At 36.6% G+C, this 121,896-nt stretch overlaps 8 protein-coding genes across 10 annotated transcripts; all 8 read left to right on the top strand.

Moving 5' to 3' along the window:
• The first annotated feature begins 282 nt into the window (after positions 1–282).
• Positions 283–3,894, top strand: LOC128025519 (sushi, nidogen and EGF-like domain-containing protein 1). Its single transcript, XM_052611964.1, has 8 exons — positions 283–378; positions 499–531; positions 1,706–1,839; positions 1,944–2,222; positions 2,379–2,474; positions 2,587–2,737; positions 2,859–2,941; positions 3,034–3,894. Exons 1-8 carry the CDS (start codon positions 321–323, stop codon positions 3,112–3,114), a joined length of 915 nt encoding a protein of 304 aa, XP_052467924.1. The 5' UTR covers positions 283–320; the 3' UTR covers positions 3,115–3,894.
• Positions 3,895–4,743: 849 nt separating this feature from the next.
• LOC128025662 (uncharacterized) lies at positions 4,744–19,305 on the top strand. The gene is made up of 13 exons (XM_052612144.1): positions 4,744–4,791; positions 10,486–10,764; positions 11,353–11,448; positions 11,544–11,694; positions 13,743–13,778; positions 13,859–13,885; positions 14,347–14,480; positions 14,578–14,856; positions 14,965–15,060; positions 15,174–15,327; positions 16,074–16,097; positions 18,739–18,815; positions 18,912–19,305. Exons 1-13 carry the CDS (start codon positions 4,744–4,746, stop codon positions 18,990–18,992), a joined length of 1,482 nt encoding a protein of 493 aa, XP_052468104.1. The 3' UTR covers positions 18,993–19,305.
• Positions 19,306–20,875: 1,570 nt separating this feature from the next.
• Positions 20,876–56,744, top strand: LOC128025528 (uncharacterized). The gene is made up of 18 exons (XM_052611973.1): positions 20,876–20,921; positions 21,380–21,481; positions 22,141–22,167; positions 22,738–22,871; positions 22,973–23,269; positions 23,368–23,463; positions 23,544–23,682; positions 24,512–24,645; positions 38,898–39,176; positions 39,332–39,427; positions 39,540–39,690; positions 50,752–51,156; positions 52,424–52,557; positions 52,660–52,938; positions 53,771–53,866; positions 53,977–54,127; positions 54,964–55,046; positions 55,136–56,744. The coding sequence occupies exons 2-18, from the start codon at positions 21,424–21,426 to the stop codon at positions 55,214–55,216; spliced, it is 2,640 nt and encodes an 879-aa protein (XP_052467933.1). The 5' UTR covers positions 20,876–20,921; positions 21,380–21,423; the 3' UTR covers positions 55,217–56,744.
• Positions 56,745–58,374: 1,630 nt separating this feature from the next.
• Positions 58,375–61,243, top strand: LOC128025661 (sushi, nidogen and EGF-like domain-containing protein 1). The gene is made up of 10 exons (XM_052612143.1): positions 58,375–58,390; positions 58,475–58,501; positions 58,597–58,614; positions 58,704–58,736; positions 58,845–58,978; positions 59,074–59,373; positions 59,457–59,552; positions 59,638–59,773; positions 59,853–59,935; positions 61,238–61,243. The coding sequence occupies exons 1-10, from the start codon at positions 58,375–58,377 to the stop codon at positions 61,241–61,243; spliced, it is 849 nt and encodes a 282-aa protein (XP_052468103.1).
• Positions 61,244–63,625: 2,382 nt separating this feature from the next.
• On the top strand, positions 63,626–66,942 carry zgc:112964 (uncharacterized protein LOC503764 homolog). Its single transcript, XM_052612294.1, has 9 exons — positions 63,626–63,897; positions 64,449–64,577; positions 64,678–64,701; positions 64,807–64,940; positions 65,019–65,297; positions 65,390–65,485; positions 65,563–65,719; positions 66,602–66,684; positions 66,775–66,942. Exons 2-9 carry the CDS (start codon positions 64,526–64,528, stop codon positions 66,853–66,855), a joined length of 906 nt encoding a protein of 301 aa, XP_052468254.1. The 5' UTR covers positions 63,626–63,897; positions 64,449–64,525; the 3' UTR covers positions 66,856–66,942.
• Positions 66,943–68,713: 1,771 nt separating this feature from the next.
• Positions 68,714–91,523, top strand: LOC128025504 (serine/threonine-protein kinase pim-2-like). The gene is made up of 7 exons (XM_052611930.1): positions 68,714–69,234; positions 76,529–76,623; positions 76,764–76,814; positions 76,927–77,305; positions 77,388–77,564; positions 91,124–91,212; positions 91,294–91,523. Exons 1-7 carry the CDS (start codon positions 68,889–68,891, stop codon positions 91,303–91,305), a joined length of 1,149 nt encoding a protein of 382 aa, XP_052467890.1. The 5' UTR covers positions 68,714–68,888; the 3' UTR covers positions 91,306–91,523.
• A 10,436-nt stretch (positions 91,524–101,959) lies between these two features.
• On the top strand, positions 101,960–118,949 carry LOC128025505 (serine/threonine-protein kinase pim-2-like). Of its 3 annotated transcripts, none has more exons than XM_052611931.1 (7): positions 101,960–102,130; positions 102,229–102,323; positions 110,818–110,868; positions 110,964–111,342; positions 111,425–111,601; positions 118,605–118,693; positions 118,775–118,949. In XM_052611931.1, the coding sequence occupies exons 1-7, from the start codon at positions 101,992–101,994 to the stop codon at positions 118,784–118,786; spliced, it is 942 nt and encodes a 313-aa protein (XP_052467891.1). In that variant the 5' UTR covers positions 101,960–101,991; the 3' UTR covers positions 118,787–118,949. The 3 variants fall into 3 exon arrangements, with proteins under 3 accessions (XP_052467891.1, XP_052467892.1, XP_052467893.1); XM_052611932.1 differs by lacking the exon at positions 118,605–118,693 and adding an exon at positions 111,741–111,829; XM_052611933.1 differs by lacking the exons at positions 110,818–110,868; positions 110,964–111,342; positions 111,425–111,601; positions 118,605–118,693 and adding exons at positions 102,465–102,515; positions 102,628–103,006; positions 103,089–103,265; positions 111,741–111,829.
• On the top strand, positions 116,877–118,315 carry LOC128025506 (serine/threonine-protein kinase pim-2-like). The gene is made up of 4 exons (XM_052611934.1): positions 116,877–117,264; positions 117,424–117,518; positions 117,660–117,710; positions 117,828–118,315. The coding sequence occupies exons 1-4, from the start codon at positions 116,919–116,921 to the stop codon at positions 118,248–118,250; spliced, it is 915 nt and encodes a 304-aa protein (XP_052467894.1). The 5' UTR covers positions 116,877–116,918; the 3' UTR covers positions 118,251–118,315.
• Positions 118,950–121,896: the final 2,947 nt, after the last annotated feature.

Below are 121,896 nucleotides of genomic sequence, written 5' to 3'. Positions count from 1 at the left end.
GTAAACCATGTTGGTTTATCAAGTATCCCCAATCATAATGGTGTATGTTACTGTGTACATTAGAATGCAAAAAAAAAAATATATATATTTATAATATATCAGTGTAACACATATATTTACATTATATCACATAGTAGAAATAAAGGAAGATGTTTCAGTGGCTTTGAATGACTCTAGTAACATTTGGCTGTCATCTGTTAAGGGGTTTTTGTAAAAGACTTTGGTTTACCTGTATTTATAATAATGCATGATGCTCTAATAATGCTGTTGGATTACAGAAGGACTCCCACATTCTGGTTTTTATCTCTGACATCATCATCATGAGATTGTCTCAAGTTTCACAACATCTGCTGGTGTTCATATCAGTCCTTTCACTCGGTAAGGTTTTGTTTACCATCTGTTTGATCTTAATGTGGCAAAGACAGCATAAATGTGCAAATGTTTGTTTCTAAATTTTAAACATAATTATTTAATGATGTCTGTTTGTGTTTTGTACAGAAATCATCACATGGACAAACAGCGCAGTGTCAGGTAATAATATTGCTGTGAGTGATGGAAGACTCATGCACATGCAACATTTTTTTTATGTACCTTAGAACTGTTTTAGAATTGAATACTCATTTATCAGAATTAAACTTCATAGGTACATTTCTGCATGGTGTTTGTGAATTAACTGAAGGGGTGCAGAGCCAGTGGTTATTTTGAAGGCTAACATCAATGCCTTAAAATGTATGTGAATGGCTATTAGTATAACCAGTTTAAATACAGTGGATGAACAGAGGTGTGACATGCACTCTTTCCAGATCATTAAAGTGAGTGAGTGAGTGACGTGACATACACAGAGCATTGGGTGTGTGTTCTTTTCATGATCCAGTCACTGCACATCTATTTATTTACGACACAGACTTTCACACGACACAGTACACCCTGGACTACATTTCCCATAAACCCTTGCCTAGGAACTCATTATTGAACCTCACCTGTTTCCTATCAGCGACACTTTAAAGGTTGCACTCATCCACACTCACATGGCGAAGTCTTGTTTAGATCTGTCTGGTATTTCCGAGTGTTTTCCCTGTGTTTGCTCCTTCCGTGTCTGATCTTGGATTGTTTATAATGACTGTGATTCTCTGCAGCCTGCCTGACCTCTGCTTGTTTCTGTTGCTGATTCTGGATATCCCTGACATACTTGACGCTGTGCTCTGATTACTGCCTGTCTGACCATTCTCTTTATTAAACCACTGCATAAGGATCTGAACGTCTCTGACTCCCTGTTACAGTTCTACTCTTGCTGTCACATTCTGGATTAGTTGCAGAGGTTTGATAAAATTGGCTGGAAAACCTGAAAAGAGAGTGTTGCAGTAGTCCAGCCTGGACAGATCAAGAGCTTGAAGATCAAGAGCTTGAGTTGTGTAGCATGTTGTGTAGCTGATTTTTCTAATGTTGTATAAGGCATTTCTGAAGGACCAGGCAGCATTATGGTTTTTTTTTTTTTATCTTTCATCAAAAAACAAACAAACAAACAAAAACATTTATTTCATAAGATTTCCCCCATTTTCGGTTGTTTTACTTTACTACTGTAACATCCACATGAGTTTGGCCACCAGAGGGCATCACTATCTTGCTACTAATCACAGCCGTATTCAAATATGAGCCCCTTAAATCTTTGAGGAATAATGTCAGAATTTTTTTTTTCTTTTGGTAGCACAAGCAATATTCTACCCATTCGGCTCATCAGCTGGAGACACAATAAATGCTGCTGCTGATGATGGGAGCTCCACAGTTATTCCACTGTCAAATCCATTTCCATTCTTTGGCCGCACATACCAGCAGATTTATGTAAGAATTTGACTCCATCCTCATTCTGAGTCTATATGTGACTAATAAATGCTTTATAAACTCAACTGTGATCAGTGATTTTGACAATATATCTCATTTTGCAGGTTAATAATAATGGACACCTCACATTCAACCAGTCTTCATCAGCATTTGTTCCCTACTCATTCCCTGCTAGAGGAAGCCAAGATATAATTGCTGGTCTCTGGACTGATCTTGACAACCGTCAGAGAGGTGTAGTTTCATATCATCAGTACACCAGTGGAAATGTTCTCACACGCGCCACTCAGGATATAAACACACATTTCCCAAATCTGAACTTCATCGCATCTTGGCTCTTTGTTGCAACTTGGGATAAAGTCGCTTACTTCAACTTAAACAACACAGTAAGATTGATGTTCTTGTTAACTATAACAGTTTTCACTTTGTTCATGATTTTTCTGAATACTTGGTCAAATTAATACAGTAGACCATAAAGACAATAACCGAGAAAACAACAATATATTGATAAGCTTAAAGTGTTTATCTTTAAATTTTTGCAGGAAACATCGTTTCAAGTAGTTTTAATTTCAGGTGGTCATTTTTCATTTATTCTGATGAATTATGGTGACATTGCTGTAACAGGACAGCCAGTGCAGGTGAAAGAAACTTGTTTTCTTTATTGAGAACAAAATGATACTATTCACTACTGTATAAAAGTTAATATTCTCTCATACTGTTTATATGAATAATGTTTTTTCACACTTTCAGGCTGGTTATGACACGATAAACTCCACACACTACTTTGTGATTCCTGGATCAATCAATGGCAGCTTCATCTCAAACCTCAGGAACTCCAGTAATGTTAAAGTTCCCGGTCAATGGGTCTTCAGGGTGGACGGTGGACCAGGAAACAGCAAAAGTAAAAGCCTTATTTATAGATAATGTTATGATAAATTTCATATAATACCATATTGTGTTTGTATGATTAGTGCCAACAAATATAAATGAGTATTTAGGTGTTCCTGTGTGTTTCCCTTTAGACAATGTCATTGGATTAAAAATGAGACTTTCCTCATTTTTAGACCTGACACAGAGTGGCAGCACTGAAATAGTTTTACAGCAAGTACGTCACACTTACTATGAATATTTAAACAGAATACGGTTCAAATAGATCACATGGGGAAAGTCTGATCTGTTTGTCCATCTGTGTTTCAGATCAAGCAGGAGCTGGTCAAGTACGGTCTGCCAAACAGCATCGAGCTGAAGTTAAGAAAACTGCAAAAGACAAAGCTGTAATTTCATCTTCTTTAAGGAAAAGAAGTAAAATCAGTTTGTTTAGCATCTGACAACAAATGTCCCTCACGACTGATGACAGTTTTTCATAAAGTTGGTTTTATTTAAAGACTCTAACCAGCATAAAAGTATCATACAACAGGTCCAATGGATCGGTATCAATCGTGTGTATCAAATGTCAGCTTCATAAGTAAAATAAAATAACTAGAGCTTTACTGAAAGTAAAACTTAGTTTTTCTCATTCACCTTCATTAGAACTATATCTTATAAAGGTATAAACACTTTTCTAGGATAATGCACAGTGTTTGTATAGTTTCAATGTATGTTGCTTTGAATAAAATTAAATGTATGTTGCATGTATGTTGCTTTTAAAAAAAATTACGGGAAGTCGTGGCCTAATGGTTAGAGAGTCGGACTCCCAATCGAAAGGTTGTGAGTTTGAGTCCCGGGCGGGCAGGAATTGTGGGTGGGGGGAGTGCATGTACAGTTCTCTCTCCACCTTCAATACCTCGACTTAGGTGCCCTTGAGCAAGGCACCGAACCCCCAACTGCTCCCCGGGCGCCGCAGCATAAATGGCTGCCCACTGCTCCGGGTGTGTGTTCACAGTGTGTGTGTGTGTGTTCACTGCTCTGTGTGTGTGCACTTCGGATGGGTTAAATGCAGAGCACAAATTCTGAGTATGGGTCACCATACTTGGCTGAATGTCACGTCACTAAAAGTGTCTCCTAAATGCATTAATGTCATATTCCATCTCAGTACATGATTCTTCCTGCTCATCTAAATTTGAGGTTTAATAAAAATAATAATGTTTGACTGTATCTCAAGTCACCTTTATTATTTCTATACAGTAGAGATTCTTTCAAAGCAGCTTCACGGTTATAAACAGGAAAAAAGTAATAGAAACAAGACAGTAGTGTGATTGTTCATCTCAATTCAGTTTAGCATTGATTTAGTTCAATTCAATAACTGTCAAGATCATCAATTAAATCAATCAATTATCAAAGTGTAATATGAACAAAATGAATATGAACCTATTCACTGGTAAAGGTGAAGGGGAGTAGCTTGAAGATGTCATGTTTCAAAATCACCCAACGTTCCTCTGGAGGCAAAACGTCCTCTTAGGCTTTGGCCATGGCTCTAGGGTTGTTGTGAAGGTAGGGGCGGAGCATAGAGACTATGCCGTTTCTCATTTGTTACTCTAGAGTAGACCAATTCACTTTATTGAGGCATACGGCCCCCATCTGGTATGGAATGTGGAGTATGATTTTTTTTGTCAGACATGACAGATGGTACCTTTAAGGTCACAAAACACCATAAAAGTGGTCATTGCAATATTACAAACCCGATTCCAAAAAAGTTGGGACGCTGTACAAATTGTAAGTAAAAAAGGAATGGAATAATTTACAAATCTCATAAACTTATATTTTATTCACAATAAAAGATAACATATCAAATGTTGAAAGTGAGACATTATGAAATTTCATGCCAAATATTGGCTCATTTTGGATTTCATGAAAGCTACACATTCCAAAAAAGTTGGGACAGGTAGCAATAAGAGGCCGGAAAAGTTAAATGTACATATAACGAACAGCTGGAGGACCAATTTGCAACTTATTAGGTCAATTGGAAACATGATTGGGTATAAAAAGAGCCTTTCAGAGTGGCACTGTCTCTCAGAAGTAAAGATGGGCAGAGGATCACCAATTCCCCCAATGCTGCAGTGAAAAATAGTGGAGCAATAGAAAAAGAGTTTGAAGTTTTCATCTACAGTGCATAATATCATCCAAAGATTCAGAGAATCTGGAACAATCTCTGTGCTTAAAGGTACAATTTGTAAGATATTTGCAGTAAAATACCTAAAAACCACTAGGCTAGTGTTATATATTTTGTCCAGCTGATTACTAACAAAATCTCTAATGTTTTCAACTACTTGTAAATCATGAGAAAATTCCCATTCTGAACCGTGACCATGGGGCAGTGCAGTCGCCTGTCAATGACGTTAGTTACACTTTGTTACCCCCCTTTACTGACGTAGAAACCACATGACAACAGTGGTGTGGACAAATGCGGAAGTAGCTTCACGACCAACTTCAACTAGAAAGAGATCTCGTGCAACTTGCGCAAATCGTTGAACTCGTTTTATACCAATTATTTATCTTTCCGTCTAATTGATGGCCGTCAGCGGTTGGGTAGAAGACAACAAATCCCATCATTCCATGCTCCCCCTTAGCGTCATCAGACCATGCGATTGTTATTGTTTTGGTAGTGCGCCCCTCTAGTGGCAGGTCCTACAACCTGTATCTTTAAGGGTCAAGGCCAGAAATCCATACTGGATGCCTGTGATCTCCGGGCCCTTAGAAGGCACTGCATCACATACAGGAATGCTACTGTAATGGAAATCACAACATGGGCTCAGGTATACTTCCAAAAAACATTTTTAGTGAACACAATCCCCAATGCCATTTGTCATTGCAAGCTAAAACTATATAGGTAAAAAAAGAAGCCATATCTAAACATGATCCATAAGCGCAGGAGTTTTCTCTGGGACAAGGCTCATTTAAAATGGACCGTGGCAAAGTGGAAAACTGTGGTCAGAGGAATCAAAATTTGAAGTTCTTTTTGGAAAACTGGGACGTCATGTCATCCGGACTAAAGAGGACAAGGACAACCCAAGTTGTTATCAGCGCTCAGTTCAGAAGCCTGCATCTCTGATGGTATGGGGTTGGATGAGTGCATGTGGCATGGGCAGCTTACACATCTGGAAAGATACCATCAATGCTGAAAGGTATATTCAAGTTCTAGAACCATCAAGATGTCATCTCTTTCATGGAAGACCTTGTATTTTCCAACATGACAATGCCAGACCACATACTGCATCAATTACAACATCATGTCTGCGTAGAAGAAGGATCCGGGTACTGAAATGGCCAGCCTGTAGTCCAGATCTTTCACCCATAGAAAACACATGGTGCATCATAAAGAGGAAGATGTGACAAAGAAGATCTGAGACAGTTGAGCACCTAGAAGCCTGTATTAGACAAAAATGGGACAACATTTCTATTCCTAAACTTGAGCAACTGGTCTCCTCAGTCCCCAGACATTTGCAGACTGTTATAAAAAGAAGAGCGGATGCCACACAGTGGTGAACATGACTTTGTCCCAACTTTTTTGAGATGTGTTGATGTCATGAAATTTCAAATCAACTTATTTTTCCCTTAAAATGATACATTTTTTCAGTTTAAACATTTGATATGTCATCTATGCTGTATTCTGAATATTTCAAAATATTGAAATTTGAAACTCCCACATCATTGCATTCTGTTTTTATTCACAATTTGTACAGTAATTAAATTATTGAATTAAAGGAGATTGTGCTATTTTCTTTTTGCCATTTCCTAATTTGTGTAGCTCAACAATCTTTTGTCACTCATAATTCCTGTATTCTCAGTCATTAGGAATATGTTGAATGTTGAAGATTAGATTATGCCACTCTGGAATGACTTTAATGACTATTACAATAGCATGTTCTTGTATCAGCAGTACACAAATGGAACGACATGTTTTAGTTTTTGGGTATTGTTAATGGTTGCTTTGGTTTTTGGATGTTTGGTTTATTTTATTGATTTCATTTGACAGTGATAAACAACATTTTCTGTGGGAAACCTTAGTAATCAGACATTAATACTATTACCACTGACAACTCTGTTCATTTTGTTGGTATCATAGGTTAACGTCATTTTCTAGGTCCGTGTTGTGACAAGCGTATCATTAGTATTTCAAGTCAACTTTATTTGAATGGTGCTTTATACAATACTGGTTGTGTCAAAGCAGCTTTTACAGTGTCAAACAGGAAAATAGTTTGTCAATAATGCAAGAATAACAGAGTTGTTTTTTTCCAGCTAAAGTCAGTTCACTGATGATTCAGTGATGTGACATGATTTGTATCACTGCCACAAATCAATGACGTAAGCAAATGATAATATTTTGGTCCTATCTCCACATATCTGAAAACATTTGCTTTTAGAAAGCTGAAAAAATGAGGTATGACACCTAACCCCAACTCTAACCCTTGTTAATTACTACTAACATTTCTTGGTAGCACCTTATTTTAGTTTCTTTGTTATACATAGCCCTAAACCAAATCTTAAACCTATAATATATACATGTTGTTAAAATACTACTATGTACTTAAATATATAATTACAATCATATGACATATTTAGGCATCTTAACATTTGACTTGGTAAGTGGATAAAAAAATAGAGCACTGAAGTTTGTAGTATACTAAATGTTTGCTGATTTTTGCAGTAGACAGACATGTTTTGTATAGTTGCTTTGGCATCTGATTTAAATTAATTGGTGAAGAGTTACAGGCGCAGTGGCATTAAATCCATTGAATCATTAATCGACTTATGAATATGTTTACAGTACAACACTCTCATTGCTGTTCTTTTTGAGTTCACTGAAGGAATGTGTGTACTCTACCTGTTATCTAATCTAAAATCTAAATGAAAGATCTGAAGTGAAACTGTTTTCTATTTTATAACTTACTGGTGATTTTCCAAAAACAAAATAAAATCTTTCATTCCAGGGGGCGTTCTGCCCTTGAGCAAAGGCAGGTGTAGAGTAAAAACCGGTGCAAACTTCCTGCTAACCCACAGCAGGTGAAAGAGCGTCGCCGGAGCAGCTGTCTGAGGTAAGAGAAATTATTATCTTTAAAGTAATGCTCTGGTTCTCTAGGGCCTTACTTTTGTAATTAATTTAACTAAAGCATTACATTAGAAGGGTGTATCTTTTATTTTCAAAACAAAATATCTTACCTTTTACTCCACTAAATTTGATAAAAACATATGATTTATCATTATTTGAAACAGAAGAAATCGGGACCTTCCCTAAAGTGATTTATTTTTATTTTGAGACAAATCTGTCAAATTGGACTGATCTGTTTGCAATAAACAAAGTTGTCATATACGACAAAAAAAAAAAAAGCAGACTTAAAAAAAGTAAATGTAAAGTAAAAGCCATTAGCAAAACTGAAGTGAGTGACAGAAGAGTTACTAGTGCTGAATTTTACTATTGATTATTATAAATGACAAGCATATTGAGAATGTGCATGACTTCATTGTTTTTAAACTAATTTTAAAGGATGAGTATTTTAAGCTTAAGTTAACTGCTTGAATGTGGATGAAAAGGAAATGAGTACATTTTAAACTGTGTTTGTATATCATGTATCACTAATTATAACAGCATATGTTACTATATATCATTTATAGCACAATTGGTTATACACTTATTTATTTGTCAATTTGTAAATCTCTTTTTTTTTTTTTTTTTGTACTGGAAGCTTATGTCACTAAAACAAATTCCTTGTATGCGTAAGCATACTTGGCAATAAAGCTCTTTCTGATTCTATATATACTGAAATGCACATTTCTATAGCGTAAAGTGTAATATGTATTTACACATATGCTCACTGTAGTCAATCTTAAGGTAATCACATAGAAATAAAGAGCTGGAATTTTTCTGTTGTTTCAGTGGCTTTGAATGACTCCAGTGAGATTTGATTGAGTTACCTGAGTATTAATAACTGTGTTTTGTAAGAGACATTCCATAGACGTTGGTTTAGACTGTGTTTATGATAATGCATGATGTTTTAATACTCTAAGATTACAAAAGGAGGATTCCTGGTTTTATCTCTGACGTCATCATCATGAGATTGTCTCCAGTTTTCCAACATCTGCTGGTGTTCATATCAGTCCTGTCACTCTGTAAGGTTTTTTTTTTTTTTTGTTTACTGTTTGATTATCAGTCTTAATGTGTCAAAGGCAATAAAAATATACAAATGTGTGCTGGTGAGTTTAATCGTTTATCTTTCTATTTAATAGCCAGAGTACAAACAACAGCAGGTAATATATTTATATTTATATTTATTATTATTATTACATCTATTTTTCTCACAAACTGAATACACTGCTTTGGTGTGAAATGAACAAATTTCTTCTCAAACCATCCTCATCACTTTGTGTTATTGTTACCACCTAGTTTATTAAACATTATTGCTCTGATAGTAAATTGTTTTTAACTTATTTGTTATTTTTTAAAGCCATGTACTGATATGAGCAGCTCAACAGCCTTTTGTCACACATCACGACTGGATCTCATGTCTTTACAATCATGTACATCATCAGGAAGTTAAATTATGTTTCATCCCATAATTAAAGCCCAGTTCCTCTTCACATAAAAAAAACATTTAGTACAAATGAAATATACTTCAGTTAGATTTTACTATAACTGTCAGCATGAAATGAAAATGTATTTATTTCAGTGTTTTTTTTTTTTTTTTTTTTTTACAGGGACAATACAAATCAATAATACATATGTACAATGTGCCATAATTAGTTAAAAGGCTATTTTACATCTGCAATTTTTATTGATAGCCTATTGATGTGAACAATTTTATATATATATATATATATATATATATATATATATATATATATATATATATATATATATAAAAATTTAAAATTATTATTATCATTAGAATTACTTTATTTTTAAATCAAAACATGATGCATAGAACCAAGTTCCTGTCATGCGTATTTTCTTTTTCAATAATCCATAACAGGATGTAATCTGATGTTACTTCCTTTTTTTTGCAATTAATTTACTGTCAAAAACTGTAACAAATGTTATGGAGAAATGTTTATTTAATTTATTTTACATCAGTTGACTCTAATCTGATTGGCTGGAAGGTGTGTGTTTAAGCAATAGCTCCAGTCAGTTTAATTATCACAGACACGCTGCCATCATTGAACCTGAAGCACACTTTACGTTGCTGTTTTTGATTAATTAAAATGATTTGCAGTTCCACTGTTAACAGAAGTTCACAGACATGGGAAATTAACACGTGCAATCTCTCTCACACACACACACATTAATTTAAATAAATGTAATCTTACTACACTGCGTTATCTCTGTCTCTGATTTAAAGCAAGGAGAATGCTACTACTGTAACTAATAATCACAACCAGATTCCCAACACGAGTCATGTCTTAACAAACATGAGAGGAAATCAATCAGAAATGTAAATGTCAAATCTTTTGTATTTTTCTTTTCTTTACTCACTCACCACCACCAGAAATATTCTACCCATTCGGCTCAGCAGCTGGAGACACAAACAATACTGCTGCTGATGATGGGAGCTCCTCTGTTATTCAACTGTTGAGTCCATTTCCATTCTTTGGCCGCACATACCAGCAGATTTATGTAAGAATTTGATTCCATCTTCATTCTGAGTGTAAATGTGACTGATAAATGCTTTATAAACTCATCTGTGATCAGTGATTTGGACAATATTTCTCATGTTGTAGGTTAATAATAATGGACACCTCACATTTAACCAGCCTTCATCACAATTTGTTCCCTACTCATTCCCTGCTAGAGGAAGCCAAGATATAATTGCTGGTCTCTGGACTGATCTTGACAACCGTCAGAGAGGTGTAGTTTCATATCATCAGTACACCAGTGGAAATGTTCTCACACGCGCCACTCAGGATATAAACACACATTTCCCAAATCTGAACTTCACTGCTTCTTGGGTCTTTGTTGCAACTTGGGATAAGGTCGCTTACTTCAGCTTAACCAACACAGTGAGTTTGTTTTCCCCTTTATTCTTTACTCAATTCTATTTAAAAATATTTAATTTACATGATAATAATGATAATAAATCAATTTCCACATTCCCAGTTCCTGGCTAAAAATGCTAGTTTTAACTATTTAATCATTGTTGCATTGTATTGAAGAAGGACATTAAGAACCATTCTCTAAACAGATATTAGGTTATCTTTACTGCTACCTGAGTTACAGAGAGAGATTTTTTTTTCTATTTTTTTTTTTTTTATAGTTGTCAATTCCATTTACATGTAATCATTTAGCAGACAATTTTATCCAAAGTGACTTAAACATAAGGACAATAGTAGCAATTATACCACAAAAGAGCAATAATATGGAATATATGATATTGCCTTTGGTAACTATTTTTAGTTTGTCTTTCATCATAAAAAAATAATAACAAAATAAAAAAATTGAGCCAGGAAAGTTTTTGAAATTTGGTTGATTTGAATGACCCAACAACAATATTTAATAATAAAAGAAAAAAAATTAAAATAGAGCAAATACACAAAACATTCCACAATGATCAGTTTAAGATAATTACATTTTATTTCTGACCTTTTCAGGAAACATCCTTTCAAGTGATTTTAATTGCAGACAGCCATTTTTCATTTATTCTGATGAATTATGGTGAAATTGCTGTAACAGGACATCCAGTGCAGGTAAAAGAAACTTGCTTTCTGTGTGTATTGTGTGTTTTATATATGTATATATGTGTATATGTATGTGTGTGTGTAATTCTTTCTTGGTTGTACAGGCTGGTTATGACACAATAAACTCCACACACTACATAGTGATCAATGGATCAATCAATGGCAGCTCCATCTCAAACCTCAGGAACTCCAGTAATGTCGGTGTTTCAGGACGATGGGCCTTCAGGGTGGATGGTGGACTACAAATTTCTGAAGGTAAAGTTTTTACATTTTCTTAAATACAACCGCAATTCCAGAAAAGTTGGCATGTTTTGTGAAATTCCATAAAATCAAGAATAAGTTATGTTATACTTAAATTTTTATTTTGATGGCTGCAACACACTCTAAAAACGCTTTTTTTGAAGCTTTGATTGTGTTTACAGTGTGCAATATAACATGTGTTCATGTTTCACGTGTAAAAAAACACAGTATTTTTGACACAATTCACCTATCTGTATACCGCTGTTTTCACTGTCACAAAAACGGGCTGATGTCTTCCTTGTTCTATAAAGTCCATCCTTCAGAAATACGTAATGAATTCTGATTGGGCCAGCGGTTCCTGTGTTGTGATTCGACAGCAGCTTAGAGCAGGCTGCCCTCCTGGTAACGTGATTGGGCTAGAACGCACGGAGATGTACTTATAATCACAGGAGCGCTTTAACTGACAAGATGCGCATGAACATCGCATTTGTTTTTTTGCACAGCCCTAACATCTAGTTAACAAAGCTAACTTTATGTAGTAAGTTACAGAAACTGTTAAACGCACCAACTTACCGGTTGTGGTCCATAAACAACGGCTTCTCCAGACAAAGAGGGAACTGCTCCATCTTTCAAGAATAATCTTTGTGCGAATCCGGCATTAAACTGATTGAGAAAGTTGCCCTCAGCAAAATGTGCTGCACATAGTTTTACATGTGGATTATAATTTTCGGGAACCGTGTTAAACATAAATTGTAACCATTAAACTCCAAGAAAGCGTCCCTGGGAAGCCCAAACAAAGATGATTGGACTCCGATATGAAAATAACAGTGTTTCAACGACATGTCGAACACAAACGCAGCTGTTCCTTGTTCTCCGTCAGAGCGCAACAAGGCCACGCCCCCTTTTTGTGAATTCATGTGGGCGGAGGTTAGTCAAAAAACTGTTTTAGTGACGTCATTACTGCAGGAACTAGAGGGATGTAGTCCAAATGGGTCGTTTTTTGTAGGCGAATTCTGTTAAATATCTCACTTGGCATTGAACTTTGAGCTTTAGAATTGTACAGATATTATTTATACTCTAACAACAACATTTCACACTAACTAAAGTTTAAAACATGGGATCACGAAGAAGGGGACCTTTAAAATGTTTAATTGTTGAAATTGTTTTTGTCCAATCTCTCTTGATACAAGACTTACACAGACAGTCAGCAGTCTGTGATCCAAACGGGTCCGTTGATGATGAAAGTCACATGGTCATGGTTTTTTTGGGACTGAGAACTTGATGCCCATTTTTTTTTATTCTTATGCAGTGCCACTTACATGGTAGTTGCTAGTTGGTAAAAAACTAAGTTCTTTGCAATCTTGCAGTGAGAAAAGTGATTTTGATTTGTTAGACACTTATCTCATAAAAAAAGTGATGACTCATGATCCAGCTTTGCTTGCAAAGACTGAGATGCTCCTTTTATACCCAAACTTGATACCCTCACCTTTTACCAATTCAGCTGCTTCCTCTTTTATTTTTTCTCTGTCCCAACTTTTTTGGGGTGTGTTGCAAAAATTAATACATTTAAGTTGGTCAGTGAAAACTTTCAGAATATTTTCTTAGTACTTTTTGTCAACTGAATAAAAGTTAAAGAGAATTAACAAATCACAGATTCTTGATTTTAATGCATTTTACAAAACATCCCATGTTTTCTGGAATTGGGGTTGTATATTAAATAAATAGGCTTTGTTTTACAAGCTAGTGTTTTGATAACTATAAATATTACATAACCCCATAATGTATTTGCATAATTAGTTTAAAACATGTCATTTCATAAATCCAAGTGAGTGTCACAGTATCAGTACAACTAGTCTACTCCTAAAAGTAAACACAAAATAATCTTCTAACAGATATACACATTCAATCTTGTACTGGTGTATAATTATGGATCAATGCATGGTTCAGTTGGTTGCCTCAGTATGTGCTGCCCTAATTTCCCTTTTCAGTAGAAAATATGTAACCACAGAATTAAGAAACCTGTACGAAAAAGTATTTAATGGTGTTTGTTTTCATTCTCTCAGTAAACCCCACATCGTCAACCACCACAGTCTCAACAGGTAATAATGCTGTGAAGACCATATACTGTATAAGATATATATATAGTGTTTTCTAATCTCTTGATATTTTTCTTTAACAGCCATTCTCCCAGTGACTGCAAAGCCAGGTAATTTTGAATTAAGGATATGTTTATGTCAGAAACACGCTATTACAAAGTTCATGTTATGTACAGTAGGTAAGAATCACATTGCAGTAGAGACTTTCTGATCTGCAATTCTCCACCTGATCCTTGGAGGTTTATGTCTCCTCAAACCATCCTCCTCACTTTGTGTGTTGCCTGTATAGATGCATATCTTCCTCCAGTATGATTGTTACCATCTGCGGTTGATTTAAACTTCTTAATTATTGCCCCGATAGAAGAAAAAGTGTCAATTTTCAGCAGTTAGTTATTTTATTACAGCCACTTCTTGACTTGTGCAGCTCTAAAGCTTTTTGTCACACGTAAATACAGTATTATTTGGTCTTTTCCACACTTTCTGTTGGTGCTAATTATTGTGATGCTTATCTAGAAATGGAAACATCAGTCTGTTTTTTATTTTTTATTTTTTTTATTTATTCTCTTGGCAGCACCAGCAATATTCTACCCATTCGGCTCAACAGTAGGAGACAAAAGCAATCCTCTTGATGATGATGGGAGCTCTTCAGTTATTCAGCTGTTGAGTCCATTTCTGTTCTTTGGCCGCACATACCAGCAGATTTATGTAAGAATTTGACTCTATCTTAATTCTAAGTCTAAATGTGAGTGAAGGGTCTGTCATCAGTCGAACTTGTAATTTTGACTGATGTCTCTTATTACAGGTTAATAACAATGGACATCTCACATTTGACAAGCCTTCATCACTATATACTCCTTACTCATTTCCTGCTAATAGAAGCCAAGATATAATTGCAGGTCTCTGGACAAACCTTAACAACAATGTGAGAGGTGTCATTTCATACCAGCAGTACACTGACGGAAATGTACTTACACGTGCCTCTCAGGATATAAACACACATTTCCCAAATCTGACTTCCAACGCTTCTTGGGTCTTTGTAGCAACTTGGGATAAAGTCGCTTACTTCAACTTTAGCAGTACAGTACGTATGATATACTGTTTTACTGTCTGATATACTGTTTTCACTTCATGAATGATAGAACTCTAAGAGATTTTCTTTTTTCTTTCTTTTTTTTCTCAATATTTTCAGGAGACATCTTTTCAAGTGGTTTTAATTTCAGATGGAAATTTTTCATTTATTCTGATGAATTATGGTGACATTGCTGTAACAGGACATCCAGTGCAGGTGAAAGAAACTTGTTTCTGTCTTAGGAAGAAAATGTTATTATCCAGTACCATAGAACACTATATGTATGTGTACTGTCTAAATTTTCATTTGCTTTTACATATTTTGTACAGGCTGGTTATGACACAGTAAACTCCACAGACTACTTTGTGATTCCTGGATCAAACGATGGGAGCATCATCTCAAACCTCAGGAACTCCAGTAATGTTAATGTTACAGGCCGATGGGTCTTCAGGGTGGACAGTGGACAACACAACATCTCTAAAGGTAAACGCTCTCTAGATTAGGGGTTTTCTACAACCAATGCTTTAATCAGTTTTATAGAACACTGTGTGATGTTTAAAACAAATTAAAAATTTAATTACACTGAATATTTTGTATAATATTGTATGTCTTTTAGTACATGTCAGTCAGCTTTAAGCTCATCTATATAGTAGTTAACTTCTAAAAGACAAATTACAGATGCACACTTAAAATTGCAGTCTTTCTCTTGCAAGAAAAAAGACAAAAGTGTTGATGACTCACTCTGTCGCATCTTTTTGCCTGTGCATTTATTGAATGAGCACTGTGCAATGTCCGATCTGATTGCACTATATTTTCACTGTTTTATTTTATTTTATTATTATTTTTAATGTAAAATCATTTTCTAACTGTTTTTAAATGTTTTAATCAATTTAAAATTTTTAAAATTGCTTGTTTTATTTTTTGTTATTATTTTTCTTCATGATTATTTTTCTTTCTTTTATGTAAAGCACTTTGAATTACCATTGTGTACGAAATGTGCTATATAAATAAACTTGCCTTGCCTATAATCAAGTGTGCTAAAGAATCAGAATCAGAATGAGCTTTTTCGCCAAGTCTGTCTAAGCACACAAGGAATCTGCTCTTGATACAGTACATTCATATTTATACATGAATAATAATAATAATCAACAAAAGAGAAAGCACAGGACAGAATATTGCACTTCTCGAGTTCATGAGGTGTTTAATGGTGTTTGTGTTCATCCTTTCAGAAACAGCCACCACAAACTCAACAGGTAATAATGCTGTGACTGACTGAAGACACACTTATTATCATTGTAAATCCTGATGTTGTAACAGGGCTGTTCTAGGTGAGGATTGAACACGGGTCTGTTGGGTCCAAAGTCACTGAGTTAATGGATTGAGCTGACTCTCCACTAAATTAATCCAAGAGCAGGGATGATCAAATGGCCAGGAGTCATGGGTCTTCAACAAGACAAAACTTTACTAATAAAAAGTGCTACAAAACAAGAGAAGCCACGCTTCCAAAAAACAGTACAAAGAAAAATAGACACAAGGGTCCAAAGACTTAAACTTTAACAGACTTAGCTTTTAACAGGTAACATAGGCTCAGGACTGAACAATAAGGCATGGCACAAACACACTTAAAGGGGGGGGGGGGGTGAAATGCTATTTCATGCATACTGAGTTTTTTACACTGTTAAAGAGTTGGATTCCCATGCTAAACATGGACAAAGTTTCAAAAATTAAGTTGTACGTTTGAAGGAGTATTTCTGTTCCAAAAATACTCCTTCCGGTTTGTCACAAGTTTCGGAAAGTTTTTTTCGAGTATGGCTCTGTGTGACGTTAGATGGAGCGGAATTTCCTTATATGGGTCCTAAGTGCACTTCTGCCGGAAGAGCGCGCGCTCCTGTATAGCAGAGCACTGAGAGCACAGACATTCACTGATCAGAGCGAAGGCGTCGCCAAATGTCACAAAAGAAGTGTGTCTTTGGTTGCCAGGGCATCAACGGAGTTGTGCAAGTGTTTGTGTTTGTTCCCTGCATTTCGAAGATGCTTGTTTTACAAACAAGGCCCAGTTTGACGACGGATTTGCATATCGTTTATTTCTAAAGGATAGTGCAGTCCCAACAAAAAAGGGTCACGATCGTGTGTTGGAACCGCAGGCGGTGTGTAAAACTGCTTCAAATATCTCTGTGTTGTTAACTTAGCTATCGGCGCGTAAGCACATCAAGTAAACAACATGCGATGTTGGCATCAAACTGCACTTTCCACATGTACAGTTTAAAAAAAAAGAAAAAAAAAAGACGACAAAGTGGAACTTAGTAATTTTCCAAAACCGCTAAGCAAATCTATACAGTTTCAGTACATACCACATAGAGACTTCGTTGCTGCTGCTGCTCTTGTTAAATTTCAGCCTCTGGATCTGATTCTGGATCATAAATATACGCTGAATCTGACTGTTAGCCATGGTTTGTTTTGGATGATGGTTTTTTCCTCACGGAAATGTCACAGCTTCCAAACGCTCTCAACGCAAAAGCCTACTCGCGCTCGTGATTCTTTAGCTCCGCCCACACGTCACGCCTCTAGGCGCTCGTGTTTTTCCGGGAAAAATCGGTACAGACTATCTTTCTCTTATGAATATAATAAAACTAAAGACTTTTTGGAGTTATGAAGGATGCAGTACTACTCTATAGGTACTCAAGATTAACAGGATATTGAGTGAAAACGAGCATTTCACCCCCCTTTAAATAGGGCAAGACACAGGTGTGATGCATCAGGCATAATGAGTGGTAGTGTTCAGCAGGAGTCTGGTGAGGGTCGCCACCTGCCGACCAGGAGGAAAATAGCAGTCCAGTTAAGGATACAGTACCTTACAGATGTGAAATAATAGTAGTTAAAAACAAATCCAAGTTTTTTAAACCTAGAAAAAATCTTAAAATATATGTCATGTATTTTAAATGTTTATGTTGTCATTTGTTGCATCAGGCTTTCATGGCTTATATCAGTGATCCTCAAATCTGGCTCGCGAAAGCCACTTTCCTGCGAAGTTTAGTTCTAACCCTAATCAAACACGCATGAGTTTGCTAATCAGTGTCTTAAGGATCATTAGAAAATCACAGGCAGGTGTGTTTAATTGGAGTCGGAGCTAAACTCTGCAGGAAAGTGGATCTCGCGAGCCAGATTTGAGGATCACTGGCTTATATAGTATGATATTGTGAGAATATGAAGATCATACTCCTCAGTTTTAGTCCCAAACACATTATATGAAATTTGGTGTTGATGCTTATATTTATATGGACAAAAATTTAAGAAAATTCTGAAAGCTTCCAATGTAAATCAATATGATCTTAATAAATGTATAGCAGATACTTACATAAAACTAATACAAATCTCACTATAAACATCCCAATAATTTGTCTTGGTAAGATATTGAAATGCTTAGTTTAGTTTTTATTGTGGGGAGCAAAACATAAAATGCAATGCAATTCATTGATAATTGAGAGATATAGAAAACAAATAAACATTCCTCAAAAAAACTGATGATCACTTTTGTTACACACATTTGAAAATGATTTTTCTAAATAATTGTGTATGGATAATCAATTAAACCTAAGTTGCTTCATTCCAGTATATATTCATCTTGAAATATAATTAACAATATACAAGTTCATCTTAGAAAATAATCTTATATCTTATAAAATAGATTTCACAGCAAAAAAAAAAAAAAAAAAAACATGTAGTTTGACCAGAAGTTGGACATTAATAGAGTTATACTAAAAGGCTTTTAAATGCTTGGCACCTTCAACTAACGGAGCCAGTAAACATTTCCACTTGATTTCATATAAACACATTCAACTGTTTGGTATATAACTCAACAAATGCTGAGATTTTGTGTGTGTGTTTTCTCTGTAGTCATTGGATTTCGAGTGAGACTTAAATCATTTCTTGACCTAACAAACAGTACAAACACCAATACATTTTTACAGCAAGTAAGCTACACATACAGCTATTTATACATTCAGTCTATATTGCTATTGGAGAACGACTACTGGAAAGTCTGATCTGTTTGTCCATCTCTGTTTCAGATAAAATGGGAAATGGTCAAGTACGGTCTGCCAAACAGCATCGAGTTGAAATTAAGAAAAGTGCAAAGGATAAATCCATAATACCGGTCTCCTTCAGGAAAAGAAATAAAACCGGTTACTATCTTAACTGTGCTCAGCGAATATCCCAGTGATCATGTACAGATTTAAAGACACCAGTTTTCATTAAACACCACATCAGCCAGTCTACATTTCTGTATTAATCAGCACTGATTTTGATACAGCCTTCATGTAGCTGTAAAAATGTAAAAAGTTCAGTTCCCAGGTAATGCATGAACTGAAAAAATATCACTTGAATGCAATGTACCGTAAGTTTCTTTTGAACAAAAGCTTCTGTTTAATGCATTAATTCAATATACCATATATACTATATATATATATATATATATATATATATATATATATATATATATATATATATATATATATATATATATATATATATACATACATGATTCTGTCTGCTGTTTTCTGTCTGTAAAGTATTTAAATACAGGCAGAACTTAATCAGGTTAAACATCATATTGAATTTTACATGCATGAAAATGGGACTGTTGGGGATATATTTACTGTATTTACAATAGCATTATCATCATAGCTTTAGAAAGGTACCAAATCGTGTAATTTTCAAAACTCCCAACTTTCAAAACTGTTTTATGTAGTTCTTTTCTATTGAAAGTTATTTTCAGAAAAATGTTCACAAACAACAGTACAATCCATTGAATGCACTGTACTACTGCTATACTGCACTGTAGCTTTGTTTTCATTTCTGTCAAAAATAAATAGGCTATGGCACTATGACTATGTATAGAAACTGTATAACAATAACGTTCAAGGATAAATATATTTATATTAAAACTGTAGTGTAGCAAAAACAGTTATATTCAAGCCATTTTAAGACAAATAAATTATTTTCATGGGGAAAAATTTACAATGTTGTCTTGAGGGGATTTTAAGAAGAAAATGCTTTAAAATTCTTTATGCACCAAGAGTTTGTAATACTCCAAAAACGGAGGAAAAATTGAAATCACATCATAAGACCCCTTTATATTTGATGGTTTGTAATGGTATTTGTAGTGAAAGCCATTAGAATTTCTGTGATGGTTTCTATTGTTTGTTTTTTAGTTTATTCAGTAGGGAAATAAAACTTAATGGTAAAACATTTTACATTTAAAAAAAAATGATTTGATGTTGATTTAATGTTTGATAATCATTCGGGGAAGAACATACAGTACATTCACTTAATGTTTGTTTCTGTTGTATCCTCATTCTTTACATGCTTGGTTTTTTCATCTGCTGTTCTCAGTTTATTCCTATGAATACAGCTCCATCATTCTGTTATTCATTATTCAGTTCGGTAACTTGAGTAATGAGCAATATTATGGAGGGGGGACTCATATTTTATCCGGAAGCAACAGTTTGAGGTTAAAGACACCTTCATGATGGATGCAGCTTTTCACTTCACAAGATGTTAACCGATTGACTGAGTGGTGTTTACTTGCTATTTCTACATAATAAAATTGTTCCAGGGTTCACAAATTGAACCAGTGTTTTTTTTTTTTTTTTTTTTTTTTTTTTTTTTTTATGTGACCAGGTTGGATGTAATGCTACTTTTCTCCCCCAAATCTGTTTTTTTTTTTTTTTTTTTTTTATGAAGAAACAAACTATTCCTGTAACTGAGTTTATGGCAGTTTGACAGTTTTTTTTGTTTTGTTTTAAGTTTCAATCTTAAAACAGCTAAGACAGTCACACTGACTTGCACTGACTTGATTTGTTGTAGTATAGTTTACCTGTCAACAACAACAACAAAAAAATGTTTGGCTCTTGGCATATCATGCTGTAATCATACGGTGTAAATGTTCTGTGTAACTTCTTTTTTCCCCATTCCAGCGGATGTTTCCTCTTAAACGCAGGTCTGGGACACATTTAAAACCAATGACAAGTTCCTGCTAACCCACAGCAGGCACAAGAGTCTGTTAGAAGCTGTCTGAGGTAAGTCAGATCTTTTTCTGTTAAGCTACATAAGCTTTATTCTAGGTTTTATATTTTATTTTAGTCAATTAAATCTGTCCTTCCTGAATAAAAGTATTAATTTCTTAAAAAAATAAAGAAATAAAAACATTTGTTACAAAGAGTATTATCACAGTATCCACCAGATCCTCGAGTCAGTAATTAAGGTGCATATTTACAATAGTAGCCTACACCGAGTAGTTTAACATATGAATGTACACAATTTGTATACTGTAATTCATTTTAAGGTAAACACCTATTTGAAATAAAGATCTGCTGATAATTGAATAATAATTTTATATTTTATATTAGCTGTTTTCGTACGGCTGTGAATGAATTATCTGATTTCTATTAAAGCTTTCATTGAGAGCCATTCATTGGTTTATTTTATTTACTTTATATTTAATAATGCATTATACTTTAACGCTGTCTGATTACAGGAGAAGGACTCCTACATTCTGGTTTTATCTCTGACGTCGTCATCATGAGATTGTCTCCAGTATCACAACATCTGCTGGTGTTCATATCAGTCCTGTCACTCAGTAAGGCTTTGACCTTGATTGATCTTAATGTGGCAAAGACAACATAAATATAAAAATGTGTGTTTCTGAGTTTGATCATATTTCTTACTCTTTAACAATCGGGTCACATTTTTGGGGTGGTGGTTGAAAAAATGGACAAAAAAGAAATTAATAATGCGTATTATGTGAAACTTATAATGCAAAATGAAATGAAAAAAATTCTCTACTTATGATAATTCACAAAAAACAACAACAACAACAATATGGCCAGTCAGAACTCTGTAATGTAACAAGCTGCTCATAAGTCATCGAAATTATTCATGAAAAATGGGTCAAGCGGAACTTTTGAAGTTCTTTAAAAAGAGGACAACAGAAAATGTATGATTTTTCCTTGATTATAATTTAAAGACAGTCTTATGTTATTGTGCCGTAGCTTATGTGTGTCTGTGAGGGATGAGTTAACGACTTTGCAAAAAATAAAAAAATTATTCAAGCAATGAAAGAAAAAAATAGCCTATACCCATTAAAAATTACACACATTTTGTAATCGTTATGTAAAATTAGCTACAGAAACAGCATCACCCCCTCCCCTCCCCCACCCGACCGATAAATAAACTGACTTGTTTTTTTATGTACATTAGAAACTGTTTTATAATTGAATGTTCATTTTTATTTAATAGGCATTACAACAGCAACGGCATGGACAGGTAACTATGACCATTGAATTAACAGTATATACATTCATATCAATATCACCACAATTATAAGATCGCAACTTGCAAAAAGTTGATCTTTAGACATCACAGACCTGATGATATCTGCATGGCATAGTCTTGAAGCCAGAAATTCCCCTGATGAAAGGTATAATAACTGAAACTGAAATGTGTGCTTGATGAGCGAAAACAGATGTAATTTGTTCTTGCACATCAAGCGTGCGTTAGAGCTTACATTTACCATATTTAATGAGCGTAAGATGGATATAGGATTAAGCTTGTTTGTCATCTGACGATTAGAGCCAAGGTGACTTACTGTACCATGTTCTTAATCACTCAAGTGAACTTAAAGACAAAGAGTACGAATGGGAAGATAGATTGTACTCTTAGAGATGATTTTTATAGTGATTAAATATTTTACTGTCACATCTGCAGTTACACCCCACTACTAATTAAAGGCAGATTCACATTTGATGTAGACAAACATAAGTCATAAATCTTTGTGAATTGTTAACATTTTGTATTTTTTGTGCTCTCTCTCTCTCTCTCTCTCTCTCTCGTCAGCACCGGTGATATTCTACCCATTCGGCTCAGCAGCAGGAGACACACAAGTTCTTGAAACTGGGTCTGAAACCTCTGCATATGTTGCCTTCTCCACTCCATTTAAGTTCTTTGGCCGCACATACAGCCACACATATGTGAGGATCCGGATCTATTGCCAGTCTAATATGAATGAAAATGTTGTGGTAAGCCAGTTCATGCTTTCCTTGTGTATCTGAAGTGATTTATTTTATTTCAGGTTAATAATAACGGACTCCTTACATTCAACCAAGCTTTACCAGAAGCTCAACCTAACATCTTTCCCATGTTTGGAAGTAGAGACTTCATTGCCCCGCTCTGGGCTGACCTTGATGACATTAGTATAGGCCTTTACTCCTATCAGGAGTACACAAATGGAAGTGTTCTCACTCGTGCCACTCAGGATATAAACCAGTATTACCCTCAGATGAACTTCAATGCTTCTTGGGTCTTTGTTGCAACGTGGGACTTTGTTTTAACGTCAAATATAACTGTTTTAAATCTTCACTTAGCACCGGTAAGTTTTTCTTCTTTTTCGTTCACAGATGGTCTCAGACTGTATAGACAGATGAATCATGACGTTGTGTATGTTTGTGTTTTTTCTTTTTTTTTCAGGCTATCACTTTTCAAGTCATTTTGATTTCAGGTGGTGGTTATTACTTCATTTTGATGAATTATGGTGACTGTGTTGCGATATCCATATCAGTGGAGGTAAAACAAATATTAAAGGATTGAAATGATATTCTATACTGGTTCTGTACTTAAACACAACATTTGATTGGTTTTTACAGGCAGGATATGACACCATCGACTCCACTGACTACTATCGGATTCATTATTCATCGAATGGCAACTACCTCCCAAACCTCAAGAACACAACTAACGTAAATGTTCCAGGTCGCTGGGCCTTCCCTGTGAACGACAGACCAGGTAGGACTTTCATCAGGATCTGTGCAGCTCTGTCTCAAACATATTTGCTTGGATTCAACCTGTTGTCAACCATAGTAGAAAACACGTGTATTGATGGGGATATTGATCATTCCCAATGCTGAAGAAAATCGAAACAGTGGGTGATTACATTAAAGGAATTAATTTGAATGAATAATAATAGTTAGTGCTTAAAAGATGTAATACAGCAAATGTAAATGAGTATTTTGTTTGTGCTGGTGTTTTGCTTCTAGTTCGTAGCTTTGAGCTCAGCTATAGTCCTGATGCTAATGTGCTCTAATGTTAAACAATTAGATAAACAGATATACAATTTAAAATTGTAAAATCTCTTGACAATACTTGAATGTTTTGTTGTACAACGTAAACTATTATTACATTTTTTTATAAACATAACAGCTTCAAAAATTGCATTTTCAAAGTATGGATGTGTATTGTACATTGTAGAGCAGACTTTATTTTATCCATAAATTAGAAAAACCCAGAGGAAGATCTCAAACCAACCCATGGTGAATTAGCCAGGTTTTGACATGCTCCTCTCTGTAGCACCAAATTATGGCAGACCCTTTTTAAATTACAGGGATTTCAGAAGTTTTTGCATTCCTATTTGCTCCAATAGCAAAAGGGGTTGGGGGGAAATGGGATACCATGATAGCGTTTTTAAGACTTTCCAAAAGAGGAAATGAGATTGATTATGTTGGTCAGAGGAGAGTAAGATTATATTTACTGTCACACACAATGCACCACAAGAGGTCATCATGGTTCCACTATGACAGCGAGATTCAGACATATCCTTTGTTTATTCTTTTGGTAGCTCCAGAAATATTCTACCCATTCGGCTCAGCAGCTGGAGACACAAACAATACTGCTGCTGATGATGGAAGCTCCTCTGTTATTCAACTGTTGAGTCCATTTCCATTCTTTGGCCGCACATACCAGCAGATTTATGTAAGAATTTAGTTCCATCCGAGTCTAAATGTGAGTGGTAAATGCTTCATAAACTCATCCGTGATCAGTGATTTGGACAATATTTCTCATGTTGCAGGTTAATAATAATGGACACCTCACATTCAACCAACCTTCATCACAATTTGTTCCCTACTCATTCCCTGCTAGAGGAAGCCAGGATGTAATTGCTGGTCTTTGGACAAACCTTGACAACAGTGCGAGAGGTGTAGTTTCTTATCATCAGTACACCAGTGGAAATGTTCTCACACGTGCCACTCAGGATATAAACACACAGTTCCCAAATCTGAACTTCACTGCTTCTTGGGTCTTAGTTGCAACGTGGAATAAAGTTGCTTACTTCAACTTAATCAACACAGTAAGATTGATGCTCTTCTTAACTATAACAGTTTTTACTTTATTCATGATTCATTTTCTGAATACTTGGTCAAATACAGTAGACCATAAAGACAGCAACCAAGAAAACAACAATATATTGATAAGCTTAAAGTGTTTATCTTTTGATTTTTGCAGGAAACATCGTTTCAAGTGGTTTTAATTTCAGGTGGTAATTTTTCATTTATTCTGATGAATTATGGTAACATTGCTGTAACAGCACATCCAGTGCAGGTGAAAGAAACTTGTTTTTTGTAATGAGAACAAAATTTTACTATTCACTACTGTATAAAAGTTAATATTCTCTCATACTGTTTATATGAATAATGTTTTTTCACACTTTCAGGCTGGTTATGACACGATAAACTCCACACACTACTTTGTGATTCCTGGATCAATCAATGGCAGCTTCATCTCAAACCTCAGGAACTCCAGTAATGTTAAAGTTCCCGGTCGATGGGTCTTCAGGGTGGACAGTGGACCAGGAAACAGCAAAAGTAAAAGCCTTATTTATAGATAATGTCATGATAAATTTCCTATCATCCTTTACAGTGTTTGTATGGTTAGTGTGAAAAAAACACAGACAAACATTTTAGGTGTTCCTGTGTGTTTCCTTCTAGACCGTGTCATTGGATTACGTATTAGACTTTCCTCATTTATGGACTTGACACAGAATGGCAGCACTGAAATAGTTTTACAGCAAGTACGTCACACTTACTATGAATATTTAAACAGAATACGGTTCAAATAGATCACATGGGGAAAGTTAGTTCTGTTTGTCCATCTGTGTTTCAGATCAAGCAGGAGCTGGTCAAGTACGGTCTGCCAAACAGCATCGACCTGAAGTTAAGAAAACTGCAAAAGACAAAGCTGTAATTTCATCTTCTTTCAGGAAAAGAAGTAAAACCAGTTTGATTAGCATCTTTCAACAAATGTCCCTAACGACTGATGATGTAATAGTTTCAGTTTTCATCAAGGTGGTTTCATTTAAAGGATTAAAAAGGACGCAAAACCACATAAAATTATCTTAGAAGAGGTGCATTGGTATTCTTCACTGAACCTCCTTTTTCTTTACATATCGATCAAATATCAACTGACAACTGCAGAAGCGTAGACTTTATTGTAAGTAAAACTGTTTTTTCTCATTCACCTAAATTAGAACTATATCTTATAAGCATACAAATACTTGTCTTATTGTAGCCTATAGTTTGAATGCAGTTTATGTGATTAAAAGTGTCTGCCAAATGCATCAATGTCATATTACATCTTATTGCATGATTCTTCCTTATTTCTGTCTGTAAAATCACTTAAGCATTTTTAAAATGGGAATCTAAATTTGTAACTTAATAAAAAATAATATTGTTTGACTATATGTCAAATCACCTTTATTTCTTATTTCAGTTATAAACATGAGAAAACCAGAAACAGTGATGGAAACTTGTGCTTTATATAAACTCTAATAAGACTGTAGTGTGATTGTTCAGCTCAGTTTAGTGTTGATTTAGTTAAATTCAATAATTGTCAAGTTCATCCGTCATGAAATGAGTTCAACTATAAGCAGTTTAACAGAAGGCAGCAATGCAACAACCGGTTTATTTGTTAAGTGTCTTACAGCAAATATCCCAGTGATTAAAGATTACACATCACCAGTGTTCACTAAGATGGTTTCATTTTAAAAGATTTAAGCTTTAAAAAAAGGACACAAAACTCCATAAAATTGATCCTTTGGATAATTTTGTGTGGTGAATAAATGAAAATGTATATTGTGATTGACTAAAAATCTTACATGATATTATCATGATATCATCAATGTGGTCAAGTCATTTGTGAACAAATTGTTGTTGTTTTGTTTGTTTGTTTTTTTGTTTTTGTTTTTTTTGAGTGAGAACTTTTCAGTGAATCATTGATTCTGTTCACAGATCTGATCAGACTGATCCAATCCTTAAATTCAGTTCAGTAATTCAGTCTCTGTAAATTTCTCTTTTCCTCATGCAAATCTATGTTGTGGCTACGTTTACATGCAACCAAATAATCAGTTTGTAATCAGACTGAAGGCTCGATCGGAATGAAAAGCTTTCATTTAAAAACCTTAATCGATCTGATTGAGCTCGATGAGAATGAAATTTCGATCAGATTGAAGGGGGTGGTTTATTCCTCTTCTAATACAATTGAGAGTGCATGTAAACACACTATTGGATTGAACCACAAAACTGAAAGGACAAAGTACAGTACATGCAATGACGCAGAAATAATGTAGTTGACGGGTGGAACTAAGGCTCAAGTGTCCTGTCATTATAAAATTCTCCTTTCACTTGGCAACTGTGAAGTAGAGCAGGAAAACCTGTTTTTGGATAATCGTCCACAGGAAACTTGTTTTGGGCACGGGGAGGGGCTTTGTTTGCATGATAAATCTTAGCAGCAGGCATAGCTGGATAAATATTAATTCTGCTTTTAAAAACAAATAAAGACACTGTGTAGGAGAGTGCATATTGTGTACAAACAGTGAGAAACTCTATATTTGTGCATTGTGTGCATGTCAAAAAATATATATACGCACACATCAACTAGATTACTTTATTTGGCATTCATGTATACATTTCAGTCAGATTCATCAATCAGAATGAATTCAGTCTGATTGAACCAAAAATCGTGCAATGAAATCATAGAAATCATAGATTTATTGTTACTGATGATAAAAATGTTTGGCTCTTGGCATATCATGCTGTAATCATACGGTGTAAATGTTCTGTGTAACTTCTTTTTTCCCCATTCCAGCAGATGTTTCCTCTTAAACGCAGGTCTGGGACACATTTAAAACCAATGACAAGTTCCTGCTAACCCACAGCAGGCACAAGAGTCTGTTAGAAGCTGTCTGAGGTAAGTCAGATCTTTTTCTGTTAAGCTACATAAGCTTTATTCTAGGTTTTATATTTTATTTTAGTCAATTAAATCTGTCCTTCCTGAATAAAAGTATTAATTTCTTAAAAAAATAAAGAAATAAAAACATTTGTTACAAAGAGTATTATCACAGTATCCACCAGATCCTCGAGTCAGTAATTAAGGTGCATATTTACAATAGTAGCCTACACCGAGTAGTTTAACATATGAATGTACACAATTTGTATACTGTAATTCATTTTAAGGTAAACACCTATTTGAAATAAAGATCTGCTGATAATTGAATAATAATTTTATATTTTATATTAGCTGTTTTCGTACGGCTGTGAATGAATTATCTGATTTCTATTAAAGCTTTCATTGAGAGCCATTCATTAGTTTATTGTATTTACTTTATATTTAATAATGCATTATACGTTAACGCTGTCTGATTACAGGAGAAGGACTCCTACATTCTGGTTTTATCTCTGACGTCGTCATCATGAGATTGTCTCCAGTATCACAACATCTGCTGGTGTTCATATCAGTCCTGTCACTCAGTAAGGCTTTGACCTTGATTGAACTTAATGTGGCAAAGACAACATAAATATAAAAATGTGTGTTTCTGAGTTTAATCATATTTATTACTCTTTAACAATCGGGTCACATTTTTGGGGTGGTGGTTGAAAAAAATGGACAAAAAAGAAATTAATAATGCGTATTATGTGAAATTTATAATGCAAAATGAAATGAAAAAATTCTCTACTTATGATAATTCACAAAAAAAAAAAAAAAAAAAAAAAAACAACAACAATATGGCCAGTCAGAACTCTGTAATGTAACAAGCTGCTCATAAGTCATCGAAATTATTCATGAAAAATGGGTCAAGCGGAACTTTTGAAGTTCTTTAAAAAGAGGACAACAGAAAATGTATGATTTTTCCTTGATTATAATTTAAAGACAGTCTTATGTTATTGTGCTGTAGCTTATGTGTGACTGTGAGGGATGAGTTAACGACTTTGCAAAAAATAAAAAACTTATTCAAGCAATGAAAGAAAAAAATAGCCTATACCCATTAAAAATTACACACATTTTGTAATCATTATGTAAAATTAGCTACAGAAACAGCATCACCCCCTCCCCTCCCCCACCCGACCGATAAATAAACTGACTTGTTTTTTTATGTACATTAGAAACTGTTTTATAATTGAATGTTCATTTTTATTTAATAGGCATTACAACAGCAACGGCATGGACAGGTAACTATGACCATTGAATTAACAGTATATACATTCATATCAATATCACCACAATTATAAGATCGCAACTTGCAAAAAGTTGATCTTTAGACATCACAGACCTGATGATATCTGCATGGCATAGTCTTGAAGCCAGAAATTCCCCTGATGAAAGGTATAATAACTGAAACTGAAATGTGTGCTTGATGAGCGAAAACAGATGTAATTTGTTCTTGCACATCAAGCGTGCGTTAGAGCTTACATTTACCATATTTAATGACCGTAAGATGGATATAGGATTAAGCTTGTTTGTCATCTGACGATTAGAGCCAAGGTGACTTACTGTACCATGTTCTTAATCACTCAAGTGAACTTAAAGACAAAGAGTACGAATGGGAAGATAGATTGTACTCTTAGAGATGATTTTTATAGTGATTAAATATTTTACTGTCACATCTGCAGTTACACCCCACTACTAATTAAAGGCAGATTCACATTTGATGTAGACAAACATAAGTCATAAATCTTTGTGAATTGTTAACATTTTGTATTTTTTGTGCTCTCTCTCTCTCTCTCTCTCTCTCTCTCTCTCTCGTCAGCACCGGTGATATTCTACCCATTCGGCTCAGCAGCAGGAGACACACAAGTTCTTGAAACTGGGTCTGAAACCTCTGCATATGTTGCCTTCTCCACTCCATTTAAGTTCTTTGGCCGCACATACAGCCACACATATGTGAGGATCCGGATCTATTGCCAGTCTAATATGAATGAAAATGTTGTGGTAAGCCAGTTCATGCTTACCTTGTGTATCTGAAGTGATTTATTTTATTTCAGGTTAATTATAACGGACTCCTTACATTCAACCAAGCTTTACCAGAAGCTCAACCTAACATCTTTCCCATGTTTGGAAGTAGAGACTTCATTGCCCCGCTCTGGGCTGACCTTGATGACATTAGTATAGGCCTTTACTCCTATCAGGAGTACACAAATGGAAGTGTTCTCACTCGTGCCACTCAGGATATAAACCAGTATTACCCTCAGATGAACTTCAATGCTTCTTGGGTCTTTGTTGCAACGTGGGACTTTGTTTTAACGTCAAATATAACTGTTTTAAATCTTCACTTAGCACCGGTAAGTTTTTCTTCTTTTTCGTTCACAGATGGTCTCAGACTGTATAAACAGATGAATCATGACGTTGTGTGTGTTTGTGTTTTTTCTTTTTTTTTTTTTCAGGCTATCACTTTTCAAGTCATTTTGATTTCAGGTGGTGGTTATTACTTCATTTTGATGAATTATGGTGACTGTGTTGCGATATCCATATCAGTGGAGGTAAAACAAATATTAAAGGATTGAAATGATATTCTATACTGGTTCTGTACTTAAACACAACATTTGATTGGTTTTTACAGGCAGGATATGACACCATCGACTCCACTGACTACTATCGGATTCATTATTCATCGAATGGCAACTACCTCCCAAACCTCAAGAACACAACTAACGTAAATGTTCCAGGTCGCTGGGCCTTCCCTGTGAACGACAGACCAGGTAGGACTTTCATCAGGATCTGTGCAGCTCTGTCTCAAACATATTTGCTTGGATTCAACCTGTTGTCAACCATAGTAGAAAACACGTGTATTGATGGGGATATTGATCATTCCCAATGCTGAAGAAAATCGAAACAGTGGGTGATTACATTAAAGGAATTAATTTGAATGAATAATAATAGTTAATGCTTAAAAGATGTAATACAGCAAATGTAAATGAGTATTTTGTTTGTGATGGTGTTTTGCTTCTAGTTCGTAGCTTTGAGCTCAGCTATAGTCCTGATGCTAATGTGCTCTAATGTTAAACAATTAGATAAACAGATATACAATTTAAAATTGTAAAATCTCTTGACAATACTTGAATGTTTCGTTGTACAACGTAAACTATTATTACATTTTTTTATAAACATAACAGCTTCAAAAATCGCATTTTCAAAGTATGGATGTGTATTGTACATTGTAGAGCAGACTTTATTTTATCCATAAATTAGAAAAACCCAGAGGAAGATCTCAAACCAACCCATGGTGAATTAGCCAGGTTTTGACATGCTCCTCTCTGTAGCACCAAATTATGGCAGACCCTTTTTAAATTACAGGGATTTCAGAAGTGGAACTCATCGTAGTTGGATAAACTTTTAAGCGGAATGGAAACTACTACAAATATGATTTTTGCATTCCTATTTGCTCCAATAGCAAAAGGGGTTGGGGGGAAATGGGATACCATGATAGCGTTTTTAAGACTTTCCAAAAGAGGAAATGAGATTGATTATGTTGGTCAGAGGAGAGTAAGATGTTATATTTACTGTCACACATAATGAACCACAAGAGGTCATCATATTCCCACTATGACAGCGGGATTCAGACATATCCTTTGTTTATTCTTTTGGTAGCTCCAGAAATATTCTACCCATTCGGCTCAGCAGCTGGAGACACAAACAATACTGCTGCTGATGATGGAAGCTCCTCTGTTATTCAACTGTTGAGTCCATTTCCATTCTTTGGCCGCACATACCAGCAGATTTATGTAAGAATTTAGTTCCATCCGAGTCTAAATGTGAGTGGTAAATGCTTCATAAACTCATCCGTGATCAGTGATTTGGACAATATTTCTCATGTTGCAGGTTAATAATAATGGACACCTCACATTCAACCAACCTTCATCACAATTTGTTCCCTACTCATTCCCTGCTAGAGGAAGCCAGGATGTAATTGCTGGTCTTTGGACAAACCTTGACAACAGTGCGAGAGGTGTAGTTTCTTATCATCAGTACACCAGTGGAAATGTTCTCACACGTGCCACTCAGGATATAAACACACAGTTCCCAAATCTGAACTTCACTGCTTCTTGGGTCTTAGTTGCAACGTGGAATAAAGTTGCTTACTTCAACTTAATCAACACAGTAAGATTGATGCTCTTCTTAACTATAACAGTTTTTACTTTATTCATGATTCATTTTCTGAATACTTGGTCAAATACAGTAGACCATAAAGACAGCAACCAAGAAAACAACAATATATTGATAAGCTTAAAGTGTTTATCTTTTGATTTTTGCAGGAAACATCGTTTCAAGTGGTTTTAATTTCAGGTGGTAATTTTTCATTTATTCTGATGAATTATGGTAACATTGCTGTGACAGGACAGCCAGTGCAGGTGAAAGAAACTTGTTTTTTGTAATGAGAACAAAATTTTACTATTCACTACTGTATAAAAGTTAATATTCTCTATATATACTGTTTATATGAATAATTTTCTACACACTTTCAGGCTGGTTATGACACGATAAACTCCACACACTACTTTGTGATTCCTGGATCAATCAATGGCAGCTTCATCTCAAACCTCAGGAACTCCAGTAATGTTAAAGTTCCCGGTCGATGGGTCTTCAGGGTGGACAGTGGACCAGGAAACAGCAAAAGTAAAAGCCTTATTTATAGATAATGTCATGATAAATTTCCTATCATCCTTTACAGTGTTTGTATGGTTAGTGTGAAAAAAACACAGACAAACATTTTAGGTGTTCCTGTGTGTTTCCTTCTAGACCGTGTCATTGGATTACGTATTAGACTTTCCTCATTTATGGACTTGACACAGAATGGCAGCACTGAAATAGTTTTACAGCAAGTACGTCACACTTACTATGAATATTTAAACAGAATACGGTTCAAATAGACCACATGGGGAAAGTTTGTTCTGTTTGTCCATCTGTGTTTCAGATCAAACAGGAGCTGGTCAAGTACGGTCTGCCAAACAGCATCGACCTGAAGTTAAGAAAACTGCAAAAGACAAAGCTGTAATTTCATCTTCTTTCAGGAAAAGAAGTAAAACCAGTTTGATTAGCATCTTTCAACAAATGTCCCTAACGACTGATGATGTAATAGTTTCAGTTTTCATCAAGGTGGTTTCATTTAAAGGATTAAAAAGGACGCAAAACCACATAAAATTATCTTAGAAGAGGTGCATTGGTATTCATCACTGAACCTCCTTTTTCTTTACATATCGATCAAATATCAACTGACAACTGCAGAAGCGTAGACTTTATTGTAAGTAAAACTGTTTTTTCTCATTCACCTAAATTAGAACTATATCTTATAAGCATACAAATACTTGTCTTATTGTAGCCTATAGTTTGAATGCAGTTTATGTGATTAAAAGTGTCTGCCAAATGTATCAATGTCATATTACATCTTATTGCATGATTCTTCCTTATTTCTGTCTGTAAAATCACTTAAGCATTTTTAAAATGGGAATCTAAATTTGTAACTTAATAAAAAATAATATTGTTTGACTATATGTCAAATCACCTTTATTTCTTATTTCAGTTATAAACATGAGAAAACCAGAAACAGTGATGGAAACTTGTGCTTTATATAAACTCTAATAAGACTGTAGTGTGATTGTTCAGCTCAGTTTAGTGTTGATTTAGTTCAATTCAATAATTGTCAAGTTCATCCGTCATGAAATGAGTTCAACTATAAGCAGTTTAACAGAAGGCAGCAATGCAACAACCGGTTTATTTGTTAAGTGTCTTACAGCAAATATCCCAGTGATTAAAGATTACACATCACCAGTGTTCACTAAGATGGTTTCATTTTAAAAGATTTAAGCTTTAAAAAAAGGACACAAAACTCCATAAAATTGATCCTTTGGATAATTTTGTGTGGTGAATAAATGAAAATGTATATTGTGATTGACTAAAAATCTTACATGATATTATCATGATATCATCAATGTGGTCAAGTCATTTGTGAACAAATTGTTGTTGTTTTGTTTGTTTGTTTTTTTGTTTTTGTTTTTTTTGAGTGAGAACTTTTCAGTGAATCATTGATTCTGTTCACAGATCTGATCAGACTGATCCAATCCTTAAATTCAGTTCAGTAATTCAGTCTCTGTAAATTTCTCTTTTCCTCATGCAAATCTATGTTGTGGCTACGTTTACATGCAACCAAATAATCAGTTTGTAATCAGACTGAAGGCTCGATCGGAATGAAAAGCTTTCATTTAAAAACCTTAATCGATCTGATTGAGCTCGATGAGAATGAAATTTCGATCAGATTGAAGGGGGTGGTTTATTCCTCTTCTAATACAATTGAGAGTGCATGTAAACACACTATTGGATTGAACCACAAAACTGAAAGGACAAAGTACAGTACATGCAATGACGCAGAAATAATGTAGTTGACGGGTGGAACTAAGGCTCAAGTGTCCTGTCATTATAAAATTCTCCTTTCACTTGGCAACTGTGAAGTAGAGCAGGAAAACCTGTTTTTGGATAATCGTCCACAGGAAACTTGTTTTGGGCACGGGGAGGGGCTTTGTTTGCATGATAAATCTTAGCAGCAGGCATAGCTGGATAAATATTAATTCTGCTTTTAAAAACAAATAAAGACACTGTGTAGGAGAGTGCATATTGTGTACAAACAGTGAGAAACTCTATATTTGTGCATTGTGTGCATGTCAAAAAATATATATACGCACACATCAACTAGATTACTTTATTTGGCATTCATGTATACATTTCAGTCAGATTCATCAATCAGAATGAATTCAGTCTGATTGAACCAAAAATCGTGCAATGAAATCATAGAAATCATAGATTTATTGTTACTGATGATAAAAATGTTTGGCTCTTGGCATATCATGCTGTAATCATACGGTGTAAATGTTCTGTGTAACTTCTTTTTTCCCCATTCCAGCAGATGTTTCCTCTTAAACGCAGGTCTGGGACACATTTAAAACCAATGACAAGTTCCTGCTAACCCACAGCAGGCACAAGAGTCTGTTAGAAGCTGTCTGAGGTAAGTCAGATCTTTTTCTGTTAAGCTACATAAGCTTTATTCTAGGTTTTATATTTTATTTTAGTCAATTAAATCTGTCCTTCCTGAATAAAAGTATTAATTTCTTAAAAAAATAAAGAAATAAAAACATTTGTTACAAAGAGTATTATCACAGTATCCACCAGATCCTCGAGTCAGTAATTAAGGTGCATATTTACAATAGTAGCCTACACCGAGTAGTTTAACATATGAATGTACACAATTTGTATACTGTAATTCATTTTAAGGTAAACACCTATTTGAAATAAAGATCTGCTGATAATTGAATAATAATTTTATATTTTATATTAGCTGTTTTCGTACGGCTGTGAATGAATTATCTGATTTCTATTAAAGCTTTCATTGAGAGCCATTCATTAGTTTATTGTATTTACTTTATATTTAATAATGCATTATACGTTAACGCTGTCTGATTACAGGAGAAGGACTCCTACATTCTGGTTTTATCTCTGACGTCGTCATCATGAGATTGTCTCCAGTATCACAACATCTGCTGGTGTTCATATCAGTCCTGTCACTCAGTAAGGCTTTGACCTTGATTGAACTTAATGTGGCAAAGACAACATAAATATAAAAATGTGTGTTTCTGAGTTTAATCATATTTATTACTCTTTAACAATCGGGTCACATTTTTGGGGTGGTGGTTGAAAAAAATGGACAAAAAAGAAATTAATAATGCGTATTATGTGAAATTTATAATGCAAAATGAAATGAAAAAATTCTCTACTTATGATAATTCACAAAAAAAAAAAAAAAAAAAAAAAACAACAACAATATGGCCAGTCAGAACTCTGTAATGTAACAAGCTGCTCATAAGTCATCGAAATTATTCATGAAAAATGGGTCAAGCGGAACTTTTGAAGTTCTTTAAAAAGAGGACAACAGAAAATGTATGATTTTTCCTTGATTATAATTTAAAGACAGTCTTATGTTATTGTGCTGTAGCTTATGTGTGACTGTGAGGGATGAGTTAACGACTTTGCAAAAAATAAAAAACTTATTCAAGCAATGAAAGAAAAAAATAGCCTATACCCATTAAAAATTACACACATTTTGTAATCATTATGTAAAATTAGCTACAGAAACAGCATCACCCCCTCCCCTCCCCCACCCGACCGATAAATAAACTGACTTGTTTTTTTATGTACATTAGAAACTGTTTTATAATTGAATGTTCATTTTTATTTAATAGGCATTACAACAGCAACGGCATGGACAGGTAACTATGACCATTGAATTAACAGTATATACATTCATATCAATATCACCACAATTATAAGATCGCAACTTGCAAAAAGTTGATCTTTAGACATCACAGACCTGATGATATCTGCATGGCATAGTCTTGAAGCCAGAAATTCCCCTGATGAAAGGTATAATAACTGAAACTGAAATGTGTGCTTGATGAGCGAAAACAGATGTAATTTGTTCTTGCACATCAAGCGTGCGTTAGAGCTTACATTTACCATATTTAATGACCGTAAGATGGATATAGGATTAAGCTTGTTTGTCATCTGACGATTAGAGCCAAGGTGACTTACTGTACCATGTTCTTAATCACTCAAGTGAACTTAAAGACAAAGAGTACGAATGGGAAGATAGATTGTACTCTTAGAGATGATTTTTATAGTGATTAAATATTTTACTGTCACATCTGCAGTTACACCCCACTACTAATTAAAGGCAGATTCACATTTGATGTAGACAAACATAAGTCATAAATCTTTGTGAATTGTTAACATTTTGTATTTTTTGTGCTCTCTCTCTCTCTCTCTCTCTCTCTCTCTCTCGTCAGCACCGGTGATATTCTACCCATTCGGCTCAGCAGTAGGAGACACACAAGTTCTTGAAACTGGGTCTGAAACCTCTGCATATGTTGCCTTCTCCACTCCATTTAAGTTCTTTGGCCGCACATACAGCCACACATATGTGAGGATCCGGATCTATTGCCAGTCTAATATGAATGAAAATGTTGTGGTAAGCCAGTTCATGCTTTCCTTGTGTATCTGAAGTGATTTATTTTATTTCAGGTTAATTATAACGGACTCCTTACATTCAACCAAGCTTTACCAGAAGCTCAACCTAACATCTTTCCCATGTTTGGAAGTAGAGACTTCATTGCCCCGCTCTGGGCTGACCTTGATGACATTAGTATAGGCCTTTACTCCTATCAGGAGTACACAAATGGAAGTGTTCTCACTCGTGCCACTCAGGATATAAACCAGTATTACCCGCAGATGAACTTCACTGCTTCTTGGGTCTTTGTTGCAACGTGGGACTTTGTTTTAACGTCAAATATAACTGTTTTAAATCTTCACTTAGCACCGGTAAGTTTTTCTTCTTTTTCGTTCACAGATGGTCTCAGACTGTATAAACAGATGAATCATGACGTTGTGTGTGTTTGTGTTTTTTCTTTTTTTTTTTTTCAGGCTATCACTTTTCAAGTCATTTTGATTTCAGGTGGTGGTTATTACTTCATTTTGATGAATTATGGTGACTGTGTTGCGATATCCATATCAGTGGAGGTAAAACAAATATTAAAGGATTGAAATGATATTCTATACTGGTTCTGTACTTAAACACAACATTTGATTGGTTTTTACAGGCAGGATATGACACCATCGACTCCACTGACTACTATCGGATTCATTATTCATCGAATGGCAACTACCTCCCAAACCTCAAGAACACAACTAACGTAAATGTTCCAGGTCGCTGGGCCTTCCCTGTGAACGACAGACCAGGTAGGACTTTCATCAGGATCTGTGCAGCTCTGTCTCAAACATATTTGCTTGGATTCAACCTGTTGTCAACCATAGTAGAAAACACGTGTATTGATGGGGATATTGATCATTCCCAATGCTGAAGAAAATCGAAACAGTGGGTGATTACATTAAAGGAATTAATTTGAATGAATAATAATAGTTAATGCTTAAAAGATGTAATACAGCAAATGTAAATGAGTATTTTGTTTGTGATGGTGTTTTGCTTCTAGTTCGTAGCTTTGAGCTCAGCTATAGTCCTGATGCTAATGTGCTCTAATGTTAAACAATTAGATAAACAGATATACAATTTAAAATTGTAAAATCTCTTGACAATACTTGAATGTTTCGTTGTACAACGTAAACTATTATTACATTTTTTTATAAACATAACAGCTTCAAAAATCGCATTTTCAAAGTATGGATGTGTATTGTACATTGTAGAGCAGACTTTATTTTATCCATAAATTAGAAAAACCCAGAGGAAGATCTCAAACCAACCCATGGTGAATTAGCCAGGTTTTGACATGCTCCTCTCTGTAGCACCAAATTATGGCAGACCCTTTTTAAATTACAGGGATTTCAGAAGTGGAACTCATCGTAGTTGGATAAACTTTTAAGCGGAATGGAAACTACTACAAATATGATTTTTGCATTCCTATTTGCTCCAATAGCAAAAGGGGTTGGGGGGAAATGGGATACCATGATAGCGTTTTTAAGACTTTCCAAAAGAGGAAATGAGATTGATTATGTTGGTCAGAGGAGAGTAAGATTATATTTACTGTCACACACAATGCACCACAAGAGGTCATCATATTCCCACTATGACAGCGAGATTCAGACATATCCTTTGTTTATTCTTTTGGTAGCTCCAGAAATATTCTACCCATTCGGCTCAGCAGCTGGAGACACAAACAATACTGCTGCTGATGATGGAAGCTCCTCTGTTATTCAACTGTTGAGTCCATTTCCATTCTTTGGCCGCACATACCAGCAGATTTATGTAAGAATTTAGTTCCATCCGAGTCTAAATGTGAGTGGTAAATGCTTCATAAACTCATCCGTGATCAGTGATTTGGACAATATTTCTCATGTTGCAGGTTAATAATAATGGACACCTCACATTCAACCAACCTTCATCACAATTTGTTCCCTACTCATTCCCTGCTAGAGGAAGCCAGGATGTAATTGCTGGTCTTTGGACAAACCTTGACAACAGTGCGAGAGGTGTAGTTTCTTATCATCAGTACACCAGTGGAAATGTTCTCACACGTGCCACTCAGGATATAAACACACAGTTCCCAAATCTGAACTTCACTGCTTCTTGGGTCTTAGTTGCAACGTGGAATAAAGTTGCTTACTTCAACTTAATCAACACAGTAAGATTGATGCTCTTCTTAACTATAACAGTTTTTACTTTATTCATGATTCATTTTCTGAATACTTGGTCAAATACAGTAGACCATAAAGACAGCAACCAAGAAAACAACAATATATTGATAAGCTTAAAGTGTTTATCTTTTGATTTTTGCAGGAAACATCGTTTCAAGTGGTTTTAATTTCAGGTGGTAATTTTTCATTTATTCTGATGAATTATGGTGACATTGCTGTAACAGCACATCCAGTGCAGGTGAAAGAAACTTGTTTTTTGTAATGAGAACAAAATTTTACTATTCACTACTGTATAAAAGTTAATATTCTCTCATACTGTTTATATGAATAATGTTTTTTCACACTTTCAGGCTGGTTATGACACGATAAACTCCACACACTACTTTGTGATTCCTGGATCAATCAATGGCAGCTTCATCTCAAACCTCAGGAACTCCAGTAATGTTAAAGTTCCCGGTCGATGGGTCTTCAGGGTGGACGGTGGACCAGGAAACAGCAAAAGTAAAAGCCTTATTTATAGATAATGTTATGATAAATTTCCTATCATCCTTTACAGTGTTTGTATGGTTAGTGTGAAAAAAACACAGACAAACATTTTAGGTGTTCCTGTGTGTTTCCTTCTAGACCGTGTCATTGGATTACGTATTAGACTTTCCTCATTTATGGACTTGACACAGAATGGCAGCACTGAAATAGTTTTACAGCAAGTACGTCACACTTACTATGAATATTTAAACAGAATACGGTTCAAATAGACCACATGGGGAAAGTTTGTTCTGTTTGTCCATCTGTGTTTCAGATCAAACAGGAGCTGGTCAAGTACGGTCTGCCAAACAGCATCGACCTGAAGTTAAGAAAACTGCAAAAGACAAAGCTGTAATTTCATCTTCTTTCAGGAAAAGAAGTAAAACCAGTTTGTTTAGCATCTGACAACAAATGTCCCTAACGACTGATGATGTAATAGTTTCAGTTTTCATCAAGGTGGTTTCATTTAAAGGATTAAAAAGGACGCAAAACCACATAAAATTATCTTAGAAGAGGTGCATTGGTATTCATCACTGAACCTCCTTTTTCTTTACATATCGATCAAATATCAACTGACAACTGCAGAAGCGTAGACTTTATTGTAAGTAAAACTGTTTTTTCTCATTCACCTAAATTAGAACTATATCTTATAAGCATACAAATACTTGTCTTATTGTAGCCTATAGTTTGAATGCAGTTTATGTGATTAAAAGTGTCTGCCAAATGCATCAATGTCATATTACATCTTATTGCATGATTCTTCCTTATTTCTGTCTGTAAAATCACTTAAGCATTTTTAAAATGGGAATCTAAATTTGTAACTTAATAAAAAATAATATTGTTTGACTATATGTCAAATCACCTTTATTTCTTATTTCAGTTATAAACATGAGAAAACCAGAAACAGTGATGGAAACTTGTGCTTTATATAAACTCTAATAAGACTGTAGTGTGATTGTTCAGCTCAGTTTAGTGTTGATTTAGTTCAATTCAATAATTGTCAAGTTCATCCGTCATGAAATGAGTTCAACTATAAGCAGTTTAACAGAAGGCAGCAATGCAACAACCGGTTTATTTGTTAAGTGTCTTACAGCAAATATCCCAGTGATTAAAGATTACACATCACCAGTGTTCACTAAGATGGTTTCATTTTAAAAGATTTAAGCTTTAAAAAAAGGACACAAAACTCCATAAAATTGATCCTTTGGATAATTTTGTGTGGTGAATAAATGAAAATGTATATTGTGATTGACTAAAAATCTTACATGATATTATCATGATATCATCAATGTGGTCAAGTCATTTGTGAACAAATTGTTGTTGTTTTGTTTGTTTGTTTTTTTGTTTTTGTTTTTTTTGAGTGAGAACTTTTCAGTGAATCATTGATTCTGTTCACAGATCTGATCAGACTGATCCAATCCTTAAATTCAGTTCAGTAATTCAGTCTCTGTAAATTTCTCTTTTCCTCATGCAAATCTATGTTGTGGCTACGTTTACATGCAACCAAATAATCAGTTTGTAATCAGACTGAAGGCTCGATCGGAATGAAAAGCTTTCATTTAAAAACCTTAATCGATCTGATTGAGCTCGATGAGAATGAAATTTCGATCAGATTGAAGGGGGTGGTTTATTCCTCTTCTAATACAATTGAGAGTGCATGTAAACACACTATTGGATTGAACCACAAAACTGAAAGGACAAAGTACAGTACATGCAATGACGCAGAAATAATGTAGTTGACGGGTGGAACTAAGGCTCAAGTGTCCTGTCATTATAAAATTCTCCTTTCACTTGGCAACTGTGAAGTAGAGCAGGAAAACCTGTTTTTGGATAATCGTCCACAGGAAACTTGTTTTGGGCACGGGGAGGGGCTTTGTTTGCATGATAAATCTTAGCAGCAGGCATAGCTGGATAAATATTAATTCTGCTTTTAAAAACAAATAAAGACACTGTGTAGGAGAGTGCATATTGTGTACAAACAGTGAGAAACTCTATATTTGTGCATTTTGTGCATGTCAAAAAATATATATACGCACACATCAACTAGATTACTTTATTTGGCATTCATGTATACATTACAGTCAGATTCATCAATCAGAATGAATTCAGTCTGATTGAACCAAAAATCGTGCAATGAAATCATAGATTTATTGTTACTGATGGCGTAACAACAAAGCAGGAGATCCATGTGCAGGCTTTATTAAACAGAGCATAGTCAACACAGACAGGGCCTAACACCAGCAAACAATAACATCCACGACAAGACAAGGGTAAGAATGATAGAAGGGAATGCTTAGAATAGCTAACGCAAACACAGAGGGTAACAAGGGAGACAGAAAATTTCTGGGGGTGGGGCAGTTATTGCTCAGCCATGTGTGTATGTGTATCTATCCATCCATCCATCCATCCCTCCCTCCCTCTCTCTCTCTCTCTCTCTCTCTCTCTCTCTCTCTATATATATATATATATATATATATATATATATACAGGTGCTTTTCAATTAATTAGTATGTTGTGGAAAGGTTTTAGTTATTCAACTCAAAATTGTGAAACTCGTGTATTAAATAAATGCAATGCACACAGGCTAAGTAGTTTAAGTCTTTGGTTCTTTCAATTGTGATGATTTTGGATCAAATTTAATAAAAATCCACCAATTCACTATTTCAACAAATTAGAATATGGTGACATGCCAATCAGCTAATCAACTCAAAACACCTGTAAACGTTTCCTATATTCCTGAAATATATACTTCTAAATGGTCTCTCAGTTTGTTTCACTTAAGGCGGGCATACACTGTGTGATTTCTGTGCGATTTCGGCAAGGTACCAACTCATACTGTACGGGTAGATGGCATGCGATGTAAAGCCAAAGCTCACGATTTTTGTGCGCTTACTGTACGGTCCGATTGCCGAGTTGCGATTTGACTGCTCACATTATACGTGAGGAATAAACCGAATCAACACATAGGATCCCTCAGAACCCGGATGTTTGTGGCTGTTTCAGAATAAACATGCTTTCCCGGGATAAATGCACTGCTTTGGTGATATTCGCAAAGTGCAATTATGTGTACTGAAACGTCAAAAAAAAAAAAAAAAAAAGGCGTCGGCGTATCTAGACGCGCAGGTGGCTGGGAAGACGTGGCCAATATGGTCAATCCATTTTGCAATGCGAACTGGAGGTATGCAGGCATTTTTCCCCTCTTTTATTTTTATTTTTCTTTGCCATAACTCCACAAGTTATCCCTCCATCACTTCAGTCCACACTAAATGCTGTGTCAGGTGGTTTCGTTTATGGTTTCACGCATGCGCAGTGAGGGAAACGCGGAAAATCGGTTTGTAGCCCTGCATCAATAGTGCGATACCTCACGAGAGGCGACCAAAATTTCTGACATGTCAGAAATCCATCCGACCAACCGATTGCTGGTCGGGAGAGGCTTATCGCCTCTCGTTTGCCCTTGAACACTGCACGAACACTGCACGACAAACGACGTATGAAAATGCTGAAATTCGGCCCGACCCGAAAAAGTGTTGCACGAGTCAGAATTCATCTCAAAATCGGATGAAAATCGCACAGTGTATGCCCAGCCTTAGGCTACACAATCATGGGGAAGACAATCTTTAATGGCGTTTCCACTGCTGGAACTTTACCCAGGAACTAGGGACTTTGGCCTGGTACTTGGTGTGTTTCCACCGCAGAAACCAGATACTAAATAAAGTTCTAGGTAAAAAAAAAATGCCCCTAAGAAAGTCCCTGCTCACGAGGTGGTACTTCTTCGAAGTTCCGGAACGGGACTTGGGAGCTAAACATCCTGATTGGTTGAGTTCACACAGCATTGTGATTTCAACCACCATTTATTTGGATAATTTTCAAAATATTGCTGTTATTGTTTCATAAACTGTCATTTTAAAAGTATTTCAGGTTAGAATGTAGTTGTTTAAAACTCACATCTGTGGTTTATTTATAAAGACAGCGCCTATTTAAAAATGTTTCGCCGATTCCAGAGACGATCAGCTCCAAAAGATTTCTGTGGCTATTATTATATTTAAATGAAAACGAAAGGAGATAATGGTATGTTAAATCCTATTTCATTTTATTGTAAATATACAGTGAGAGAAATTGCAGTAGCCAAGGCTAGCTGACTGACGTTATCAAGTACGCTGCTTTCTCCACAATTACTGGATTTGCGTCGTCGCGGACATCACACTCCCAAGTCGAATGCGGAAAGTCCACAAAGGTTACATATATAATACTTTGTATTAAGAAACGTGCACAGACCTACATCACCAGACTATTTGCCAAATCTTCACGGAACTTTAGACCACAGTGGAAACGAAGAAAGCAACAGGTCTGTGGGGAAAATAGTTCATAGGGAAAAATGTTCTTGGTACAATTGTTGTGGGAAATGTGGCAATTGACACTCTTCACAAGGAGGGTAAGCCACAAACATTCATTGCCAAAGAAGCTGGCTGTTCACAGAGTGCTGTATCCAAGCATGTTAACAGAAAGTTGAGTGGAAGGAAAAAGTGTGGAAGAAAAGATGCACAATCAACCGAGAGAACCGCAGCCTTATAAGGATTGTCAAGCAAAATAGATTCAAGAATTTGAGTGAACTTCACAAGGAATGGACTGTGGCTGGGGTCAAGGCATCAAGAGCCACCACACACAGACGTGTCAAGGAATTTGGCTACAGTTGTCATATTCCTCTTGTTAAGAACTGTAATGTTGCCCAGTGGTCCAAAGTTCTCTTTACAGATGAGAGTAAGTTTTTTTTGTATTTCATTTGGAAACCACGGTCCCAGAGTCTGGAGGGAGGGTGGTTAAGCTCATAGGACAAGTTGCTTGAAGTCCGGTGTTAAGTTTCCATCTGCTGGGGTTGCTCCATTGAGTTTTTTGAAAACCAAAGTCACTGCACTCATTTACCAAGACATTTTAGAGCACTTCATGCTTCCCTCTGCTGACCAGCTTTTTGAAGATGCTGATTTCATTTTCCAGCAGGATTTGGCACCTGCCCACACTGCACCAGACCTGAACCCCAGAGAGAATCTATGGGATATTGTCAAGAGGAAGATGAGAAACAAGAGACCTAACAATGCAGATGAGCTGAAGGCCACTGTCAAAGAAACCTGGGCTACCATACCACCTCAGCAGTGCCACAAACTGATCAGCTCCATGCCACGCTGAATTGAGGCAATAATTAAAGCAACAGTACATTAAATGAACATACTTTCCAGAAGGCCAACAATTCACAAATTATTATTATTATTATTATTATTATTATTTATGAAGTAATCTATTTTATTGATATCGTGAATTTGTGGGGTTTTTGTAAATTGTGAGCCAAAATCATCTCAAGACTTAACCTACTTCTGTCTGTGTATTATAATATAGTAATGTATATTACTATATTAGTTTAATCATATTTTGGTCATTAACATTTTGTATTTTAAGGTACTAAATGTTTACAAAATATTTACTCTAAAATAGGCACTAAGATGTGGTGGTAAAGTCAGCTGTCAGCTAATAACATTGTCATCAGCATTAAAATGTATGGACTCATGCTGCTTTTCGGTACAAATTTATTTTGTGATGAAAATAATAGCAAGTTTTCATCTGTTATTTTACCTACGGATCGATGCTGATCTGATTTCTTACAGATTTCTGCTCAGTCAAAATCGGGTACAGATGAAGTAGCACTAGATTACATTTGCAAAGCATTATTGAGAAAGTGATTGCGTCTGTATAAGTGTTATAGAGTACTTGTTTAAATCATGTTTTCAGCTGAAAATATTCAGTAGCACATCTAGAAGGAACAAACAAAGTCCTTCAGAACTATAAATTCTAAATAACTAAAACTATAAACTAAATATGTCTATAGCCTTCACATTCATTCTGAATTGAGTGATCCTTCTCTATCAATGATGAAATAAATGTAGGAATATATTATGTGCAAAAAAAAGGTTAAAAAATAATATTTTTTAAGCAGAAGTTAGTTACTAAACTAAAAATTATATTAATAAAAAGCACAGACTAATTAAAAGGCTGCTTTGATTACTCCATACACTTAGTACTAACATACAAATATACTTGTAGGTTTAAAATTCTTTGTCACATTAATTGTGCAACAACATATATTTCAGCAAAATGTATATTTTAGTCAGAGTTATTGTTGTGCTCCTATTCCATTGCGCTTAGTCTGTTTGGCGCGCATGCGCGCAGCCGCACTCGATCTAAATGAAGTCTGAGGAGTTTAGCGTAGAATCGCCAAGCAAAAGCTCATGCACTTCTGACAGCAAAATTGAAATATTTCCATGGTCAATTACTCTAATAAGAGGGGTTGTAGGGGATTCAAACACAATTTTAGGAAACTTTAAAATACCATATATGACCTGCTCTTTAACCTACAAGAGATGATAGAGATGATAATTTGATGGATGATTGAAAAAAATACATTTTCCCGAATCACCTGTTTGTGGCCTCCTAATGTAATCTTAATGAAACATTTAAGCATCTTAATAAGTGGATACAAATTGGAAGAAATCATTGTATAGCATAAGTTTATTTTTTATTTATATTTATATTTTATGTATTTATATTTTGTTTATATTTATATTTGACACAATTTAAATAAAAAAGCAAAGTGAAAACAGCTGTTTTGACATACTGACTTCTGTAAGCATTTATTGCAGTGCTGGTTACACAACAAACATTTGTGGTTAGAAGAAATGTAACCAGGCATGCAGTCATTCACATTTTTTTCTTCATTCCAGGTAATGTTTCCTTATAAATGGAGGGACACATTTAAAACCAATGAAACTTCCTACTAAACCACATTCGGTACAAGAGCAGCTTAGAAGAAGCTGTCTGAGGTAAGAAAATTATTATCTTTAATGTTAAGCTCCATAAGGGATATTTTTGAATTAGTCAATTTATATTTATTATGCCCTTGATGAATAAAAATGACATTTAATTAAAATAAAATCTTACTGATCCCTTAAATTCTATCAAGATACGCCGGATATCATCTTCCAAGCTTAAGTAAGTGAATCATTTTGGTGGTATGAAAAGTAAAAGTAACATACTGAATTTTAGCAGTATACATATTGTAATCATACTAAGGTGAAATTAAGTTTATTACACTATTTTAAAGAGAAGTTGAAGAGAACTGAACTGAAGATAAGGGTTTTATTTATTTATTTATTTTTTGAAGACGCAAAAGAAAAAAATCACTAAAGCCTTTATATTTCTTCGTTGTTTGCTTTGACGTGCAGTACACATGCAAACCGCTATTTTGCAGTGTCCATGGGCATGTTGTTGGTGTAACCCGCAGTACTACGACAAAAGCATTCTAGCCGTGATAGCGGCAGATAAATATAAAATCATTATTTAAAACTACAAAATGAGACAACAACGCAACAGGAGAAGATGACAATATTTTTTGTCCTCTGTGCCTACACTAAATTTAGTGTAAAAAAATGAACGAAACTTTATAAAACTGAATGTAACTTTTTGAGAGCACCTGTCCATCAAAAGCTCACTATCCAATCAGAGTAGATCACTGTTAAACCCGCCCCCACAAGAGGTTTGTGTCAAAACACCAAACGAAAAACTGCAAAGCATAAGCAAAATCTGTGGCAATGCATTCAGAATCCAAGATTAGCAAAAACGAAACTTTGAAAAACATCAACAAAGAATGAAGCATATTTGAAGAGCCTGTTAAATTTGTGCAACTGAGTTAATTGTTTTCATTTTCATTGTGTTTTTCTTCTTTTGTAATCGCATATTTTTGATTATTTTCTGAAAAAGTTACATTCAGTTTTATAAAGTTATGTTCATTTTTATTGAACCAAATGTAATTCCATAGTAACTGTGCACAAAAAGTGCATGTGGGCACTGTTCTTTCATACAGGCCCTCACACCCCCTTGCTGCTCACTCATACAACTTGCTCCGTCATATGTTTGACAGATTAACTTGGCCTCTGGGTTGTACTTCTGAATTACTTTCATTGACACTTCAGAAAGTGATTTGCCTTCTCTGTCTGTGCTAACGTCATGAAACCCAGAAATCTCTCTCAAATAGTGCCACCGACAGAGAATGACGGACAGCTGGCATTTACATGCACAAGTATAGGTCTCTGCAGGAAAGAAATCAGGTGAAAGCTTAGCCTGACAGTTAGCCTACTCCAGACCGGGTTAAATTCCCAGCATAAGTTGCCACAGTGACTGAGCTTGAGCTATGGTCATTTTGCTTTATGAATCCCAGTAAAGTGAACAAATCATATAACATATAACGTCCGAACAGAAAGGCGTTTACGCTTGTATTTTCAGTATGTATGTGGACAACATCCGAATACAGGTCACATGTTAATGCCAACTGTAAACGCAGCTGAGGATGTGTCATTTGATCTCGGATGTAATAAGCGACGTATGAAGAACGAGCCTCTGGACTTTTTGTATTTTGGTTTTGTTTGTGTGCGGCAGTCACTGTGAGGGGCTATTTTGTGATGGTTTATTTTATTAAAGTTTTGTTTAAATGTTTACTGTTTCCCGCCTCCTCCTTCCCATTCTAACAACATTTGTTATAATTTCATTCAGTAACGTCATTATTGTGATTTATTATTATTATTATTTTTTTTGTTACTTAAATTAGGACTGTGAATTCAGAAACAGGTGCAGTTAGTTCGCGCCGTCAGTCGCAAATATTAAAAATATTTTTTGTGAGGACAACAGGAAACACCTTCTCTTAAATTCTTTATACACCACACACTAAACAGGTTTAAACACCAGCAGAAAACACTAATTGAGGCAAAGGTTCACTCATGTGTTTTCTGAGTTTTATTTTTTTTTTTCTTACAGAATTATGTATCACTGCTGTTTTTCCAACATTTTCTATAACACAACTGCAGATTTTAGGCTAACTGATTGGGTGAACACACAAATTCACAGTCACGACATAACAATTGATAAGACTGCTGAAAAAACACATTTATATTTGTATGTTTGAGATAGTTTTGTAATTTTGTTAAAATAGATTAAATAATTATTTAATAAATATTACACTCTCTCACGTACATACACAATTATACACACTTCAATGAATTAGTATAACCAGAGGCGGTTCTAGACTCTTTTTAGATGGGCTTCAGTCCCCCATTTGTCATCTCAGTACCCCTAAAACTGTAATCAGCTATTTGAACGATCAGGCGTGTGCTGCTTCCTAAAGAAAGTTTATCGTTCTCAATGTCGTTTTCACATGCTTTTATAGATCGTTGATGTGTGTGTGCACATTTGAATGAAGCGTGCACACACTGAGAGGCACAACACGGACAGCATGCCTGGTCCCATGAAACTGCGTTTCAATGGCACGATTTTCTGTTTCTATTTGGTGTGCTTATAACCTAACCATTGCATCTCATTTGCACACCAAAGTCAGTTTACGCGTGTAAATATAAATAATACACCAAATAGAAATAATAAATTGTGCCATTGAAAAGCACTTTCATAAGATCGGGTCATTCACTTTCGCATCTTCTCGAGCAAATAAGCAAATACACAAAATATTGTCACAATAACTGTCTTGACATGTATGGAAGTAAATGCAGTTGGTTACATCTTAAATACAGTAAACATAAGCATTTAAGAAAATATTGGATGTCAGTAGTACGCATCCATGCAACAATAATAGTTATTTAATGTTAATTAAAAGAAAATAACTTCTTTAACTTTAATAGGCAATTGTGTCTAATTACTTAATACAGTAATACAGTTTTCATAAGCCATGTATAATGATGTTTATTTAGGAAATTTTGTACCTGATGGTCTCTCTGAGGGCTAAGCCCTCCTAAAGATGAAATCCTAGAACTGCCCCTGGCCATATATATATATATATATATATATATATATATATAAACCTTTGACCTAAAGTGGCCCTTGAGAATGTCTAAATATACTTGGCAAATCCATAACATGTCTAAAAACAACACAAGCTTTTATGAAGTGTATACAGGTATCTAGTGATTACACCATGAAATTACATGTTTTTCAATCTTTGCTCTCACCAGGTGGTGCTAATCTGCCTTCAAAAATTGTATTTGAAAGGCTTAGTCTCTGTTTATTCTGACCTACATTCTGGTTTTTCCTGACTTCATCATCATGAGACTATCTCTGGTTTCGCAACATCTGCTGGTGCTCATATCAGTCCTATCACTCAGTAAGGCATTTTGTTCCTGATTGCTTTTCAGTGTTAATTTGTTTGTTAATATACACACATTTCTGTTTTTTTTTTCTGAATCTAATAATCTCTTTTTATCTCTAACAGCCAGGGCACAATCAACAACTGCACAAACAATATTTCCTTTAATAACAACACATTCCACAAACGAGACAACAACAACATCTGCAACAACAACATCTTCACTGACAACAGCACCTACAACAACATTTGCACCAATAGCATCTCCATTAACAACATCTGCATCAACAACACTAGCAGGTAATTATGGACTTTTTTTATTAGAATATGATCTGTGGTTTGAACTAAACAAACCCAAGAAGAACCTCTGCCACATTTTTTTATGTATCATATAAATGGTTTATAATTTAATGTCAGCATGAAACAGAAGTTGTGATTGCATTTCATCAAATGTAGTGACTTGATTTTTTTCCATTGGGAACTGATTGGATGGTTGTGGTGTACTATTGGTCGATCTCATGTGAGTTACAGGTTGTTCCGCCCTCATGCCTGTAAACTTTATATGATTTGCGATTGTATGTTTGGCTAATTTTGATCCATTAAAAATTAAAAAGAAATATTAGGGGGAACATTACCATCATGCAAAATTGTTAGTAGGGTTGTTGGGTTGCATTCTCAATTGTTTTGTGTTCTAAATGAAGAGATGTTTTAAAGTTTGCTCTGTAACTTAAAACTCACGGAAAGAGAGAAAATAAACAATTTTTTGACTCCACTCCTATGTACAAGGAGGTATGTTTGAATAATAATTTCAATTATTACATTTGTTTATTGGTTTCTTTTTTTCACAGCCCTGCCCTATGATCCCTGCTATAACTACACTGTGCTGGATGATTTACGGAGAGCCACCGACAATCAATTACAATCATCATATTACGCTCAATATACCTCTAAATTACTGTGTGACACTGATGTCAACTGGGTTGGCTGGTACCGTCTCTTCATTCGGGGTCAGAGTGTTCAGATGCCTGACACATGTGTCGATCAGTTAAGCTGTGGAACTCATGCCCCGCTGTGGTTGAACGGTCAACACCCAAAAATTGAGGATGGGGTGGTGACCCGAAGTGTCTGCGGTCACTGGTTGAATAACTGCTGTTATTTCCAGTCGAATCCTATTAAAGTGAAAGCCTGTCCAGGAGGGTATTATGTCTATGAGTTTGTGAGACCAGTAGGCTGCTATTTGGCATACTGTGCAGGTAAGCATATTTAGCATTTGTGTAAAGTATTACATTTATGAGTTTGTTAGATCAGATAATCTGTCTGTTTTTTTTTCCATACTGCAGAATTAGCGTGCCTTTTGTACATATGCAATCGTTGAATTTGATAATATTCTTTTTTTTTTTTTTCAGACACTAGGAACATTAGCAACTATAATCATACTGTCACTCCAGGTAAATGTAGTCTGCTATACCTTCTACAGTTCTATTGACTGCTGAAATTAGGACAGAATGTATCATGAAAATCAGTGTCATTTAGTAGGGGAGTGTTTGTTTCTCATGCCTTGTGTTTGTGATTTTACTTATACGTGTTTGTGATTTTACATAGTGTATATATATATATATATATATATATATATATATATATATATATGTGTGTGTGTGTGTGTAATTTGTTGAATAGAAAATGATGTAACAATGGTCAGTTGAATCCAAAATCATCAACCGGTTGAGGGCTTGAAATAAATGTGCATGAATTTCATCAAAACAACTCATAGTGTAAGTCAGTATTGTGTGCGGCCCCCATATACCTGAATGCCATTCCGACCATGTCTAGGCCTGCTCCTGATGAAACGGCATGTAGTCCTGGAGTTCTCCAGACCTGGTGCATCAGTGAGCTCCTGGACAGTTTGTGGTGATACTTATGGATGCTTTGATACATTACATCCCATAGCTGCTCATTTGGATTCAGGTCTGGGAAACTTGAGAGCCAGTCATGGGCATCAATGCATTTTTAATCCAGAAACTGCCTACTCATGGGGAAGAACCCAGGGTCCACTGCACCAACATTAGATCTGACCATGGTTCTGAGAATTTCTCCTCTATGCTATTGAAACTCTGTAGGGAGAAACACCAAGCCTCCTTATGATGGCACTTATGGATGGACTTACTCTGCAACCTGATTTTACGCAAAGAGCAGTAAGTGGCCACTTCATACAAAACCATTACATTTTTGGGGACTGTCGTCTCGTTGCCTCTCCAGTGCATCCGTTGTCATTTTAATTTACACTAAAGCAGGAGGAACTGATTCAGAATCACTTATACTTCTTAACCAGAGAGACTGATAGGCATAATGTAAAGGTTCTGTATTTTCATATTATATTTTTATTATCTTTATATTTATTAAAGATTATAGTGTTTTAAAAATGTATTGTCACATCCACTGCCCCAAAGGTCATCATCATCAAAAATGAGCCTCATAAATCAGTGTTAAAATAAAAATATTTTTTATTTATTCTCTTGGCAGCACCAGCAATATTTTATCCATTCGGCACAGCAGCAGGAGACACAAACAATGCTGCTGTTGATGATGGAAACTCTTCAGTTATTCAGATGTTGAGTCCATTTCTGTTCTTTGGCCGCACATACCAGCAGATTTATGTAAGAATTTGAGTCCATCTTGATTCTGAGTCTAAATGTGTGGTCATTTATTTATAAACTCATCTGTGATCAGTGATTTTGACAATATTTCTCATATTTCAGGTGAATAATAATGGATACCTCACATTTAACCAAGCTTCAAATGAATATGTTCCCTACTCATTCCCCGCTAGCAGAAGTCAAGATGTAATTGCTGGTCTCTGGACTGATCTTGACAACCGTCAGAGAGGTGTAGTTTCTTATCGTCAGTACACCAGTGGAAATGTCCTCACACGTGCCACTCAGGATATAAACTCACAGTTCCCAAATCTGTACTTCACTGCCTCTTGGGTGTTTGTTGCAACGTGGAATAAAGTCGCTTACTATGCTTTGACCAGTACAGTAAGTTTGATATTCTTCTGAAATGTGAATGCATTTACTTAATCCACAATGCATTTTCAAAGTGCTTTATTGAACACCTTATGTTTTCATTATGTACATTTTCACTTTCACTTTTGACTTTATCGAACTTATAACATGACTATGTGCCGCATAAGTAAATAATTAGTCATGGAAAATTGATTTGAGTATAAATATTTTAGTAGCTCTTTAATGCAAAGCTTCCACACATACACACACACACACACACACACAGACACACACACACACACACACAAAACGTCTTTAACCTTATACAAAGTTCAGGAAAGATGAACATTTAAGGCATAATGTACAGTCCCATCACTAATTATCACAATCCCTTTCACCACAATAATAAAGACAAGGAAATAAAATGTTATTTGATAAGAAAGCATTTTAAAAACTTAAATCCTTAAATTGATTTGTGTGTGACAATCTTTGGCAACAAACCGAGCACCTCAATAATAATACTGCAGGCCTACTATTAATACTAAAGTCCTCCTGTTTCAATTTACAATAAATGAAGTTTATAACTTATGCACAAGATAATAGCAGTAACTGATGACTGAAACTAGACACAGTTTGGTGGTGTGTATGAGAGATATGAAAAAAGCGTTGGCCTCAAATACCTGGATTACTGGTGAGTTATTCAGCGTTGATAGTGATGACAGTTGTTATCAGGGAATGACGAACCTCAAAATGTCACGACTGACCAATCAGAATCATTCCAGAGAGTTGTGTAATATGTATTTAGCTAACAATGCTCATAAACAGTGATCCCTAAGTTTAAAGTGTTTATCTTTTAATCTTTCAGGAAACATCGTTTCAAGTGGTTTTAATTTCAGGCCGTAATGTTTCATTTATTCTGATGAATTATGGTGACATTGCTGTAACGGGACATCCAGTGCAGGTGAAAGAAACTTGTTTCTGTATCGAGAACAAAAAGTTATTCACTACTGTATAAAAGTTAATATTCTCTATATATACTGTTTATATGAATAATGTTTTACACACTTTCAGGCTGGTTATGACACGATAAGCTCCACACAATATTTTGTGATTCCTGGATCAATCAATGGCAGCTTCATCTCAAACCTCAGGAACTCCAGTAATGTTGATGTTCCCGGTCGATGGATCTTCAGGGTGGACGGTGGATCAAAGTCAAACAATGGTAACAAATTACCACCAGTTTGTTCATCACAATGTGATATACCCAGAAATTATTTTACTATGGTGGCCAAGAGAGCATAATGCACTACAAAAAAAAAAAAAAAAAAACTATTTTTCAAATAGAGGAGAAAACCCACAAATTAAGAAAACATCTTCATCATTTTGACAGCACATGCACTGAAAACCAAACTCAGAAACATGCTGCAAATACTCACAACACAACCAAATACAGTAATATGCTGTTAATATGCACAGATCACAACGGAAATGTTTAAGGGGAGAGCAACAAGTGACGAACCTGGTCTGGACATGTTTATCAATTTCATTATGTGTGTGTGTGCGTATATATATATACACACATAGTTACTACAGTTAAACCAAGATAACCACAAATTAACCATGGTATTCACAATTTAACCATGGTGTTTACTGTGGTTATACAAATGGTAATCAATATGGCAAATAAAAGTTACTATAATAAATATTATTTTTGTAAGGGTTGTTGGGGACCTCTTGAAACATTTCTGTTGTCTGTGTTACTTACAATGTTTGCAGCACCTGTGTTGTCAAACTGATGAAGATGTTCTCTTAATTTGCTGGTTCTTTTTCTATTTGCATATGCTTTCTTAAGTTGCAACGCATCGAGCTCTCTCGGCCACTGTATTTTACAAACCAATGTTATGACGTGTCCCAACACAGCAAACAAGTCAAACCTGATTTCACCCACATATAACTTGTTTTGTTTGGCTGTACTAGAAACCAACACATACGTATGTACAATATATACACATTCTACAAAGAATTCAGCAGTCTGTGTATATTTGTGTTTCCCTTCAGAGTACATCACTGGACTTCAAGTAAAACTTTCCTCATTTTCTGACCTATCAGATACTGGAAACATTGAGATCGTTTTACAGCAAGTACGACACAAACATGACTATTCATACAAAATGTGGTGCTAATGGACAACATGGGAAATGTCTGATCTGTTTGTCCATCTGTGTTTCAGATAAAACAGGAGCTGGTCAAGTACGGTCTGCCAAACAGCATCGAGCTGAAGTTAAGAAAAGTGCAAAAGATAAAGCCATAATTTCATTCTACTTCTGGAAAAGAAATAAAGCCGTTCAATTCACTTAGCACCTGACAGCAAATATCTAACTGATCATGTGAAGACTGAGATTAATGTGGTTTTGAAGAACCCATGAAAACAACCCAAACAAAATGATACTTTAGTACAAAAAAACTGCTAAACTTTGACAAAGTCATTTTTTATTATTACAATAATGATATCATAATCTCTATACATAAATCTAAATAAAAAAAATAAAAAAACTTTTGAAAAGATCTATACTTATGTTGACCTGACAAATAAGTCATTAAGTAATTATCTACTGTAGCTGAAATTTCATATTTTTCTAATTTTATAAGTGTTTGATTTCAATTACATGGAAACTATTTCCCATTATGTTATGGTACACTTGGTCATGTTATCCCCATTAATTAAAATTAGAAATGTGGGTCTTTCATAAAATGTTTTTTTATTTATTTATATAAATGTAAACAAAATACAATAAATCCTCCCAAAACTGCACAAATGTAGAGTAAAATCATTAATAAACTGATTAAAAATACATTTGTTTTTTAAAAAGCTTTATCGTCACATTTTGTTTTCTGGCCCGAAAAGCAACAAACAGCACAAAAGAGTTAAAGTGGTTTTATATTAGGTACAGTATAGTGGTTAAGATTAATAATACTGTATACTGACATCCAGTCCAGGTTACTTACAATTATAAGCCTTCACATTTATCTGACAATATCCATTTAGAAAAGTATATGTTTTAATTCAAATATTTTCAATGAATTAGTTGATATCAGATGCTATAACAAACCTAATCTGACAGATTTTAACACAAATGGACTGTTGGCTGCAGTGACCTGTTTCATAACCAACAACAACCAATGCATGTATTCCTAATTTCTCTGGACTCTGGTTTTAGGTGAACTATTTGTTCTGCATCTACTGTCAGGTTAAGAACTGCATTTAATGTTGTATAATGTATATCTGTTTCTTGGAAACCAGTGTGTTCTGAAGATGGAAATGTCACTCAACAGGAAAAAGCAGTCTTTATGTATAAATCCAGCAATCATATAGTCTTCAGCAATTATCTTTGATCCTCCTCTTCTCTTTCTCTCATTCTTCTTTGTGTTATCACTTGTTATCTAACCATTCTTTTGTTTTCAAAGCAAAAGCAAAAGTATGTAATGGTATGGGTTTTTTTTTTCTTATTGGTCTCAGCCATGAGAACATTCAGAAGTAGATTACAATACAGAATGTAAAATGTTTAAACATCTTTGTAAATATATTTTAAAAAATAGACATGAAGCTTAACAAGAAATAACCTAATCATCACTCAATATCATAAACCTCATTCTGAAAGGTTTAAAAGCATCTTAATACTGTATATGGGCTAATAAGTGGAAGGTTACATTATAGATATTAACATAAATACATGAGGAAACTACCTATTCTGATATGCCAATCTTAGTATGCATTTACTTTTTTTTTTGGTATCGATGGTTACCATTTTAATGTCAATAAAATTCCAATAATCAACTTTAAGTACAATTGTTTCCAATGTCCACTTTTATCTGTTCAGTGCACACTTGCTTCATTTATAAATACAAGCAATTATGTAATAATTTCCAAGTTACAAAAAAATAAATAAATCATAAAGTGCTTAAATTACATTAAAAATAATAATACAAAATTAAATTAGCTTATTTCCTTATTTTTTTCTTTTCTTGATCTTATTTCAGTTTTACATGAATTTTAATCTCTTTTTTAATTCTGAACAAGTGGAAATAAGTATTTTTGTTAAAGGTTTTTGTTTAGTTTTTTGGCTTTATTTTTTTGGCAGTTTATGACATTTTGTCAATGTATTGCAATCATTCAGTTTCTTAACAGTAATTCACTTAACTAATGAAATAATTGTATACAGTATTATTTATGGTAGCATTGAAAAAAGTAGCATATGGTTTTTAGAGAAACCTATTTAACTGTCAGTTCATATATAATTAGTCCGTGATACTCATTCTGTACATTCTTTGTGAATGTAGTCACTCTCTACTGATATAAATGTGAATTCATAAATATATTACTTATTATAAGTAATATTTATACACTAATATATAACTAATATCACAATTGTTATACTAATGAAAGCTTGTGATAAAGTCTTTTTAAAGGTAAAACCTAAATTCTAAAAGTATATATTAAGTTCCATTGTTTGAATGCTTTTGTAATAATTACTGGCAGTGTTCCAAAGAAAACATATTTTCTTTTGAGGAGATGCTCTGTTGTGGAAACAGGGCTGGGACACATTGAAAAGTCAATGCACTCTTGCTGGATAGTAATTTAACCCACATCAGGGACAAGAGGTTGAGAAGCAGAGGTAAGAAAAATCTTTTTAATATTACGTTTGATAAACTGGATCCTCAGATGTATTTTTGTTGTGGTTTTGCAAAACAATCATAAGAATTTACATTTTCTGCTGTCAAGTTTAAACACACTGTTTATTCACTGCCTATACAGTGGGCGTATTAATACATGAAAGTATGCTAAAGAAAAAAGTCTCTGAATAATAAAGTCCTTAGAGCTTATATACAGTGCATGAGGGTACATATAAATATTCTTATTTTAAATAGTAATTACTGTATTGTACAAACCTCATGCACTGTATCTAGCTACACAGTGTCCACCGTAATAGATTTTAAGCTAAGCACATAAAGCTGCCCAGTATAATGTGATTTTATATTGAATATAAGCTTTTTCAAAACCATTGTTGGAAATATCTCAAATGTAATATAAATAATAATAACTAATTTTTTATTTTAATAAGACCTGTTTAACTGCATTTTTTTTCCAGTTAGAATAATACAGCTCTCTCTGTTTATAGACGGACTCTTATAAAACCTGGTTTTATTTTTGACTTCATCATGAGAATTACACAGCATCTGCTGGTGTTCATATCACTCCTGTCACTCAGTAAGGTTTTATTTACTGCTTGGTCTTAATGTTGCAAAGACGATAAAAATATACACATCTGTGTTTCTGAATTGAATAATTTCTTTCTCTTTTTAACAGCCAGGGCACAAACAGCAACTGTAGCAGGTAATTATAGACCTTTGAATTAGAACCAGATCTGTTTTAAAAAACGTTTACTGTGGTGTCAGCTGAACAAACCCAATATGAACTCTGAAATCAGTGAGCATCTCCATCAGGACAGAAAACTGCACTCAAGTTCACGGGGTATTTAATAGTGTTTGTATTTGTGTTTCTTCTTTTCAGCCCCTGCAAGCACCGTAGTGCCAACAGGTAATGATGCTAACAATGAAAGCCTCAGAAACGAATAAATATCTTGCCCCAACTTCATGAGGTATTTAATGCATTTCATGTGTTTGTTATTTCAGAAAGTGCAACCACGTCAGGTAATAATGCTGCAAATGATGCAAGACCCATCATACACTTATTCAAAGTACTGTAGAAGAAAAACTTTTATAATTTAAATCTTGTTTAGCCATTGCACAAACAGCTGCAGAGCCATGGACAGGTAATTATTGACCTTATTGAGTTTATTATTGAGTTAATGGTATGTTTATGTCCCTAATCATGAGCTTTCTTGTAAAAACTGCTCACATCTTCATTTGTATTCTGGCAGCACCGGCTATATTCTATCCATTTCGCTCAGCAGCAGGAGACACAGAACATTTTCTTACAGGCGATGAAAGCTATGAATCTGTTGCCTTATCCACTCCATATACATTCTTTGGCCGCACATACAACAGCTTACATGTGAGAATTAATTTCCACTGTCAATCTACAGTTATGGAAATTTTGTGATGAGCAATCCTTTTCTAGTGGATTTGACCTGATTTCTCATATTACAGGTTCATTATAACGGACTCCTTACGTTCAACCAACCTGAACCAGCATCTGGACCTAACTATAATCCCACCAGAGGAACTGAAGACTTCATTGCTCCGTTCTGGAGTGACCTTGATGACATTGGTTGGATGGGCATGTTCTCGTATCAGGAGTACACAAATGGAAGTGTTCTCACTCGTGCCACTCAGGATATAAACCAGTATTTCCCTCAGATGAACTTCACTGCTTCTTGGGTGTTTGTCGTCACTTGGGACTATGTTGAAACGACGGATATGAATTCATTTATTCGTCACTCAGCACAGGTAAGTAAAAAACGACCTAGCATAAGGTCACAGTATAGACTGTATAGACTATGATTCATGATGATATTTTCTTATTGTTTCAGGCAATCACGTTTCAAACGGTTTTAATTTCAGATGGAAATCTTTCTTTCTTTCTGATAAATTACGGTGACTGCGCTGTGATTTATGATCAAGTGGAGGTAAAACAAACATCACAGGATTTAAATATTATTCTATATAGGCTCCATATGTGTTTATTTAATTAGTTTTTCATGGTTTCAACAGGCTGGGTACGACACTATAAACTCCATAAACCACTTTGTAATTCCCGATTCAATTAATGGCAACTACCAAAACCTGAAGAACACGAGTAATGTAAACGTTCCTGGTCGCTGGGCTTTCACTGCAAACAGTGTGCTAGGTAAGAGTTTAATCAAGATTATGTGTCAGTTTGCTGATATCATGTTATAATGGGTTATTGTGTCTGTGTGTCACTTTAGAAAGCATCATCGGAGTTCAAATGAGACTTACATCATTTTCAGACCTAACACAGAGTGAAAACATTGAGGCTGTTTTGCTGAAAGTAAGTCAGTGGAGCACTGAATGTTTTATTCAGTAGAAATAAAATGCATTTTGATCCGTTTATCCATCTTTGTTTCAGATAAAACAAGAGCTGGTCAGTCGTGGGCTGTCAAGTAACATCAAGATACAGTTAAGGAAAAATACAAAGATACAGCCGTAACATCAGCCACATTCATGGAGGGAAGTTGAAGCGGAAACTGGTTCATAAAGTCTATGAAGATGAATTTCACTGCCATTATTAAAATGTAGAAACTGATAAGGAGGAAAAGGAACTTGTATAATGTCTCCCTCTTCAGTTTGCTTTCTGTTTCTCACTCACATAAAGTCATCTACATACAAACATAATTGAGCATATCCAATGGGGGGAAAAATTCATCAGTCTTTTTCTTTGTCACATCATGCTTTGTATATTATCAGGTCTTTTTAACTGCTTTAGGGGTTTTAAATTCTTTAAACTTAAAAAATTAAAGTCTAAGTTAATTTACTAAAACACAACTTAAAAAAGACAAATACTTGACCAAGTTGTAAAATACGTGCTTTGCCTTTTAAACTCTGAATGGTCACCGTTTTATTTTTTATTTTATTTTTATTAATTACCATTGTATAACCACAGTTTTACTTCAAATACCATGGTTAAACTATGCTTAGTGTAGCAAAATCATGATCACTTTGTAGTTACCATGGTTTAACTACAGTAACCAAGGTTTTTTATTATTATTATTATTATTTCTTTAATATCTGTTTCTGTTTTCTTTTTGATTGAATTTAGTGTTTTTTTTGTAGTAAAAGCATAGTTAATTTTCGTAAGGGAGAGGAAATTGTATTTTTCTTTATTCACCTCTAGAGGGAGACAACAGCTTAGTGACGATGAGTGACATACTTTAACACAACTCTGTTTTTACTCTTTAATTTTAATATTAGTTTTAAAATCATTCTGGTGGTGCTCTGACTTATAACAAGTAAAAAAATACAATTTTGGACGATAAACTCAAGGTTTTATAACACAATAGTATTGTTGTCATAATCTTTCTTTAATTTGTAACATGCATATTGTGAAAATAAAACAGAATTTAATGCCATTTTAGCTCGCAAATTAGTTTTACGTTGTATTCATTGGCCCACTCTCGACATGTTTTAGTTTTGGGTTATGATATGGTTTTGAATGTTTGGTTTATTTTATGGACAATGATACATTCAAATAAAACATTTTCTGTGGAAACCTTAGTAATTAGACATTAATACTATTACCACTGATTAAATCCACTGTTCATTTTGCTATTGTCATATGTTTGTCATGTTCTAGCCCTAAAGTAATGGTTAAACTAAAGAATATCTGTATTTCCATACTAAAATCTTTAGACTGCACTGATTCTCTTTCTGCGTCTAGAAACTCTCATCTAAATTTCATTTCATTCACTTGAACAGAAGGTGTTGATAAAGTCCATCACAAAAGAGACTCATTGTGCTGTTTTAGTGAGATCTCATCTGATAAATCATCATCCAGTGACTGATACTGAGATCGTTCAGTCACTCTGACTGAGAAATAGTTCAACTAATAATTAATTAAAAAAAAGTGTTTTCAGAATCTGTGTTCATTCTCTCATCAGCACCGGCAATATTTTATCCATTCGGCGCAAAGGCAGGGGACATTCTTGAAAATGGAGGTGATTCCTCCAAACATGTTGTCTTCGCCACCCCATTTACATACTTTGGCCACACATACAACAGCATATACGTGAGAATCCAGTTCTATTGCCAGTCTAATATAAATGGAAATGCTGTGATCCACAAGTTCATAGTTTACTGCTGTATTTGAACTGATTTATCTTATTTCAGGTTAATAATAACGGACTGCTTACATTTAACCCTGCTATACCAGAAACAAACCCTTACCCTTTTCCCGCAAATGGAACTGAAGATTACATTGCTCCGCTCTTTACTGAACTTGATGACCTTTGTATAGGTATATATTCGTATCATGAGTACACCAATGGAAGTGTTCTCACTCGTGCCACTCAGGATATAAACCAGTATTTCCCTGGAAGGGACTTCACTGCTTCTTGGGTCTTTGTTGCAACATGGGACTATGTGCTTACATGGGATATGAATGTATTTAATCAACACTCAGGCCTGGTAAATAGCTTCTCTTTTTTTATATTTTTTTTTCTGAGACAAGACCGAAGGCTTTTTAAACTATGAATCTGAATAATGTTTATTTTCTTTTCAGGCAATCACAGTTCAAGCAGTTTTAATTTCAGATGGTGTTTTTTCTTTAATTCTGATACATTATGGTGACTGTGCTGTGATACCAACTGCAATGGGGGTAAAATAACATTACAGTATTGAAGAAGGCTAATGATTAACTAGCTCTGTAATAACATTTGATTGATTTTGATAGGCTGAATATGATACAATAGGCTCCACTGACTACTAATTCATTATGATCCATATGGTCCAAACCTCAAGAACACGACTAATGTAGGTTTTCCGGGGCGTTGGGCCTTTCCTGTGAACAACGGATCAGGTAGTACTTTAATCAAAATGATGTTTTACAATTATCAGTTAGTTTATATCATGTTGCAATGTCTTATTATGTGTGTGTGTGTCCTTTTAGAAACCGTCTTAGGAGTTCGAATGAAGCGTCAGTCATTTTCAAACCTAACAGAAAATATTTGGAAGATAATGGATGGATCTTACATATATGAATTTGTGACTTTCTCACAATGGCCTTTTCTTTTTTTTTTTTCTCTCTGAGAAATTTGACCTGTATCTATGATCAGTAGAGCAGAATAAAATATATATATATATTTTGATTGGTCTCTCCATCTTTGTTTCAGATAAAACAAGAGCTGATCAAACATGGAGTGTCAAGTACATTTGAGCTAAAGTTAAGAAAAGTCCAAAAGACATATCCTTAAAACATGGATGAGAAGTAATGCCGATGGCATTGAAAATGTAGAAACTGTAGAAACAAGAGGAATGTCACTCCACAGGAAGGGACCCTTTGTTTTTTCACTCTTCAACATCATATTTTTTAACACATTATTCACAGATGCACACTCATGATTCAGCACAAACAATAAAATGATGTATAGAAATTAATTATACCATGTTGATTTAGCTTGAATCATCATTGATTGTGATTTTATTTCTCCATTTTATCAAATCAGATTGATCTGTAAAATGTGAAATATGAAATTAAACTTGTTCTTCTGTTCTTGTTCATCTCCATGTACTAGAAGCATTACTCATCCAAAATTCCTTCACGTTATCTACTTACAGAGAAAAGGATGTTCTTTAGTACAGCAGTTTTCAGCAGGTTTTGCAAAGATGGCGACATACAATGAAAACTCTTCATATTTAATGTAGTCTAGGTTATCATTTTAAAGTTTTGTTTATAGTTTTTGAAGATTAATTTATGCCATAAAACCTGTTTATGTTGGCACCTGTCTAATTTGTTTTTCTTCTGCTAAGTTAAAGATGGTTTGATGCCAAAATAGTGTAGAGTTTAATTTAATGCCCAGCCTTTGACTTCAGTCATAAACAGTACATAAAGCTTTTTCTTCTCTCTTGTTCAAATTTCTGCTGTTCTGTTCCAAACTGCTTTTATTATCACTCATAAATGACATGCTCCAAACACTCCACTATAAGACTGTTGTTCTTTGCAAATTACAACATGACCTTTATGGTTTCTTGATTTAATCTAGCACAAGGAATTCACCCAGACACAATAATGGGATGAACGATTGACAAAAGAAAAAACAAAACAAACAAACAAGTCAATGGAGACTCTTATTGTTTAGCATTAGTAGAAGAATGTAGAATGTTGAGTTTTATTGTGAAAAGGCCAGTCTTTGTTTGCCCCGAACATGTCCCTCCCTTTGGTGCTATGATAATTAGGGCCAGATTTTAACCTACAGCAAGTGTAAGAACAAGAACGTACACCAAATGAAGACATCCGAAGTAAGTACTATCTAGATTCTTGTCTATATGGTTTGTTTTGATAACTTATATTCTGATGATATGTATGTATAGCAGGGTTCCTACATGGTTTGAAAAAGTCTGGAAATCGGATTTGAATAATTTCCAGGTTTCGTAAAGTATGCAAAAAAAAAAAAAAAAAAAGAAAGAAAGCAAAGCAGAGCGTGGGAAACAAAATTGCAATTTCCAGACTTTTGTCCCTATTTAGTTTTCCGTAATAGAAAATGAAGAATTTAATGAAAATAAAGGTATCATACAAAAAGTGTGTTTTCATGGCAGCTGTTTAGTGATTTTTCAGTGATTGTCAAGCATGACTGAATGAATTCAGCTTCATTATACAAAATGCAAGTTAAACGCATTTTGGGTTTCATCACACAATATTCTTTAAACAGTGCAAAAAATGTATAGGAACCCTGTAATATGATATTGTCTATGATATTGTTTTTAATCTGATGAGACAAGTGTTTTTCTAACTTTTAAATCGAAATAAGTACTAAGATGGCTTTGTTCTCTTGTGCTCGCTTGTGTTCTAGTTGCTCTGTATGAATTAATAGCAGTGGCATTCTGGTATCTCTGACCTTCTGACCTCATCCAAATATTTGTTGTGACAATGTCTCCAGTCTCATGTTATCTGCTGGTGTTCACATCAGTCCTGTCATTGAGTGAGTTTCAACATCCATTTGAATAATGTCCTTCATTACATGGCAAAGACTATACTGTCTATATGGAATCGTATTAAAATGTAATCTTTTTCTTCAACAGGCAGGGTAACAGAGGGACAGACAGGTATTTACTGACCTTAGAACTTAGCACTAGAACATATAAAAAGTCAAAATGAACTGTCTGAAGTTAATATGTCCTGAGCTTGAAACTGTCCATTTTTCCTTGCAGCACCAGTGATATTCTATCCATTCGGCTCAGTGGCAGGAGACACTGTTAATATTTCCACTGAGGATGAAATCTCCCAGCTTATCGACCTGTGGAGTCCTTTTGTGTTCTTCGGGCGTGCGTACAACAGGACATATGTGAGAATCTAGTTCTGTTAATACAAACTGTGAATGATTCAAATGTGGCATGGACAGCTAATATCTACTATTACATAGGTTAACAGTAACGGAGACCTTACATTCAACCAGCCTTCATCAGAGTATATTTCTCAACCCTTTCCCATCAATGGAAGTGAAGACATCATTGCTCCCCTCTGGACTGACATTGATGTCAGTGTGAATGGCATCATTTCATATCAGCAGTACTCAACCGGGAGTGTTCTCACACGTGCCACTCAGGATATAAACCAGTACTTCCCTGGTCTGAACTTCATGGCTATTTGGGTCCTTGTTGCAACTTGGGATAGAGTTGCATACCATTACCACTCTGGCACAGTGAGTTAGTTTGTCATAACTCCTCCAGGCTCAAGGTTACAAATGTGATATTTCCAGGGATGCATGACAATCAATGTTCCCCAACTTTGCAGGAAACATCGTTTCAAGTGGTTTTGATTTCGGGTAGTGATTTGTCCTTTATTCTAATGAATTATGGTGACTGTGCTGCTACACATAATATTGTGCAGGTAAGACTTCTGTATCAGTGCAACAAATATGACTCGATAATTTCTCTCAATAATTAGTGTTTCCCTTTTTTGCACAGGCTGGTTATGACACTATAAACTCCACGGCCTACTTTGCAATTCCTGGGTCAAACAATGGGAACTTTATGCCAAACCTAAAGAACTCCACCAATGTCAATGTTCCAGGCCGATGGGCCTTCAGGGTGGATGGTGGAACACATCAAAACAGTCTACAAGGTACACAATAAATTGGTAGTTAGGTATGTCATAATGACAAGGTTCCTGTTGCTCAGCATGTACTTAAATGCCAAAGTCACTGGTTCAGTTTCCAGAAAACATGCATGCTACAAGGGTCTGCCAAATGCTACAATGCACCCAGATGCAAAATGTACCCAGTGAACCAAGGAACACGCAAATAAACAAGTTTTAATAGTTTCACCCTCAGGTCATCCAAGATATAGATGACTTTGTTTCTTCATCAGATTTAGAGAAATGTAGAATTCTATCACTTGCTCAACAATGGATCCTCTGCAGTGAATGGGTGCCGTCAGAATGAGAGTCCAAACAGCTGATAAACACATCACAATAATCTACCATTCAAGTCCATCAAATAAGATCTTGTGAAGTCAACAGTTGTGTGTTTGTAAGAAACAAGTCCATGATTAAGGAGCTTTAACTTTACACTGTTGCTTCTCAACGGTTTCAAAAAGTGCTTGATTTGTGCATATTTCTCTTCTAATTCTCAAACAAGATGACTTTTTTGACTGGAAAAAACAATATTTTAGATGGAGGACTTTGAAGACTAACCAAAGGCAATGGTATGAAGTTAAAATACAATAATGATGGATTTGTTTTTGCAAACATGCAACTTTTCGCTTAACAAGATGTTAACTGATGGACTGGAGTGGTGTGGATTATTGTGATGTTTTTATCAGCTGTTAGTACTCTCATTCTGACGGCACCCATTCACTGCAGAGGAGCCTTTGGGGAGCAAGTGATGCACTGCTACATTTCTCTAAATTTCTTTCAATGAGAAATAATTAAATTAAATTGTAAGCAAATTGTCATTTTTTTGTAAAGTATTCCTGTGATTAATTATGTGTGCATTGTTTCTCTTAGAAAATGTCGTAGGAATTCAAATGAGAGTTACTTCATTTTCAGACCTAAGAGACAGTGCAAACATTGAGACTGTTATAGAGAAAGTAAGTTGCACTTTCTTCAGAACATAGTATGTTTTTTTATGCAAATGATGCTAATAGACATTCTGATCTTTTTGTCCATCTTTATTTTAGCTACAACAGGAGCTGATCAAGTACGGTCTGCCAAACAGCGTCAAACTGAACCTAAGAAGGGTGCAAAAGACTCAGCCCTAATATCAGCCTTGTACAAGGAAAAAAATTCTAACAGAGACCTGTTCATTAAATCTCTAGCATCAAACATACCTACCACTAAAATATAACTTACAGGGAAGCAAGAAAACAACAACAAAAGAAAAGAAAAAAACTGATCTAACATGGAACGTAAATCTTTTATTAAGTTTTTATTAAGCATTTGTGAAAGCTGTCTGCATGAATGTCACTCTACAGGAGGATGAACATTCATGTGTTCTCAAATGCAAATGTCACGTAGCAGGAGTTTAACTGAAGTAAACCTGTTTTTCCTCTATGGCTCCATTCACTAGAAAATCATAATATTAACTGTAAAACCCATCTTTATTGATGAGATATTGAAGCAAGAAGCAGTTTAGCTGTTATATACAGTAGTGAAGCATTTTACTATTTCGCTTTAGCATTAGTTTTTCTCCTCAGAAAAGTTTGCTGTTACATCCTGAGATGTGTGGTAACTGTAAAAGCAAATTAAAACTGTTTATAATGTGAATTTATTAATATAAATATAATGTATATGTTCTCATCTGGAGACAGATGCTTTTTGAGAGTTAGTGAGATACTTGCACTCCATAAAATACTATTCCAGTCTTTCTACTTTAAAATGTCACACTCAATTCAGATACTGACTGTTTCTTTATAATTATTTGTGAAATTTTCTAGTAACCATTTTTTTCCCAGTGAACATGAAATGCTAAAACTTTGCAATACAGCCAGTTGTTTCTGTTTTGTTTGTTAGATTAGGAGATTCTTTAATTTATTATTTTTATTTTCTAGTGGTAATATTATGCGCTCAGACTGTTTCAACTATTATCTGATCACGCACAGGTGTTTTTACTGACATGGCTCAAGAGTGACATTGCCAGTGTTAATAGTCCTACTGTTCACACAAAAAGCCCAGATACGAAGCTGTTTCAGTACATGCTGAGTGGTCTGTTGGGTAAACTTTTTATGTATTTATTATTATTAAAACACTACCTGCACTCAAATACACCTCGTTTTTAAATTATAATGTAAACAATCATGTAGAAGCATTTTATTCCCGTGCCAATGTCACGGTTTTAGGTTTGTGGTGAGATCTCATTTGGTTGTATTTTTTTTCAATATTTCCCATATATCTGTACTTTTATTACAGTGACGGAGAAAATGTCACTGTCTCAAACTAAGCGATAGATATCATATCACAGTGAGATATCAGTATCAAAGATCATGATAAAGTAATGTCTCCATCTGCTGGTAAGACTTTAGAAACACATAATATAACATACTGTCCTATCCTTACCCTATTTTATAAGTTAATTTAATATATTTAATATTATATATATATATATATATATATATATATATATATATATATATATATATATATATATATATATATATATATATATATATATATATATATAAATCTTTATTATTATTAAGTTTATTATTAAGTTTATTATTTTAGTCTTTAAGCATAATATCAAAAAAATATTTACCTAATTTCTTAACTTTTCTTCTTCGTCCTGATCTTTTTCTTTTTCTTTTTTTTAAAGAGAAATATTCAGTGTAAATAGTGGCAACCAGTCTACTTTATCACATATTATGGAAAATGTTATGCATGACTACTCAACATCTCATCCAGCAATAGTAAAGCTAATTTTTTTTTTAATCCTGTAATTTCCAATAATAGCATGATTTTTCTTTTGGGCCAGAAAAATAAATAATGAAAAGTTTTTTTTTTTTTTTTTTTACAAATTATATTAAATATGGAATTTCACACACACACACACACAGACAGACACACACATATATAGTATATAGTCTTATGGGTTTATCTAACTTAATTTAACTTAACTTTATTTGACATATCTGAAGTCATTACCATCGCGACGGTATCCATTATTATGACGCCATAGAGCGCATTTCAAAAGTTTAGAATGTTGGCGCGCGCGGTATATAAAGCGATGGAATTCTGTGAAACATTTTGTTGGTTTGTAGTAGTGGTCGAAGACGAGAGTTATTAGCGGTTATCAGTGATGGGACAGCGAAATTCTCGTGTTATTCCGGTAAATGATGGCGCGGTGTACGATCACCATCCCAGTACACCGCCAACACCCGACACCGACAAGGCGGAGCAACACTTCCATCCGTGCGATGAGCCGCCTGTCGATGCCGGTGAGGGAGACGCCCAGAGGAGGGAGGAGGAGGAGCGGAGGGAGGCATGGGGTGAGGAGGAGGAGGAGATGAAGAAGAAGAGGAAAAAGAAGTTCTGGAGGCTGCCCTCTTTCCTCAAAGCTGCCAGAAAACACCTCAAGGTGATCCGACCGAGTCAGACTGAGGTGCAGCTTATTGAGCCACCATCGCCAGCCAGCAGCGCTGATGGTAAATGATATGAATGTGTGACAAAAAAAAAAAAAAAAAAACTTGATATGAGTATCCATGAATTGCATATTTTTTTCTTTGTGCTTTCCTTCACATTATTTAATGTCCCCTTGAAAATAGCCATGTCAAAATGCGTCAAATGCAATAATTTCTTTTTTAATAGATGACATTATGTGCCGCTATGAGCTCGGTGATCGTCTGGGGGTAGGCGGGTTTGGCGTCGTTCATGAAGCGAGTCGTGTGGAGGATGGCCTTAAGGTCAGTACAAATAAATGAAACCTATGCAACTTTTTTTTCTCATCCTTTTCACATCCTTTCCACAGTCTTCAGGTTTAATGAGTGGAATTGTATGACCTCTACACACATGTGAACTGTTTTACTTATGTTTTGTTGTTTAGGTGGCATTGAAAGATGTCATGAAGACCCATGACATGGAATATCTAACTATTGTAAGACATCTCACTTACTATTATCATTTAAAACATCTCAGATTAGCTTTAATTGCAGACTATTAATGTTTTTTTTTTAGTTAACAAACCATTTTAAAACTGTCTGTCTTCTAGCCTGGTCATCCAAACCCCCTACCAGTGGAGATCGCCCTTACACTCTTGGCCAACAAGGGACCCAGCGCACCAGAGATTATAAAGCTGCTGGACTGGCAGGACCAACGGGACAACTATGTCATGGTCCTCGAGTGTCCGTCACCGTGTGAGAACTTAGTCAGTTTCTTGGAGGGCCACGGAGGAAGACTCGAGGAAGGTTTAGTTCGGCACATCATGCGGCAGGCAACGCGGGCGGCTCGCACATGTTGTCGCCGTGGGGTATTCCATGGAGACATAAAGTTGGAAAACTTCATTGTGAGCAAGGACACCCTGCAGGTCAAGTTGATCGACTTTGGGTGTGGGGACCTCATGAGAAAGTCTGCCTACACGACATTGTATGGTATGTTTTATCCCTCAAAGCTGACAGAGGAAACGCTTTGGTAATGCAAACTTGCATACGAGCTGAAATCTCTTTCCTCCAGGCACCATGGAGTACTACCCTCCTGAGTACAGGGTCAAGGGCAAGTACCATGCGAAGTCTGCAATGTCGTGGTCTCTTGGGGTCATCTTGTTCACAATGCTGTGCGGCCGTTTTCCAACTGACAATGACCTGCAGAAGACCGAACTAAACCTTTGGTCAGAGCCTGGACTGTCAAAGGGTGAGCTCTTCATCACATAAAAAGAAGTCTGATTCCAATCATCATACAAATGCTCTTTCAGATTTGATCTCACTGCTGAATAGTGCAGATGTAAAGGCTTCAGGTCATAATGAGATGTTGCTTCCATGTTTCTGCACAGACTGCTGCAGTTTGATCTGTAGTCTGCTCCAGCATAAAACTAAGCGACGGCTCGGTCTGGGGAAGATCCTTCAACACGACTGGTTTCAGGTACAGAGCCTGAGATCAGCCACATTTGCTTTAGTAGTGTGATGTATTTAGGCTAATGCTTTGTTTGGTGTGTTGTTTCAGGTCTCCATATAAGTCGTGGCGAAAAGGAGCTTCGACCCCAGACATTTCCCAGTCTCCTGTCAGCTTTGCATCTTGACGGCTGGCAGGAAGACTGTTCATTCCTCTGTGAATCCTCTGCATCTTGCGGAGCCGGCAGGCCATGGTTGCATCTTATGCTATGGCCCGAAGCAGCAGTATTGCGTCTGTCATTACTGTTTGCTTGGGGATGTGTATATATGTATATCATTTTTTTCTCAGAGCCTGCATGGTCTAAAGGTTAGATCTTCATTTAAAAATAATAAAAAAGACATCTTATTCCAATCACAGTGCATTTGTTCTTCCGGAGTAGACCTCACATCTAAATAGCGCAAATGTAAAAGCTTCAGGTCATAATCAGATGTCTCTCCCATGTTTCTGCACAGAATGCTGCTGAACCAGAGGTTCCTGCCATGGACAGCTTAAAGGCATGTAATGGGCTTCCTCGTCTCAGAGCTCCACTGCCCTGGTTCCTCAGCGGTTCCTCTCATGGCTACCCACAAGTCCAAGGTTTGATGTCCCAGAGGTTCCTTCTACGGTGCTCCAGGTCTCTCAGTCTTGCTGCTCTGGTACCAGAACTTCCTGTAGTGGCTACCTGGTCTTCAACTCCTTGTCATGACTGCACGCTCTCAAAAGTTGCCCTGGATAGTGAGGTCCCTGCAAAGTCAGCTGGGTCCCAGAGGTTCTAGCACTGGCCACTCAGAGAGGTTCATGGCACGGTCCAGTCTCAGATGTTCTTCTCATGGCTGTCTCAGGTGCACTGCTCCATGTGATAGATGCCCCGGGTCCCAGATGTTTCTGTAATAGCTGCATCTGCTCTTTAAATACTTTTCTCATGTCAGAAAGGAAGAAAAACAGCTTGCATTTTAAACTGGAAAGATTAAAAGGTCTACTTATCACCTGTGGTTTTATGTCATTTTCTACATCTTGTATTTTTATTGTGACAGCATCCGTCACTATTTTTCATAGTTAAAATGTTCATGTGCTCCAGAAGGTGGAGATAGAGAAGCATCTCTGTGCACCTCCACCAGCCCCGTAATATACTTTAATCAGCTTTATCACATTGTGAATGATATGCACATGATGTAAGCTAATAACATAATCAGCCATAATTTCGTTCAGGTATTTTATTGTTATCCAAAATAAAGGCCAATAAACTCTTTTTCCAGCTATAATCCAGCTAAAATTGTACTTGTATGTGTACACAGAGGAAAGCCATATTACTATTAGTGCAGCCGGGAGGCCGTGCCACATTAGACAACATTACTACACATTACTATAAAAGTGTCAACTTTTAATATCATCGAAAAGTTCTTTATTTCCTGTATTTTAATTTAAAAAATGAAACTTTCTTAAATTCTAGATCCATTGCACACAAACTGAAGTATGTCAAGAGTATTTTGTTTTAATTCTGATGGTTATGACTTATGGCTTAGGAAAATTCAAAATTCACTATCTAAAAAAAAATATATATATTTTCTCAACGATCAATCAAAAAGAGATTTACAAAACAGAAATGTTCAAGATCTCCAAAGCAGGTTTAATTATGCACCCAATATTTGGTTGGGGCTCCTTTTGCATGAACTACTGCTTCAATGCGGTGTGGCATGGAGGTGATCAGTCTGTGGCACTGCTGAGGTCTTATTGAAGCCCAGGTTGCTTTGATAACGGCCTTCAGCTCCTCTGTATTGTTTTCAGATGTTACTTCTCATCCTCTTCACAATACGTCAGATTCTCTGTGAGGTTCAGGTCGGGTGAGGTGAGTTGGCTGGCCAATCAAGCACAGTGATATCATGGTCAGAAAACCACTTGGAACCCAAATCATGACTGACTTCAGAATCTTCACACTGGACTTCAAGCAGCTTGGATTCTGTGCCTCCCCAGTCTTCCTCCAGACTCCAGACCTTGATTTCCAAATTAAATTCTAAATTTACTTTCATCCAAAAAGAGGACTTTGGACCATTGAGCAACAGTCCAGTTCTTTTTCTCCTTAGTCCAGGTAAGATGCTTCTGATGTGGTTTCTGTTTCAGAAGTGGCTTAGTAGCTCATTTTCCTGAAGATGTCTGAGTGTGGTGACTCTTGATGCACCGACTCCAGCTTCAGTCCATTCCTTGTGAAGCTCTCCCAAGACCATGAATCTGCTTTTCCTGACAATCTTCCCAAGGTTGTGGTCATCCCTGTTGCTTGTGCACCATTTTTTACCACATTTTTTCCTTACAGTCAACTTTCCATGAACATATTTTGATACAGCACTCTGTGAATAGACAGGCCTTTCAGCAATGAACTTCTGTGGTCTACCCTGCTTGTGGAGGATGTTGATGATTGTCTTGTGGACATTCCCAAGTCAGTAGTCTTTCCCATAATTGTGGTTCCATGTTCCAAGTTCTAAATTAGCCCAAGAGGTACCTGGTATTTATACTCAAAATTAATCAAACTAATCAAGCTCTAAATGGAATCTTCAAATTTTTTGAGATACTGATTTGTTTATTTTCCTAAGCTGTAAGCAGTTACCATCCAAAAAAAGAAATATATGAAATATTTCAGTTTGTGTGTAATGAATGAATATAGAATATAAGAAAGTTAGCTTTTTTGAATTAAATTATGAAAAATGAAGACCTTTTCCATGATATTCTAATTTTTTTGAGATGCACCTGTACTATCTACAGTTTTGTCAAGTCCGTGGTTTTCCTGTGAAATTGGTCCACATTATCTCTGTTGCCGCAGACTGTTTTTCATGTCCATGCCGTGGGTTTAAGTCACCCCAATAATGTGTATTTTTGCCCTCATGAAACGCGGTTAGTTAGGGCTAGTATTGAGTAGCAACTGGGTGGGTTTTGTTGTGAACATCTGGCAACCCTTTCCGTCAAGCAGGTACGTTATTATTACTAACATAGCGGACTCATCAAAAATACATTGGAATCATGTATTAAAGAGAAAATAATCACTTTATCCGATGTTTAAGTGAATAAAATATCCTTGACAGGCTTACTGGAGTTCCTCAACTATGGTGACTATGGTATCTCTCACAGGACTTCAACCCCGTGTGTGTGTGTGTGTGTGTGTGTTTAGGTGATGTAAAAGAGCAAAGCAGGCATTTGGACCAAAGGGAGGGGGATAATAAACATCTTTCTAAAGTTAAATTACATTTTTGCTCTGTTTGTGTTTTTTTACTAATACAATTATTTAAAGTATAAGACATTGTTAGCCTATTTACAATACACAGCGTGTTTTTTTATAATAATTTTTCTGGGGGACAACCCTCAAATGGGGGGATGGGGTTTGGGGGGCCTATACCCCCAGATTTACGTCCATAACAGATTCTTTTTCTAGCATTATTTTTTTTTAAATTTCTAGTAACTTCTGAGTGAAAATTGTTTCTAAACCATTTTTTTCCAGTATACATGAAATGCTAAAATTTTTGCAATACAATCAATGGTTTCTGATTTTATTAGATTAGGAGATTCTTTAATTTATTATTTTTATTTTCTATTGGTAATATTATGCGCTCAGACTGTTTCAACTATTATCTGATCACACACAGGTGTTTTTACTGACATGGCTCAAGAGTGACATTGCCAGTGTTAATAGTCCTACTGTTCACACAAAAAGCCCAGATACGAAGCTGTTTCAGTACATACTGAGTGGTCTGTTGGGTAAACTGAATCTCACGATATGTCTTGTTTTTTTTTATTAAAACACTACCTACACTCAAATACACCTCGTTTTTAATTTACAATGTAAACAAGCATATAGACACGTTTTATTCCCGTGCCCATGTCAAGGTTTTAGGTTGGTGGTGAGATCTCGGTTGTATTTTTTAAATATTTCCCCATATATCTGTACTTTTATTAAAGTGACGGAGAAAGTGTCACTGTCTCAAACTAAAGGATAGATATCATATCACAGTAAGATATCTTTTTTTTAATTTATTTTTTTTTATTAAACATTTATTCAAAATATCATAAGCCAAGTTAAAGAGCCAGGGGTTCAAGTATGACCAAACAATTACAAATCAAATAGGAAAGAGTAGAAAAATAAATAAATAAGAAAAACAAAAAATACAAAAAGCAAAAATAAAAAATGAATAAGAAAACAAATTACACAACCAAAACCTTCCTCTTCCCTCAAAACCATAAGATAATAGTCATATATAAATTATACAAAAACACCAAAAAGTGATCATACATTCAATGTTTTAGTTACAGGAGGTAGATAAAGATTTTATATACATTTTGATATCTTCTAGAAAGTAAGAGAAGTGGGGCGTCACTTTCATAACCTTACATTTGTGGATCAAATATTTTGCAAGCAAAATAATTAAGTTGCAGTGAAAGTAAACATTTCCATATTGCTTCTCAAAAGTGAAAATTCTAAACAAAACATCCTTAAAGAAAAGCTCAACAGTGAGAGATCAGTATCAAAGATCATGATAAAGTAATGTCTCCATCTACTGGTCAGACTTTAGAAACACATGAGATAACATACTGTCCTATCCTTACCCTATTTATGAGTTCATTTAATATAGTTTTAAATAAATCTTTATTATTATTAAATGTATTATTTTAGTCTTTAAGCATAACATGTTTACTATTTACCTAACTGAATTAAACAAAAAATACATTTTAATTGTTTTACATTATAAATGGAGTAGACTATTTTATTGCAGGTAGTCAGGGCAACTTAAGAACAGTTTTTCTTCACTTTGTTTCTTTGTCCTCTTCTTTTTCATTTATTTGTTTACTCTTATTTTTTTATTTTTTTATTTTTTTTCAAGAGAAATATTCACTGTAAATAGTGGCAACCAGTCTACTTTATCATACATTTTGGAAAATGTTATGCATGACTAGCTACTCAACATCTCATCCAGCAAAAGTAAAAAATAATTTCTAAACAAATCTTGTAATTTCCAATAACAGCATGATTTTTCATCATGATTGGGGCCAGAAAAATAAATAATAACGATTCAAATATTTTTTAACAAAATATATTTAATATGGAATTGTACGCGCACACACACACACACACACACACACACACAACGTCCTATGGGTTTATCTAACTTAATTTAACTTAACTTTATTTGACATATCTGAAGTCATTAGCTACCATCGCGACAGTATCCATTATTATGACGCCATAGAGCGCATTTCAAAAGTTTAGAATGTTGGCGCGCGCGGTATATAAAGCGATGGAATTCTGTGAAACATTTTGTTGGTTTGTAGTAGTGGTCGAAGACGAGAGTTATTAGCGGTTATCAGTGATGGGACAGCGAAATTCTCGTGTTATTCCGGTAAATGATGGCGCGGTGTACGATCACCATCCCAGTACACCCCCAACACCCGACACCGACAAGGCGGAGCAACACTTCCATCCGTGCGATGAACCGCCTGTCGATGCCGGTGAGGGAGACGCCCAGAGGAGGGAGGAGGAGGAGCGGAGGGAGGCATGGGGTGAGGAGGAGGAGGAGATGAAGAAGAAGAGGAAAAAGAAGTTCTGGAGGCTGCCCTCTTTCCTCAAAGCTGCCAGAAAACACCTCAAGGTGATCCGACCGAGCCAGACTGAGGTGCAGCTAATTGAGCCACCATCGCCAGCCAGCAGCGCTGATGGTAAATGATATGAATGTGTGACACAAAAAAAAAAAAAAAACTTGATATGAGTATCCATGAATTGCATATTTTTTCCTTTGTGCTTTCCTTCAAATAATTTAATGTCCCCTTGAAAATAGCCATGTCAAAATGCGTCAAATGCAATAATTTCTTTTTTAATAGATGACATTATGTGCCGCTATGAGCTCGGTGATCGTCTGGGGGTAGGCGGGTTTGGCGTCGTTCATGAAGCGAGTCGTGTGGAGGATGGCCTTAAGGTCAGTACAAATAAATGAAACCTATGCAACTTTTTTTTCTCATCCTTTTCACATCCTTTCCACAGTCTTCAGGTTTAATGAGTGGAATTGTATGACCTCTACACACATGTGAACTGTTTTACTTATGTTTTGTTGTTTAGGTGGCATTGAAAGATGTCATGAAGACCCATGACATGGAATATCTAACTATTGTAAGGCATCTCACTCACTATTTTCATTTAAAACATCTCAGATTAGCTTTAATTGCAGACTATAAATGTTTTTTTTAGTTAACAAACCATTTTAAAACTGTTTGTCTTATAGCCTGGTCATCCAAACCCCGTACCAGTGGAGATCGCCCTTACACTCTTGGCCAACAAGGGACCCAGCGCACCAGAGATTATAAAGCTGCTGGACTGGCAGGACCAACGGGACAACTATGTCATGGTCCTCGAGTGTCCGTCACCGTGTGAGAACTTAGTCAGTTTCTTGGAGGGCCACGGAGGAAGAATCGAAGAAGGTTTAGTTCGGCACATCATGCGGCAGGCAACGCGGGCGGCTCGCACATGTTGTCGCCGTGGGGTATTCCATGGAGACATAAAGTTGGAAAACTTCATTGTGAGCAAGGACACCTTGCAGGTCAAGTTGATCGACTTTGGGTGTGGGGACCTCATGAGAAAGTCTGCCTACACGACATTGTATGGTATGTTTTATCCCTCAAAGCTGACAGAGGAAACGCTTTGGTAATGCGAACCTGCATACGAGCTGAAATCTCTTTCCTCCAGGCACCATGGAGTACTACCCTCCTGAGTACAGGCTCAAGGGCAAGTACCATGCGAAGTCTGCAATGTCGTGGTCTCTTGGGGTCATCTTGTTCACAATGCTGTGCGGCCGTTTTCCAACTGACAATGACCTGCAGAAGACCGAACTAAACCTTTGGTCAGAGCCTGGACTGTCAAAGGGTGAGCTCTTCATCACCTAAAAAGAAGTCTGATTCCAATCATCATACAAATGCTCTTTCAGATTTGATCTCACTACTGAATAGTGCAGATGTAAAGGCTTCAGGTCATAATGAGATGTTGCTTCCATGTTTCTGCACAGACTGCTGCAGTTTGATCTGTAGTCTGCTCCAGCATAAAACTAAGCGACGGCTCGGTCTGGGGAAGATCCTTCAACACGACTGGTTTCAGGTACTGAGCCTGAGATCAGCCACATTTGCTTTAGTAGTGTGATGTATTTAGGCTAATGCTTTGTTTGGTGTGTTGTTTCAGGTCTCCATATAAGTCGTGGCGAAAAGGAGCTTCGACCCCAGACATTTGCCAGTCTCCTGTCAGCTTTGCATCTTGACGGCTGGCAGGAAGACTGTTCATTCCTCTGTGAATCCTCTGCATCTTGCGGAGCCGGCAGGCCATGGGTACATCTTATGCTATGACCTGAAGCAGCAAGTACTTGCCATATCTGCCGTTATTGTTTGCTTGGGGATGTGTATATATGTATATAGTTTTTTTTTTCTCAGAGCCTGCATGGTCTAAAGGTTAGATCTTCATTTAAAAATAATAAAAAATACCTCTTATTCCAATCACAGTGCATTTGTTCTTCCAGAGTAGACCTCACATCTAAATAGCGCAAATGTAAAAGCTTCAGATCATAATCAGATGTCTCTCCCATGTTTCTGCACAGAATGCTGCTGAACCAGAGGTTCCTGCCATGGACAGCTTAAAGGCATGTAATGGGCTTCCTCGTCTCAGAGCTCCACTGCCCTGGTTCCTCAGTGGTTCCTCTCATGGCTACCCACAAGTCCAAAGTTTGATGTCCCAGAGGTTCCTTCTACGGTGCTCCAGGTCTCTCAGTCTTGCTGCTCTGGTTCCAGAACTTCCTGTAGTGGCTACCTGGTCTTCAACTCCTTGTCATGACTGCACGTTCTCAAAAGTTGCCCTGGATAGTGAGGTCCCTGCAAAGTCAGCTGGGTCCCAGAGGTTCTAGCACTGGCCACTCAGAGAGGTTCATGGCACGGTCCAGTCTCTGATGTTCTTCTCATGGCTGTCTCACATGCATGGCTCCATGTGATAGATGCCCCGGGTCCCAGAAGTTTCTGTAATGGCTGCATCTGCTCTTTAAATACTTTTCTCATGTCAGAAAGGAAGAAAAACAGCTTGCATTTTAAACTGGAAAGATTAAAAGGTCTACTTATCACCTGTGGTTTTATGTCATTTTCTACATCTTGTATTTTTATTGTGACAGCATCCGTCACTATTTTTCATAGTTAAAATGTTCATGTCCTCCAGAAGGTGGAGATAGAGAAGCATCTCTGTGCACCTCCACCAGCCCCGTAATATACTTTAATCAGCTTTATCACATTGTGAATGATATGAACATGATGTAAGCTAATAACATAATCAGCCATAATTTCGTTCAGGTATTTTATTGTTATCCAAAATAAAGGCCAATAAACTCTTTTTCCAGCTATAATCCAGCTAAAATTGTACTTGTATGTGTACACAGAGGAAAGCCATATTACTATTAGTGCAGCCAGGAGGCCATGACACATTAGCCAACATTACTATAAAAGTGCATTTACAATTTTTTTTAATATCATCAAAGTTCTTTATTTCCTCTAATTTAATTTAAAAAATGAAACTTTCTTAAATTCTAGATCCATTGCACACAAACTGAAGTATGTCAAGAGTATTTTGTTTTAATTCTGATGGTTATGACTTACGGCTTAGGAAAATTCAAAATTCAATATCTAAAAAAAATAATAATATTTTCTCAACGATCAATCAAAAAGAGATTTACAAAACAGAAATGTTCAAGATCTCCAAAGCAGGTTTAATTATGCACCCAATATTTGGTTGGGGCTCCTTTTGCATGAACTACTGCTTCAATGCGGTGTGGCATGGAGGTGATCAGTCTGTGGCACTTCTGATGGTCTTATTGAAGACCAGGTTTCTTTGATAACGGCCTTCAGCTCCTCTGTATTGTTTTCAGATGTTACTTATCTTCCTCTTCACAATACCTCAGATTCTCTGTGAGGTTCAGGTCAGGTGAGTTGGCTGGCCAATCAAGCACAGTAATATCATGGTCAGCAAACCACTTGGAATTGGTTTTGGTACTGTGGGCAGGTGCGAAATGAAATCAGCATCTCCATAAAGCTTGTCAGCAGATGGAAGCATAAAGTGCTCCAAAATCTCCTGGTAGATGGCTGCATTGACTTTGGACTTGATAAAACACAATGGACCAACACCAGATGTCACGGCACCCAAATCATGACTGACTTCAGAATCTTCACACTGGACTTCAAGCAGCTTGGATTCTGTGCCTCCCCAGTCTTCCTCCAGACTCCAGACCTTGATTTCCAAATTAAATTCTAAATTTACTTTCATCCGAAAAGAGGACTTTGGACCACTGAGCAACAGTCCAGTTCTTTTTCTCCTTATTCCAGGTAAGATGCTTCTGATGTGGTTTCTGTTTCAGAAGTGGCTTAGTAGCTCTTTTTCCTGAAGATGTCTGAGTGTGGTGACTCTTGATGCACCGACTCCGGCTTCAGTCCATTCCTTGTGAAGCTCTCCCAAGACCATGAATCTGCTTTTCCTGACATTCCTCCCAAGGTTGTGGTCATCCCTGTTGCTTGTGCACCATTTTTTACCACATTTTTTCCTTACAGTCAACTTTCTATGAACATATTTTGATACAGCACTCTGTGAATAGACAGGCCTTTCAGCAATGACCTTCTGTGGTCTACCCTCCTTGTGGAGGATGTTGATGATTGTCTTGTGGACATTACCAAGTCAGTAGTCTTTCCCATAATTGTGGTTCCATGTTCCAAGTTCCAAATTAGCCCAAGAGGTACCCGGCATTTATACTCAAAATTAATCAAACTAATCAAGCTCAAAATGGAATCTTCACATTTTTTGAGATACTGATTTGTTTATTTCCCTAAGCTGTAAGCAGTTACCATCCAAAAAAAGAAATATATGAAATATTTCAGTTTGTGTGTAATGAATGAATATAGAATATAAGAAAGTTAGCTTTTTTGAATTAAATTACAAAAAAAGAAGACCTTTTCCATGATATTCTAATTTTTTTGAGATGCACCTGTACTATCTACAGTTTTGTCAAGTCTGTGGTTTTCCCGTGAAATTTGGCCACATTATCTCTGTTGCCGCAGACTGTTTTTCATGTCCATGCCGTGGGTTTAAGTCACCCCAATAATGTGTATTTTTGCCCTCATGAAACGTGGTTAGTTTGGGCTGGTTTTGAGTAGCAACTGGGTGGGTTTTGTTTTGAACACCTGGCAACCCTTTCCGTCAAGCAGGTAACGTTATTATTACTAACATAGCGGACTCATCAAAAATACATTGGAATCATGTATTAAAGAGAAAATAATCACTTTATCCGATGTTTAAGTGAATAAAATATCCTTGACAGGCTTACTGGAGTTCCTCAACTATGGTGACTATGGTATCTCTCAAAGGACTTCAACCCTGTGTGTGTGTGTGTGTGTGTGTGTGTGTGTGTGTGTGTTTAGGTGATGTAAAAGAGCAAAGCAGGCATTTGGACCAAAGCACTGTGAGGCAAGGGAGGGGGATACTAAACATCTTTCTAAACTTAAATCACATTTTTGCCCTGTTTGTGTTTTTTTACTAATACAATTTTTTAAAGTATAAGACATTGTTAGCCTATTTACAATACACAGCGTGTTTTTAATAATCATTTTTTGGGGGGACAACCCTTAAAAGGGGGGGGGGGGGTGTCTGTACCCCCGGACTTACGCCTATGTCCATAACGGATTCTTTTTCTAGCATTATTTTTTTAATTTTCAAGTAAATTCTGAGTGAAAATTGTTTGTAAACCATTTTTTTCAGTATACATGAAATTCTAAAACTTTGCAATACAACCAATTATTTTATTAGATTAGGAGATTCTTTCATTTATTATTATTATTTTCTATTGGTAATATTATGCGCTCAGACTGTTTCAACTATTATCTGATCACACACAGGTGTTTTTACTGACATGGCTCAAGAGTGACATTGCCAGTGTTAATAGTCCTACAGTACACACGTTTCAGTACATGCTGAGTGTTCTGTTGGCTAAACTTTTTCATTTATTTATTATTATTAAAACACTACCTGCACTCAAATACACCTCGTTTTTAAATTATAATGTAAACAAGCATATAGAAGCCTTTTATTCCCGTCTAACGGTTCTAGGTTGGTGGTGAGATCTCGTTGGTTGATTTTTTTTTAATCTTTCCTCATATATCTGTACTTTTATTAAAATGACGGAGAAAGTGTCACTGTCTCAAACTAAGCGATAAATATCATATCACAGTGAGATATCAGTATCAAAGATAAACTAATGTCTCTATCTGCTGGTAAGACTTTAGAAACACCAGATAACATACTGTCCTATCCTTACCCTATTTCATAAGTTAATTTAATATAGTTTTAAATAAATCTTTATTATTGTGGAATTTATTATTTTAGTATTTAAGCATAATGTGTTTACTTTTTAGCTAACTGAGTTAAACATTTTTTTTTTCATTTTTATACATAATAAATTGAATAAACTATTTAATTGCAGGTAGTCAGGGCAACTTAAGAACAGTTTTTCTTCCCTTTTTTCTTTGTCCTCTTCTTTTTCATTTATTTGTTTAATTTTTATTTTATTTAAAATTTTCAAGAGAAATATTCACTGTAAATACTGGCAACCAGTCTACTTTATCACACATCTTGGAAAATGTTATGCACTCAACATCTCATCCAGCAAAAGTAAAAATAATTGTAAATATAATCCTGTAATTTCCAATAACAGCATGATTTTTCCTTTGGTTCAGAAAAATAAATAATAACGATTCGAATATTTTTTAACAAAATATATTTAATATGGAATTTTACACACAGAGAGAGAGAGAGAGAGAGAGAGAGATTCGTATGGGTTCATCAACCTTAATTTAACTTTATTTGACATATCTGAAGTCATTAGCTACCATCGCGACAGTATCCATTATTATGACGCCATAGAGCGCTTTTCAAAGGTTTAGAATGTTGGCGCGCGCGGTATATAAAGCGATGGAATTCTGTGAAATATTTTGTTGGTTTGTAGTAGTGGTCGAAGACGAGAGTTATTAGCGGTTATCAGTGATGGGACAGCGAAATTCTCGTGTTATTCCGGTAAATGATGGCGCGGTGTACGATCACCATCCCAGTACACCCCCAACACCCGACACCGACAAGGCGGAGCAACACTTCCATCCGTGCGATGAGCCGCCTGTCGATGCCGGTGAGGGAGACGCCCAGAGGAGGGAGGAGGAGGAGCGGAGGGAGGCATGGGGTGAGGAGGAGGAGGAGATGAAGAAGAAGAGGAAAAAGAAGTTCTGGAGGCTGCCCTCTTTCCTCAAAGCTGCCAGAAAACACCTCAAGGTGATCCGACCGAGTCAGACTGAGGTGCAGCTTATTGAGCCACCATCGCCAGCCAGCAGCGCTGATGGTAAATGATATGAATGTGTGACACAAAAAAAATGAATTGCATATTTTTTCCTTTGTGCTTTTCTTCAAATGATTTAATGTCCCCTTGAAAATAGCCATGTCAAAATGCGTCAAATGCAATAATTTCTTTTTTAATAGATGACATTATGTGCCGCTATGAGCTCGGTGATCGTCTGGGGGTAGGCGGGTTTGGCGTCGTTCATGAAGCGAGTCGTGTGGAGGATGGCCTTAAGGTCAGTACAAATAAATGAAACCTATGCAACTTTTTTTTCTCATCCTTTTCACATCCTTTCCACAGTCTTCAGGTTTAATGAGTGGAATTGTATGACCTCTACACACATGTGAACTGTTTTACTTATGTTTTGTTGTTTAGGTGGCATTGAAAGATGTCATGAAGACCCATGACATGGAATATCTAACTATTGTAAGGCATCTCACTCACTATTTTCATTTAAAACATCTCAGATTAGCTTTAATTGCAGACTATAAATGTTTTTTTTAGTTAACAAACCATTTTAAAACTGTTTGTCTTATAGCCTGGTCATCCAAACCCCGTACCAGTGGAGATCGCCCTTACACTCTTGGCCAACAAGGGACCCAGCGCACCAGAGATTATAAAGCTGCTGGACTGGCAGGACCAACGGGACAACTATGTCATGGTCCTCGAGTGTCCGTCACCGTGTGAGAACTTAGTCAGTTTCTTGGAGGGCCACGGAGGAAGACTCGAGGAAGGTTTAGTTCGGCACATCATGCGGCAGGCAACGCGGGCGGCTCGCACATGTTGTCGCCGTGGGGTATTCCATGGAGACATAAAGTTGGAAAACTTCATTGTGAGCAAGGACACCTTGCAGGTCAAGTTGATCGACTTTGGGTGTGGGGACCTCATGAGAAAGTCTGCCTACACGACATTGTATGGTATGTTTTATCCCTCAAAGCTGACAGAGGAAACGCTTTGGTAATGCGAACTTGCATACGAGATGAAATCTCTTTCCTCCAGGCACCATGGAGTACTACCCTCCTGAGTACAGGGTCAAGGGCAAGTACCATGCGAAGTCTGCAATGTCGTGGTCTCTTGGGGTCATCTTGTTCACAATGCTGTGCGGCCATTTTCCAACTGACAATGACCTGCAGAAGACCGAACTAAACCTTTGGTCAGAGCCTGGACTGTCAAAGGGTGAGCTCTTCATCACCTAAAAAGAAGTCTGATTCCAATCATCATACAAATGCTCTTTCAGATTTAATCTCACTACTGAATAGTGCAGATGTAAAGGCTTCAGGTCATAATGAGATGTTGCTTCCATGTTTCTGCACAGACTGCTGCAGTTTGATCTGTAGTCTGCTCCAGCATAAAACTAAGCGACGGCTCGGTCTGGGGAAGATCCTTCAACACGACTGGTTTCAGGTACTGAGCCTGAGATCAGCCACATTTGCTTTAGTAGTGTGATGTATTTAGGCTAATGCTTTGTTTGGTGTGTTGTTTCAGGTCTCCATATAAGTCGTGGCGAAAAGGAGCTTCGACCCCAGACATTTGCCAGTCTCCTGTCAGCTTTGCATCTTGACGGCTGGCAGGAAGACTGTTCATTCCTCTGTGAATCCTCTGCATCTTGCGGAGCCGGCAGGCCATGGGTACATCTTATGCTATGGCCTGAAGCAGCAAGTACTTGCCATATCTGCCGTTATTGTTTGCTTGGGGATGTGTATATATGTATATAGTTTTTTTTTTCTCAGAGCCTGCATGGTCTAAAGGTTAGATCTTCATTTAAAAATAATAAAAAATACCTCTTATTCCAATCACAGTGCATTTGTTCTTCCAGAGTAGACCTCACATCTAAATAGCGCAAATGTAAAAGCTTCAGATCATAATCAGATGTCTCTCCCATGTTTCTGCACAGAATGCTGCTGAACCAGAGGTTCCTGCCATGGACAGCTTAAAGGCATGTAATGGGCTTCCTCGTCTCAGAGCTCCACTGCCCTGGTTCCTCAGTGGTTCCTCTCATGGCTACCCACAAGTCCAAAGTTTGATGTCCCAGAGGTTCCTTCTACGGTGCTCCAGGTCTCTCAGTCTTGCTGCTCTGGTTCCAGAACTTCCTGTAGTGGCTACCTGGTCTTCAACTCCTTGTCATGACTGCACGTTCTCAAAAGTTGCCCTGGATAGTGAGGTCCCTGCAAAGTCAGCTGGGTCCCAGAGGTTCTAGCACTGGCCACTCAGAGAGGTTCATGGCACGGTCCAGTCTCAGATGTTCTTCTCATGGCTGTCTCACATGCATGGCTCCATGTGATAGATGCCCCGGGTCCCAGAAGTTTCTGTAATGGCTGCATCTGCTCTTTAAATACTTTTCTCATGTCAGAAAGGAAGAAAAACAGCTTGCATTTTAAACTGGAAAGATTAAAAGGTCTACTTATCACCTGTGGTTTTATGTCATTTTCTACATCTTGTATTTTTATTGTGACAGCATCCGTCACTATTTTTCATAGTTAAAATGTTCATGTCCTCCAGAAGGTGGAGATAGAGAAGCATCTCTGTGCACCTCCACCAGCCCCGTAATATACTTTAATCAGCTTTATCACATTGTGAATGATATGAACATGATGTAAGCTAATAACATAATCAGCCATAATTTCGTTCAGGTATTTTATTGTTATCCAAAATAAAGGCCAATAAACTCTTTTTCCAGCTATAATCCAGCTAAAATTGTACTTGTATGTGTACACAGAGGAAAGCCATATTACTATTAGTGCAGCCAGGAGGCCGTGACACATTAGCCAACATTACTATAAAAGTGCATTTACAATTTTTTTTAATATCATCAAAGTTCTTTATTTCCTCTAATTTAATTTAAAAAATGAAACTTTCTTAAATTCTAGATCCATTGCACACAAACTGAAGTATGTCAAGAGTATTTTGTTTTAATTCTGATGGTTATGACTTACGGCTTAGGAAAATTCAAAATTCAATATCTAAAAAAAATAATAATATTTTCTCAACGATCAATCAAAAAGAGATTTACAAAACAGAAATGTTCAAGATCTCCAAAGCAGGTTTAATTATGCACCCAATATTTGGTTGGGGCTCCTTTTGCATGAACTACTGCTTCAATGCGGTGTGGCATGGAGGTGATCAGTCTGTGGCACTTCTGATGGTCTTATTGAAGACCAGGTTTCTTTGATAACGGCCTTCAGCTCCTCTGTATTGTTTTCAGATGTTACTTATCTTCCTCTTCACAATACCTCATAGATTCTCTGTGAGGTTCAGGTCAGGTGAGTTGGCTGGCCAATCAAGCACAGTGATATCATGGTCAGCAAACCACTTGGAATTGGTTTTGGTACTGTGGGCAGGTGCGAAATGAAATCAGCATCTCCATAAAGCTTGTCAGCAGATGGAAGCATAAAGTGCTCCAAAATCTCCTGGTAGATGGCTGCATTGACTTTGGACTTGATAAAACACAATGGACCAACACCAGATGTCACGGCACCCAAATCATGACTGACTTCAGAATCTTCACACTGGACTTCAAGCAGCTTGGATTCTGTGCCTCCCCAGTCTTCCTCCAGACTCCAGACCTTGATTTCCAAATTAAATTCTAAATTTACTTTCATCCGAAAAGAGGACTTTGGACCACTGAGCAACAGTCCAGTTCTTTTTCTCCTTATTCCAGGTAAGATGCTTCTGATGTGGTTTCTGTTTCAGAAGTGGCTTAGTAGCTCTTTTTCCTGAAGATGTCTGAGTGTGGTGACTCTTGATGCACCGACTCCGGCTTCAGTCCATTCCTTGTGAAGCTCTCCCAAGACCATGAATCTGCTTTTCCTGACATTCCTCCCAAGGTTGTGGTCATCCCTGTTGCTTGTGCACCATTTTTTACCACATTTTTTCCTTACAGTCAACTTTCTATGAACATATTTTGATACAGCACTCTGTGAATAGACAGGCCTTTCAGCAATGACCTTCTGTGGTCTACCCTCCTTGTGGAGGATGTTGATGATTGTCTTGTGGACATTACCAAGTCAGTAGTCTTTCCCATAATTGTGGTTCCATGTTCCAAGTTCCAAATTAGCCCAAGAGGTACCCGGCATTTATACTCAAAATTAATCAAACTAATCAAGCTCAAAATGGAATCTTCACATTTTTTGAGATACTGATTTGTTTATTTCCCTAAGCTGTAAGCAGTTACCATCCAAAAAAAGAAATATATGAAATATTTCAGTTTGTGTGTAATGAATGAATATAGAATATAAGAAAGTTAGCTTTTTTGAATTAAATTACGAAAAATGAAGACCTTTTCCATGATATTCTAATTTTTTTGAGATGCACCTGTACTATCTACAGTTTTGTCAAGTCTGTGGTTTTCCCGTGAAATTTGGCCACATTATCTCTGTTGCCGCAGACTGTTTTTCATGTCCATGCCGTGGGTTTAAGTCACCCCAATAATGTGTATTTTTGCCCTCATGAAACGTGGTTAGTTTGGGCTGGTTTTGAGTAGCAACTGGGTGGGTTTTGTTTTGAACACCTGGCAACCCTTTCCGTCAAGCAGGTAACGTTATTATTACTAACATAGCGGACTCATCAAAAATACATTGGAATCATGTATTAAAGAGAAAATAATCACTTTATCCGATGTTTAAGTGAATAAAATATCCTTGACAGGCTTACTGGAGTTCCTCAACTATGGTGACTATGGTATCTCTCAAAGGACTTCAACCCTGTGTGTGTGTGTGTGTGTGTGTTTAGGTGATGTAAAAGAGCAAAGCAGGCATTTGGACCAAAGCACTGTGAGGCAAGGGAGGGGGATACTAAACATCTTTCTAAACTTAAATCACATTTTTGCCCTGTTTGTGTTTTTTTACTAATACAATTTTTTAAAGTATAAGACATTGTTAGCCTATTTACAATACACAGCGTGTTTTTAATAATCATTTTTTGGGGGGACAACCCTTAAAAGGGGGGGGGGGGGGGGGGTGTCTGTACCCCCGGACTTACGCCTATGTCCATAACGGATTCTTTTTCTAGCATTATTTTTTTAATTTTCAAGTAAATTCTGAGTGAAAATTGTTTGTAAACCATTTTTTTCAGTATACATGAAATTCTAAAACTTTGCAATACAACCAATTATTTTATTAGATTAGGAGATTCTTTCATTTATTATTATTATTTTCTATTGGTAATATTATGCGCTCAGACTGTTTCAACTATTATCTGATCACACACAGGTGTTTTTACTGACATGGCTCAAGAGTGACATTGCCAGTGTTAATAGTCCTACAGTACACACGTTTCAGTACATGCTGAGTGTTCTGTTGGGTAAACTTTTTCATTTATTTATTATTATTAAAACACTACCTGCACTCAAATACACCTCGTTTTTAAATTATAATGTAAACAAGCATATAGAAGCCTTTTATTCCCGTCTAACGGTTCTAGGTTGGTGGTGAGATCTCGTTGGTTGATTTTTTTTTAATCTTTCCTCATATATCTGTACTTTTATTAAAATGACGGAGAAAGTGTCACTGTCTCAAACTAAGCGATAAATATCATATCACAGTGAGATATCAGTATCAAAGATAAAGTAATGTCTCTATCTGCTGGTAAGACTTTAGAAACACCAGATAACATACTGTCCTATCCTTACCCTATTTCATAAGTTAATTTAATATAGTTTTAAATAAATCTTTATTATTGTGGAATTTATTATTTTAGTATTTAAGCATAATGTGTTTACTTTTTAGCTAACTGAGTTAAACATTTTTTTTTTTCATTTTTATACATAATAAATTGAATAAACTATTTAATTGCAGGTAGTCAGGGCAACTTAAGAACAGTTTTTCTTCCCTTTTTTCTTTGTCCTCTTCTTTTTCATTTATTTGTTTAATTTTTATTTTATTTAAAATTTTCAAGAGAAATATTCACTGTAAATACTGGCAACCAGTCTACTTTATCACACATCTTGGAAAATGTTATGCACTCAACATCTCATCCAGCAAAAGTAAAAATAATTGTAAATATAATCCTGTAATTTCCAATAACAGCATGATTTTTCCTTTGGTTCAGAAAAATAAATAATAACGATTCGAATATTTTTTAACAAAATATATTTAATATGGAATTTTACACAGAGAGAGAGAGAGAGAGAGAGAGAGAGAGAGAGAGAGAGAGAGAGAGATTCGTATGGGTTCATCAACCTTAATTTAACTTTATTTGACATATCTGAAGTCATTAGCTACCATCGCGACAGTATCCATTATTATGACGCCATAGAGCGCTTTTCAAAGGTTTAGAATGTTGGCGCGCGCGGTATATAAAGCGATGGAATTCTGTGAAATATTTTGTTGGTTTGTAGTAGTGGTCGAAGACGAGAGTTATTAGCGGTTATCAGTGATGGGACAGCGAAATTCTCGTGTTATTCCGGTAAATGATGGCGCGGTGTACGATCACCATCCCAGTACACCCCCAACACCCGACACCGACAAGGCGGAGCAACACTTCCATCCGTGCGATGAGCCGCCTGTCGATGCCGGTGAGGGAGACGCCCAGAGGAGGGAGGAGGAGGAGCGGAGGGAGGCATGGGGTGAGGAGGAGGAGGAGATGAAGAAGAAGAGGAAAAAGAAGTTCTGGAGGCTGCCCTCTTTCCTCAAAGCTGCCAGAAAACACCTCAAGGTGATCCGACCGAGTCAGACTGAGGTGCAGCTTATTGAGCCACCATCGCCAGCCAGCAGCGCTGATGGTAAATGATATGAATGTGTGACACAAAAAAAAAAAAAACTTGATATGAGTATCCATGAATTGCATATTTTTTCCTTTGTGCTTTTCTTCAAATGATTTAATGTCCCCTTGAAAATAGCCATGTCAAAATGCGTCAAATGCAATAATTTCTTTTTTAATAGATGACATTATGTGCCGCTATGAGCTCGGTGATCGTCTGGGGGTAGGCGGGTTTGGCGTCGTTCATGAAGCGAGTCGTGTGGAGGATGGCCTTAAGGTCAGTACAAATAAATGAAACCTATGCAACTTTTTTTTCTCATCCTTTTCACATCCTTTCCACAGTCTTCAGGTTTAATGAGTGGAATTGTATGACCTCTACACACATGTGAACTGTTTTACTTATGTTTTGTTGTTTAGGTGGCATTGAAAGATGTCATGAAGACCCATGACATGGAATATCTAACTATTGTAAGGCATCTCACTCATTATTTTCATTTAAAACATCTCAGTTAGAGACATTTTTAGTAAACAAACCATTTTAAAACTGTCTGTCTTATAGCCTGGTCATCCAAACCCCCTACCAGTGGAGATCGCCCTTACACTCTTGGCCAACAAGGGACCCAGCGCACCAGAGATTATAAAGCTGCTGGACTGGCAGGACCAACGGGACAACTATGTCATGGTCCTCGAGTGTCCGTCACCGTGTGAGAACTTAGTCAGTTTCTTGGAGGGCCACGGAGGAAGACTCGAGGAAGGTTTAGTTCGGCACATCATGCGGCAGGCAACGCGGGCGGCTCACACATGTTGTCGCCGTGGGGTATTCCATGGAGACATAAAGTTGGAAAACTTCATTGTGAGCAAGGACACCCTGCAGGTCAAGTTGATCGACTTTGGGTGTGGGGACCTCATGAGAAAGTCTGCCTACACGACATTGTATGGTATGTTTTATCCCTCAAAGCTGACAGAGGAAACGCTTTGGTAATGCAAACTTGCATACGAGCTGAAATCTCTTTCCTCCAGGCACCATGGAGTACTACCCTCCTGAGTACAGGGTCAAGGGCAAGTACCATGCGAAGTCTGCAATGTCGTGGTCTCTTGGGGTCATCTTGTTCACAATGCTGTGCGGCCGTTTTCCAACTGACAATGACCTGCAGAAGACCGAACTAAACCTTTGGTCAGAGCCTGGACTGTCAAAGGGTGAGCTCTTCATCACCTAAAAAGAAGTCTGATTCCAATCATCATACAAATGCTCTTTCAGATTTGATCTCACTGCTGAATAGTGCAGATGTAAAGGCTTCAGGTCATAATGAGATGTTGCTTCCATGTTTCTGCACAGACTGCTGCAGTTTGATCTGTAGTCTGCTCCAGCATAAAACTAAGCGACGGCTCGGTCTGGGGAAGATCCTTCAACACGACTGGTTTCAGGTACTGAGCCTGAGATCAGCCACATTTGCTTTAGTAGTGTGATGTATTTAGGCTAATGCTTTGTTTGGTGTGTTGTTTCAGGTCTCCATATAAGTCGTGGCGAAAAGGAGCTTCGACCCCAGACATTTCCCAGTCTCCTGTCAGCTTTGCATCTTGACGGCTGGCAGGAAGACTGTTCATTCCTCTGTGAATCCTCTGCATCTTGCGGAGCCGGCAGGCCATGGTTGCATCTTATGCTATGGCCAGAAGCAGCAGTACTTGCCATATCTGCCGTTTCTGTTTGCTTGGGGATGTGTATATATGTATATAATTTTTTTCTCAGAGCCTGCATGGTCTAAAGGTTAGATCTTCATTTAAAAATAATAAAAAATACCTCTTATTCCAATCACAGTGCATTTGTTCTTCCAGAGTAGACCTCACATCTAAATAGCGCAAATGTAAAAGCTTCAGATCATAATCAGATGTCTCTCCCATGTTTCTGCACAGAATGCTGCTGAACCAGAGGTTCCTGCCATGGACAGCTTAAAGGCATGTAATGGGCTTCCTCGTCTCAGAGCTCCACTGCCCTGGTTCCTCAGTGGTTTCTCTCATGGCTACCCACAAGTCCAAGGTTTGATGTCCCAGAGGTTCCTTCTACGGTGCTCCAGGTCTCTCAGTCTTGCTGCTCTGGTTCCAGAACTTCCTGTAGTGGCTACCTGGTCTTCAACTCCTTGTCATGACTGCACGCTCTCAAAAGTTGCCCTGGATAGTGAGGTCCCTGCAAAGTCAGCTGGGTCTCAGAGGTTCTAGCACTGGCCACTCAGAGAGGTTCATGGCACGGTCCAGTCTCAGATGTTCTTCTCATGGCTGTCTCAGGTGCACTGCTCCATGTGATAGATGCCCCGGGTCCCAGAAGTTTCTGTAATCAGGGGCGCTGCACAAGATCCTGGGCCCTAGCATAGGCAGTCCTAATGCCCCCCCCAGCCCCCCACCCCTCTTGAAAATATATATTCCAGACTTTTTCAAGGGCCCTCTCTTCCTTTGGGGCCCTGGTGATCAGTACTGGTTTTACCCCAAGTCCGACGCCCCTGTCTGTAATAGCTGCATCTGCTCTTTAAATACTTTTCTCATGTCAGAAAGGAAGAAAAACAGCTTGCATTTTAAACTGGAAAGATTAAAAGGTCTACTTATCACCTGTGGTTTTATGTCATTTTCTACATCTTGTATTTTTATTGTGACAGCATCACTATTTTTCACAGTTAAAATGTTCATATCCTCCAGAAGGTGGAGATAGAGAAGCATCTCTGTGCACCTCCACCAGCCCCGTAATATACTTTAATCAGCTTCATCACATTGTGAATGATATGCACATGATGTAAGCTAATAATATAACCAGCCATAATTTCGTTCAGGTATTTTATTGTTATCCCGAATAAAGCCGAATAAACATAATTTTTTCAAGAGCAATTTTTGAAGGAGAGACAAATAATCCGGCTAAAATTGTACTTGTATGGATATGTGTACACAGAGGAAAGCCATATTACTATTAGTGCTGCCGGAAGACCATGCCACATTAGACAACGTTTAGCTGTTGTGGTCGCGCCGTGACAGCACACGAGTCCGTTTTAGACATTACTATACATTACTATAAAAGGGCATCTAAAAAATGTTTAATATCAACGAAAAGGTTTTTTTTTTTTTAAATAAAACTTTCTTAAACTCTAGATCCATTGCACAAAAACTGAAGTATTTCAAAAGTATTTTGTTTTAACTCTGATGGATATGATTTATGGCTTAGGAAAATTCAAAATTCAGTATCTAAACAAATGAATATTTTCTCAACGATCAATCAAAAAGAGATTTACAAAACAGAAATGTTCAAGATCTCCAAAGCAGGTTTAATTATGTACTCAATATTTGGTTGAGGCTCCTTTTGCATGAACTACTGCTTCAATGCGGTGTGGCATGGAGGTGATCAGTCTGTGGCACTTCTGATGGTCTTATTGAAGCCCAGGTTTCTTTGATAACGGCCTTCAGCTCCTCTGTATTGTTTTCAGATGTTACTTATCTTCCTCTTCACAATTCCTCAGATTCTCTGTGAGGTTCAGGTCGGGTGAGGTGAGTTGGCTGGCCAATCAAGCACAGTAATATCATGGTCAGCTACCACTTGGAATTGGTTTTGGTACTGTGGGCAGGTGCAAAATGAAATCAGCATCTCCATAAAGCTTGTCAGCAGATGGAAGCATAAAGTGCTCCAAAATGTCCTGGTAAGATGGCTGCATTGACTTTGGACTTGATAAAACACAATGGACCAACACCATCTAACATTCTAACATTATTTGTGAAATTTTCTAGTAACTTCTGAGTAAAATTTGTTTCCACACCAATTTTTTCCCAGTGCATGAAATGCTAAAACTTTGGAATACAACCAAATTGTTGTGCTTTTATTAGATTAAGGAGATTCTTTCATTTATTATTATTATTTTCTAGTGGTAATATTTTGCGCTCAGACTGTTTCAACTATTATCTGATCACACACAGGTGTTTTTACTGACATGGCTCAAGAGTGACATTGCCAGTGTTAATAGTCCTACTGTTCACACAAAAAGCCCAGATACGAAGCTGTTTCAGTACATACTGAGTGGTCTGTTGGGTAAACTGAATCTCACGATATGTCTTGTTTTCTTATTAAAACACTACCTACACTCAAATACACCTCGTTTTTAAGTTACAATGTAAACAAGCATATAGACACTTTTTATTCCCGTGCCCATGTCAAGGTTTTAGGTTGGTGGTGAGATCTCGGTTGTATTTTTTTAATATTTCCCCATATATCTGTACTTTTATTACAGTGATGGAGAAAGTGTCACTTTCTCAAACTAAGCGATAGATATCATATCACAGTGAGATATCTTTTTTTTTTTTTTTTTTTTTATTAAACATTCATTCAAAATAACATATGCCAAGTAAAAGAGCCAGGGGTTCAAGTATGACCAAACAATTACAAATCAAATAGGAAAGAGTAGAAAAATAAATAAGAAAAAAAAAATACAAAAAGCTAAGAAAAAAAATGAATAAGAAAACAGATTACACAACCAAAACCTTCCTCTTCCCTCAAAACCATAAGATAATAGTCATATATAAATTATACAAAGACACCAAAAAGTGATCATACATTCAATGTTTTTGTTACAGGAGGTAGATAAAGATTTTATATACATTTTAATATCTTCTAGAGAGTAAGAGAAGTGGGGCGTAACTTTCATAACCTTACATTTGTGGATAAAATTAATTTGCAGTGAAAGTAAACATTTCCATATTGCTTCTCAAAAGTGAAAATACCAGACAAAACATCCTTAAAGGGGGGGGGGGGGGGGGGGGTGAAATGCTATTTCATGCATACTGAGTTTTTTACACTGTTAAAGAGTTGGATTCCCATGCTTAACATGGACAAAGTTTCAAAAATTAAGTTGTACGTTTGAAGGAGTATTTTTGTTCCAAAAAAACCTCTTCCGGTTTGTCACAAGTTTCGGAAAGTTTTTTTTTTTTTTTTTTATTATTATTTGACTTACAAACTTACAAACATTAATTCCAGCAAATCAACATACAACTGCAGTATTTCACAAGACAAATATCATACCTTTAGACAAGATGACAAATCATAACAACAGCAAAAAAATAAAAAATAACTAAAATAAAATAAATGAATAAAAAAAGAAAAAAAGAAAAAGCAAACAGCATATTACCTTTTTCCTAATTAGACATTCATTATATATATATACATTTTTGAGAACACAATGGGGACTTTACAGTATCAAAAATTTCTCCATAAATTTTAACAAAATTTCGTTCTTTTTATTTTTAACTAACTTTAACGATTTCTTTAGCGATTCCATCTCGATTAAGAATAGACTACATTTAGGTATGCATTTTGCAAATTTTTGTTTATGGATGTAATATTTACCATGCAGGATATAAAAGTTCACCACATATTCAAACATTTTGCTTCTATGTGTGAAAGAACATACAACATCTTTTAGAGATAATTTATAATTCACCTTTCTTGGGGCAAAAAGAAAAAAACTAACGTCAGACCAAAATTTTAAAGACACATCACAATTGTAAAACAAATGAGCCAAGTCTTCCTCGTGTACATTACAAAAAATACACTTGCTCTCAATGTCCATGAATTTTGATAACAAAGCTTTACATGGGTAGATTTTGTGAAGTATTTTAAAGTGTAACTCTTTAACTTTATTTAGCATACAAAATTTGTTTGGATTTAACCATGTTTCTTTCCAACGAATATCATCAATTTGTGCATTCCAAAAAGATTTCCCTCTAGGAGAAATTTTATGTTTGGATTGAAAAATGAATCTGATATTTTTATTCTTACAGGAATGAGAAAATATTTTGATACCATCAATTATTAACTCAGGAAGTTTCCTTTCGTTACTTCCAAAAGTAAGGTGACTTTTCATCAGATGTTTTAACCCATTGGGAATAGCTTTAACAACTTGCTGAAACTCTTTAAATGGAATGGGGAAATTGTAAATAAACATAAAATCTTCATAAGACAAAACATTTCCATATTCATCAAACAAATCCATGACAAAATATATATTTTTTTCAAACCATTTCCGTAAAAATAAAGATTTATTCCTAGAGGTAATAAGACAATTGTTCCAGAGAAGCATTTTGTGTGGAGAAAAGTTGTGATGGAAACCAATTTTCCAAGCTAATAACATTTGCTGGTGAAATTTGGATAGAATAACTGGTAATTTCCCAGGCAGATAGTTACATCTCAATATAAAAGATAAGCCTCCAAGCTTGTTAAAGATGGACTGGGGGATAAAGAACCATAATGAATTTTCATTTCTTTGACAGTTTCTTAACCAATTAAGTTTAAAGGTATTGTTAATATCAAAAAAATCTAACATCTCTAAGCCACCATCAACTCTTTTGCCTGATATAATGTCCTTTTTTAACTTGCAAGGTTTATTTTTCCAAATAAAGTCGAGAAAGGTTTTATTAATTTCTTTGGAAGTTTTATCACTGACGTAAAGAGAGAGAGCTGGGTAAACAAATCTGGAAAGACCCTCAGCTTTGGAAAGCAAAACTCTCCCAAACAAGGTCAAATCTCTTTGTAACCAGTTGTTAAAGATTTTTTTAGTTTTATTAATTTTAGGCATAAAATTTAATTGTTCACGCGTGTGTTTATTTTTAGAAATATGAATGCCAAGGTATTTAACGGAGTCCTTTACTGGTATGCTTTCAACGAATAGATCTATAGAATCGTGTATAAATAGTATTTCACATTTCCTAAGGTTTAACATTAAACCAGAGGAACTGGAAAATTTGGAAATACATTCCAGGGCTGTTTTAACTTGCTTTTTATCTCTCAGAAATAAAGCAGTGTCATCTGCCAATTGAGAAATCTTGATTTCTCTATCAAATATTTTCAGTCCCAGAATGTTATGATTATTCAAAATGTAAATAGAAAGAAGTTCAGCCACTAATAAAAACAGAAAGGGAGAGATTGGACAGCCTTGTCGTATGCCACGATGAATCCCAAATCTTTTAGAGGTTCCCATATTAAGAATAATAGAGCTATTAATATCTTTATAAAACATTTTAATGACATCAATGAAATTATTGCCAAAACCAAAAACTTTCAGTGAGTGGAGTAAGAAGCCGTGTTCGATGGTGTCAAAGGCTTTACAAAAATCTAACAACACAATAAGAGCCCCTGAATCAATTTGATCAGAATAGTCTAAAAGGTCAATTATAAGGCGAATGTTGTTACTAATGTGCCTATTTTTCATAAAACCTGTTTGAGTCTCATTAATGATTTCATTTAATCCAGATTTTAATCTTTTTGCATATACTAGTGCAAACAATTTATAGTCTATATTTAGTAGAGTGATAGGTCTCCAATTGTCTATATTTTGGGCATCTTTATCTGGTTTCGGAATCAAACAGATTAAACCTTGTTTCATAGTTGTGACCAAATCCTGTTTTTTAATACATTCATTAAACAATAAGAAAAGGGGATCTTCCAATACCTTCCAAAAGTGTTGGTAAAATTCAATTGAAAGGCCATCTGGACCCGGACTCCTACCTTTTTTCATATATTGGAGAGCTGACAGTAATTCCTCCTTCTTAAGGGCAGTATCACAACGGTTTTTAAAGTCATTACTAATTAATGGAATAAAATCTTGAATGTCATTAGTAAATGATTTACATAGGTCATAATTAAAGTTAGACTGATAAAGTTTTTCATAAAAGTTGCTGACAAAATCTGAAATTAGTTTGGGATCCTTGCATAAGGTGTTGTTAATATATAATGCAGACAAAGAGTTTCTCTTAAAATTCCTTTTTTCAAGGGCAAAGAAATAGGCGGTATTCCTCTCTCCCTTTTCTATCCACCTAGCTTTTGAACGCACAAAAGCTCCACTGGCCTTGCTAATATACAAGTCATCAAGTTTTAATTTTAAGGACTGGAGCTCACTTTCCTGTGTTTGAGAGAGTGTCTGAACTTTCCAAAGAATATCAATTTTGTTTAATAGCTCAGTTTCTAAGCAATCTCTGTCTTTTTTCAATTCCTTACTTCTCCTAATAGCTAATTCTCTGGATTTAAATTTAAATAACTCCCATTTAGATGCATAATCTGATTCCTCTGAATTAAAGATATTGATGGCTAACATTTCAATATTTTTTGTAAAAATGTTATCTTCTAATATAGAGTTGTTAAGTTTCCAATAACCACGGAGGCAGCTGGGTTTATGAACAGTCTGTAAAGACAACTCAATCAGAAGGTGATCTGAAAATGGAGCATAATGATGGGAGATATCTTGAACATGTTGTAGCAGACTGAATGAAATAAGAAATAGGTCAATTCTCGATTTTAAGGACTTTGACGCATTGCTCCATGTATATTCAAATGAATTACTATTAAAGTAGCGCCACGAATCCACCAAAGATAGATCTTTGCATAAGGAATCAATAATATTAAAGCTTTGAGAGTGAGGTCTTACTTTCCTTGGAAACCTATCCATTAAATCATCAGGGACTTCATTAAAATCTCCTGCGATTATTAACTTAGCATTTGTGGTTGTTTTCAGCAATTGAGATAGAATGAGAGAAATGTCAGTGAAAAACGTATTATTCATAGAGTGTGAATTAAACCCATAAATGTTACAGATAATAAAGATGGCATTATCTAATTTAACAGTTAGAATAACCCATCTGCCTTCAGGGGAAGACATAGAATTAACAATATCTCCTTTAAACTTATTAATTAAAATAAGAACACCAGCTGAATTATTTGTCCCATGACTAAAATAAACCATATCGCCCCATTGAGCTTTCCAAAATTTTGAATCAGAAGCAGCCGAATGTGTCTCTTGCAAAAAAATAAAATCTGCATTATAACGTCTACAAAACAGAAAAATTGCTTTTCTTTTAATGTCATCTCTTAAGCCCCGCACATTTAAAGAAACAATGTTCAGCTGTTTGAGCTCGAAATTGTCCATTAACAAATAAAAGTATGATAAAAATTTAGAGGGAAAAAAAGAAAAAAGGAAAATGACAACCACAAAGTGTAGCTATTGAACACCTAAATTTAAAGTTCTGTAACTAACGCTATTTGCCTTAAGAAGGTTCAGGGAATTAGTATAATAAGGTCGAAAAGCCCTTAGAAAAAAGTAAACGATATAACTGGGCAAACATGCAGAAAAAACTACATCGAACCTGACAACGCGGTTAGAAACTTGTAGTCCTTTTACGGATGCTGTGCTGAATTGGCAGCGATTCTCTTGTTATTGATAACAGCAAAGGGACCGCTGAAACCGGCCTTCTTTCCCTCCTTCCGTGCAGCCAGGACAAGGGGCCAAAGTTTATTCCGACTATCAATGTCCGCTTTGGAGAGAGATTCCTTGATATAGAGAGCGTGCTCTCTCAGGTAGAGAGAATTCTTAGCTTCCACCCATAAGATGTCGCGGTACCTCCGTATGGCGAATCTAATGATGATGTGTCGCGGCGAGCCATCCGGCCGTTGTTTGCCTACACGATGGACCACATCCACAGCCTCCTCTAGCTTATCTTTGATTCGCGGGACCACTCTGGCAAGATGATTGATGGTGATCGATCGGACATTTTCTTCCTCACGTTCTTTCACACCCAGCAATTTCAAACACCACTTGCGGCTGTACCTTTCTAGCTCTTCCACTCTAGACTTGAGAGACACACTCTCCTGTTGCATATGTTGTATCGAAGCTTCGGCCTTACCGATCCTTTCGCCTTGAGTGGCAACATCTGAAAGGAGTCGAGTGACGGTGTCGGATAAAGAGTTCACAGCCGCAGTTGTGATCTCAATGGAGCTCTCGATGTGAGTTATTTTTTGAAAAACCGCGTCTTGCTTGGAGTTCAGGGACTGAATGGCGTCGAATATCTCGGTAAGCGATACAACACTATCAGCTTTTTTCTTTTTTCCAGGAGGACCTTTACTGGGTGTAGCACATCCTTCCAAATCCTTTTCAAACTTATCTTGTGATCGTAGGGAGGTTTCTCCGGATTCAGGCACGGAGACATCCATGTTTTGTTCAAGAGATTCACAAGACATCAGGCTGTCGAAGTTCCACTCGGCACGCAGGTTCCTATTAACTCGTTTTTTGCCCATTAAACTCAAAGGCGGGATCCAGCTTTTGTTCTACAGTTTTTAACGAGTAAAATCATCCGCCATAGGGACAAAATAACGACCCGTTGACCAAAAAAAACCTTCTTAACTAGAACAGGTGCAAATAACAGATCTACTCAGCAAGACGCCATCTTGGCCCCCCCACAAGTTTCGGAAAGTTTTTTTCGAGTATGGCTCTGTGTGACGTTAGATGGAGCGGAATTTCCTTATATGGGTCCTAAGGCACTTCTGCCGGAAGAGCGCGCGCTCCCGTATAGCAGCAGAGCACTGAGAGGCTGAGTACAGCCTGATCAGAGCGAGAGCGTCGCGAAAAGTCACAAAAGACGTGTGTTTTTGGTTGCCAGGGCATGACAACCCTGCAGATTACCAAAAGAGAAACAGCATTAAGGGACCAGTGGATGGAGTTTATTTTTACAGAGCATCAACGGAGTTATGCAAGTGTTTTTGTTTGTTCCCTGCATTTCGGATTGCACATCGTTTATTTCTTAAGGATAATGCAGTCCCAACTAAAAAGGGTCACGATCGTGTGTTGGAACCACATGCGGTGAGTAAAACTGCTTCAAATATCTCTGTGTTGTTAACTAAGCTATCAGCGCGTAAGCACATCAAGTAAACAACATGCGATGTTGTCATCAAACTGCACTTTCCACATGTACAGCTTAAAAAAAAAAAAAAAAGACGACATAAAGTGGAACTTAGTCATTTTCCAAAACCGCTAAGCAAATATATACAATTTCAGTACATACCACATAGCATACCGCCTTTGCTGATGCTGCTCTTGTTAAATTTCAGCCTCTGGATCTGTATCACAGCTTCCACATGCTCTCAACTCAAAAGCAGCCTACTCGCGCTCGTGATTCTTTAGCTCCGCCCACACGTCACGCCTCTAGGCGCTCGTGTTTTTCCGGGAAAAATCGGTACAGACTATCTTTCTCTTATAAATATAATAAAAATAAAGATTTTTTGGAGTTATGAAGGATGCAGTACTACTCTATAGGTACTCAAGATTAACAGGATATTGAGTGAAAACGAGCATTTCACCCCCCCCCCCCCCCTTTAAAGAAAAGCTCAACAGTGAGATACCAGTATCAAAGATCATGATAAAGTAATGTCTCCATCTACTGGTCAGACTTTAGAAACACATGAGATAACATACTGTCCTATCCTTACCCTATTTTATGAGTTCATTTAATATAGTTTTAAATAAATCTTTATTATTTTTAAATGTATTATTTTAGTCTTTAAGCATAATATGTTTACTATTTACCTAACTGAATTAAACAAAAAATACATTTCCATTGTTTTACATTATAAATGGAGTAGACTATTTTATTGCAGGTAGTCAGGGCAACTTAAGAACAGTTTTTCTTCACTTTTTTTCTTTGTCCTCTTCTTTTTCATTTATTTATTTACTCTTATTTTATTTTATTTTTTCAAGAGAAATATTCACTGTAAATAGTGGCAACCAGTCTACTTTATCACACATTTGGGAAAATGTTATGCATGACTACTCAACATCTCATCCAGCAAAAGTAAAGAATAATTTTTAAACAAATCTTGTAATTTCCAATAACAGCATAATTTTTCATCGTGATTGGGGCCAGAACAATACATAATAACGATTCGAATGTTTTTTAACAAAATATGTTTAATATGGAATTGTACGCCCGCGCACACACACATACCTCACACACACAGTCGTATGGGTTTATCTAACTTAATTTAACTTAACTTTATTTGACATATCTGAAGTCATTACCATCGCGACGTTATCCATTATTATGACGCCATAGAGCGCATTTCAAAAGTTTAGAATGTTGGCGCGCGCGGTATATAAAGCGATGGAATTCTGTGAAACATTTTGTTGGTTTGTAGTAGTGGTCGAAGACGAGAGTTATTAGCGGTTATCAGTGATGGGACAGCGAAATTCTCGTGTTATTCCGGTAAATGATGGCGCGGTGTACGATCACCATCCCAGTACCGACAAGGCGGAGCAACACTTCCATCCGTGCGATGAGCCGCCTGTCGATGCCGGTGAGGGAGACGCCCAGAGGAGGGAGGAGGAGGAGCGGAGGGAGGCATGGGGTGAGGAGGAGGAGGAGATGAAGAAGAAGAGGAAAAAGAAGTTCTGGAGGCTGCCCTCTTTCCTCAAAGCTGCCAGAAAACACCTCAAGGTGATCCGACCGAGTCAGACTGAGGTGCAGCTTATTGAGCCACCATCGCCAGCCAGCAGCGCTGATGGTAAATGATATGAATGTGCTTTCCTTCAAATTATTTAATGTCCCCTTGAAAATAGCCATGTCAAAATGCGTCAAATGCAATCATTTCTTTTTTAATAGATGACATTATGTGCCGCTATGAGCTCGGTGATCGTCTGGGGGTAGGCGGGTTTGGCGTCGTTCATGAAGCGAGTCGTGTGGAGGATGGCCTTAAGGTCAGTACAAATAAATGAGAACTTATGCAACTGTTTTTTCTCATCCTTTTCACATCCTTTCCACAGTCTTCAGGTTTAATGAGTGGAATTGTATGACCTCTACACACATGTGAACTGTTTTACTTCTGTTTTGTTGTTTAGGTGGCATTGAAAGATGTCATGAAGACCCATGACATGGAATATCTAACTATTGTAAGGCATCTCACTCACTATTTTCATTTAAAACATCTCAGATTAGCTTTAATTGCAGACTATAAATGTTTTTTTTACTTAACAAACCATTTTAAAACTGTTTGTCTTCTAGCCTGGTCATCCAAACTCCGTACCAGTGGAGATCGCCCTTACACTCTTGGCCAACAAGGGACCCAGCGCACCAGAGATTATAAAGCTGCTGGACTGGCAGGACCAACGGGACAACTATGTCATGGTCCTCGAGTGTCCGTCACCGTGTGAGAACTTAGTCAGTTTCTTGGAGGGCCACGGAGGAAGACTCGAGGAAGGTTTAGTTCGGCACATCATGCGGCAGGCAACGCGGGCGGCTCACACATGTTGTCGCCGTGGGGTATTCCATGGAGACATAAAGTTGGAAAACTTCATTGTGAGCAAGGACACCTTGCAGGTCAAGTTGATCGACTTTGGGTGTGGGGACCTCATGAGAAAGTCTGCCTACACGACATTGTATGGTATGTTTTATCCCTCAAAGCTGACAGAGGAAACGCTTTGGTAATGCGAACCTGCATACGAGATGAAATCTCTTTCCTCCAGGCACCATGGAGTACTACCCTCCTAAGTACAGGGTCAAGGGCAAGTACCATGAGAAGTCTGCAATGTCGTGGTCTCTTGGGGTCATCTTGTTCACAATGCTGTGCGGCCGTTTTCCAACTGACAATGACCTGCAGAAGACCGAACTAAACCTTTGGTCAGAGCCTGGACTGTCAAAGGGTGAGCTCTTCATCACCTAAAAAGAAGTCTGATTCCAATCATCATACAAATGCTCTTTCAGATTTGATCTCACTGCTGAATAGTGCAGATGTAAAGGCTTCAGGTCATAATGAGATGTTGCGTCCATGTTTCTGCACAGACTGCTGCAGTTTGATCTGTAGTCTGCTCCAGCATAAAACTAAGCGACGGCTCGGTCTGGGGAAGATCCTTCAACACGACTGGTTTCAGGTACTGAGCCTGAGATCAGCCACATTTGCTTTAGTAGTGTGATGTATTTAGGCTAATGCTTTGTTTGGTGTGTTGTTTCAGGTCTCCATATAAGTCGTGGCGAAAAGGAGCTTCGACCCCAGACATTTCCCAGTCTCCTGTCAGCTTTGCATCTTGACGGCTGGCAGGAAGACTGTTCATTCCTCTGTGAATCCTCTGCATCTTGCGGAGCCGGCAGGCCATGGTTGCATCTTATGCTATGGCCTGAAGCAGCAGTACTTGCCATATCTGCCGTTACTGTTTGCTTGGGGATGTGTATATATGTATATCATTTTTTTCTCAGAGCCTGCATGGTCTAAAGGTTAGATCTTCATTTAAAAATAATAAAAAAGACCTCTTATTCCAATCACAGTGCATTTGTTCTTCCAGAGTAGACCTCACATCTAAATAGCGCAAATGTAAAAGCTTCAGGTCATAATCAGATGTCTCTCCCATGTTTCTGCACAGAATGCTGCTGAACCAGAGGTTCCTGCCATGGACAGCTTAAAGGCATGTAATGGGCTTCCTCGTCTCAGAGCTCCACTGCCCTGGTTCCTCAGCGGTTCCTCTCATGGCTACCCACGAGTCCAAGGTTTGATGTCCCAGAGGTTCCTTTTACGGTGCTCCAGGTCTCTCAGTTTTGCTGCTCTGGTACCAGAACTTCCTGTAGTGGCTACCTGGTCTTCAACTCCTTGTCATGACTGCACGCTCTCAAAAGTTGACCTGGATAGTGAGGTCCCTGCAAAGTCAGCTGGGTCCCAGAGGTTCTAGCACTGGCCACTCAGAGAGGTTCATGCCACGGTCCAGTCTCAGATGTTCTTCTCATGGCTGTCTCAGGTGCACTGCTCCATGTGATAGATGCCCCGGGTCCCAGATGTTTCTGTAATAGCTGCATCTGCTCTTTAAATACTTTTCTCATGTCAGAAAGGAAGAAAAACAGCTTGCATTTTAAACTGGAAAGATTAAAAGGTCTACTTATCACCTGTGGTTTTATGTCATTTTCTACTTCTTGTATTTTTATTGTGACAGCATCCGTCACTATTTTTCATAGTTAAAATGTTCATGTCCTCCAGAAGGTGGAGATAGAGAAGCATCTCTGTGCACCTCCACCAGCCCCGTAATATACTTTAATCAGCTTTATCACATTGTGAATGATATGCACATGATGTAAGCTAATAACATAATCAGCCATAATTTCGTTCAGGTATTTTATTGTTATCCAAAATAAAGGCCAATAAACTCTTTTTCCAGCTATAATCCAGCTAAAATTGTACTTGTATGGATATGTGTACACAGAGGAAAGCCATATTACTATTAGTGCAGCCGGGAGGCCGTGCCACATTAGACAACATAACTATACATTACTATAAAAGTGTCAACTTTTAATATCATCGAAAAGTTCTTTATTTCCTGTATTTTAATTTAAAAAATGAAACTTTCTTAAATTCTAGATCCATTGCACACAAACTGAAGTATGTCAAGAGTATTTTGTTTTAATTCTGATGGTTATGACTTATGGCTTAGGAAAATTCAAAATTCAATATCTAAAAAAAATATATATATTTTCTCAACGAACAATCAAAAAGAGATTTACAAAACAGAAATGTTCAAGATCTCCAAAGCAGGTTTAATTATGCACCCAATATTTGGCTGAGGCTCCTTTTGCATGAACTACTGCTTCAATGCGGTGTGGCATGGAGGTGATCAGTCTGTGGCACTTCTGATGGTCTTATTGAAGCCCAGGTTTCTTTGATAACGGCCTTCAGCTCCTCTGTATTGTTTTCAGATGTTACTTATCTTCATCTTCACAATACGTCAGATTCTCTGTGAGGTTCAGGTCAGGTGAGTTGGCTGGCCAATCAAGCACAGTAATATCATGGTCAGAAAACCACTTGGAATTGGTTTTGGTACTGTGGGCAGGTGCGAAATGAAATCAGCATCTCCATAAAGCTTGTCAGCAGATGGAAGCATAAAGTGCTCCAAAATCTCCTGGTAGATGGCTGCATTGACTTTGGACTTGATAAAACACAATGGACCAACACCAGATGTCACGGCAGCCAAATCATGACTGACTTCAGAATCTTCACACTGGACTTCAAGCAGCTTGGATTCTGTGCCTCCCCAGTCTTCCTCCAGACTCCAGACCTTGATTTCCAAATGAAATTCTAAATTTACTTTCATCCGAAAAGAGGACTTTGGACCATTGAGCAACAGTCCAGTTCTTTTTCTCCTTAGTCCAGGTAAGATGCTTCTGATGTGGTTTCTGTTTCAGAAGTGGCTTAGTAGCTCTTTTTCCTGAAGATGTTTGAGTGTGGTGACTCTTGATGCACTGACATCGGCTTCAGTCCATTCCTTGTGAAGCTCTCCCAAGACCATGAATCTGCTTTTCCTGACATTCCTCCCAAGGTTGTGGTCATCCCTGTTGCTTGTGCACCATTTTTTACCACACTTTTTCCTTCCAGTCAACTTTCTATGAACATATTTTGATACAGCACTCTGTGAATAGACAGGCCTTTCAGCAATGACCTTCTGTGGTCTACCCTCCTTGTGGAGGATGTTGATGATTGTCTTGTGGACATTCCCAAGTCAGTAGTCTTTCCCATAATTGTGGTTCCATGTTCCAAGTTCTAAATTAGCCCAAGAGGTACCTGGTATTTATACTCAAAATTAATCAAACTAATCAAGCTCTAAATGGAATCTTCAAATTTTTTGAGATACTGATTTGTTTAATTTCCTAAGCTGTAAGTAACCATCCAAAAAAAAAAAAAAAGAAATATATAAAATATTTCAGTTTGTGTGTAATGAATGAATATAGAATATAAGAAAGTTAGCTTTTTTGAATTAAATTATGAAAAATGAAGACCTTTTCCATGATATTCAAATTTTTTTGAGATGCACCTGTACTATCTACAGTTTTGTCAAGTCCGTGGTTTTCCTGTGAAATTGGGCCACATTATCTCTGTTGCCGCAGACTGTTTTTCATGTCCATGCCGTGGGTTTAAGTCACCCCAATAATGTGTATTTTTGCCCTCATGAAACGTGGTTAGTTTGGGCTAGTTTTGAGTAGCAACTGGGTGGGTTTTGTTGTGAACATCTGGCAACCCTTTCCGTCAAGCAGGTACGTTATTATTACTAACATAGCGGACTCATCAAAAATACATTGGAATCATGTATTAAAGAGAAAATAATCACTTTATCCGATGTTTAAGTGAATAAAATATCCTTGACAGGCTTACTGGAGTTCCTCAACTATGGTGACTATGGTATCTCTCACAGGACTTCAACCCCGTGTGTGTGTGTGTGTGTGTTTAGGTGATGTAAAAGAGCAAAGCAGGCATTTGGACCAAAGCACTGTGAGGTAAGGGAGGGGGATAATAAACATCTTTCTAAAGTTAAATTACATTTTTGCCCTGTTTGTGTTTTTTTACTGATACAATTATTTAAAGTATAAGACATTGTTAGCCTATTTACAATACACAGCGTGTTTATTTATAATAATTTTTCTGGGGGACAACCCTCAAATGGGGGATGGGGTTTGGGGGGCCTGTACCCCCGGATTTACGTCCATAACAGATTATTTTTCTAGCATTATTTTTTTTTTTAATTTCTAGTAACTTCTGAGTGAAAATTGTTTCTAAACCATTTTTTTCCAGTATACATGAAATGCTAAAACTTACAATACAATCAATGGTTTCTGATTTTATTAGATTAGGAGATTCTTTAATTTATTATTATTATTTTCTAGTGGTAATATTATGCGCTCAGACTGTTTCAACTATTATCTGATCACACACAGGCGTTTTTACTGACATGGCTCAAGAGTGACATTGCCAGTGTTAATAGTCCTACTGTTCACACAAAAAGCCCAGATACGAAGCTGTTTCAGTACATGCTGAGTGGTCTGTTGGGTAAACTGAATCACACGATATCTCGTTTTTTTATTAAAACACTACCTACACTCAAATACACCTCGTTTTTAAGTTACAATGTAAACAAGCATATAGACATGTTTTATTCCCGTGCCCATGTCAAGGTTTTAGGTTGGTGGTGAGATCTCGGTTGTATTTTTTTAATATTTCCCCATATATCTGTACTTTTATTACAGTGACGGAGAAAGTGTCACTGTCTCAAACTAAGCGATATATATCATATCACAGTGAGATATATTTTTTTATTTATTTATTTATTAAACATTCATTCAAAATAACATATGCCAAGTAAAAGAGCCAGGGGTTCAAGGATGACCAAACAATAACAAATCAAATAGGAAAGAGTAGAAAAATAAATAAATAAGAAAAAAAAATACAAAAAGCTAAAATAAAAAAATGAATAAGAAAACAAATTACACAACCAAAACCTTCCTCTTCCCTCAAAACCATAAGATAATAGTCAGATATAAATTATACAAAAACACCAAAAAGTGATTATACATTCAATGTTTTAGTTACAGGAGGTAGATAAAGATTTTATATACATTTTGATATCTTCTAGAAAGAAAGAGAAGTGGGGCGTCACTTCCATAACCTTACATTTGTGGATCAAATATTTTGCAAGCAAAATAATTAAGTTGCAGTGAAAGTAAACATTTCCATATTGCTTCTCAAAAGTGAAAATTCCAAACAAAACATCCTTAAAGAAAAGCTCAACAGTGAGAGATCAGTATCAAAGATCATGATAAAGTAATGTCTCCATCTTCTGGTCAGACTTTAGAAACACATGAGATAACATACTGTCCTATCCTTACCCTATTTATGAGTTCATTTAATATAGTTTTAAATAAATCTTTATTATTATTAAATGTATTATTTTAGTCTTTAAGCATAACATGTTTACTATTTACCTAACTGAATTAAACAAAAAATACATTTTAATTGTTTTACATTATAAATGGAGTAGACTATTTAATTGCAGGTAGTCAGGGCAACTTAAGAACAGTTTTTCTTCACTTTGTTTCTTTGTCCTCTTCTTTTTCATTTATTTGTTTACTCTTATTTTTTTTATTTTTTTTCAAGAGAAATATTCACTGTAAATAGTGGCAACCAGTCTACTTTATCACACATTTTGGAAAATGTTATGCATGACTACTCAACATCTCATCCAGCATTGTGCCCATGTCAAGGTTTTAGGTTGGTGGTGAGATCTCGGTTGTATTTTTTTAATATTTCCCCATATATCTGTACTTTTATTACAGTGACGGAGAAAGTGTCACTGTCTCAAACTAAGCGATATATATCATATCACAGTGAGATATATTTTTTTATTTATTTATTTATTAAACATTCATTCAAAATAACATATGCCAAGTAAAAGAGCCAGGGGTTCAAGGATGACCAAACAATAACAAATCAAATAGGAAAGAGTAGAAAAATAAATAAATAAGAAAAAAAAATACAAAAAGCTAAAATAAAAAAATGAATAAGAAAACAAATTACACAACGAAAACCTTCCTCTTCCCTCAAAACCATAAGATAATAGTCAGATATAAATTATACAAAAACACCAAAAAGTGATTATACATTCAATGTTTTAGTTACAGGAGGTAGATAAAGATTTTATATACATTTTGATATCTTCTAGAAAGAAAGAGAAGTGGGGCGTCACTTCCATAACCTTACATTTGTGGATCAAATATTTTGCAAGCAAAATAATTAAGTTGCAGTGAAAGTAAACATTTCCATATTGCTTCTCAAAAGTGAAAATTCCAAACAAAACATCCTTAAAGAAAAGCTCAACAGTGAGAGATCAGTATCAAAGATCATGATAAAGTAATGTCTCCATCTTCTGGTCAGACTTTAGAAACACATGAGATAACATACTGTCCTATCCTTACCCTATTTATGAGTTCATTTAATATAGTTTTAAATAAATCTTTATTATTATTAAATGTATTATTTTAGTCTTTAAGCATAACATGTTTACTATTTACCTAACTGAATTAAACAAAAAATACATTTTAATTGTTTTACATTATAAATGGAGTAGACTATTTAATTGCAGGTAGTCAGGGCAACTTAAGAACAGTTTTTCTTCACTTTGTTTCTTTGTCCTCTTCTTTTTCATTTATTTGTTTACTCTTATTTTTTTATTTTTTTATTTTTTTTCAAGAGAAATATTCACTGTAAATAGTGGCAACCAGTCTACTTTATCACACATTTTGGAAAATGTTATGCATGACTACTCAACATCTCATCCAGCAAAAGTAAAAAATAATTTCTAAACAAATCTTGTAATTTCCAATAACAGCATGATTTTTCATCATGATTGGGGCCAGAAAAATAAATAATAACGATTCAAATATTTTTTAACAAAATATATTTAATATGGAATTGTACGCGCACACACACACACACACACGCACGCACACACACACACACACACAGTCATATGGGTTTATCTAACTTAATTTAACTTAACTTTATTTTACATATCTGAAGTCATTACCATCGCGACGGTATCCATTATTATGACGCCATAGAGCGCATTTCAAAAGTTTAGAATGTTGGCGCGCGCGGTATATAAAGCGATGGAATTCTGTGAAATAATTTGTTGGTTTGTAGTAGTGGTCGAAGACGAGAGTTATTAGCGGTTATCAGTGATGGGACAGCGAAATTCTCGTGTTATTCCGGTAAATGATGGCGCGGTGTACGATCACCATCCCAGTACACCCCCAACACCCGACACCGACAAGGCGGAGCAACACTTCCATCCGTGCGATGAGCCGCCTGTCGATGCCGGTGAGGGAGACGCCCAGAGGAGGGAGGAGGAGGAGCGGAGGGAGGCATGGGGTGAGGAGGAGGAGGAGATGAAGAAGAAGAGGAAAAAGAAGTTCTGGAGGCTGCCCTCTTTCCTCAAAGCTGCCAGAAAACACCTCAAGGTGATCCGACCGAGTCAGACTGAGGTGCAGCTTATTGAGCCACCATCGCCAGCCAGCAGCGCTGATGGTAAATGATATAAATGTGTGACAAAAAAAAAAAAAATTGATATGAGTATCCATGAATTGCATATTTTTTCCTTTGTGCTTTCCTTCAAATTATTTAATGTCCCCTTGAAAATAGCCATGTCAAAATGCGTCAAATGCAATAATTTCTTTGAGCTCGGTGATCGTCTGGGGGTAGGCGGGTTTGGCGTCGTTCATGAAGCGAGTCGTGTGGAGGATGGCCTTAAGGTCAGTACAAATAAATGAGAACTTATGCAACTGTTTTTTCTCATCCTTTTCACATCCTTTCCACAGTCTTCAGGTTTAATGAGTGGAATTGTATGACCTCTACACACATGTGAACTGTTTTACTTATGTTTTGTTGTTTAGGTGGCATTGAAAGACGTCATGAAGACCCATGACATGGAATATCTAACTATTGTAAGACATCTCACTTATTATTTTGATTTAAAACATCTCAGTTAGAGACATTTTTGGTAAAAAAAAAAAAAAAATTAAAACTGTCTGTCTTCTAGCCTGGTCATCCAAACCCCCTCCCAGTGGAGATCGCCCTTACACTCTTGGCCAACAAGGGACCCAGCGCACCAGAGATTATAAAGCTGCTGGACTGGCAGGACCAACGGGACAACTATGTCATGGTCCTCGAGTGTCCGTCACCGTGTGAGAACTTAGTCAGTTTCTTGGAGGGCCACGGAGGAAGAATCGAAGAAGGTTTAGTTCGGCACATCATGCGGCAGGCAACGCGGGCGGCTCGCACATGTTGTCGCCGTGGGGTATTCCATGGAGACATAAAGTTGGAAAACTTCATTGTGAGCAAGGACACCCTGCAGGTCAAGTTGATCGACTTTGGGTGTGGGGACCTCATGAGAAAGTCTGCCTACACGACATTGTATGGTATGTTTTATCCCTCAAAGCTGACAGAGGGAACGCTTTGGTAATGCAAACTTGCATACGAGATGAAATCTCTTTCCTCCAGGCACCATGGAGTACTACCCTCCTGAGTACAGGGTCAAGGGCAAGTACCATGCGAAGTCTGCAATGTCGTGGTCTCTTGGGGTCATCTTGTTCACAATGCTGTGCGGCCGTTTTCCAACTGACAATGACCTGCAGAAGACCGAACTAAACCTTTGGTCAGAGCCTGGACTGTCAAAGGGTGAGCTCTTCATCACATAAAAAGAAGTCTGATTCCAATCATCATACAAATGCTCTTTCAGATTTGATCTCACTACTGAATAGTGCAGATGTAAAGGCTTCAGGTCATAATGAGATGTTGCTTCCATGTTTCTGCACAGACTGCTGCAGTTTGATCTGTAGTCTGCTCCAGCATAAAACTAAGCGACGGCTCGGTCTGGGGAAGATCCTTCAACACGACTGGTTTCAGGTACTGAGCCTGAGATCAGCCACATTTGCTTTAGTAGTGTGATGTATTTAGGCTAATGCTTTGTTTGGTGTGTTGTTTCAGGTCTCCATATAAGTCGTGGCGAAAAGGAGCTTCGACCCCAGACATTTCCCAGTCTCCTGTCAGCTTTGCATCTTGACGGCTGGCAGGAAGACTGTTCATTCCTCTGTGAATCCTCTGCATCTTGCGGAGCCGGCAGGCCATGGTTGCATCTTATGCTATGGCCTGAAGCAGCAGTATTGCGTCTGTCATTACTGCTTGCTTGGGGATGTGAATATATGTATATAGTTTTTTTCTCAGAGCCTGCATGGTCTAAAGGTAAGATCTTCATTTAAATTTGTTCTTCCAGAGTAGACCTCACATCCAAATAGCGCAAATATAAAAGCTTCAGGTCATAATCAGATGTCTTTCCCATGTTTCTGCACAGAATGCTGCTGAACCAGAGGTTCCTGCCATGGACAGCTTAAAGGCATGTAATGGGCTTCCTCGTCTCAGAGTGATAGATGCCCCGGGTCCCAGAAGTTTCTGTAATGGCTGCATCTGCTCTTTAAATACTTTTCTCATGTCAGAAAGGAAGAAAAACAGCTTGCATTTTAAACTGGAAAGATTAAAAGGTCTGCTTATCACCTGTGGTTTTATGTCATTTTCTACATCTTGTATTTTTATTGTGACAGCATCCGTCACTATTTTTCATAGTTAAAATGTTCATGTCCTCCAGAAGGTGGAGATATGATATGAACATGATGTAAGCTAATAACATAATCAGCCATAATTTCGTTCAGGTATTTTATTGTTATCCAAAATAAAGGCCAAACTCTTTTTCCAGCTATAATCCAGCTAAAATTGTACTTGTATGGATATGTGTACACAGAGGAAAGCCATATTACTATTAGTGCAGCCGGGAGGCCGTGCCACATTAGACAACATTACTATACATTACTATAAAAGTGCATTTACATTTTTTTTTTATATCATCAAAGTTCTTTATTTCCTCTAATTTAATTTAAAAAATGAAACTTTCTTAAATTCTAGATCCATTGCACACAAACTGAAGTATGTCAAGAGTATGTCAGAGTTTTAATTCTGATGGTTATGACTTACGGCTTAGGAAAATTCAAAATTCAATATCTAAAAAAAATAATAATATTTTCTAAACGATCAATCAAAAAGAGATTTACAAAACAGAAATGTTCAAGATCTCCAAAGCAGGTTTAATAATGCACCCAATATTTGGTTGGGGCTCCTTTTGCATGAACTACTGCTTCAATGCGGTGTGGCATGGAGGTGATCAGTCTGTGGCACTGCTGATGGTCTTATTGAAGCCCAGGTTTCTTTGATAACTGCCTTCAGCTCCTCTGTATTGTTTTCAGATGTTACTTATCATCCTCTTCACAATTCCTCAGATTCTCTGTGAGGTTCAGGTCAGGTGAGTTGGCTGGCCAATCAAGCACAGTAATATCATGGTCAGAAAACCACTTGGAATTGGTTTTGGTACTGTGGGCAGGTGCGAAATGAAATCAGCATCTCCATAAAGCTTGTCAGCAGATGGAAGCATAAAGTGCTCCAAAATCTTCTGGTAGATGGCTGCATTGACTTTGGACTTGATAAAACACAATGGACCAACACCAGATGTCACGGCAGCCAAATCATGACTGACTTCAGAATCTTCACACTGGACTTCACAGAATGAGCTTGGATTCTGTGCCTCCCCAGTCTTCCTCCAGACTCCAGACCTTGATTTCCAAATGAAATTCTAAATTTACTTTCATCCGAAAAGAGGACTTTGGACCACTGAGCAACAGTCCAGTTCTTTTTCTCCTTATTCCAGGTAAGATGCCTCTGATGTGGTTTCTCTTTCAGAAGTGGCTTAGTAGCTCTTTTTCCTGAAGACGTCTGAGTGTGGTGACTCTTGATGCACTGACATCGGCTTCAGTCCATTCCTTGTGAAGCTCTCCCAAGACCATGAATCTGCTTTTCCTGACATTCCTCCCAAGGTTGTGGTCATCCCTGTTGCTTGTGCACCATTTTTTACCACACTTTTTCCTTCCAGTCAACTTTCTATGAACATATTTTGATACAGCACTCTGTGAATAGACAGGCCTTTCAGCAATGACCTTCTGTGGTCTACCCTCCTTGTGGAGGATGTTGATGATTTTCTTGTGGACATTACCAAGTCAGTAGTCTTTCCCATAATTGTGGTTCCATGTTCCAAGTTCCAAATTAGCCCAAGAGGTACCCGGCATTTATACTCAAAATTAATCAAACTAATCAAGCTCAAAATGGAATCTTCAAATTTTTTGAGATACTGATTTGTTAATTTCCCTAAGCAGTTACCATCCAAAAAAAAAAAAAAAAAAAAAATTGAAATATTTCAGTTTGTGTGTAATGAATGAATATAGAATATAAGAAAGTTAGCTTTTTTGAATTAAATTACGAAAAATGAAGACCTTTTCCATGATATTCTAATTTTTTGAGATGCACCTGTACTATCTACAGTTTTGTCAAGTCCGTGGTTTTCCTGTGAAATTTGGCCACATTATCTCTGTTGCCGCAGACTGTTTTTCATGTCCATGCCGTGGGTTTAAGTCACCCCAATAATGTGTATTTTTGCCCTCATGAAACGTGGTTAGTTTGGGCTAGTTTTGAGTAGCAACTGGGTGGGTTTTGTTTTGAACACCTGGCAACCCTTTCCATCAAGCAGGTAACGTTATTATTACTAACATAGCGGACTCATCAAAAATACATTGGAATCATGTATTAAAGAGAAAATAATCACTTTATCCGATGTTTAAGTGAATAAAATATCCTTGACAGGCTTACTGGAGTTCCTCAACTATGGTGACTATGGTATCTCTCACAGGACTTCAACCTCGTGTGTGTGTGTGTGTGTGTGTGTGTGTGTGTGTTTAGGTGTGTGTGTGTGTGTGTGTTTAGGTGATGTAAAAGAGCAAAGCAGGCATTTGGACCAAAGCACTGTGAGGCAAGGGAGGGGGATAATAAACATCTTTCTAAAGTTAAATTACATTTTTGCCCTGTTTGTGTTTTTTTACTGATACAATTATTTAAAGTATAAGACATTGTTAGCCTATTTACAATACACAGCGTGTTTTTTTATAATAATTTTCTGGGGGACAACCCTCAAATGGGGGATGGGGTTTGGGGGGCCTATACCCCCGGATTTACATCCATAACAGATTCTTTTTCTAGCCTTATTTTTTTTACATTTCTAGTAACTTCTGAGTGAAAATTGTTTCTAAACCATTTTTTTCCAGTATACATGAAATGCTAAAACTTACAATACAACCAATGGTTTCTGATTTTATTAGATTAGGAGATTCTTTAATTTATTATTATTATTTTCTAGTGGTAATATTTTGCGCTCAGACTGTTTCAACTATTATCTGATCACACACAGGCGTTTTTACTGACATGGCTCAAGAGTGACATTGCCAGTGTTAATAGTCCTACTGTTCACACAAAAAGCCCAGATACGAAGCTGTTTCAGTACATGCTGAGTGGTCTGTTGGGTAAACTAAATCTCACGATATGTCTTGTTTTTTTATTAAAACACTACCTACACTCAAATACACCTCGTTTTTAATTTACAATGTAAACAAGCATATAGACATGTTTTATTCCCGTGCCCATGTCAAGGTTTTAGGTTGGTGGTGAGATCTCGGTTGTATTTTTTAATATTTCCCCACATATCTGTACTTTTATTACAGTGACGGAGAAAGTGTGACTGTCTCAAACTAAAGGATAGATATCATATCACAGTGAGATATCTTTTTTTAATTTTTTTTTTTTTATTAAACATTCATTCAAAATATCATAAGCCAAGTTAAAGAGCCAGGAGTTCAAGTATGACCAAACAATTACAAATCAAATAGGAAAGAGTAGAAAAATAAATAAATAAGAAAAAAAAATACAAAAAGCTAAAATAAAAAATGAATAAAAAAACAAATTACACAACCAAAACCTTCCTCTTCCCTCAAAACCATAAGATAATAGTCAGATATAAATTATACAAAAACACCAAAAAGTGATCATACATTCAATGTTTTAGTTACAGGAGGTAGATAAAGATTTTATATACATTTTGATATCTTCTAGAAAGTAAGAGAAGTGGGGCGTGACTTTCATAACCTTACATTTGTGGATCAAATATTTTGCAAGCAAAATAATTAAGTTGCAGTGAAAGTAAACATTTCCATATTGCTTCTCAAAAGTGAAAATTCCAAACAAAACATCCTTAAAGAAAAGCTCAACAGTGAGAGATCAGTATCAAAGATCATGATAAAGTAATGTCTCCATCTTCTGGTCAGACTTTAGAAACACATGAGATAACATACTGTCCTATCCTTACCCTATTTATGAGTTCATTTAATATAGTTTTAAATAAATCTTGATTATTATTAAATGTATTATTTTAGTCTTTAAGCATAATATGTTTACTATTTACCTAACTGAATTAAACAAAAAAATACATTTTCATTGTTTTACATTATAAATGGAGTAGACTATTTAATTGCAGGTAGTCAGGGCAACTTAAGAACAGTTTTTCTTCACTTTTTTCTTTGTCCTCTTCTTTTTCATTTATTTGTTTACTCTTATTTTATTTTATTTTTTCAAGAGAAATATTCACTGTAAATAGTGGCAACCAGTCTACTTTATCACACATTTTGGAAAATGTTATGCATGACTACTCAACATCTCATCCAGCAAAAGTAAAAAATAATTTCTAAACAAATCTTGTAATTTCCAATAACAGCATGATTTTTCATCATGATTGGGGCCAGAACAATAAATAATAACGATTCAAATGTTTTTTAACAAAATATATTTAATATACACCGTCCTATGGGTTTATCTAACTTAATTTAACTTAACTTTATTTGACATATCTGAAGTCATTACCATCGCGACGGTATCCATTATTATGACGCCATAGAGCGCATTTCAAAAGTTTAGAATGTTGGCGCGCGCGGTATATAAAGCGATGGAATTCTGTGAAATAATTTGTTGGTTTGTAGTAGTGGTCGAAGACGAGAGTTATTAGCGGTTATCAGTGATGGGACAGCGAAATTCTCGTGTTATTCCGGTAAATGATGGCGCGGTGTACGATCACCATCCCAGTACACCCCCAACACCCGACACCGACAAGGCGGAGCAACACTTCCATCCGTGCGATGAGCCGCCTGTCGATGCCGGTGAGGGAGACGCCCAGAGGAGGGAGGAGGAGGAGCGGAGGGAGGCATGGGGTGAGGAGGAGGAGGAGATGAAGAAGAAGAGGAAAAAGAAGTTCTGGAGGCTGCCCTCTTTCCTCAAAGCTGCCAGAAAACACCTCAAGGTGATCCGACCGAGTCAGACTGAGGTGCAGCTTATTGAGCCACCATCGCCAGCCAGCAGCGCTGATGGTAAATGATATGAATGTGTGACAAAAAAAAAAAAAAACTTGATATGAGTATCCATGAATTGCATATTTTTTCCTTTGTGCTTTCCTTCAAATTATTTAATGTCCCCTTGAAAATAGCCATGTCAAAATGCGTCAAATGCAATCATTTCTTTTTTAATAGATGATATTATGTGCCGCTATGAGCTCGGTGATCGTCTGGGGGTAGGCGGGTTTGGTGTCGTTCATGAAGCGAGTCGTGTGGAGGATGGCCTTAAGGTCAGTACAAATAAATGAGAACTTATGCAACTGTTTTTTCTCATCCTTTTCACATGCTGTCCACAGTCTTCCGGTTTAATGAGTGGAATTGTATGACCTCTACACACATGTGAACTGTTTTACTTCTGTTTTGTTGTTTAGGTGGCATTGAAAGACGTCATGAAGACCCATGACATGGAATATCTAACTATTGTAAGACATCTCACTCACTATTATCATTTAAAACATCTCAGATTAGCTTTAATTGCAGACTATTAATGTTTTTTTTTTTTTAGTTAACAAACCATTTTAAAACTGTCTGTCTTCTAGCCTGGTCATCCAAACCCCCTCCCAGTGGAGATCGCCCTTACACTCTTGGCCAACAAGGGACCCAGCGCACCAGAGATTATAAAGCTGCTGGACTGGCAGGACCAACGGGACAACTATGTCATGGTCCTCGAGTGTCCGTCACCGTGTGAGAACTTAGTCAGTTTCTTGGAGGGCCACGGAGGAAGAATCGAAGAAGGTTTAGTTCGGCACATCATGCGGCAGGCAACGCGGGCGGCTCGCACATGTTGTCGCCGTGGGGTATTCCATGGAGACATAAAGTTGGAAAACTTCATTGTGAGCAAGGACACCCTGCAGGTCAAGTTGATCGACTTTGGGTGTGGGGACCTCATGAGAAAGTCTGCCTACACGACATTGTATGGTATGTTTTATCCCTCAAAGCTGACAGAGGAAACGCTTTGGTAATGCGAACTTGCATACGAGATGAAATCTCTTTCCTCCAGGCACCATGGAGTACTACCCTCCTGAGTACAGGCTCAAGGGCAAGTACCATGCGAAGTCTGCAATGTCGTGGTCTCTTGGGGTCATCTTGTTCACAATGCTGTGCGGCCGTTTTCCAACTGGCAGTGACCTGCAGAAGACCGAACTAAACCTTTGGTCAGAGCCTGGACTGTCAAAGGGTGAGCTCTTCATCACATAAAAAGAAGTCTGATTCCAATCATCATACAAATGCTCTTTCAGATTTGATCTCACAACTGAATAGTGCAGATGTAAAGGCTTCAGGTCATAATGAGATGTTGCTTCCATGTTTCTGCACAGACTGCTGCAGTTTGATCTGTAGTCTGCTCCAGCATAAAACTAAGCGACGGCTCGGTCTGGGGAAGATCCTTCAACACGACTGGTTTCAGGTACTGAGCCTGAGATCAGCCACATTTGCTTTAGTAGTGTGATGTATTTAGGCTAATGCTTTGTTTGGTGTGTTGTTTCAGGTCTCCATATAAGTCGTGGGGAAAAGGAGCTTCGACCCCAGACATTTCCCAGTCTCCTGTCAGCTTTGCATCTTGACGGCTGGCAGGAAGACTGTTCATTCCTCTGTGAATCCTCTGCATCTTGCGGAGCCGGCAGGCCATGGTTGCATCTTATGCTATGGCCCGAAGCAGCAGTATTGCGTCTGCCGTTACTGTTTGCTTGGGGATGTGTATATATGTATATCATGTTTTTCTCAGAGCCTGCATGGTCTAAAGGTTAGATCTTCATTTAAAAATAATAAAAAATACATCTTATTCCAATCACAGTGCATTTGTTCTTCCAGAGTAGACCTCACATCTAAATAGCGCAAATGTAAAAGCTTCAGATCATAATCAGATGTCTTTCCCATGTTTCTGCACAGAATGCTGCTGAACCAGAGGTTCCTGCCATGGACAGCTTAAAGGCATGTAATGGGCTTCCTCGTCTCAGAGCTCCACTGCCCTGGTTCCTCAGCGGTTCCTCTCATGGCTACCCACAAGTCCAAGGTTTGATGTCCCAGAGGTTCCTTCTACGGTGCTCCAGGTCTCTCAGTCTTGCTGCTCTGGTTCCAGAACTTCCTGTAGTGGCTACCTGGTCTTCAACTCCTTGTCATGACTGCACACTCTCAAAAGTTGCCCTGGATAGTGAGGTCCCTGCAAAGTCAGCTGGGTCCCAGAGGTTCTAGCACTGGCCACTCAGAGAGGTTCATGGCACGGTCCAGTCTCAGATGTTCTTCTCATGGCTGTCTCAGTTGCACTGCTCCATGTGATATATGCCCCTGGTCCCAGAAGTTTCTGTAATAGCTGCATCTGCTCTTTAAATACTTTTCTCATGTCAGAAAGGAAGAAAAACAGCTTGCATTTTAAACTGGAAAGATTAAAAGGTCTACTTATCACCTGTGGTTTTATGTCATTTTCTACATCTATTTTTATTGTGACTGCACCCGTCACTATTTTTCACAGTTGTACAGTTTAATATACTTTAATCAGCTTTATCACATTGTGAATCATATGCAGATGATGTAAGCTAATAACATAATCAGTCATAATTTCGTTCAGGTATTTTATTGTTATCCAAAATAAAGGCCAATAAACTCTTTTTCCAGCTATAATCCAGCTAAAATTGTACTTGTATGTGTACACAGAGGAAAGCCATATTACTATTAGTGCAGCCGGGAGGCCGTGCCACATTAGACAACATTACTATACATTACTATAAAAGTGTCAACTTTTAATATCATCGAAAAGTTCTTTATTTCCTGTATTTTAATTTAAAAAATGAAACTTTCTTAAATTCTAGATCCATTGCACACAAACTGAAGTATGTCAAGAGTATTTTGTTTTAATTCTGATGGTTATGACTTATGGCTTAGGAAAATTCAAAATTCACTATCTAAAAAAGAAATATATATTTTCTCAACGATCAATCAAAAAGAGATTTACAAAACAGAAATGTTCAAGATCTCCAAAGCAGGTTTAATTATGCACCCAATATTTGGCTGAGGCTCCTTTTGCATGAACTACTGCTTCAATGCGGTGTGGCATGGAGGTGATCAGTCTGTGGCACTGCTGAGGTCTTATTGAAGACCAGGTTTCTTTGATAACGGCCTTCAGCTCCTCTGTATTGTTTTCAGATGTTACTTCTCATCCTCTTCACAATTCCTCAGATTCTCTGTGAGGTTCAGGTCGGGTGAGTTGGCTGGCCAATCAAGCACAGTAATATCATGGTCAGCAAACCACTTGGAATTGGTTTTGGTACTGTGGGCCGGTGCAAAATGAAATCAGCATCTCCATAAAGCTTGTCAGCAGATGGAAGCATAAAGTGCTCCAAAATCTCCTGGTAGATGGCTGCATTGACTTTGGACTTGATGAAACACAATGGACCAACACCAGATGTCACGGCACCCAAATCATGACTGACTTCAGAATCTTCACAATGGACTTCAAGCAGCTTGGATTCTGTGCCTCCCCAGTCTTCCTCCAGACTCCAGACCTTGATTTCCAAATTAAATTCTAAATTTACTTTCATCCGAAAAGAGGACTTTGGACAACTGAGCAACAGTCCAGTTCTTTTTCTCCTTATTCCAGGTAAGATGCTTCTGATGTGGTTTCTCTTTCAGAAGTGGCTTAGTAGCTCTTTTTCCTGAAGATGTCTGAGTGTGGTGACTCTTGATGCACCGACTCCGGCTTCAGTCCATTCCTTGTGAAGCTCTCCTATGAATCTGCTTTTCCTGACATTCCTCCCAAGGTTGTGGTCATCCCTGTTGCTTGTGCACCATTTTTTACCACATTTTTTCCTTCCAGTAAACTTTCTATGAACATATTTTGATACAGCACTCTGTGAATAGACAGGCCTTTCAGCAATGACCTTCTGTGGTCTACCCTCCTTGTGGAGGATGTTGATGATTGTCTTGTGGACATTCCCAAGTCAGTAGTCTTTCCCATAATTGTTGTTCCATGTTCCAAGTTCTAAATTAGCCCAAGAGGTACCTGGTATTTATACTCAAAATTAATCAAACTAATCAAGCTCAAAATGGAATCTTCAAATTTTTTGAGATACTGATTTGTTTATTTTCCTAAGCTGTAAGTAACCATCCCAAAAAAAAAAAAAAAAATGAAATATATGAAATATTTCAGTTTGTGTGTAATAAATGAATATAGAATATAAGAAAGTTAGCTTTTTTGAATTAAATTACGAAAAATGAAGACCTTTTCCATGATATTCTAATTTTTTTGAGATGCACCTGTACTATCTACAGTTTTGTCAAGTCCGTGGTTTTCCTGTGAAATTGGGCCACATTATCTCTGTTGCCGCGGACTGTTTTTCATGTCCATGCCGTGGGTTTAAGTCACCCCAATAATGTGTATTTTTGCCCTCATGAAACGCGGTTAGTTTGGGCTAGTTTTGAGTAGCAACTGGGTGGGTTTTGTTGTGAACATCTGGCAACCCTTTCCGTCAAGCAGGTACGTTATTATTACTAACATAGCGGACTAATCAAAAATACATTGGAATCATGTATTAAAGAGAAAATAATCACTTTATCCGATGTTTAAGTAAATAAAATATCCTTGACAGGCTTACTGGAGTTCCTCAACTATGGTGA

The sequence above is a fragment of the Carassius gibelio genome, chromosome A12, assembly GCF_023724105.1.
Source record: "Carassius gibelio isolate Cgi1373 ecotype wild population from Czech Republic chromosome A12, carGib1.2-hapl.c, whole genome shotgun sequence".
In the NCBI taxonomy this organism is placed as follows: domain Eukaryota; kingdom Metazoa; phylum Chordata; class Actinopteri; order Cypriniformes; family Cyprinidae; genus Carassius; species Carassius gibelio.
The sequence above is the reverse complement of the archived record's forward strand: the minus strand, read 5'-3'. Positions and strand labels throughout refer to the sequence as shown.

What these genes read in the sequence shown, in the direction of transcription:
- LOC128025505 (XM_052611931.1), top strand. Translation starts at nt 101,992, where the DNA reads ATGAAGAAGAAGAGGAAAAAGAAGTTCTGGAGGCTGCCCTCTTTCCTC. An exon ending in GTGTGGAGGATGGCCTTAAG is followed by an intron (nt 102,324 to 110,817) that starts GTCAGTACAAAT and finishes TTTGTTGTTTAG; the next exon opens with GTGGCATTGAAAGACGTCAT. An exon ending in ACATGGAATATCTAACTATT is followed by an intron (nt 110,869 to 110,963) that starts GTAAGACATCTC and finishes TCTGTCTTCTAG; the next exon opens with CCTGGTCATCCAAACCCCCT.
- LOC128025504 (XM_052611930.1), top strand. Translation starts at nt 68,889, where the DNA reads ATGGGACAGCGAAATTCTCGTGTTATTCCGGTAAATGATGGCGCGGTG. An exon ending in GCCAGCCAGCAGCGCTGATG is followed by an intron (nt 69,235 to 76,528) that starts GTAAATGATATG and finishes CTTTTTTAATAG; the next exon opens with ATGACATTATGTGCCGCTAT. An exon ending in GTGTGGAGGATGGCCTTAAG is followed by an intron (nt 76,624 to 76,763) that starts GTCAGTACAAAT and finishes TTTGTTGTTTAG; the next exon opens with GTGGCATTGAAAGATGTCAT.
- LOC128025662 (XM_052612144.1), top strand. Translation starts at nt 4,744, where the DNA reads ATGATTGGGTATAAAAAGAGCCTTTCAGAGTGGCACTGTCTCTCAGAA. An exon ending in ACTTCAGCTTAACCAACACA is followed by an intron (nt 10,765 to 11,352) that starts GTGAGTTTGTTT and finishes TGACCTTTTCAG; the next exon opens with GAAACATCCTTTCAAGTGAT. An exon ending in ACTTCAACTTTAGCAGTACA is followed by an intron (nt 14,857 to 14,964) that starts GTACGTATGATA and finishes CAATATTTTCAG; the next exon opens with GAGACATCTTTTCAAGTGGT.
- LOC128025661 (XM_052612143.1), top strand. An exon ending in AGCTGCAGAGCCATGGACAG is followed by an intron (nt 58,737 to 58,844) that starts GTAATTATTGAC and finishes GTATTCTGGCAG; the next exon opens with CACCGGCTATATTCTATCCA. An exon ending in TTATTCGTCACTCAGCACAG is followed by an intron (nt 59,374 to 59,456) that starts GTAAGTAAAAAA and finishes TTATTGTTTCAG; the next exon opens with GCAATCACGTTTCAAACGGT.
- LOC128025528 (XM_052611973.1), top strand. Translation starts at nt 21,424, where the DNA reads ATGAGATTGTCTCCAGTATCACAACATCTGCTGGTGTTCATATCAGTC. An exon ending in AACAGCAACGGCATGGACAG is followed by an intron (nt 22,168 to 22,737) that starts GTAACTATGACC and finishes CTCTCTCGTCAG; the next exon opens with CACCGGTGATATTCTACCCA. An exon ending in CCCTGTGAACGACAGACCAG is followed by an intron (nt 23,683 to 24,511) that starts GTAGGACTTTCA and finishes TTCTTTTGGTAG; the next exon opens with CTCCAGAAATATTCTACCCA.
- zgc:112964 (XM_052612294.1), top strand. Translation starts at nt 64,526, where the DNA reads ATGTCTCCAGTCTCATGTTATCTGCTGGTGTTCACATCAGTCCTGTCA. An exon ending in GGTAACAGAGGGACAGACAG is followed by an intron (nt 64,702 to 64,806) that starts GTATTTACTGAC and finishes TTTTCCTTGCAG; the next exon opens with CACCAGTGATATTCTATCCA. An exon ending in ACCATTACCACTCTGGCACA is followed by an intron (nt 65,298 to 65,389) that starts GTGAGTTAGTTT and finishes CCAACTTTGCAG; the next exon opens with GAAACATCGTTTCAAGTGGT.
- LOC128025506 (XM_052611934.1), top strand. Translation starts at nt 116,919, where the DNA reads ATGGGACAGCGAAATTCTCGTGTTATTCCGGTAAATGATGGCGCGGTG. An exon ending in GCCAGCCAGCAGCGCTGATG is followed by an intron (nt 117,265 to 117,423) that starts GTAAATGATATG and finishes CTTTTTTAATAG; the next exon opens with ATGATATTATGTGCCGCTAT. An exon ending in ACATGGAATATCTAACTATT is followed by an intron (nt 117,711 to 117,827) that starts GTAAGACATCTC and finishes TCTGTCTTCTAG; the next exon opens with CCTGGTCATCCAAACCCCCT.
- LOC128025519 (XM_052611964.1), top strand. Translation starts at nt 321, where the DNA reads ATGAGATTGTCTCAAGTTTCACAACATCTGCTGGTGTTCATATCAGTC. An exon ending in CATATCAGTCCTTTCACTCG is followed by an intron (nt 379 to 498) that starts GTAAGGTTTTGT and finishes TGTTTTGTACAG; the next exon opens with AAATCATCACATGGACAAAC. An exon ending in GCACATACCAGCAGATTTAT is followed by an intron (nt 1,840 to 1,943) that starts GTAAGAATTTGA and finishes CTCATTTTGCAG; the next exon opens with GTTAATAATAATGGACACCT.